We start from the raw sequence: 144,179 nt of genomic DNA, 5'->3' as shown, positions 1-144,179 counted from the left end.
ACATAGTAACTGATTACCATCTCTGAACGAGTCGTTGTGCATATATTTTATGGTCAGCACCGTAGAAACAGCTACAAAAGCTGTTTTTATGAAGAAGTTTACATGATGCTGGGCGTCCAGGTATAAGGCTTTATACGTAGTTTCGAATTTCCCTTTGTCTTCGTGGTGACAACTAGGAACATGGGATGTTGCATTTCTACTCCAAGCAGGACGCTTAACCTATCTTATAAGAGCTATACAATATGTCGAGGAACTTGTCGGTGGTTTTCTCTGTCAAGCGTTTCACTCTGCTGGGACTAAACTGAACACTGAGAATATGTTTGCTGACATTTTTCCGCCGGCCATGTCTGGATTACACGAGGCATTGCTTGGCTCTAACATGTTTCCTTATAGAAATATCCAAGAAGGGGCTGTAACTATAAGTGGAAGTCACAATGACGTCACTCACGACCAGTCAGGCGTGCCACCTGCTTGCTACATAACGACTCGTACGCACTTTAAAGGCCTCAATTTCCCCTCCGTAACTGCAAGCTTCCCAGTTGTTATAGACGACCTCGAAGACGCCGGCTGCAAGATAACGCGGACAACCTTGTAACACATTTCTTGTTTTATTTTTATACGTATATCGCCACTAATCCAACTTTGCCAGCTCGGCCATGGTCTACGACGGCAGGTGGTTTGCGCGCAGTTTTTTCCTGGCTCGAAAATGCGGGACGTTAGGTAAGGTCGCGTTTCGTCACCGCCGCCGCCTCGCCGCGCAGGCTTCGTGCGCGCATTACAAAGGAACGAAACCTTGACGACGAATCGACCTGGCGCGAGTCTCTTAACTACTTCCGTAGAAACGCCCGTCGCGTGCGCGACGCCATTTGGTTTAGCCATCCAGGGACTTCAGCTAGTGCTACCTTGTTTGTCCTTGCAGTTTTCGTTTAATGACGATATGCATGTAGCACTTTTGCACCATAACCTAATGAGAGTTCAGGTAAAGCATTACCATTTGTCAACATTCTTGCTTCCACGTTTCTTTAAAGCGATAAAGTTAAAAGCCTTTTTCTAAAGAAATCCTGCATTGGCATTGTAAGCGAAAAGTCACCGGCGGTAGCTGGCAGGTCACATGGCCGTGCACTGATCGGCCGTCGATTTGCGTGACGTCACAAGACCACGTGACGTGGCTGAGCTGGCAGGTGCTGCCAATTCGGGCTTCGCCTTTGAGATAAGAGTCTGAGGTTGGAAACCAGCCCTTTATAGTTGTCTTTGATGCCGATTCAGGCACGCAGGCACGTTAGTAAGGCTTCGTTGAAGCGGGGTCTTATATCTCTGTCAGGTGGACTTTCATATAATGGGAGCTGCTTGTGACCATACATGGCAAAATTACTTTTGAAACGTAATTAAATTACATTACTAATTTGTTGAAAATCGTAGAAAAGTGATTAAATTACATTACTCATTGCTGCTTCCCAAAAGTAATGAAATTACATTACAATTACTGCTACTGAGAAATTCAACTACTTTGAAATTGCTTTCTAGTTTCTTAAAATGCAAAAACTAAGTAAAGCTATTAAACAAAACAACAACTTGTTCTCCAGAGTATTCTAGTTGACTTTAGTTCTGCTCAATTCTGTCTCCTTGTGCCAATCCGTTACGCTGGCTTCGGATTGCAGCACGTAATTCCTGCTTTCGCGCACTTTATTAAAAGTAATTTCGAGAAGAATTATTTACTTTGCTGCGAAATTACTACCAAAAAGTAATTCACTACATTACTAAATTACCAAACCGAAAAAGTAATTAATTACATTGTAAATTACCGAAAAAATAATTAAACTACAGTAATTTCATTACTGTCATTCAATTACTGCCATGTCTACTTGTGACCGTATGTTAATGGTTATGTACGGGATAATAAAGACGCAAAATCGAAAAGTTAGTAAATAAGCACTGCACTGTTTTGTTTGCTTCAGTTTGACGGAACGCTAACCGGCGAACACCTCCCGCTTTATAGCGCACACACCGATACCTACGTACACAGCGCGGGTGGTGAGAATCGAAGCCGCAAGCTCGTGTTCAGTAGCCGTATTCAATGATAACAGGAACTGCGATTCGGTATGCAGCATATGAGGGGATATAAATGCCAAGGTGAAACAAATGCCCAATAATTCTAGACAAGCAAATTTTCGGGGCGATACAAAAAGACACCATGCTTGGAGAGAAGTCGTCGCCGTAGGCGTAGCTGGCGTTAGCGAATAATCCTGATTGGTCGCAAGATCGTGACGTCAATACCATATGACATCGAGCGGGAATTTCAAACAGCTCGCAACGCATGGTTATAATTGATGTTACGCATGAAATGAAATTAAATAGATGGAAACATGACTTGTTATGTGAATGAAATGTTGCCGCGTATCCTAAATTTTTAGCTTCATAAGGAAACATAGCTTAGAAAACAATTACAGGTTTTAGATGGTAATCGAACACATGACCTTCCCCTGTGGCCAAGAAACGTTCCTTGTAGGCTACGCAAGCCGTGCATCTTTGGGTTATTTGGAGGGAACCACAAACGATATGTGGCCTTACAGGCACAGTGACATATTACTATGCTAATGGATGTGTGCGTAATTAGAGAGGGAACTGTTACGGAAGCATTAATTACACGAGTATCAAGCTTTATGTCGCCGTTTCTGCATTGCTTGCAGTGACTCCAGAATGCAGCGGCTACCTGAACCTTCGTGATGTGGTGCAAGTCATCTGTTTTGGAGATTGCGTTCGAGCACAAATAACTGAACCAATTTGAGCTAAGGCAGAATATACAGGCAGCTGTCATGTCCTTAAAGGGAGGTTATTTGTCCCTGCATTTTTTTTTTTCTAAATCACGAAATTGGTTAGGTACTCAACTTTTTCGCATATCGCAAGAGTGTGGTATGAGAATCACTATATCCAGTCCACTGATACTCCCTGACGACGCTTGCCGCTTTTTGCTTTGCATTGTTAGAAATATTCCCTATTAATTATGGCCGCATTGACCAAGTTGGTGCAAGCGCAAGGTAGAGATCAACTTTGTAAACTTTTTCGTAAGCATCGAAAGACTAGACCGATCAATGAGTCGATAACAATGCCGTGCACGATGTTGGACAGTTTCCGGGCAATAAAAGTGATGTCCAAGAAAGCTGCGCCTGCTAACGGCATTTACAAGCGGCTTATGTTGTGCTTGTCACGATGATGTGCCTGAAAAAAATAGATATATATTCTATTCCCTTATTGTTACTTAGTATGTACTATGTACAATCCACGAGGCTTTCAACGTCTAGGTACTCGCCCCGCTCTTTTCTTGCTTTGCGGCCTGTAACTGTTGGCGAATGAAATCCCCGGCCACTTCCCGACTGACGTAACTAACGTGTATGTTAGCTGTAAAACAACGGAACGCAGCCAACTCTATTCGTACGACGTTGGCGTGAAAAGAGTAAGGAAGCAATGGAGGAAGACAAGGAAAAAAAAAAAAAAAAAACGCCGACTCTGTGGGACAGCTAATTCTGGCACCACCACCTGTTCTTTTTGGCGTTTGAGAAAAACTTCAAGTAGAGGTTCTGCTTGCATCGCAGAACGAATTGCATTGGCTGCCGTTGAAAATTCGATCCACTGCCACTTCATTCGCATTCTTTATAGTTATCTTCTTAGATGAATGTGTCTGGAATCTGCTCAGGAGCAGCTGCTCTGGAACAGATAAGCCTGAATAAGTATTCGTTGATTGGGTTCTTAGAACAACGTTATGGTGCACTTTCTCCGGAAAATGAACTGCTTCGTGACGCACCCATAAATATCAAAGTTTATAAAGCTTGTGAACATATTTCGTCCTGTTAGGTCAGCGTTCGTAACTCCCGACATGGCTGCAGTGATGGCTGGCCTTAATGCTTGGCACTAAGCTTTTCCAATTACGTATCGTACATTAAGTTATTCCAGAAATAGGAAGACTTTCCCTAGTGCTTGTTTTTGCTCTCATATTTAATCACTGAAGGACCATTGCTGAGGGAAAGACGCCTCAGAAAATAGAAATTCAAGCCACCTAGTCAAATAAATAAAAACACATGAACCATGACGTTCTTGGGCCGAGCTGTGTTCCCGCCACTAAAACCAAGTAATCATTAAAAATAACAATTCTTTTATGCAAATGCATTTGTGAACACCTGCAGGACTGAATCGACAAGCTGGAAATCGTTTCGAATACAAAAAAAGAAAGCAGCTGAAATTGAAGTGAACGAAGAAAATGACAGAGTCGTCTTTGTTGCCAAAGACCCCTGCTGTTGCAAGGGGCACGGAACTTTTGCAACAATGCGGGTATGACTCAAACAAGCGAGTTGCTTTAGCTACTCGTGACCCCGAAATGATCTAAAAATTAGTTGTAATTCCTGGCTAACCACTTCAGTTCGTGACTGGGTGTGGCCTAGCCTAGTGAAGTGCTACGGTCATTTGGACTGAGCTGTGTTCGACTCGATCATGCCAGAGTTCAGCGTAGCCAGGCGCTCCGGGCCGTCTAGATGTTGTAATCGCCCTGTCGTGAGAAAAGGCCCTGTCACAATGTTTACTAGGACGTTGTTCAGTTAATGATGAGAACTCAATCCACGGGGAAAAACGAGCGCAGTCACGACGCGAGATAACGAAACCGAAAAAAAAAAAAAGAAACATACGCAGTTTGCTTATGCAGCTGCCTTGAGCTGCCAATAAAAATAAATAGCCCTGTCTGGTGTAAGCAATTTCGTTTTAGGTGGCTCGCAGGAAGGCCTTGAGTGGCTTTTGGAACTTTTGAAAGGGAAGCACAGCACAAGCTCTCAAAAAATACACCTCCGGAGGCTGGGGGAATCGGGACAGATGGGGGGGGGGGGGGGGGGGGGGGGGTGTTACAGCCGGAGTAGACGGAACGAACAGCAGGACATTTTAAAAATTACGGCAATGCTTTTCTACCTTGCAGTTCCCTTATTATGGTTGGCGCTCCGGCTTCAGGTACTACTTGTTCACGTTCTACAGTCTAAACGATAACGGCGGATAACAAGGTCAGTGACAGCTGAAATTATTTCCTCGACTACCAGTCACTGCCCTAACTATGCCGTTTGTTGTTCATCCAGAAAGAAAGATATGCGAAGAGAGCGCGCAACATTTACACTTGTTCCACCATAGACTCGTGTACTGTGGTTGAACAAGAGAGAGAGAGAAAGAGAGTAATGGCTGCGTTCGAGGGCGGAAACAGAGACATAACTCCAGACGGCAGTTCCGGGGGCGCCATGGTTGTGTTCAGTTAACTTCACTCTATGTTCGTCGACCTCGAGAAACCAAACTTAAGCTAATAGCTCTCGTGCTTTCTTGCAATTTTAGAAGATGCTTATTGCGTGGGCACGGCTTCGGGTCGAGGCCGCGCCTGTCAGCTTGCCGTTTTCCTAACTGCTGCAGATGCCGGGACCGCAAGCTGCCAGCGTTAATCAAGGACCGCAGTTTGCTCACTCCTTTTTTTTTGTCTCTGCGATTCATAGCTTAATGAGATGCTATTGGGGATACGCTTTGCAATGATCTATTTCTCTCGGTCCATTCTTTTGCGTTTTCAGATTGCCAGCCTTGCATTTGATAGCGCATTGAGATAGCCATCTGGTTATCACTGCTGACTAAGGGGTGGTAGCTGGTAACGATATGGAGCGAAAAATAGTTACATAGAAAAATGCACCATTTCAAACCAAACAACCGGAAAGCCACTGCTGCGACCCCGTCACAAAGCGTCAACATATATAGGAGTTCTGAGTAATAAAAAGTTTCCGTTGCGGTTAAAAACGTGAGCCGGTAAAGAGAAGACTCGGGGGCGCAGAATATCTATAAGAATATCATGCTCTTTTTAGGGTAAAACAGGCAGGCTAAGCAGGGAGGCACGTATATATTCTGTATCATACATTATAGAGGGGGCTTGCCACTGTAAAGTTCGTGGTGAATAAGAATTTTTAAGCCATTTTTTTTTCTTCAGAAGGGCGTTCTCATCTTTATGTATATCATCTCCGCCTTCAACATGAAATTGTTTTCGCCTCTAATACCCTCTGCTGCGCCGACTTTAAATGTTTTTGAAAGGCCTATTGGTCGGCAAGACTCCACAAGACTCCACAATAGAAGAGCTGTGAATAAAAAGAAAGCCAATGAAATTTCGCTAAAATAGTGGTTTTATCTGCTTGTAAATACACAGGCATTAAGAGAGAACAAGCCTCTATTAAAAGACTGATAATTTGGTCGTGACTGAAACAGCGCTGACATGACGCCCTGCGATGCTATGCATCGGTTAAGAACGACTCAATCACCCAGTTTCACGATGCAAGCCCCGGAACTATTCGCTTCAAAGAAGGTAGGAAAACCAGGAAATCTCTATCTATCAATGACAGGGCATGGCCTAATTATGAATCCATTGTTCGTGGAGCTAAGATCAGCTCCGGTCCCAGCAGTACGAAACGAGACAAACCATCCTGAATTGTATGTCCACTATGAGCTTTCTGAAGCTAAATTCCATCTGGCCCCATTTTTATACTTATAGCATAATTTGAAAAGGTGTTGCAAACGAGCGTGGATCATGTGAGAAATAGGGTGCAATACTTTTAAACAGCAAACAGCTTCGTTGTTCAGTTTTGACGGGCATCTTTGGACGTAAGCAGTCGGCCTTATGATTTTTCACATCTTGAAATTCCAGTGGACTTCTTTCGATGCTTATTCCTTAACTCATTTTTTTTTTTTTTGCAGCGAATAGAATTGTCGGTTAATGAACTACATTCTTTTCGGTGATTTATCATGAAAATCGTGTGTAACCAAAACTGACTTAGAGTCTCGAGCCCTCGGTGCTTTCGCCAGCTTGGCCAATTTACCAGTAATTAAGATGTAAATCGTAGCCCTTAGAGCTGTGTTGTAGAAGAAATTGCTGCCGTGAGTACAAAAGTAACGCAAGTTATATGAGTTAGTCAGCGCATAAAAACGGTTGTGGTACTTCAAGAGTTAGTTTGACGTTATTTTATTCGTTTTTAAGGCGAAAGCCTTTAATGGCTCATGCTGTCGTGGACAAAATGTGTCCCGCTTTTGCGGCGGCTCTGATTGGCCGAAGCGGGATGACGTCATAGAGGTCTCGACCACTCACAAAGCACCACCACAGCATGCGCGAATGCGTGCCTTATATGGCCATATGCCAATCAATGATCAATTAACGATGAATATTAATTATTTAGTTACTAATTAAGTAGTTAATTAGGTAATTGATTAATTTATTTCCTGGTTCATGAATAACTGTTCAATGACTAATTAACTAACTAAACAATTAATTACTAATCAGTGGCAGTTGCGTAGCAGAGTGCGGCACTCACACTTTCGCCTTTCACTACTTTGGTCGCTAAAGTTCCTCGTAATTTTTTAACTGACAGCACGTAACAAAACAGGTCAGTATGATCACGTGAAAGGATCAGACAAAAAATACAGGCTGCAAAATCATGTTCCAGGGTAAGGGCGCGAGGCATCACGTTGCTATTGATCTAATCAGGGCGACAGAAATTTCCTCTCGTCGTTGCGCGGTACCCAGCAATGTATGTTTCTTTTTTTTTTTTTTTCTGGTGCTCATGCACAATTTCGATCTTTTTCTTCTTCTATGCAGCTCACATACGTAATTAATTGACTAATTGGTATAGGCGGCTAATGATAGTCTTTTCTTTTTCGATCACTGTGCAACTTGCATGGCCAGTCGCCGCGCTTCCTTTCGTTCAAAATGCGGTTCAGAGCATTGTAAGATGGGAGCTTTGGCGTAATGTAATGTTTCGAGATGTGCCACACGAGGACAAACAATATGAAGCAGAGGGTACGCACATGAGCCTTATCACTTCTGTTTAAGCCTTGGCACAAGACAGGCCAAACACACGTTATGCTAATGTCTCATTGATGCTTCCGAAGAAGAGAGATTTCCCTAAAGCTTTGGATCGTTTAATGTGAGGCCAGTAATGAACTCAGAGGAGCGAGGTTGGACATTGCCAGAAATAGCTCCAAAACTCAGCATGAAAGCGAAGCTGGCTTCAGAATACTTTTCGAGACGAAGTTTCGTGTAGAAGCGTCGGGTAGATGTTAGCCCCTCCCCCTGCCCCCCTTTCCGACCCACGTACATACGTTTTGTACTGTGTTGTCAAGAATCCGATAATCCTTCTCTCTATCGTAGCTGGCTACACTGGACATTAAAACATATTTGTGAAGACAATGACAAGTACAGTAACTTGTAGCAAGAACATTTTTCCAGCAGTTCCATTGTTTGACCAAACGCTTCCTTCTGCATTCCTTTTTCTGCCGTAATAAAAATTACGTATGAACTTTTGCCAAAGAGGGGGAGGGGGGTTATATTACATTTTTTGTTTATTTCGCACCCCCCTCCATTATGTAATCCCTTAGAGGAACAAACACGTGTCATAAATAAGCTAAAAAAAGAAAAGACCAGGAAGACTAAGACGGCAGAGGTGTCTTCCATCATTAGCCCTAGGCGCCCTTCCTGTTCCTGCATGCCGACACGCACTACCTGCTATCAGCGGAAGGCAAGCCGCAAAGCCCCCTCATTTGAAAACCGCTTAGGAGGCTGAAGCAGGAGGAGGTGCGCGCTCCCTTTCCCGTCACAAATGAGCCTCCCGTGCGCGGTCTCGTGAAAGGGCAGGCTGGCACTCTGGATAGTTAAGTTTACGAGCTGGAAAACACATGTGCCGCTTCCGGCACTTTGGCGCGTCTGCGTTAACTGCGCGATCTTCGCGTGGGGAGCTTAGAGGTGCCTGAGGGGCTAGTTTAATTCTCAGATAAGCATTGGAAAGCACTTTCTCGAAAAAAAATAAAAGAAAGGTGCAAAAACTGTGCAACATCTGCATGCATACAGATTGGAAGGGTACAAGTTGGGAATGCAAGCGTGGAAACAGGAAAAAAAAAATATGCATATATATTGGAGGTTGGAAATTGGTAAGCTGCACATTTAAGTAGTTAGATTCCTATAGAGGTCCGGCCGATAAGAAATTTTCATGCTGCTGTTAAAAAAAAAGGCGGGATTATATCGGACAGCTCGAAGAAAAGACAACAGGTGTCCGCAGACCGCCGCCTCGGTAAAGAGCAGCAGCGTTTGGCGTTATATACAACGGGGTGCGAAAGCTGCTATACTACCCACTATTACTGGCAACGATTTACAGACACGAGCGCCAAATTCTTCTCCAGCTACTTTCCGAGATGCGGTGTGTAAGGAACGGACTCAACCATGCATGCGCATCAGGGATGTTCGCGGCGGGTTGGCCCAGAAACGGCACTGTGGGTGAATAGACCGCTGTCAACCTGCCCTGCACGTGGCTGCGTCTTACCTGGTTGCCAACACATTCTTTGCTGGTGTGCGATGTTTATATCGGCCACGAGCTGCAGCTCAACAATCTTAGACGGAGGTGGTGAAGGGTGGCTGTTCCAGGCCCTACGGGGACTGGTAGGTCACCGCCGCTTGCGGTGGGGGCTAGACTGCCACCGGATTTTCATCTCTTGTAGGCCGTCATTGCACCCGCCACCGCTTAGGTGGTGGACGACGGCTGTTGCGGCGCTCGTCTTTCTTTCTTTCTTTCTTTCTTTCTTTCTTTCTTTCTTTCTTTCTTTCTTTCTTTCTTTCTTTCTTTCTTTCTTTCTTTCTTTCTTTCTTTCTTTCTTTCTTTCTTTCTTTCTTTCTTTCTTTCTTTCTTCTGTCCGCACAAGGCAGTGGAGGTGGCTCTGCTACAGAGCCAGTAGCAGGCCCGTGCATTTTCTTTTCCTTCTTCCTATAGCCACAGCAACAACAACACCAGTATAACTTGTCGGGCTGGTTGGTGCATAATCCGATACAACAAAACGCTGCTATCAATCAACGAGACAAGAACGGAATAAAGTTGCCAGTCTGCGTTTGTGAGCGTCAGCCTTTCCTTCGTCCTTATCTCGTTTCAAAATTCATCTTGTTTAGCGCAAAAGGACAGGACACACATTACGAAGACACGTACACCACAGGCGCTACTCACAACTGATTTATTGAAGCCTAAAATACGCATATACTCAAAGGCCTGCGCGCGCACAGCCTAGCAAGTAATCTGACTACAGCACGCAGAAAGTGGTTACACGTGGCGCGAAAGGAATTCCATCTCTGCATTGTACAAAGCAACTGAGGTGTCACTAAAACAATCTTGATTCGCTTTCCTGATAAAAAATGTCTCCAAAGTTTCACGGGCAGTTTTTTGCATACTTCTGCCTAGAATCTTAACCCTACGGAAACAGTTCTACAGTTGTTGCAAGCGAGGCAATGGTCAACAAGATGCGTGGCCTCCCTGTTATTTAGATGATTTGCATGCTCCCTGGGTCGATCGTTCACACAACGCCCCGTCTGGCCGATGTACGATTTGCCACAGGATAAGGGGATCTCGTACACAATGTTCGTGGCACACCGAACAAAACGCTGTTCATGCTTCTTTTTACATTCCGGCTTTTTGTCTTCGCAAATGATGCGACAGGTCAGCTGAGCGAGCTTCTTGGGGGCAGAAAAAACCATCGGCACGTTGAAACGTTTAGCCACCTTTTTAAGGCTGTGGGTGACTTTATGCATATAAGGTACAACTTCGGGCCTCTGGTTGCTTTTCAAAACTTTTGCAGCTTTACTGCATGTCCCGGGCTTCCTGATGAAGAAAATGAAGCCCGGGACATCCACGATCATTGAGCTGTGTGAGCTGAGAGAGCTCTGTTCTTTCTTCTTGACCTGTACATATTTCACCATGTAAAAAGTGTACATAAACGCCTTTTCTTCGCCTCTTCTCCCCCCCTGCCTCTCCCCGTCTGAGCTGGTCTTCCTGGCCCCCGACACCGATCGCATCAACGCCAAGACACTGTGGTGCATTATGAACAGAGCCACTAATATCCAGCACCTAGATCACACCACATTTCTTACACTCTGCAATTCAGCCGTTGCCAGTGATGACTTTCCAACGTTTGCCTAGAAAGGCGCCTCGAATACCTCTCACTCTCGCTCTCACCCTATCAATCCAGCATTATAGTCCTGCTGGCTGGGAGACGAGATAAAGAAAACGGATGCATGGGGAAGTTGGTAATCCATGACTGAAGACCGTAGTCTAATAAGCGCTTATGATGAAAGCCGAAGGCACATCCCAAAGTGCTATCCTTCGTATAAATTAACTCGCGAGAGCATTAAAGGTCCCATTCTTCTTCCCAAGCAAAAAAAGTCATGACCTTGCCCCTCTAGAAGGTGTTGAAAGGTCGCATGGTCGTACACTGATTGACCAGCGGGTCTTGTGACGTCATTAGACCATATTATTGGACCCTGCCGTGGTGGTGGAGTGGCATAAGGCGTTCGACTACTGTGCCCAAGGATTCCGGATCGAATTCCGGCCGCGGCAGCCGCTTTTCGACGGGGGCAAAAAGGAAGGCGTCCGTTTGCTGTGCGATGTTAGTGCACGTTAAAGAACCTCAAGTAGTCTAACTTCCGGAACTCTCTACTATGACGTTTCTCATAGCCTGATTTGCTTTGGGACGTCGAACACCGCGAACCAAACCAAACCATATTATTGGGCTCTTAACTACATGAGATGGCGGAGCTGGCAGGGTATGTCTGCTCTGCAGGTTACTTTGAGATGATGTACGTGAGGTGAAAATTGAATCCGACGCTCTGTAACTTTGGAATCAGACAACCTCTAGGACACGCATACGTATTCGGATCTGCTTGGTTAAAGCGGGCACTATACCTATGTTATGTCTGACGGTCTTTCTCATAATATGACATCTTGGGACTGCATAATATGAACCATAATAACCAAGAGATACACATTCAAATCTGGATAGCTTTATTTGCCTTAAGGGCCGAAATGTGACCAGGCTATGAGTGACGTCGTTGTGGAGGGCTCTTGAAATTTATATCACCTGGGGTTCTTTAACATACATTGTCTTCATACTGTGCACACTCGCCGTGATTTTAACGCGACAGCTTGAAGGGTTCATGCAGTGTTGTCCAGAAACTCAGCTGTTAGCGGTGTCACTATTCTGAGCGAGATATGGCGAAGGTTTAATCCTGCTCAAACCTTATCATACCGAGCGCAAGCATTTGCCGCGGTGCTTGCATGTAGCATGCTGTAGCTGCATGCAACATTCAAACATGTATTTGTACATGCAACTACAACAAGCATGTTGTAGTTGCATGCTGCATGCAACAACAACGCGACTTCCGGGACAGTAGCCGTGTTTACATGAAGGCGACAGTAGCGCATCGCATCGCATCGCATCGCATCGCATTTCGTAGCGCCTCACGGTAATGCGATGCGACAGCGTTTACATAGTTTTTGCAGCGCGTAGCCGGACAAGGACTAAGACGGAGGATCATGTAAGACGCACAGGCTGTCGCATTCACGTAAACATGGATAGTGTCTTGTCCAACCGATGTCTCGAAGCCGCGGTGTAGTTGCCCAGGTGGGACCGAGAGGGCGCCGCTGCCGCACGGCAGCGGTCACGCAAACGTCAGCCCACGTTATTATAGACGATTATGCTGGGCTCAGAATCTCCGGATCATCTCTTCCGCACTGATAATCAGGGGTATGCGCCTGGCAGGCAGTAGCTGGTAGTTGGCATGGCAATAACATAGGTAATTGTGAGGCGTAACGATACCAATGGTATCAAAAATCTGGGAGGAGCTGCAAACTCGGGTTGCTCATTTGGGGGAGGAGGTTGTGATATGAATCTGATTCTTGCATGCCAGATCAAGCCTGTTACTTCTTGGCCACACTGGCGCGTTCGTACGGCTTGATATATCTATGCCGTGGTCTCACTTAACATAATTCGACACCTTACGACAATATGTTCACGTTAAAAAAGACACTAATTGAGGAAACAGTGATTAAGTGATTACCATAGATGACGTATGAGGACGGGGATCTACAAGAGAAGCGGTCTTAAGGGAGGCCCTAACGCTGTCACGTCATACACTTAAAGGCGGAGCTTATGTGTCCCTTTTTTTTTTTTTTGTTATCCTATATTCTACAGCAACATCTCTTGAGTGTTTCTCGGGCCTGTGGCTTTGACTTTGACATTGTGTGTGCTGGTTAGTCGAATAGAACGGCGTCACGAGTGTAAATGTATTGTCCTCAAGCGCCACGGTAGGAGAGAAATAACAGTAACATATGTAAAATATCGTCTTTCCTACCACGAAGAGCATTCGAGGAATCTCGTATGTAGCAGTTATAGACGCCTTGCGAGGTTTGGTAGGAACACGTACTGCCTTTTAAGGCTCGCAGATGTTAGCTAGTACATGAATATCAAACGGCGGTGCCAGGTGCGTGCCTATAGTGAGAGGCCTTCGGTGTCCCGCTCTTTTACCCATATCGCTACATAATAATACATAGGTATAGGAGCGAAGCGAGATGTTTGCAAACCTTATGTGCTAGGACTCTGGCTTCAGTTGGTTCGTTTCTGTCGAATCTGTTGCTGAAATGTTTACGATGTACAGGTATTTATACACTGACAAAAATAAAAAATCGCAGAGATCCGCCCCTTCTTCTTTTTTCTTGCCACCCTCCCTTCCAAAACTTGATATGAAAAGCTTACTTTCTTAGGTACGTTATAAATTATGGGCCGAAAAACATATTTATGTTGGTGTTGCCCTTACACCAGCCGTAACTAGGACGTGGTCATGCTTCCAACACATATATCCTCGCCCAGGATGCCCGATCTGTAACAACGAAGATATCGAGGCCGACATCCACCACTTGCTGTGGGACTGCCCAGCACTCAAGCCAACACGAATCCGGCACCTGAGCATAGCTGGCCTTTCAGCAACCAATCCTGCCTAATACGTCACTTGGACGCAGGGACCTCATCATCGCTCACTTCTGGACTTCATCAAATCAGCCAACCTTTTTCCATTCATTTAATCATTTATTCATCCTTCATCTCATAACCTACTGACGCCCTAAGGCAATAAATGTCGACTAAAAAAGAAACAAAAAAAATCATATTTATATATAAAAACGATTCTCATTGAATTCCTTAGTTTATTTTGATTATACACTGTACACGCCCCATGCGTAGGCTACGAGTGTTTACACGGCCACACGCGCTTTCATTGGAATGTATTCCTTCCTCGTTGGAGACCACATCTTGAAGTTCTATCAACACCAAGGAAGTAGATTGCTGTCCAATCGAATTGTTGTCCAGATGAGTTGAATCAGGTCTCTTGGCGGCATAAGTTTTATCAGGTATAATACTGCCGCTCTTCCGGAACAATATTTACATGTTTAATGGGCTATTAATACAACGACGAGCAGAGTACTAAACACATTAATTTATATTGCATACACATTACTCCGCCCTGGGGGAAATGTACGCAACTAAATTAAGGGCGCATTTTGGGCATTGCAAATATTATTCATTTGTTTCATTATTCTTTGTCGAATACTATAGGAACGGAACCTGGTCCAAGCAGGAGATGCGCGATACAAAAACAAAGTACAAAATACTGCGACCCTAAACAGCTTTATTACCGACGAAGCACGCACTAAAACAAAGCATAAAAAACTAAACAGGAAACTTTCACGCATCTACAAGCAAGGAAGGTTTCACAGCTGAAGCAGAACAAACCGCTAGTATTTCGCCCAAAGCTGCTTAATTATGTCGGCCCTCAATGTTTACGACATTGTAATGGTAATGTTTTGTTCACAGAACAAAGTTAATCAATTCGTGCAACATCAGTCGTGGGGCAGCTGTGTAATTTTTTTTGTCTCCGAGAAAGAGCAAGAAAACAAAATGGACAATAACGTGCCTCTTACTGCTTTCACAGCATGTTCTGTGTTCGATGAATCGAAGGAAGTGCGGCCGCACACCAACCTTGTCTGTCTCCCTTTCGACTGTCGCTTAAGAACTTGGCCGTTGTTTCGGTCCCGAGCTCGCGACCCATGAAACAGCGCCTCTTATGACCTTTGCTTAAAGCCGGCGTTCGCATTGATTGCGAAGCGTGGTGGATGGAGCGTGTCCTGGCGATGACATATGCTTATCCTCGAAACAAAGGAAAGGCATCGTCATCGCCTCTCCTCGTTGTGTCCACACTGAGTGCAGTGTATATACCTATCGTGTTCTAAATTCGGTCAAGAACAGCGGGCACGCCAGTGCGGCTGCCGGAGTTCAGTGCAACAAGTCACGCCGCGTGTTCCTCCGCTCGAATGCGCGCAGGCCGAATGACCATCGATTCCTGCGTGGCCCGGGCGAATGGAACGTAATGGTTGGTGCCAGCTCGATGGATGTGGGCTAGCGTGCTCCTGTGCGCGGATCTATGCAATGCTGCCGAGGTTCAGACGGGCCCGCAATACGGAGGAGTTGTACACTTAAATTTGTGCTAGGGTGTTTTGCAACGCGGAAAAATCACACGTAGTATTGGCCAATAGTTTGGTTGCTTCGGTTTGTGGGGTACGTTCAACGTCCCAAAGCGGCTCAGGCTATGAGAGACACCGTAGTGGAGGGCTCAGGAAATTTAGACTACCAGGAGTTCTTCAACGTGCAGTGACATCGCACAGCACACGGGTGCCTTGCTTTCTCGTCTCCATCGAAAAGCGGCCGCCGCGGCCAGGATGTGCACGGCAGTCGAGTGCCATAACCACTGTGCCACCGCGGCGGGGCGCGCTGGCCAAATGAACTTGCATTGACCAAGACTTGCTCTCGAGAAACACGGTGGGGTAGTTGGTAATCCTTGACGGTAGAAATGCAATTAAAGTCGAAGATACGGCTTGTTTTATTATTAAAGAGATATGGAGCTTTGGAGTTTCACAAACGTTACAATGCAGCAAATAGAAAGAAAACCACGCGACCGGAACGTCTTTGGCAAAGAGGGCCCCTGAAGTAACTTCCGCTCACCCTGCTTTGAGCCAGTCAAGTAACACTTAATTGACAGCAAGCTCAAAAATGGCGTGATGCAGACCTCAGTGGTACGGAATTGTTCACGGTTGCAATAAACTTTGCTTCTAGTGTGCCCTGCTTATGGCTGAACCCTGCTGTACTGCGCCGGCCTTTTTCATAAACTAGAAGCTTAGATATGTAATTCCGGACTACCTGGTAAGATCGACGATGAAAATGTTTCGCTGTGAGCTTGAGGCTGCAGTGACCAACGGGTGGAATTTGACTTGCGCCATTCCGCTATTAACTGGTCAGTTGCAGTGAAGCTTACATGATTGTTAGGTGTTGGCGTTAGAGGTACAGTTGTGTGACATAGCAGATCGCTGTCACCACCCACACAAGCGGCCGAAAGAACTATCAGGCTCCACTGTCAATACTTGAAACCCAGTTAAGTGTCCTGAAACAAAAATTTAGAAGGTGGGAAATTTCATTCCAATTTTTTAGGCTTCTACACGGATAGCGAATATCGTGTAATTAACCACACTACAGAAGCAAGCAGGGATCCGCTTGTTTGCCATTTGGGTACCGCTGAGTAAATGGGTAAACAACCGCAAACATCACATGACTGAGGCAGTACCCAGACCTGTGTAATGTGCTTACGTTACAGTAAACGCTGTAGGAGGAATGCAGCGAAGGAGTCGCTTCAGCCCTCAATATGCCCTCCCTCCGATCCCTCCGTTCCCCTTTTTCGACAGCGAATACGCAAACGCAATCGCATACACACCACAGTATGGACGACGCCGCCACTCCGATGCGTATATAGCTCCGCGCGCTTTGGGCAACGATTAGGGACAACGGCCGCGGTCCGAGTGCCGTGTTTTCGCAGCCGGGTGCGGCCGCAAGCCAGAGGAGACGCGGTTGCGTATAGTCCCACAACACGCACGACGGGCCGCGCATGTAGGAGACGATAAAAGGAAAACAACTACTGCAGTTCGGCTGAGTCGAAACTCCGAGAGTGGGGGTGTGTGCATAAAGGAAGCACCTCGCCAGCACGGGCAACCCGATGCGCTCATCGCATCGCCGGTCACCGGAGCGATGCACCTGGCACGCAAGCTGGCTTCACCTCCTCTGAACAGCGTTCCGCAGTCTGTGTCCAGCTCTGAGGAGGCATCATAGACACAATGCTGACGTCACTGGCATCGGGGCATTCTAATGCGGTGCAGCCTGAGGTGTCGGTGATGAAGAGGGCTTGAGTGCGCAGGCCGAGAGGACGGAGGCACAGTGATCCGCTGGCAGAGTGCCTCCGGCGTTGGCGGAACGGGTGCGTTTACGCAGATCCACACGGAAAGGTAAGCAAACGCCGCAGTAACGCAATGAACCTCGCTTAATAGTTTTTCGGTGCTGAATGAACGTGCGGAGAATGTGTTGCGCTAGGTGCGTGTTGTGTAAGTTGTTCACGAGTTAGAGAGGGTGTTGGTTGTCGGGAACCTTTGTTACCTTTTACGCGGAAGAAAGCACGCGTAGCTAACGTGAATGGCATCAGGCAGTCAGGAACCGTATCGGATTTGTGGAGGACACATCGAGCGAGAAAAAATCTTTAGTTAATTAGCATTTGGCGCTTTTAGGCATAGCGGCTGGTTATCAGGTCTTGGACAGCCCCTTTATGATCTGCATGAAAGCCAAGAACCATTGTCTGGGAGCTGAGCCATTTGACTTGCTTTAGGTAAGCAGGAATACGTGGAGAATGCCATAAGGTAAAAGAGCAAGCAGTAGGTCATAAACCAAGTATTCCGCGCACATATTTAGGACTTTAACTTACGTTAATAACTCACTTAATTACTGTTATGCCTCACTCTGCGAAACAGCAACCCATGTAAAAAAAAAAAAAACAAGAACGAAGCTTGGACATGCATCCTTAATTCCCGGGCACCTTAGTGTTGAGAGTCGGGACTATAGTGGGACCTGCGAAATTTCTACCACCCCCTAAAAGAGCTCATTTTCCTTTGCTAGCTGTGAAAGCGGAAATACTGACGGAAGGGGGAAGAGTCGGTCATAGGAATTCCCATGCTCGCACAACATCTACCCGAAGTCTTATTTTCGATCTAACGAGTTTACAGCATACCCAAAGAGTCAGATGCTATTTGCTACTGCGACCTATTAGACGGCGCTAGCTGGCGAATATCCGCGAAAACTAGGCATCATGTAGTTACGAGTAAATCTGATGGACACTTAAGCTTCGCCTCAATGACTCCAGTATGACGCGACAGATTTAACGAATCCCTTCTGAGAGTCGCCTTGAGTGTCCCTGTAGCGTTCGTACATGCCTAATCTGGCCTAATCAATATAACTCCTTAATTTTTGCCTCAAACTCTTACACAGACAGTCGTTAGCGTTCAGTCGTAAGCTACCACATTTTAGAAAGACCACCCCACTATAGATATTAAGCCCGCCTTAACCCAGTCGTATACGACCGCTTCTGTGTGGCCATGGAGTACAACGCCTCTTACTTGGGATCTACGGTTCACGGAGATTTATAAATACCACCCTGTCATCTCAAAGAAGCCTGAGGTGGCTGCTTCTGGCATCTCTGTTGTGTCACGAGGTTTAATGATATCACACTATACCTGAAAATCAATGCCCGACCATGTTACCTGCCAAAGGAATACTTACGATTTTCCTGTCGAGCTAACAGGGACTTTAACGACGTCGCGTTAAAACTGAATTGACCAAGTATTTAAAGGCAGTGAATTTGCCGGCGAGGCATAAGCATCAGACGGACCACGTAGTGCAGAAAACAGATATACTATCGTCTTTTTTGTGTGTAACTACAATTCAGAGGGCGGGTGAGAAGGAGGCGGGAATATAAGACAAATTACACCAGTCGTGAAATGAAAACGCGCATTACAGCACAAGCAGAGCGCATTAAGGGAACAGGAATGCTTTAAGTCTGACGATGAGGTTCAGTGGCTTAGGCACTTGACTATTGCGTTTCGGTAGACGCATCTCCGGACTTAACTGTAACCAGAGGCTGCGTGTCCGCCACGTGGTGCAACACAGGTGAAAATTTAGGCAGCGATCATAACATTATAGAAATTCTAGTAGACAACCGCCCACCGGTCGTTCGCACAAAGAAGGCAACGCTGCTGAACTGGGAGGCTTTCCGAAATGACCGCATAGGGGACGAGGAAGCCATAAGTAACATTGACGATTGGAATAAAAGGGCCTTTCAGTCTGTCAACGAAGCAACGGAGGAGGTGGAGGTTGACGAGGACGTTGAAGGAGTAGATCACCACATGGTCAGTCTCTGGCGTAGGAAGAAGGATCTAGAAATGCGACTGACACAGAAAAGATGGAATAGGAACTTGCGCAGACAATTGGCAGGGCTGAACAAGGAAATTGAAGAATATGCGCTCGGTTTAACAAGGCAAAACTGGGGCAACATTTGTGACAAACTGGACAGAAACATCGGGAATGCAAGTACGTGGCACTTACTTCGGCTTCTAGATCTCGACAAGTCTAAATTGGAGGCCAGGTAGCCACTCAACAGGCTAATACATACTTTCGACGAGACAGCGGCTACTCTCATATCTCAAGTCCAAGACGGGAATTTGAACTGTGCAAATGGTAGTTCGGTTTAGTTTAGTTCAGTCGTTCAGTCGTGTTCGACTCTTCGTGACCCTATGGACCATGTCACGCCACGCTTTCCGGTCTCTCACTACCTTCCTAACATCACATAACTTCATCTGCAGTGCCTCGAGGATGCCATCTAACCATCGCGTTTGCTGCCTACCCCTTCTCCGGCAACCCTCAACCTTTCCCAACATCAAATTTTTCTCCAGCGACTCCTCTCTTCTTATTAGATGACCAAAGTAGCTGAGCTTTAACTTTAGAATTTGACCCTCCAATGAGCAGTCAGGGTTTATGGTCGACAATATCGACTGATTTGATCTTCTGGAAGTCCAAGGAACTCTCAAGAGTCTTCGCCAGCACCACAATTCAAACGCGTCAATTCTTCGGCGGTCAGCCTTTTTCACAGTCCAACTCTCGCATCCATACATCACAACTGGAAAGACCATAGCACGAGTGCAAATGGTACAGGTCATCAAATGCCTGATTACAAGGGCCTGGAAAACCCGGGTCTAGATAGCCCGACAACGGTTGCCCCGGGCAGAAATAATTAAATAGACTGAGAACAATGGCTGCTGCAGGTCCGAACAGAGTCAGCAATCGAATGCCAAGAAACTTGGACGACGCGTCAATCCGACACCTCGCAGCATTCATGCAGGAGTGCTGGGAGACCGGTCGGCTGCCGGCGACATGGAAGGCCGCAGACCTCGTGTTCCTACTGAAGCCAGGGAAACGGCCGGGTTTCGAACACTTGCGTACCATCTCGCTCACGTCATGCGTGGGGAAACTAATGGAGCATGTTGTTCAGGCCTGGCTGAACCGGTTTTGGAGGACAACAAAATCTATCCGAACAACATGATCGGATTTAGACCGCAATTGGCCGCATGCGATGTCATGTTGGAGCTAAAAGAATCATATACAATTCAACCGTAGACGCCAGGGTGATCGTTGGTGTAAATGTGTCAAAACCTTTTGATAACGTGAAGCATTCGGCTATTATGCAGAATCTCAGTGTATTAGACGTAGGAGTTCGCACGTACAACTACGTACGCGATTTCCTCAGCGATAGAACGGCAACTATCAGTATGAGGGGACACACAGTAGAAGGTATTCGACTAGGAAACAAAGGCACACCGCCTGAATCGGTGTTGTCTCCGACCCTGTTTAATGTCGCCATGCTTGGCCTCTCCGCAAAACTAGAGTAAATACAGGGGTTAAACCATACGCTCTGTGGATGTGCAGGGGCAGTGACGGTGAAATTGAACATACACTCCAGCGAGCAATCGATGTTATAGAAAGATATTTAGAACCAATCAGTCTCTAATGTTCGTCCGAGAAATTGGAAGCGCTCGTTCTCAGGCCAATGCGAATGCCCCATCGTCGGCGTATAAAGCAGGATAACCCGGAAATAACACTCAGGGTCGACGTTAACATTATACCAACGGTGGCAAGCATTAGAGTTCTGGGATTACGAATTCAGGCTAACGGCAGGAACTCGGAAACAATACAGAGGCTAGACGCTAGCACCAGTCAAACTTGTAGACTCCTTAAGCGGATCGCAAACAAACATGCGGGCATGAAAGAAGCTAACATCCTTAAGCTAGTCCAGTCTCAGAATCAGTAGGATAGTCTATGTGGCGCCGTATTTACGGCTTCACAAGGCGGAAAAGGAGAAACTTGACGTTCTCATTCGTAAAACAATCAAAACGGCACTATGCTTACCACCCAATACATCGACAAACAAGATTTTGAGACCAGGGGTTTCCGATACCACCGAAGAGCTCTTTGAGGCTGCAACGACCTCACAATACCAGATACTGTTGCGCAGTTGTACTGGTCGGAGCATTTTGGAGAGCTGGGCTATGAGCCGCAAGCATGCTCCAGAAGTACAGATAAGGTTCCTAGATGGGTTAGGGACAAATTAAAAATACCTCCGCTCCCCCCAAAACTGCACCCCGTCTACCATGAGAGCCGGAGGAGTGATAGAGCAGCAGCGCTGCAAGCCCGTTAAGAGGACAGTCTTATATACAGATGCCGCACAATGCGCGGACAGTATGGGACGTGTTTCAGTAGCAACTAGAGAAAACGGAGGCTCGGCAGTTAGCACCTCACACTCGGCCGCAACGGAGGCGGAAGAGGTGGCCATTGCGGTAGCTCTAACACAAAAACAGGTCAAAATTATAGTTACAGACTCGAAATCAGCGATTAGAAACTTTGACGCGGGCCGCATTTCGGCCATAGCAGCAAGAGTCTTGGCCAGCGGTCCACCACCGGCAGAGCGGGTCCCGCTCATTTGGACACCGGTGCACCAGGGGTTGAGGAGGAACGAGAAAGCGCACATACTGACCCGAGGTTTAGCTACATTCCGGGATCCCAGTGACGTCTTATGCGCAACCTCGTACCCCTTGTGCGATGAGGAGCCCCTACAGTTCGGTGATGACCTTAATACCTATCAAGATATCCTAAATCATTACTATTTAGGCAGATCAATATTTCCAAAAGCGTGTAAGCAACTCACCAAAAGAGACAAGGTTATGTGGCGTAAGCTCCAAAGTGGGGTATTCCCGAACCACCAACTTTACAGCAAGCGGCACCCGGAAATTTTTAGCCCCTGGTGCTAACGTTGCGATGGCATAGCGGACATGATCAACATGATATGGAAGTGTCCTAGATTTGGAGAACCTGACAGAATAGATGAGTCCTCGGTGGCACTAATTGTAAAACAGGAGAAAAAGGCCAACGTGAAGTCATCCATCTCGCCCTGGCCGCTGCTCACATTCAAGAGATCCAGGTCGACGGCTGAGGGGGAGGACATGGCCGGGACAGAGCTGCTCCTCGGATCCTCGCCAACCTTTTGACGGGTGCCAATAAATGTTATTTCTCTCTCTCTCTCTCTCTCGACTTTGAGCCCATGCAGGGAACGCTGGTTTGAGCCTGACGGCGGCGACCGCATTTCGCTGTAAGCGAGGAAGCAAGGAAGCTTAAATAGTCATAGTGAAAAATGAAAAGTCCCACTACTCCATGTTAACTAAGGTCAGGTTTGGCGAGCGTTTGACCTTGACCGCAGATGCGTGGCACGCGGAGCTGGCGGCGGTCGCTTCGTCTTCGCACACCTGCTTCTTCGCTTCTCCTTTTTCGAACTCCTGCCAAACTCGCTACAGAGAGGCGGTGCTCGCTCAGTTCCACTATTGTAATACCACGTGACTAAGGTATAATAACAGGATTAATAACAGTTGCTTCGCTTTGGATTAGCCGAGCGTATCAGAAAGCAGAACTTTTTTCTCTGTAAAGTAGGTTTAGAGGAGTAAATCGCGCCATATTTTTTATCGGGAGCCCTCACTATCGGTTTCTCTCACAGCCTGAGTCACTTCGTGACGTTGAAACTTATAAAGCTAAACGAATGGCTTGGGTGAAACCTGCGCTCCGTGACGGGGATGTAACCGATCTTTCCAGAAGTGGGCGCGACCACTCTCGGGCAATGGACTGCTGTGGACCGCCAACAAGGGCTCCGTCAACTGCGGTAAGAAATTTATTTATTTGTCTCGATAGCTGTGTGGTTAATTTAAAAAATTCGAATCTAAAGAGCACAAACATTACAGCTGCAAACTTCGAATTTAAGAGAACGTTTTCAGTGCACGATTTTTTAATGGTTGCTAAGCTCCATTTCGGAAAGAATAAAAAATCAGAATAAGAAACGTTCAACTCATTGCACTTCATGCTTTTCGATAAATGAGAAACCTCGTTTAAGCGAGATTTTCTTTGCAGCAGGAGAGAAAGTAAAATATATAAAAACTGTACCAGTGTTCCAATTCTTTATGTCCAACATTTTCTCCGTGCCAGTGTCTAGTATTAGATGCGGGTCGCGCCTGGTTACCCCACCGCTGCCACCAGTTATTAGATGCGGGGCTCGCGTGGATCATCCAACCTTTGACGCCAGTTGTTACATGCGGCTCGCGGCCCCATCAGTAGCGTTGGCCTGGCGGCTCCGTGGCTCGGCGGACGGCATCAATGGTCCCAGCAAAGACGAGGCGTCTTCTAACAAAATCACATTTAATACAACACCATGAAGGAACGGGCAGAGAAGCTGACCCGGAGAGAATGCTGACACTCTCACACAGCTGGTGTCTAACGTCGTCTCTACGGCGTCTCAAGTAGTCTCTGTCGCAGCGGAGTCTGCCGCTGCTTTTTATAGGCTTGTCAGTTCTGAGGGAAAGGAAGAGCCCGCAAGTCCGAACAAGACCAGATGACTCAATCGTCAGTGACGCGACCGAATCTCCTCCACCTCCTGCAGACGGGCGAGGGCGACGCATTCTCCCTCGAGCGCCGGGCTTGGCCAGCGTTTGTACACACACGCACGCACACTCGGCGCGTGGCACGAACACGACGAGACACGTTCGCGGGAGGAAGCGTTGGGCGGCCGACCAGATGGCGCCGAAATGGCCGAAACGCTCGCTGCTTTGCCTGTTGCTGCGCTGTGGCCGCATCAGCTGTCGCACTTGTAGGTGGCGAAACGTAACAGACTGCCCCGTCGGGGAGGGAGATACCGAAGGGCAGGGGACTGCATCCGCTGTCCGGAGGGATTGGGATATTGCTGCTAGCCGGCTTCGTCCGACTCTGCTTCTCTTGAGCCCAATCAGCCAGAAGACTTCCTTGGCAGGTCGTGGTTCCCTAGATACTCTGAAATTTGTCTTCGGGAGAGTGTTCTGACAACCCACAACTTCACAGCCACGCTAAGGACTTAACCGGTCAGCCAGCAAGCATGGCACAATCTTCACCAAGTCATGCCAGGCTGTTTCCCTCCTATACACCCATTTACCTTAAGGAGTAGCTCAGCAGCACTTGGAACGCGTCCACAAATTTGAAAATTGCATTAAAAAAAAAACACCACTTTCAAGCAAAGATATTCAATACAAATTTTCAAAATCTTATGTCAGGAAGAAAAACACCAACAAGTGAAAACAGGATTCTTCTCACGTTAGAAGCTCCGACTTAAGCCATCGGCGTTACCGTTCAGATCACTCTTTTCACTAAAGCTTCGGCTGTCCGTTTCACGGAATAACCTTACCTTCCTGTTTTTTTTGTGCAAAGAAACACATGAGCATGAATCACTCGCTTTTCTAAACAACTTATCCCTCTCCTTAAGCTTTGCGCACCAGTCGCGCATTTTCTCGGCACGGGCGCAATTGTGCCTTTGGGATAGTCGCTTTCTTTTTCGCGATAGCTTCAAATTGCTCCATTCTTTCTCGAGCCTGCCTTTCCGCTTTTTTCTACCGCAGCACTGGAACACCGGCTTTCTGCTTTCTTTTCGGAATAGTTTGAGTTTGCTCTCCTTACGATGCAGCCCTTGAATACTCTCTACTTTCTTCTGACGCCATCTCCGACAAGCTAGCGGTAACCGGAGCTAGTAGGGCACCGGTGTCGTCAAAGTGCGGCGCCGCGTCTGCGTCGCGGCCAGCAGCGCATGACTCACTTTCAGTCAAATTCGAACAACCGCTCATGCCAGACCCCAAGCCAGGCGTTTCATCAGGCGGCTCGCTAATCAGTTTAACCTGTGGTCGTCCGGTGTGCCGCATCGCTCAGCGCTAACCAGCGCACGATCAAGCTCCTTCGACAGCTGGGGCGCTTCGGATTGCGTGATAGCCAGGTGTGCCGCGTTCGCGCTGGGGTTGTTGCTTTCGTGAATACAACTCGGCGTGTCAGGACACGAATGATGCTGACTCCGCTCTAGTCGTTCGCTGTCAACTGCGCAAGTGCGGCTTTCTACAGTGGACGCGCACTCATCGCGGGTCTGCCCTGGCTGATTACAACTCATGGGCTGCGCAGTTTCCCTGATCGACACATCATTCTTCGGCGTGCCCTGCTCTACCACACAACCGATTTCGGAAACAGTGATTCTGTCATTTCGTAGCTGGTTTCCATCTCCGCCACGTACTACACAAGCTTCCTCTTTTGACTCGAGAGGTGGTTCAGTTACTGATAGTTCCCCACACTCATTTGGTGGAACTGTATCTCCTACAGCTACTTGGGTCGGCGTGCAGCTCACCTCGCTGGACAGCATCCCTGCGGATTTCTCGCCGAATAAGCCTGCGCTAGCGGTCTCAGCTGCCACTGGCTCGACCAAGGTAACCCGATACTCTTCTGTTCGAGGCTCGGTCGGCTCGCTACTGCGGTCGCGTTGCTCGGCCGCTTCCCCAAGCTGCTTTTCACTCTCCGGTGCAAGTTCGATTTGCTCCGAAACTTCCGCACTGTCTAGCTATTCGCTTACAGCGGCTTTTAACTGATACGCCAAATCAAAGTACGACATGTAACAATGTTTCTCGCTCTCATACCTCTTCCGAAGATCATGACTCGTTATCTGATAGCGTATCAGCAATGACGTTTTTAGTTCATCGTAACTTTTCAAGCGGTCGCCAACCAAGCGCTTGATTTCTTCCGACGCTTCAGCGGAGAGAAGAGCTACCAACTTCTGCGCCCAACTATCTCGCTCGAAACGTTTACTTCTGCAGACACTCTCGAAGTCTGCCAAATACTCTGCCACATCCTCGGCGATGAGGAACGGTGGCGGACCGTCTCGCGGTTTTGAACCATTGCACTGAATGGCATGTGCTGAAATCTCCAGCTGCATCAGTTTCTTTATGCGGGCAAACCGCTTTTCTTACTCCTCGCGACGTTCCCTACGTTCACGTTCCTCTTTCTCGTGACGTTCTTTACGTTCACGTTCCTCTACCTCGTGACGTTCCCTATGTTCACATTTCTCTTTCTCGTGACGTTCACGTTCCTCTCCCGTAATGTTCCTTACGCCCACGTTCATCTTTCTCGTGACGTTCCCTCCGTTCACGTTCCTCTTTATCTTGACGTTCGTCAATGATCTCAAGGCATTCCGAAAGCTCGTCATCTTCAGCTTCCAACGCAAGAATAGCCTTCAGCACTTCTGGTTTTCTGAGTTTGACAAATTCAGACCCAACTCCCTCGCAAGCTCCAGCAATTTCAGTTTGCGCAACGACTTTAAATCCATGGCTGTTCTGAGTGCGGCCGTCTCTATTGCCCACTATTGCCTTGCTGCAAATTAACCCAGCAACAATGACAACACAATTACCAGCTCTGTTTTCTACTTAGCAAATGCCTGGCAAAACTCAGAAGAAAGTCCCGCACTCACCAAACCTCACAGCCAAGAATCAAGCGCAATCGTTCCGCTGCAGGCAACCAGTCATCACACAGGGCTCGTTGCACTGCTCCCGGCTTTCCGCTGAGCAGCTTGTTGCATGGGTCACGCCTGGGAAATCTCCGCCCTTCCCACCAGATGTTGCACCTCGGTCAGGTCTGGCTCATCTCACCAACCACGGTCACGGCTTGGTCGTCGTCGTCCCACCGCTGATCACCGGTTGTTGGACGATGGTCTCACCTGGCTCGTCCCACCGCTGCCTACCAGTTATTAGATGCAGGTCGCGCCTGGGTACCCCACCGCTGCCACCAGTTATTAAAGGCGGGGCTCGCGTGGATCATCCAACCTTTGACGCCAGTTGTTACATGCGGCGCGCGGCCCCATCAGTAGCGTTGGCCTGGCGGCTCCGTGGCTCGGCGGACGGCATCAATGGTCCCAGCAAAGACGAGGCGTCTTCTAACAAAATCACATTTAATACAACACCATGAAGGAACAGGCAGAGAAGCTGACCCGGAGAGAATGCTGACACTCTCACACAGCTGGTGTCTAACGTCGTCTCTACGGCGTCTCAAGTAGTCTCTGTCGCAGCGGAGTCTGCCGCTGCTTTCAGTTCTGAGGAAAAGGAAGAGCCCGCAAGGCCGAACAAGACGAGATAACTCAATCGTCAGTGACGCGACCGAATCTCCTCCACCTCCTGCAGACGGGCGAGGGCGACGCATTCTCCCTCGAGCGCCGGGCTTGGCCAGCGTTTGCACACACACGTACGCACACACACTCGGCGCGTGGCACGACCACGACGAGACACGTTCGCGGGAGGAAACGTTGGGCTGCCGACCGGATGGCGCCGAAATGGCAGAAACGCACGCTGCTTTATCTGTTGCTGCGCTGTGGCCGCGTCAGCTGTCGCACTTGTCGGTGGCGAAACGTAACACCACCCAATACCATACGTTGTGACCTGCTGCTGTGCCGAAGGATTTTTGAGCAGGTGAATAACTGCTATTAATAATAATCTGAACTGAAATAAGCGGCTATTGAATCAAGCTGAAAAGTTGTACTGTTGAGCTTGTGAACAGCGCTGACAGCTGAAGTGGTACTGGCTGGACTCATACTTGCGCCCAATGTGTGCTCAAGCACAAAGGTTGCTGCGAGGCGTCTGTGGAGTCCTTATACTGAAAAACCTGGTATGGACTTCATATCAGATTCTGTATACCGGTTTACTGTACTGGATCAACTGGCATGTGGAATTGGGCTTGCGAATTTTCCTGCATGAGTCGGCGGCTCTGATTTCGAGATGAAAAAGCGGCCCCAGACTCGAGAAAGCATTAAAAGCTATAAATTAACTTCGGTACATTAAAAAAGAAGAAAAAAAAACGAAAAAAATATGACCAAGAGCCGCCCTCCGATACCTGAGCCGAGCACAGCTATATACTGTTTTTAATCACATCCGGCTTTAAATTTAATAAGTGCAGTACAGCCTGCAAAGAACACAGGGACGTGCTGAACATTCGTTTTCACATAACATTAAAACCTATGCAATTCAATTAAGTTGTCAAACTTGCCCAGCGATATTCGGGCGGCTCAGGCTGAGGTTGAACGTGACGCGCACATGTGTCGTACTGGCAATGAAATTTTCACGCGCAAAGCGAACATTTTCATCCTACATTCTTGTCCTTCAAAGGTTGTGGAGGTCATAGTGAAGGTTAGGAACCACTGTCAAGCCGCATGGTGCCTCACCCTCATTGTCCCCCGGTAGAAAACGAATGGCATGAGGCGTGGCTGCTAAATAATTCTCAAGGTTCTCTGAAGGACGTCGAAGTGAAAAATAGCATCCCAACTTTCAATGAAAAAATGTTTTATTGTTTCAGGTTTGTTGCAAAAAAAATGCAAACTGGTTAACAAGGCTCAAAGATAGTTTTCTCATGAAGCCATATTTTTACTGAGAGGGTGTTTGTGGAAATTTTAAAAGAAGATACGGAGGGTTTTGCTGGCATTTATTTTTCACCCCTTAAAGGGCGTTGTTCTGAGGTACGCCAATGTTTAGTGCCAAACCACTCACACGCTCACCACTAATAAACCAAGAATCTTGTCTGATTTTGTTTATGCCGTCGCTCTGATTGGGTGAGCTGTTTCGTTAGATCCCAACCACGTGGCCTCGCGCGGGGATTTCAAACTAAAACGGTATATCGGTTTCGCCGCGCCAGCCTTCCCGACGGGTCTTACAAGTTCACCCGCCAACAGCGAGAGTGATGGAGTCTATCACCAACGACTGACCATGACCTCTTGTGAAGCTTTCATACTAAAAAAGTATCGGAGCGATTTGGAACCGGTCGGGTTAGAACCTACTCGGGTTCAGTAGCAAAGCGTCTTAACCACTAAGCCATCGCGACGGGTGCTTTCGCGCGTTATTACCAGGTTCAGGTAAGGGTAACCATCCGCTATTTGATGGAGCGGCTCTCAGATTGCACCACAAGAGGGTTAAACCTAGTTAAACCCGTGGCCTCCAAGCTCAAGGACGCCGTTGCACTGGAGATGACCAAACCTCCGCCAATTACAGCGATTGCTCCCAGATGGCACCGCATGGACAGCTCAAAATGCAGCGCACGAGGCTCATATAGCCAGAGAAAACCTCTTACACCATTCGATAAAAAAAAAAAAAAAATTGAGATTCCGTGACGTCATCACAGGAAAAATGATGATTGACCGGTTTGTTCAGTGCCTTTTGGAAGTGTTAAACAGTAAGATAAGTATTGGAAACAACAATTACAGCGAGTTGAAACAAGTAAGACGAAAAAAAAAGTGCGTGTTTATTCGCACTAAACTCAGCTGAACACAGGTAACCCCTGAAAATGTTTGAAACATAGCATTTATCAAACTCTAAATACGCTATATTTACTTGAAATTTATACGGAGCTTTTAGAAAACGCGAAGTGCTGGAAAGGTGATCACATTTCTCCTTGTCTTCGCTGTTTTTTCTTTTCCTCAAGTGTAGTAATTGTGGTCTCATTTAACCAAACGCTCAATAAACATGCTGAATCTATTTCCTGGCTATGCCAAGAAGTCGCTCATGGTCCACATTCTTCATCGTCCATGGTAGTATGAGGTTCTTTATTGTTAAATAAAACAAAAACGGAAGAAAAATACCTTTTTTACTGCACATCGTTTTTATGCACACAGATCTGATAATATTGTGATTTACCAGTGCCGGTAGTTTTGTCACCGTCTTAAGAATCGTATAGTTTCTGATGCATACAGAGATATCTACGCAGTAACGCGTGTCATATTGCATCTTTTATTTTCACATGAGGCTCGGAGCTGCGACGCCAGATATAAACTTCGCACTAAGAGTTCTGTACATGTAAACAATGAAGGAAACGTCGCCTGGTATGTTGCTATCAGTGCATATTTTGGCGGTAGGTGTTTCAGGTGTGTTCGAGAATATTTTTCATGTCTCTAGCCAAAGGCTAGGTCCTTTCTTGCCCTTTCGTTGTAGACTACTCAGTCGCAGATATGAAGGTGAACCACAAGATTGGGCGAGCTGCAGCGTTTGTTGCATTTAATGAACCATTACGTTGCTCATGAAAACACGCACGCACGCACGCACGCACGCACGCACGCACGCACGCACGCACGCACGCACGCACGCACGCACGCACGCACGCACGCACGCACACACACACACACACACACACACACACACACACACACACACACACACACACACACACACACACACACACACACACACACGCGAAATTATTTGTATACACCACGCTGGTTTCATTTGTTAATAACCAGTCACTACACACTAATCAATCAGCCCACCAATCGCACTATCAACCACTGCCCAATCAATGAATAAACACTAAGTTTTTCATATGCACTGTAAATAAGGCATCCATCATTTTGCGGCATGTTTTAGGCTTTAGACGCGCAGTTTGCCCTAGCGCCATCTATCCAGTGAAAGACGTATCAGGTCAGCTCCAGTGGCCGCCGCCATGGATGAGTCGGCACCACACATTTTCTGTAGAGTTACTTTATAGGCTTTACTACAAAGCTTATATAGTAACTCTAATTTTCTCCGGCAGGATATTGATTCGACCTTGAAAGCTTCATTTCAAACTCGGATACGGCAGCGGCGAAAAATTACGTTCAGAAACGTCTTTACCAAAAAATGTGTCAGACATTTCTTGGTATGAACTTCGTGGGCACAACGGCCGCTGTCTTGCGAGTTCCGTCAGGCTGCGAGACGAGGCGTCAGGTCAGACATGGTCAATGCGCGCGCATTCACTCTAGAACAATCTCTTAGTGCCCCGCCGTGGTGTCGTATTGATCCGCCGGGTTGGTGCAGGGATTAGGGCGCTCAACTGCTCTGCACAAGGATGCGGGATCGTATCCCGGCCACGGCGACCGCTTCTCGATGGCACCCATGTGCTGTGTGATGTCAGTTGTGCACGTTAAAGAACCCAGTTGGTTGAAATTTCCGGAGTCCTCCACTACGGCGTCTCTCGTAACCTGAGTCGCTTTGGGACGTTAAACTCTATATATAAACCAAACCATTTTAGTGGAAGTGGGCATGGCCGCAAACGTGGTGGGTACGGCGGCACACGCCAACGCTGCGGTCGCTTATTAAAACTTCTCGCGAAGTTTCTTTTAAATTTCCTGACGTTACAAACTAATCGTCATAGTTTCATCCGAGCTATAGCGCTAAACCTCGAATAAAGGAATCCAGGGCCGGCTTGCACGATAAAGTCCGGGCCAAGTCCAGACTTAAATGGTGTCTTTAGAAAGACCAAGCTTATTTAGGACGGCTCGGGTTCCGAACGTCGAACGCTTCGGGTTCATGTTCACCAGAGTGGCTTCCCAAAACGGCCTCAGCAACCACTTGGGGCATTTTTCCTCATAACACAATCTTAAGCCGCAAAAAGCAATGGCACGGATTTTACACAACGCAAAATTGACGGAATGTGTACATCTTACAGCAGGGACAGTGCCAGTGCATCCCTGTATTTCCCTAATTTCTCTACTTAGACATCTGGCGTCCTTGTGTCTTAACCAAGACAGAACTAGAGTCGTAATCATACAAGCGACTTATTCAAGTCAGGACTGAAGCCCAGTCTTGACTCCAGTCTTAAGCGTCCATGCTAGTGGCCTATTCTTTAGACTCCAGTTAAGTCTGGACTTAGCTAAGACAGTCTTAAGATTGTTTTGTGCAAGCGGGCCCAGGTGGCATAAGACATTCATATTATAAGTGGTACGTCACGTGTGTATCAGGAAAACAACTTCAGAAAACGAAGTAAATATTTCGTCTTCTAACGGTACTTCGGGCTGAGGTAAGCCATAAACTAATCGTCATAGTTTCATCCGTGCTATAGCGTTAAACCTCGAATAAAGGGATCCATGTGGCATAAGAAATTCATATTATAAGTGGTAGGTCACGTGCATCAGGAAAACATTTTCAGAAAACGAAGTAAATATTTCGCCTTCTATCGTAGTTCGTGCTGAGGTAAGCCATAAAATTACAAAAATATTGACAGAAAATTTTTTTCAGCTAAATAGGCAAAAGAAACATCACATTCGCCGCACTGGAACTCGTTTTAGCAGCAAATACTTTCACTGAGGCATTGTGGATGCCTCGTGTCTCGTACAATCGTGACGTTAAAGAAGAAACAAACTGTGCCGGCCAGTTCCTCTCCGCCTAAAATCGATCCACTGTGGACCACGCACGCGTCGATACAGCCGTGAGTGATGAAGTGGAGGGCGGCTAAAACGAATACAAAGGCTCGAGGAAGAAAGAAAGCCGAGGCTGAGAGGCGCTGGACGAGAACTCTATTGGGGGCCTTCTTGAGGGAAGTCAGTGCAGCCTAGGTTAGTCGTCGTGGCACCCGCGCAGCCGCAAAGACCGTGTTCACTCCCTCCATGACGGGGGAAGGAAGTTGTTGCGGACAGGTGCTGTTTTGGCTTAACAGCGACGAGTTGTCTTCATCGGGACAGAATGGGCGACAGGCCTGCAGTAGCACTCTCGCGTAATGGAAAGGAGTCGAAGGTAAGTGAAATAAATATAATCTGAAAAACGCCTCTTTTCAACAACTTGGAATTCAAATTTGTTCTTCAAATGAAGAAATTAATGTAGAATAAGATATATAATGACACAAAGCACAGATGGAGTTTTTCCAATGAAAAACTTTAAAAGAACAGTGCATGCTTTCTTTATTTTCACGTTGTTGCTTTTAAAATGACATGCCGTCCTCTTTCGACGCTACAACCTCTACTTACTGCCCACCCTGCTATTCATAAAGCTTAATGTCCCCACTTCGCTGAAAAGTATCTGCACAGCCTCCGGTTATTGAAAAAAAAAGTTAGCTGTGGTTTAACTTGTGGTTAAACCTGGAGTTAGGTGAGAGCAGTCTGCATGGCTACGTTTAAGCTCGGCTTGAAAGGAAAGATATGACTTTTGCGCATAGTAATTTACTCTATGGTTTCAGCTTTATTTATGCCATAGGGGAATAACTTCACGTATGAACATCCCGTTGCCTCTCCTCGTTGACCATTCTCATTTGGGTGTAGAAGACTTCTAGCGGTATGACATCATCTCACGTCGAACTCAGGGGCACACCTCTGTCACAACGTTCGAACGATCCTTCTGTCCTAGCAATTGGCTGTTGTCGTTCGCCTCTACAAATTTCAAGATATCTGTCACTTCTTCTTCTTCTGGTTTTTCTTCTTCTACTTCTTTTCCTTCTTTTTTTTTCTTTTTCTTTTTTTCTTCTTCTTTTTCTTCATCGGACAGGCACGCGCTCTTCGGACAGGCACGGACAGGCACGGTGAAATGGCGAGACAGTGGCCAACGTAGCACTCGCTACAAAAAAAAAAAAATATTTGCTCGGCGCATACTGTCGCATAAAAGGTGTGATAAAATCCACAAGTTATTTTTCTGTTAGCAAATGGAACCTAATAAATCTCCTGCATATTGATAGGATTAGGGCACCCAGTGTGCGTGAAGAAATTCTCGACTTTGGTTGGGACAACTCTGCATTTCATAGCACAAAACATACATCCATAATACGCAAATCCGTACAGTTATTGTATATGCGGTTTTTAACGTCTAAAACCGACTTCAGCTTGAGGAATACCGGGGTGGAGGGCTCAGGTAATTTCGACCAGGAAGTTTCTTTTTTTCAACGGGCGCCTTGAGTTTGCCTCTACTGAAACACGGGAACCTCGTTTCGATAGCGCTTCGATAGCATGTATGGGCAATAGCCATTTCCTCGGCACCACACCCATTGCGATTATGGGTCACGTTACCTTGACTTCATTTTCTCTTTGCCGCCAACTTCAACCTGTTCTATATATGTGAGTGTGTATCCTCATTCCCCGGCACCTCTTGTGTTTATTCTTTAAAGAATAAATTCCGAAATATGCTTACATGTCACAATTTGCTCCGAAAGATGAATTTCCTAAATTTTCAGAATCTTCAGTTAGCTATTACATGAAGGGAACAGACGAGTACAAAATAGATTTCAAGGCTAATACATCAAACCACAACCTAATTTTTGAATCGGAGAGAATGATTATAATGTGTTCATGTGAAAAACAAAAGAATATAATGAATACAAAGGGAGATTTGAACATGGCAGTCGAGAAGATTTCTCACTTACATCGCCTTTAAATAGACAGCGTGATGCATGAATAGAAGGGGTTAAGTGAACGGCGAGGATACCGGAAATTGAAATACAATTTGTGAAATAAACAATGCCGCACAAATTTCCTTTTGAAAACTAAAAACACACTGCGCGACTCTGCGTCTGAGAGTTAAATGTATGAATGGAAGGAGGTAGTAAGTGAACAGCAGATACATACCGGAAGTGAAATATATTTGCGAAACAAACAATGGCGCGCAAATTTCCCTCCGGAAACTAAAAATACATTGCACACATCAGCGGCTGACAGTTAAAAGTACAATAAACTTAAAGTTCGACCCTGCTTAAGCAAAACTTTTTCGTTCTACTCTCCTGGAAGCACTGCAGTGCGTGATAAGTAAGTACTTATACTGATGACTACGGATAAGCATAGCTTCCTGCAGCGTAGAACACATATTTTAATATGAGGGAAAAGCAGTGTCAAAAACAGGGGCACTTGAGGATCTTACGTGAAGGATAACACAATAAAAATAAATGAGAGTGAAGCGCTGCTTCGGCGTTCTGGTGAAGAGCGTTATCTCAGTCTTTTCCGACATCTGCTCCTCACCATCGGCTTCTCGGCGGGCGCACTTGCAAAGCGTTCTCGTGAAGCATGCGTTGCTCAGGATAGTCTGAGGCGGCTCGGCGGCGGCGGTATATCGTCATCCGACTCGGACAAGCATCGGAAGGTCCCGCCTCCGCGTACATCACCGTGCAGTGTGATGACGCGCTCATTGCGCGTTGCTTCACTTTCTTCAACGCGATGAAGTGGCACCCCTCTGCGAGCAGTGGTCCGGTCACCACGGCCTTAAAAGGTCTGCGAAGATATGGCGTCCTTCCGCCCGCCGAAGGTGGCCCTCATTACGGTTTCGAGCAACAGAAGTCGTCAGTGCGAGTCCCTCACACGCACTAGGTTTTATATCGACTAGTAATTTGTACTCCATATTGGACCGATGCTACCGAATCGTCTCTTGCCACTACGAACCCTCTCCAAAATTGAGGTAGGAACCAACTTCTAAAGGCACGTTACACGCGTGAGCCGATCTGCTGACTCCCTGTATACGTGGCCTATATATATTAGGCTTCTCCGAAACCATGTTTTAGCACCACTTGAAAGGGACGAACCACCTTAGCAAGCTCCGTATCATTTCACTTCCAAGGGCTATCGGTCTATAATCGCTAGTTTTAGTCTAGTCAAGCTGAGAGAAGAAAAAAAGATGTTACATTCACAAACGCAACTTTCTAAGCGGTAGACACGACTTTGCCATACAATGTTACGAAGCCAGAAAAACCAATATACTTCACTTCAAATAGGAACTAAATGTCGTGTAGTTTTTCTCGCCACCTTTGAATGAACTCTCCGTTTTTGCTATCTGGCAGTAATTTTGTCCTTTAATTGGACCTGTTTTCATATACTTCTTGCTTATTTTGCTTCACACAATATTCTTTCCTTGTTTGTTCTGCAGCTGATGTGTGGTCATCTGCGTCTTATAGTGTTCTGAAAAAGAAAAAGGGTCAGGCAACGTGTGTGTTCACTCTGGCACTATCTTGTTGCAGATTGGTTCGAAGCCCTTTTTTCCTCTCGTGGAACAGCACGCACTTAGTGGGCCCTCAGAAAACCAGGTCGCCTCTTGTTAATTATTCGGAGCCTGTATAGTTACCCGATGCCAACCGCCAAGTTTGTTGATTGCTTTTTTCGACGTTCGTGTACGCTTGCAATTTCCTGTTTTCAAATCTCGAACCTGGCTAACCGTAAGCCCTATATAAACGGTGTCCTGTATATATTAATGCGGCGCGCGGTCCTAAATAATTTGTAAACACAAAGTTCAAGGCATGTTTGTCACTTTTTTGATCTATGGGCCTGCACCGTCCCCTGAGAACTGTCGAGAACAACAATGCATTGCTCAGTGCAGCGTCTTCCAGGTGATGTACTGCCTGCAACAGCCGTTGTTTTCCTCGTGGCGTATTCCACGTTTTCTCGCCCGAGTTTCCAAGGGAGCATTTTTAGATTCGCTTGTAGCGACCACAATTCCCTCGACTAGTCGATGTCGCACGGGCTGCTTTGAGCCTTCGATTCGACCTGTCTCGGCATACAGAGAACTTGATGCACAACCGTGCATGCATTAGCTGATGATGCATAGTGTTCCAGTGCGGTTTTGTTTGGTCAGTGTAGATCAATGTGTGTAGATGTGGGGAGCTCCGCACAGAAAATATAGTGATTGGTTCACAGGAAAGGAAAGAAGCAGTATCTGTAACAGACCTCTGAAACGCACCGCAAGGGAACGAAAGAAGGTGGGAGTGAAAGCGGAAAGAGAGAAAGGGGTGCCATAGTGGAAGGCTCCGGAGTAATTTCGACTACCTGGGGATTTTTAAGGTGCACTGACAGGGCGGAGGAGATGGTGGTTGCTCTGGCCCTATGGGGCTGGGACTGGTTGCCACCGCTGGTTGTATCTGTTGTAGGCCGTCATTGCACCCGCCATCATTCGGTGGTGGACAACAGCCGTTGCGACGCGCGTCTTTCCCTGTCCCTCTTTTTCTTTCCTTTCTATTTTCTCCTGTCCGCACAAGGCAGCGGAGGCGGCTCAGCTATAGAGCCAGTAGTAGGCCCGTGCAGTAAGCCCGTGCAGTTTCTTTTCATCTTCCTACAGAGGGTGAAGGGTGGTAGATCCTGGCCCTGCGGGGCTGGGACGGCAGGTCATCGCCGCTTGTGGCGGGGGCTAGCTAGCCACCGAATTTTATCTGTTGTTGGCCGTCATTGCACCTTCCACTGCTTCGGTGGTGGACGACGGCTGCTGTTGCGGCGCGCGTCTTTCTCTCCCTGTTCTTTTTCCTCTGTTCTCTATTTTCTCTTCTGTCCGCACGAGGTCGCGCAAGTGGCAAAGCTACAGAGCCAGTAGTAGGCCCGTGCATTTTCTTTTCCTTCTTCCTACAGCCATAACAACAACTCTTCCTATAGATGCAACAACAATGACATCGCACAGTGTACGGACGCCACTTCGTTACGCCTCCATCGAAATGCAACCGCCGGCGGTCGGGATCGAACCCAGGTACTCCGTTACAGTAGCCGGGCGTCTTACCACTGCACCACCGCATCGGGAGCACAGAAAATATATACGAAGAATTTGATATAGAGTAGAAGTAAGTAGCGGGCGTTTGAGGAACCATATAGGCTTCAACGGCGGATTACGCAGTTTAGTTAGGAAATGCAGCATTCCTTCTATACTGAACATGCCAGACAAACATTTTGTGATGATGCGATTTTCGACAACGTGCCCTTCTAGAAAAAGTGCGAATGACTGGTTGTGAAAATATATCGTCCGTGGCTGATACGTAGATGTGGTACATTTTCAGTCTATTCCGGAGCTGGGAGAGGATGAAGTGGCTGACTTCAGGAAGCCAGATCAAGCCCGAGAATGCAAGGACGTCTTCTCACTCATGGTGTTCTCCGTGTTTGCTGTGTACATGGTGAGAGCAACGTTTTTTTTTTCAGTACGGGCTCCATGAAAAAGTGGCCGGTTTCCACTGACTTATCAGTGTGGTAGTAAGAGCTAAATGCTTTTGGAGCCATGGGCCGAGGTCTGTATTGCTATCTATGAGTTAGTACCGCTTTCAGTACTGGTGCGCGGCCACCGAGGCCGAGAGGGGGCGGCAAAACGTGTCTTTCGTTGTCCGCGTTGAATAGCAGATAGGAAGAGTGGCAGGTAGGTTAGGTTTGCATTCACCGTTGATAAGAATGATTAAGTTTAAAATAGCTTTATCCTTCTACTATTTCCTTATGAAAATGAGTTAAACTTGAGTGATGATTCTCAACGTAAGGTCCTCGGCGGAGATATCCGTTGGACTGCGACACGCTGCTGAAGGATGATAAGGATAAGCGAACTTCTTTGGCACACATGAAATTAAGTTATTAACCCTATTTACACACTTTTTACACTCGCGCCCCGCCGGGGTGGCGCAGGACCGCCATAGACTGTGCAGGCCTATTAGCATAACCGTATCAAGTGGAATCCCATCATTATTTTCAGTCGGCAGGAATCTAATCCCGAGTGAGTCTAATGGCAATTCTTTTTTAAAAGTTCGTTGCAGGACATCCCAAAAATAGACGCCTTCCCAACAGTGCAGAAATACATGGTCTATTGTCTCTGGCTGTTTACATATTAAACAAAGTGAACCCCATGGCAGATAAAAGCTCTTGCTTTCAAAAAACGTTTGTACCGATAATGTTCCTGTATGTAACTTAAAGAAAAACGTCTTTACCCCAAGATAAACTGGCATTCTTTTGACACGCTTCAGTACGTCTTGACCTAGACGGCCGCTATACAAGGCTCTGTACACAGGAACAGAGAAGCCGTCACAAACAGCTTTATACAGGTTCTTCTTTTTCACTGAACTTAAGTTCTCTGTCGAGAAGCGAGCTGACAGAATTCGAACACTGCCGACAACCCCTTTGAAAAAACTAGAAAGACGCCCTGGCATGCTTTCCGTGGCAACAACGAAATTGGGCAACGCCCGCGCGAGCCTCACTTGGCACACAGTGCGAAAAAAGGGGTCGGTAACGTCGCGAAGGAAAATAAATCTGTTTACAAGCTGGCGCACGAATAAGTGAGCAAGCCCGAGACTTCCGTCTTTAATTGGCCGGAACAGGTTATCCCGACGACATCTTTCCTAGCTTGATGCCCATACAAACACAGCAAAGATTCGGTGTAGCTTTTGAACACTCAACCTAGAACAATGAAGTGCTTGCATGACGTACCACACCTTGGCAACAAAAAATAGATTACATACAGTGGTTCGTGCAAAGATAGACAGCGGCACTCCTTTCCACTTGTCAGCCTTCTCCCGTATTTCCTGAACTTGGGCGCGCCAAAATGGCTTGCTCTCTTCATAAAATTCTAGAGGTACGCCCAAATACTTCACGGGTATTGTAACCCATGTAACGTTGGCAAAAAGTCAGGCGTTGATGTCCACGCCCCGTGCCAGAAGCCAAGACACTTTCCCCAGTTTACTGGACTTCCTGTGGTCGCACTAAAATCTTTCACAACTTCAACTGCGGCGCGAATACTTTCTTTGTTCGCACAAAACTCTGCTACATCATCAGCGTACGCCAAAAGTTTGCCCTCAGACATGTACAGTTGAAAGCCCTGAACAGATGGATTTTGCATAATAGACAGGTATAAAGTTTCGATATAAATGCAGAATAGAAGAGGGCGTGTGTTGTGGATCTTCTCCTGTGTTTGTCTTTGTTTGCGCCACATATCTGAATATGATGATGCACCAACTAGCCTCTCAAGCCGTTATTTTGAGAAGAGGGCTGAGGGGACAACCCTGACGTACCGAACGCCGCACATTTATGGGTTCCCTACCTTATTAACAATCAATCGCGTTGTGCAGTTTCGGTACGCCAGGGCTACGCCCTCTCTGATAATGGAACCAACATTGATATAATCCAATATTGCAAACAATGCATCATGTTGAACACAGTCAAACGCCTTTTCTAGGTCGGGCTAAAGAAACGCGACCCTCGCGCAAGCAACGTCACAACATTCCAGCACGCACCTCGCCTTATGAATATTTGTTGTAATGGACCGGCCCTTTATACCACACCTCTGGTGGGAGCCAACGATATATTTTATCACTGTCTGTAGCCTGGCTGCCAGAACTTTCATCAGTATTTTGTAATCCACATTTGTTAAATAAATAGGCCTGTATGACGTCACAAATTTTAGTTTCTCTGTTTGGTTTGACTTAGGAATTAACACTGTGTGTGAGGATGCGAACGAAGGAGGGAGTGCACCAAGTCATAGCCTTCGTTAAATACTGCAGCTAACAATGGGGACAGATCTAGCTTGAATGCTTTATAAAAGGCTGCTCTCAAACCATCCGGCCCAGGCGACTTTCCTGGGTTCAGATTATCAATTGCGCGTTCAACCTCGTCATCGGAAATCGGCAGCTGTAACTTTTCTTTTGTGGTGGCATCCAGTCGTGGCAAGGAGGAAAGAAACACCTGCTTAAACGTCTCCAACTTCATGTCCCGAAAAGCAAACAGCTCCTGATAATAGTCGAAGAACGCACGTGCAATGTCGTTCTTATCTGTCACGAGGCTTCCGTTCCATTCTACTTCGGTTATGTCCTTTCGATGAGCCTGTGCTTTTTCAAGACCCAGAGCCCGCTTAGTGGGCGTCTCGCCGGCGACCCATCTTTCGGCCCTGGCGCAAACGAGCGCTCCTCGATGTCGGTCCTCGTCTAATAATTCTATTTTCTTTTTTATATGTCCTCTTTGTAAACCACCGGCTCCTTACACTCCTGCGCTATTAACTTCTTTAATGTTGATCTTAGGCCTGCTTCTTCTCGCTTTTCATTATGGCGAATATAGCTGGCTCTTTCTATCGCTTTCATTTTAATTTCTTGCTTGCACAGTTCCCATTACTCCCCAATGCTGCTGTTAGGTCGTTTATTTATTTCATTTAGCTTCTGTACAATAATTTCGATTAAGTTATCGTCTTCTAAAAGTTTGGAATTCAACTTCCAAAGGTCCCACACAAAACTTTAGCTCGGGCTTCTAGCTCCTATAGTGCATTTTACCAGATAATGATCGGAGAAGGACATTGGGATAACAGAATAATTTTTACACTTCGGTATGGCGGGTTTTCACTGTGACCCTGACGCCCGCCCTGCAAGGCTCTACTTTCGCGAGAGTATACACGCATTGGTTGAAATTCACAAATTGAAGACCACTGTGCCAGTCTGGATTTCAAGAGTCGAACCACTATGCGAGCTGAAGGAATTTTAACTTGACAAAGGCAACTCGTACGAGCCTGCCGGCTTCTGTATTAACAGTGTCATGCTTGTGGTAACCTCTCTGCTGTGAGCATTCTGTTTGTAGCGCATTTTTGTTGGTTTTGTTTTGTGTTGGTGATGACCGGCAATAAAGAAAAAAAAAAAGCCGGGGTGGCACAGTGGTTACGGCGCTCGACTACTGTTCCCAAGGACGCGGGATCGAATCCCGGCCTCGGCAGCCGTTTTTCGATGGAGGCGAAAAGCAATGTTAGTGCTGTGCGATGTTAGTGCACGTTAAAGAACCCCAGGTGGTCAAAATTTCTGAAGTCCACTAAGGCGTCTCACATAGGTTGAGTTGCTTTGGGACGTTAAAATCGCAATAACCAAACCACCTTTTTAGACTCGCTGCCATACGAAACGATCGGGAAGGTCAGACAAAGGTTCGCTGGCAGCGAGGCCCTGTCCTGCCTGACCGACGACTCAATTCGCGTTGCGCTGCTCGTAGTGGTCCCTCGTTTTTTGGAGCGCGGTCAGCGCAAACTTTGACCCGGTCCGAACACTCCCTACTCAGACTCCTCACCGAGAGTCTCCCGTCCAAGTCTCTTTCTTTTTGGCGCCAAAACGCTTCCTTAAATAGCATTATGGGGATCATATCCGTGAACAATAGGGAAAGCGTTTACTGGAGTCAACCGGTGAGTTTTCTTCAAATTTCGAATGGCCAATGCTCACGAGTTTGTTTTATTTAGAGCGCAGCGTCATTTCCAAGTATTCGTTCAATCTCTCCTCCGTTAATACAAGGCAGAGAGACTCAGTTTGTCAAACATCGAAATATTAAAAGCACACTTACATTCTAACGCCACAGCCACCAGCCGTGCTCGCTGTAAAGTACTGTACAGATATCCACAGCGCCTGCATTCAGCTAGGCGTCGGCGAGGTGCGGGGAAAAACCAATTAATAAAGCGCCCTATTTCAGCGGAACGGCTAGATGGGTTCTGAACTGAGATGTATGTAGAGCCTTCCCCGCGCTTAACTTTCCAACCGCCCAAGAGCAGGATTCTCTGAAAATGGCCATAAACCCCTACATGCGAACAATGCGCGGGGAGCGCGACACGTAGGCTCAGTCGCCGAGCTCGCGCCTACTTGCAGAGTCCTGGCTGCAGGCACTGTTTTTGCTTTGCGGTACCGCAGTCATCTGCAAGCAGAATTTATCTCTTGGAGCGGTCGCACGACCGGGGTGGGGGCGACACGAGAAGCCAATTCGAAGCGCCAAGTATATTTTAGTCACTGTATATCCAGGCCGTAGAAGGGTCAGCATCATCATCATCAGCTGGACTATAACCACTCTAGCGTGGGGGCGTCTCTCACACTCCTCCCATTAACCGGCCTTGCGCTAGTCGCATCCACTTGATCCCTGCATACCTAACTTTCCGCCGCCCCTGCTACGCTTTCCTTCCTTTGGAATCCAATATTTTAACCCTGGTGACCATCGGTCATCCTCTCTTCGAACTACACGTCCTTCCCATTCCCGTTTTTTCTTTCTAATTTCCACTAAAATGTAATTAACTCGAGATATTTATCTGACCCACTCTGCACGTTTCCTATCTCTCAACTTTACACCTGCCGTTTTTAATTCCATATTCTTCTGCGTTGTCCTCAACTCAAGTAGAACCCTTTTTGTTGGCCTCCACATTTCTGTCCCATAGGTGAGTACTGATAAGATGCAATTGTTATGTACATTCCTTCTGAGTACCGGTAAGCTGCCAGTTATAATCTAGAGCACTTGCCAAATGCTCTCCATCCCGTTATTATTCTCCTGGTTATTTCCTGGTTATTTCCCTTTCGTGGTCCGGATCTGCGGTTATGTACCAGTCCTAACTAGACGTATTCACCTACCACTTTCAGTGCTCCACAACCGATTGGAAACTGGTGTTCTTTCCGAGGCTGTTGAACATTACCCTAGTCTTCTGCATATTATATCATTCTTTGCAGTTCGTCGCCCCAGTTATTTGGCAAGACAATGCCATTCGCGAATCGCAAATTACTGAGCTATTCTCCATCAACCCTTATTCCTAACTGCTCCCATACCATGTCTCTGAATACTTCCTGTAAGTAAGCTGTGAATAGTACTGGGGGAGACAGTGCGTCCTTGCCTAACATCTCCCTTCATGGGGATTCTGTTTTCTTTATAGATAACTATGGTTGATGTGTAGCCACTGCAGATATCTTTCAGTACTTTCACATATTTATTGGCTACACTTCGGTTTCCCAATGCCTGCATGACTGCGTAGGTTTCTACTGAGTCAAATATTTTATCGTAATCGATTAATGCTATATGTATAGGGGTTGGTTAAATTACGGACATTTTTATATTGCATCATAATATAGGGATATGACCAATGGTAGAGTACCGTTTCCGAAAATCTACCTGGTCCTTTGGTCGGTTGAAGTCTAAGGTTTCCCTGATTCTAATATCGATTGTGTTAATAAATGCTTTATATGTAACAGATAGTAAGCTGTAATTGTTCAAATCCTTAGCGTCCCCTTTTTTGCGATTTAATATAATTTTAGTGTTCTTCCAAGGTTCTGGTACCGTCGACCTCTTCAAGCATTTTGAACACAGGATTGCCAGTTCTTCTGGGCCGATAGCTCCACCGTCTTTCAACAAATATGTAGTACCTTATCCTCCCGAACTGCTTTCTCCCTTTTCATAGCTTCTAAAGCTTTCTTAACCTCGTATTTTGTTACTGGCTGAATATCTGATTGCTCTTCACTGCTGCTAATCTCATTGTCCTCATTGCATTGGCTTCTGTACAGGTCAGTATTTAACTGCTCGGCTACATTGATTATCTTGTCAATATCAGTCATGACATTGCCCGCCTTGTCCCTCAGCGCATGCATCTGATTTTTGCCTACGCCCAATTTAATGTTCGCCGCTTGAAACCTACCACCATTCTTGAGGGCATGGTCTATTTTCTCCATATTATGCTTTTTTATGTCATATGAAGCCGAGGGCCAGAACAATAAGAATATGGTGGTGTATGTGCCTGTCACAGCTCCTCCCTGTCTTGACATGAATAGCATCGTTTCAGCATTCCGCAAAAGGAGGTCTCTCTCTCTCTCTCTCTCTCTCTCTCTCTCTCTCTCTCTCTCTCTCACACACACACACACACACACACACACGCACGCACGCACGCACGCACGCACGCACACACACACACACACACACACACACACGCACGCACGCACGCACGCACGCACGCACGCACGCACGCACACACACACACACACACACACACACACACACACACACACACACACACACACACACACACACACACACACACACACACACACACACACACACACACACACACACACACACACACACACACACACACACACACACACACACACACACACACACACACACACACACACACACACACACACACACACACACACACACACACACACACACACACACACACACACACACACACACACACACACACACACACACACACACACACACACACACACACATCCGTGTATTTGCCTGCCGAGGGAGGATATGCAGATTTATTGTTATGGTGCAGTTTTAAGCATGTTAGAAACTCATGTTAAAAAGTCTTTCTCAGTACTTGTCCAAATTTCTGGATATAAATCAGAACTTGGGCGACTGGTTTCACGGTATTTGACGTGGCAGATGGATTCCGCACCCTATCCCACAATTCATTGTTCAGCTTTTCAAGGAGCGTGGTCTAAAACGGTGGTGATTTTGTACTCATGAAGGTAATCGGTAGAGTCACTTCGAGGCGCTTTTTTTTTTTTTGCATTGGAAAGCATGATCAGAAAGCGGTTTGAAGCCACGAACTTTCTTTGATGACTACCCAGTGACGCCATTATTGCCTATCTGTCTTCGCGTACAACACCATGAATGCAGAAGCGTGCCTATATGACGCCGTGTGGCTCGGTCTCGGCAGGGAGGATTAGGATCACTCTCGATGAAATGCGGCTTAACCTCACGATGAGGACAATGGCCGCTGTCTACCTCAAGCGACCTGAAGGTGCCCGATGGCTTGAATGAGTACGGATCAAGAACCAACGGCACACAAATGTCTGCTGCTATAATCTAAGCCCGCGGCGATCGTACGTGGGTAAGGACGCCCTTTGGAAGGGGCTGACTTAGCGAAAAGTTTGAGTGTTGCTGCTTCGGCCCATACAAAATTCTTCACTGAATGGGCGCCCTTGACTATGAAGTCGTTACCGACAGAGTCGCAACATCTCAGCATTGGGATGAAAGTCCACTGTGCAAAATTTGCGCCTTTTTTCCTCCTTTCTTTTCCTTCAGTGCGAAGCATCGAAATAGTGTTTCTGTAGTAGGAACTGAGCGATTCACTGTAACTTTGTTTCATTTCTTCTATACTCAAAGCCGTTAGCACGGGGTTCTATCACTTTGTTTCTGACGCAAGGTGCAGCCAGATTTATTTAACATGATTGAAGCTGCGGCGAACGCTACTAGGTTATGCGAGATTGTAGTCTGCGCTTTTCGGTAGCTTTAAACGAACCGTGGCTAAGAACAGCAGTGATCGTATTTGACGATTGCCAAGCGCGCTTGTAATGCAACTGTCGCCGTTTCTGCAACGGAGTTTTCAGCTCTTTCTAAGTCCCCCCCCCCCCCCCCCCCCCCTCCCTTCTTCCTTCCTTTTGCGCCTAAGTCAGCCGAGTAAAATGTTCGTCTCACCAGAGTCCACTCTCAGCCATTGCATCAGTCTGCTCGTCTGTTTTCGACGGCGTTGTCATCATCATCATCATCAGCCTGATTATACCCACTGCAGGGCGAAGGCCTCTCCCATATTTCTCCACTTAACCCGGTTCTGTGCTAGCTGCATCCAATTGACCCCTGCGAACTTCTTAATCTCATCCGCCCAGCTAACTTTCTGCCGCCCCCTGCTACGCTTTCCTTCCCTTGGAATCCAGTTTGTTACCCTAAGCCACCATCGGTTATCCTCTCTTCGCACTACATGTCCTGCCCATATCCATTTCTTCTTCTTAATTTCCACTAGAATGTCGGTAACTTGAGTTATTTCTCTGACCCACTCTGCACAGTTTTCTATCTCTTAATGCTATCCCTACCATTTTTCGTTCCATAGCCCTCTGGGTTGTCCTCAACTTAAGTAGAACTCTCTTGGTTAGCCTCCACGTTTCAGCCCCATAGGTGAGTACAGGCAAGATGCAACTGTTGTATACTTTCTTCTTGAGCGATACCGGTAAGCTGCTAGTCATAATCTGCGAGTGCTTGCCAAATGCGCACCATCCCAATCTTATTCTTCTTGTTATTTCCTTTTCATGGTCCGGATCTGCGGTTACTACCTGTCCTAAGTAGACATATTCGCCTATTACTTCCAGTATTTCGCTACCTAATGTAAACTGCTGTTTCTTCCCGAGGCTGTTGAACATTACCTTAGTCTTCTGAATATTCATTTTCAAGCCTACCTTTCTACTTTTTCTGTCTAGGCCATCAATCATTTTTTGCAGTTCATCCCTCGAGTTGCTTAGCAAGACAATGTCATCAGCAAATCGCAGATTACGCCATCTACCCTTATCCCTAACTGCTCCCATTCCAAGTCTCTGAATACTTCCTCTAAACAAGCTGTGAATAGTACTGGGGAGATTGTGTCTCCTTGCCTAACACCTTTCTTTATGGGAATTTTGTTACTTTCTTTATGCAGAACTATGGTTGCTATGCAGCCACTATATATATCTTCCAGCACTTTCTCGTACGGCTCGTCTACAACCCGATTTCGCAATGCCTGCATCACCGCCGAGGTTTCAACTGAGTCAAATGCTTTTTCGTAATCAATGAATGCTATGTGTTATATTGCTGGTTATATTCCGAGCATTTTTCTATCACTTGATTGATGGTATGGATATGATCGATAGTAGAGTACCGTTTCCGAAACCCTGCTTGATCCTTTGCTTGATTGCAGTCTAAGGTTGTCCTGATTCTATTAGCGATTACCTTAGTAAATACCTTATACGTAACAGACAGTAAGCTGATTGGTCTGTAATTTTTAAGGTACTTAGAGTCCCCTTTCTTGTGAATGAGGATAATGTTTGCATTCTTCAATGGTTCCGATACCGTAGATGACATCAGGCACTGCGTATAGAGGGTAGCCAGTTTCTCTAGCACGATATCCCCCCCCGTCCTTTAGCAAATCTGTAGTTATCTGATCTTCTCCAGCTGATTTCCCCCTTTTCATAGTTTCTAATGCTTTCTTGATCTCGTCCTTCGTCACTGGTGGAACGTCTGTCTGTTTTTCCCTACCGCCAATCTCATTAATGTCCTGACTACTTTGGCTACTGTAGAGATCTGTATAGAACTCCTCGGCTACTTTGATTATCTTGTCCATATTAGTGATGACGTTGCCCGCCTTGTCCCTTATCGCATAGATCTGGTTTCAATTGCCTATGCCCAATTTCTTCTTTACCGCTTTAAGGCTTCCCCCGTTCTTTACAGCATGCTCAATTTTCTCCATGTTATACTTCCTTATATCGGCCACCTTGCGCTTATTGATTAGCTTTGATATCTCGGCCAATTCGATCTGGTCTGTTGGATTGGAAGCTTTCATACTCTGGCGTTTCTTAATCAAATCTTTCGTCTAGCTTACCGGTATCCTCTCTAACTATCCTACCGCCTACTTCTACCGCGCACTCAGTAATGATATCTCTGAAATTATTGTTCCTTGCCTCTAGGGTAATGTCGCCATCCTCAGTTAGAGCTGAATACCTATTCTGTAGCGAGATCCTGAACTCTTCTGCCCTCCCCCTCACCGCTAATTCTTTGATGGGTTCCTTCTTCAGATTTAGGCTAATTCGGGACCTTACCATCCTGTGGTCACTGCATCGCACTTTCCCGATTACCTCTACATCCTGCACAATGGCGGGGGTTGAACACATTATGAAGTCGATTTCATTTTTAGTCTCTCCGTTAGGACTTTTCCATGTCCATTTCCGGTTCTTCCGTTTGCTGAAGAAGGTATTCATGATTCGTAAGTTACTGCGCTCTGCAAACTCAACTAGTAACTCCCCCCTGCTATTCCTAGAACCAATGCCATAGTCACCTACTGCCATGTTTCCTGCCTGTTTTTTCCCTACCTTAGCATTGAAGTCGCCCATTAGTACAGTATACTGCGTCTTTACTTTTCGCATTGCCGATTCTACATCTTCGTAGAAGCTTTCAACTGCCTGGTCATCATAACTACATGTAGGTGCATAGGCCTGTACAACCTTCAGTTTACACCGCTTATCCCGTAACTATATTGCTGGCTGTTAGTGGCAGAAACGGTGAAGCGTCTCAGGAAAGTCAAAATCTTTTTGAGTGGAAGTAATAGAGTCACTCGATAAAAAAAATGTCTCATACAGCTGCTTTCGTGAATCTCCTAAATTATGAAAAGGGGAAAGATCATTCTTGCGCGTAGTGGTGTAAGTGCCTGACTGAAATGTCCCGATGAAATCTCCTTCGTTGCCGACGCTGCCAAGCACGAGCACCAGATGTTCGTCGCTAAATTTGTGCATAGAAAGCACTTATGTCGCGTAAAACATTACCGTCGAGCTTCCATTCGAGTGCTATGATAATGACGCAGGCGAACGGAAGAGATTAAAACGGCGATAGTAGCGACATGGAACTGTGTTCATCCGTGAACTGTAGCGGTAACGACCGTGCAGAGACGTAGGTTCGTGGTCGTTACCGATATCGCTCGGTCTGAACGCGGGACGGTCGTATCGATCTTCGATGCTCGTGCATTTCCTAGAGCAACGCCTGTTTTACACCCCCGACCTCATCGTCACATGATCAAAATATGAATGGTGATGTCACATACAAGTTTGAAATCGATCGCAGACGGCTATATAGAAGAAAGTGTGCACATATGGATCTCGTCTGCCATTGATCTTTACCTCGGAACGCAAAAAATGCAAAGAAATATCGTGACCTGCGAGGAGTACTTGTAGTTGAGGGCACGGGACGTGCTCGCACAACTTCCGGAAGTTCTTAATCACGCGCTTGTACATGAAAGTGCTTATTCTAGACGTTTTGTAAAACATTATTATCTGGGCAGTTTATTTTTGCGGCATTGAAACTGTAGCGGCAGCTTGCGATGTCAAGGCTGCTTATAGTCTTATAATCGCTCTTGTTTAAAAAGTGGCGTAGACGGAAGATAAAATAAAAAATCATGAAAACAAGTTTGAAACTGTCGTACGAAAGGCCACCTTACAGAAAGATTTTTCCAGTGCATGTTCCTTCGATCAACCCTTTCGTGTTGTTTTTGTATGTACAATTAACTTTAGCCGAGTTATAAATAATGAGGCTTAACCGCGAAGAAAAAATCATAATATATTCGGTGCCATTATGCGTACTGGAATAAATATACAAAATAAAATAAACTGCCTCCACAGATATTTTAGCACCAAAATAATATTTTCCTGTTCTCGAATACCCTCATTTTCAAAATTCTGGATGGTCGTTGTCTGTATCGGCAATAATTTTACTAGACGGAGTCATATGATTTCAGGTCATCATTGCTACCAGACCGGTATGTCCTGTTCGGCCGCAACTGTTTTCCCCCTCCGAGAACTGTCCATGGTGCAAAAGCAATGCCAACTCTCTATCACGTAACTTGGGAGTGTAGGGCTACGATCGAGTGTGAATTCTAGATTAGACAACCCGAGTACAGCGCAGTGGGAGGGCATGCTTGCCAGCGAGGACACTATGCGACAGCTGCTGACTCTAGTCAAGCAGGGAGCAACTGCCTGGGGGATTTGGAGTAAGGGTCTGCCCGCCGCAAGATCAAGAATGCTCGGCTACCGCAACAAAACTAAGAACTCAATATACAGTTAACTCTCTCTCTCTCTCGACATTCGGTATAGCTGCGGATGCAAATAGGGAGAGGTGAGTAAGCAGGAGTATTCTAATGCAAGGTTAGCTTCTACTGTAGCGGAACGCTTTGCAGTGTTTCGCCAGTGACCAGCACACTAATATTATAGTGATGTCAACAATGGTTGTAGCAATATTAGAAAATTACTACCAGTATTACGTGAAAAGCAGTTGGCGTGTACAGAAATGGCTGAAGAAATAACTGGCACGTCGCCGGCAGACATGGTGTTCGGCCTGAGGTAAGGATTGCAATCTCGGAGGGCGTATGTCTGTCTGTGCATTGCAGTGTTTCGCCGGTGACCAGGACACTAATATTATAGTAATGTCAACAATTGCTGTAGCAATATTAGAGCATTACTAGCCGTATCACGTGAAAAGCAGTCGACGTGTACAGAAATGGCTAAAGAAATAACTAGCACGTCACCGGCAGGCACGGTGTTCGGTCTGAGGTAAGGATTGCAGGCTCAGAGGGGGGTATGTCTGTCTGTGCATCTGTCCGGCACACCTCACGAGCATGCCTCCGGAACGGGGTAGTGGGCAGGTGTCAGTGAATAGCACTGATTTGTCGGCTGCTTGTGTGACGTCACAAGATCAAGTCTTAGACGAATGCGCTGAAGCTGCCAGCCTGAACAGCACATTTGAGCAATGAATCGAATCCAAGCGAGAAACTCTGCTCCGCATCCGTGCAAGGCAAGTTCGTACGGCTGAATTAAAACGGGCCCGCTTAATATGCACATGCCGCTCCTATGAACATGGGCGGCATTCATAGCGGTCTGGTAGGTGCTAACTAGCTGGCGGCACGGCTGGACACTGATTGATGGGCCAGTGGCGGCTGCATCAAATAGCCATATTCGGCGTCCGTGGTAGGAAATTCGGATGGCGTCATCGCGCCGGTTTTAGGTGCTGTAACGTGTGTCAGAAAGCATATATGGTCAATTATTCATACGACGTATTCTCATGTACATTGTGCAACGTAGGATTAGTAGGATTGCTCCGCAGAGTCAACATTTTACTAGTAATGTACTATAAGGTGCAGAGTCTGTACGAACATTAAGCGTAGTCATGGTTCATTGTTACTGTATACGCAAGCAGTCTTGGGTGCCTGTTCCAAATTTTTACTTTTTAATACAAGAGCCAGCTATTGGATACCGTTAGAGTTATAGGCAGTTGTAATTTTAATTATTATTTTGCTTGAGTTACTTTAGCTAGGTCCTCAAGCTGGCCGGGCCACGGCAATACAAACATCAGAGCAAAAAGCAAAGCAAGGTCAAAACAGGAGAGGTAAGGATTGCAATCTCGGAGGGCGTATGTCTGTCTGTGCATTGCAGTGTTTCGCCGGTGACCAGGACACTAATATTATAGTAATGTCAACAATTGCTGTAGCAATATTAGAGCATTACTAGCCGTATTACGTGAAAAGCAGTCGACGTGTACAGAAATGGCTAAAGAAATAACTAGCACGTCACCGGCAGGCACGGTGTTCGGTCTGAGGTAAGGATTGCAGGCTCAGAGGGGGGTATGTCTGTCTGTGCATCTGTCCGGCACACCTCACGAGCATGCCTCCGGAACGGGGTAGTGGGCAGGTGTCAGTGAATAGCACTGATTTGTCGGCTGCTTGTGTGACGTCACAAGATCAAGTCTTAGACGAATGCGCTGAAGCTGCCAGCCTGAACAGCACATTTGAGCAATGAATCGAATCCAAGCGAGAAACTCTGCTCCGCATCCGTGCAAGGCAAGTTCGTACGGCTGAATTAAAACGGGCCCGCTTAATATGCACATGCCGCTCCTATGAACATGGGCGGCATTCATAGCGGTCTGGTAGGTGCTAACTAGCTGGCGGCACGGCTGGACACTGATTGATGGGCCAGTGGCGGCTGCATCAAATAGCCATATTCGGCGTCCGTGGTAGGAAATTCGGATGGCGTCATCGCGCCGGTTTTAGGTGCTGTAACGTGTGTCAGAAAGCATATATGGTCAATTATTCATACGACGTATTCTCATGTACATTGTGCAACGTAGGATTAGTAGGATTGCTCCGCAGAGTTAACATTTTACTAGTAATGTACTATAAGGTGCAGAGTCTGTACGAACATTAAGCGTAGTCATGGTTCATTGTTACTGTATACGCAAGCAGTCTTGGGTGCCTGTTCCAAATTTTTACTTTTTAATACAAGAGCCAGCTATTGGATACCGTTAGAGTTATAGGCAGTTGTAATTTTAATTATTATTTTGCTTGAGTTACTTTAGCTAGGTCCTCAAGCTGGCCGGGCCACGGCAATACAAACATCAGAGCAAAAAGCAAAGCAAGGTCAAAACAGGAGAGGAAAATAGAAGAGAAAAAGGAGCAGAATAGAAGGAAATAATGGAATGTAGAAAAAAAGAAAAAATGAAGAAATTGAAAATAAGTGTAAGTGGATAAAATTCCGTCAAGAAGGATCCATACGGAGCGAGGAAAAATTGTTTATTAAACAAGGCTGCAGCATAGCGGAACATCGCAGCTTTCGCGGATCTTTTCCTATTTCGTTCTTTTTTTCTTGCGCTAATAGAATTTTAGTTTGACCCGCTTGTTTTCTGTTTGTGTCGTCAATTTAGTGTAAGCGCTTTAGTTTCAGCGGTGGATTATGTTTTCTTTTTCATTGCGAATTTTGAAGTATAGCTAATTGATTGCTGTAAATTATCACCCATTAATTCTTTAGAGTAAAAAAAAATTAGCTGCACGCCGCCTGCATTATACAGTTCCTAATTGAAAGTGTTCGTTTTATTCATTGCCTTTAACCGCCTATTCGCAGCAGTCGAAGGCATTACAGTGGTGAGGGTCATACAGAGCTTATGTTGAAGCTGAGACAGGATTCGAAGACTTTGGTGAATGAGACAACGTGGTCCCAGGCAAATCGTCGCCATCAACAGCGACAGCTACTGTAGGAAAATTATTCCACTCAGAAAGCGGTATTACATAATAAACACTAATGTCAAAAACTATAGTGTAAAATTTGTATGGTCGCGCCTCATACACAAGAGCGGGAAACTCGGACACGTACCTGGAAGAAGGAGGTCATATGACGAATGCCTCCTATGTTGTGGTAAGTTATAAAACGTTGTTATCAATAATGATTTTTAAATGACAGCATTGCTCTGCTTTCGCTGCCGAGACAGAGTAATTAAATGCGAATCAGCCCGCAGGAAAAGTTTCGTACAACCGGGCACAAATAGTCACAACTTTTTTTATTCGTGTCCGCGCGTAGGTGTGCGTTGCAATAGCAGCTGCCTCGCGGCGGGACTACGTGCGTCTGCTGCACCACGCGGACAGCTTCGGCAATCTGTGTGGTGTGGACAACCGTCAGCGAAAGCTCATTGGTGTTCCCCTTTCTGGACAAGACATGCGTGACAGGAAGTGAGTGAACAATATTCTTTTAACATTCAACGTAGCTAATGCTGTTCGAGTGAACGGCAATTTAGCCTGGATGAGACATAGCATAGAGTGCGATAATTTGGCTGTTTGATTGCAGTCCGCCTAAATCATGCTTCATTCATTGTTGTCCTAGATCGCTTAAAAGACTGCCATAAATACCATATCATGGGCTAGAAGCAGAGCACCGATATAAACAATTAATGCAGCCGAGAGAAACGCGTTATATGTTGAATTGAGCAGTATTGATGATGTTGAAAAAAGCTGGGATTGATTTGTACTCGCATGCAGTCACCATTTTAAGTGCAGTCCCTGGTAGTATACACAAGCCCGGCAAAGGTGACAGAGGCCAGGAGAGCGAGGAAGATCAGGCGTAATATCCAGTGATATAATCTGTACCAGCCCTTATACCATCACACCAGCCATCCCTATCCAAGGTCCAGCACAGTCAGAAACTCAGCATTTTATTGCGGAAGCAGTACTACTCTAGGTTTTGAGCTTTCCGCGTAGCGCGGCCGGTAGCCACGTCTTAACCACGTGACGCTGTGACGTCACACCCCACGTGACACTAGGCGATGTGGGCTGGTAGGAGCTGCCAACTTGGGTCTCTCGTTTCACACGGGACGGTTATGTCGGAATCAACCTGCTAAGACCCTAGCATTCACGTTACCCCTATAGGCCACTAAGGCACGTTCATACGGCTTGGTTAAAGCGGGGCTTTATATGTGGGCTGAGGAAGAAGAAATAGAGAGAAAGAATGCTCGGTCACCCGCAGCTAATGCTTTCGCTCAATATTTGGTTCAGCAGCGTTGAACCCTTGTAATTTTTTTTCTCTTACACTTAACGTATTTGGTTTGTTGTTCCTTTAACAGGATGCTAGAAAAGACGTCGGATTCGGTGTGGATGTGCGTGGAGACATGCGAGAAGGAAACGTGAGTAAAATATCTGCAAGCACACGAAGCAGTCATTTTTTTTTTTTTTTTTTTTTTTTTACGGAGTGGACACAATAGAAAAGGAAACGACGCAACAATATCTCAAGTTACTTTTCATCGTAATAGTCATCAGTCATTAGGGCTGTCCGACTTTTGGTATCAGCCGGGGAAGAAGGCCCAGTTGCGGTGAGCGCCTTGAAAAGTTGAGGCCGCCGAGTCATTTCGTGGGATCGTTGCGCGGGTGCCTCGTCAAGTGTGTCCCCTTGCGGCTGACCTGTAATGACAGCGGCCATGGAGAACATATGGGGGACACTTAGGCTAGCGGTCTGCGGTGCTTTATTTATACGTATATCGTCGCAGCTTACCACTTTAAGATAAAAAAAAAAAGAAACATCATGTAAACTCTCACTTGTTCCCAAGGCGCTCAAGCGTGCCCTGCGTAGCCTATAGTAAATCGCGCATCTTACTCGCAAGTCAAGGATCGTGAGTTCAAATCCCCCCCAAGAAAATAAACCATAGTTTTCCTTTGAACGAAAAAAAATCACTTATCATAATAGCAGTAACACGCCTAGGCCATACGGTAGCGGTGCTAATAGTTAACAATTCAGACATCACTTTTTGGAGGGGACAGCGATCGCATTAGCCGCAACACGCACAAAATCCATCCAGATAAATCCTTAACAACTACCAAACGACCTATAGAAAATAAATGCGAGTCTGGGCATCTCTCATTTCCTGCAATATCTTAAAAAAATTCTTGGGGCACTTTGGACTACCAAAGTGCAATGAGGCGAAATCCCTTCTTGAAACGCCGCTGATTCCTGCATTAATGCGTCTACTTCTGTATGCTGTGTGGTGCGGTGTTCGAAGAAACGCCAAGTGAGAGGTACCGCCCAGACGCCTGAATCTGACGCCCGGTGGGGTCAGCTACGTGTAAGCGTGAATCGCCTGGTGAAGTCCTCGGTCATGACCGGACGTGACGTCATGACGATGTAAGATTTTGTGTGACTTCATGATGACGCCACGTGCGGGCATTACCGATGACGTCACCAGATGATGACGTCACAGTCTCGCGGTACCCGCAGAATCTCGCGACGAAGTGTGACATTTCTCGTGGGCGCAGACAAGTAATCACGAACGGGCGGACACTCATGAGCCTATATAGTATTTCGCCTTTAAAAGCAAATTATACAATGCCTCACACAAAGAAGTCATGGTGGTACCTGGTCATGGTACATGGGCCTTAATTACTATGGAAGCCAAACAACGCCCCGTAAAGAAAACCTAACGTGGGCGGATAAGGAGGCTGCCCTGTACAGCTTCGACTAACAGAGACGCCGCCGCTTCCAGATTTGTATACAGCTGACATGGCTAATGTATTCATGACATTTCTCGACCAATGCTATTTCTAGTTTCAGTGGATGATTACCAGCGAAACAAAAGGAATGAAGCGGGACGAGCATAGTCAAGAATACGAAGCATCGTAACTAGAACGCTGAAAAACAGACGAGATAGTAAAAAGTTAAGTTACAGTCAAAAAGCAGCTCTGAATCTTTCTGCGAGTGGCCTCTAGAGCTCCGTTTCGCCTCCATCGAAACGCAGACGCCGGCGATGGGGTTCGAACCTGGGTACTCCGGCGCAGTAGTAGGGCATCTTAACCACTGCGCCACAACGGCGGGGCGTGTGAAACACGACAAAATATTTTTTAGTTTTGCTAACAGACAGATTGGACAGTACTTATTTGTAATTCTATAATTTTTCTTTAATACTTTACTTTCCTGCAGGCTGTAGTTCTGCAGCACTCTTCTCTGGCAGTTACACAAAGTTATCATGTTACTACTGAAATTTCTGCAGTCACAACAGGTTCCCTGTCAAAAACCACACAAACCTTGTTGTGACAGAATTTCTTTATATGTTTTTCGATGGGGATGCCCTCGCGAAAACTGACCTGCGGTTGCATCAGCTATTGACGTTTTTGCAATCCGACCAATCAGAGAAGCCACGACCACGTGAACAATGGAGTCTGCCGTTACGCCGGCAAGCCACGGCCTCTACTGCCTCCACCATATGGCCGCCTCGTCATACTTTCCACACCTAGCAAAAGCCGAACGCTTTTTCGCTCTCTCCGCTCCACCATGTGCGCCTGAGGTTGGTTAGAACGTGCGTGTGCGACAGAAACTGGCTTCGTAGGCTTGAAAGAAACTACGTGATGTTATCAAGCACACCTGTAAACAACATAACGAACTGCTTGCTGATCGCGGTTACATTGACCGACGATAATGCGAATGTGTGTCTTTAGTGCTGTTTTCGCTGTCATGATAGCTTCAAAACAGGCGATCAGCATATTTCATTGAACACCTTACCTGAGCGAAATATTGGACGCGCATCATTTATCAAGCAGCGCATTGCGCGGTCAGTTATCGCGTGCTTTTTCAATAATTACGCAGTAACTATGATCGCAGGTAATTCTTGTGCTTGAATCTATGATCACCGTTGAAATTCGTATCATGGAGAATAGTTTACCTTGGCTTGTAAGTGAAAATAAATCAGGGTATGCTCCGTTCAACTACACCCTATCGTTTCCCAGCTTTGCTTGACTGCATGCAGAGAGCGAAAACAATCTTGATGAGCACGCAACAACCGATCGAATATTTTCGCGCGGGAAAATCACGCCTTGCGTGCCGGCGCCTGGAGTACAACTTGCGTGATGACCTGCACTGGGAATGGTTTGATAAGCCAGAGACTAGGTTATGCTCAGCTACCTATTGGCATATCTGAAAGCATATTCGCCCTCCGGGATCTATGTGTGCGTCGTGCTGTCTATCACGTAAAGTGGCATTTCTTTTGACTGTATGCTAATGATTGGGCGCGTAATTAGAGAGGACAACATGACGCTGTCAAATCATAGCCTTAGGGCGAAGTATCGTCCTAATTTCCTTTTCATACGTACAGTCTTTGCCAAAAGTAAACGAGCAGCCGCATTGGCTGCTGCACCAATCCTGAGGCCGAGAAGCATAGCTTCGCTTTCCAGCGGTGGCCCCTGCTTAGCGGCTACGAGTGCAATGGTGATTTGCACTGGTCGATTGTAGCTGGGCGCCTGAACCAGAATAGTGCGACCTAAACCGCTACAGAGCGAATCATCCTTGGTCGACCAGCGGAACATGCAGAGCGCATGGCGGAAGTAATGCTGAGCCTGTTCCGGAAGTTGAAGTCGCATCCCAGCGGCGGAATTGTTGCCTTTGATATAGGCAGAAGTGCGGCCCCCTGCAACTTGCTTTCGCGCAATTTTAACGCTGTAGACGATTTTCAATAGACGCATTTCGACACATTAATACAAGAAAAAAAGGTGATGCCTAGTGTTTCTGTCGATATCTCTGAAACCGCTAAAAACAGCAAAAAAATTCCGGAAGTGAAGACATCACCGACCAAAAGTTTCGGCGAGATCCAACTCTGGTCGGCTGACCGAGCTGGAGCGTCTCGAGTTGCTCCAGATGATCAGCGGAATACGCGCAACCTATCTTGGTCGACCAGTGGAATTCGAAATTGTCATCCCGGGGCAAGAAAGCGTGCTCCGGAGCGACCAGTGGAAATCGTCAATAGCTAGATCAGGGCAAGTGTGTGTGTGTGTGTGTGTGTGTGTGTGTGTGTGTGTGTGTGTGTGTGTGTGTGTGTGTGTGTGTGTGTGTGTGTGTGTGTGTGTGTGTGTGTGTGTGTGTGTGTGTGTGTGTGTGTGTGTGTGTGTGTGTGTGTGTGTGTGTGTGTGTGTGTGTGTGTGTGTGTGTGTGTGTGTGTGTGTGTGTGTGTGTGTGTGTGTGTGTGTGTGTGTGTGTGTGTGTGTGTGTGTAGGGGGGGGGGCGGATACAAAAATACGTAACATGAACAAACACTGACAGAAGCGGGTATTTTCAACAGGATTATTGTGAATGATGTGGGGCTTTTATACAAGAAAAGAGTGACATGAATGGGAGCAAAGATATAATAAAATAAACAGTATGGATCCAAAAAGTATATCCATCTTTCTATCTGTAATCTGGCCAATGAACCAACCATCCCATTTCACTATCTTTGAGGGTTATACTGACCGAGCGCTGATGCAGTTTTCAGTTTCAGCAGTCTTGATACTCATAGCTTCGATGCTTTCTCTTTCAGTTTTTGTTCTTGCGTGACCTAATATGGCGGTGCCGTCCAGGCGAGGTTTACACCACTCATCGAATTTTGTATTGGCGTGACCTGGCAGGGTTGTTTCTTTACGATAGTGTTTCCATTTGCAATGAGGACGGCTTGTGGAAAGCTAGAGTACTGGGGTGCTTTATCTGGCCACACCAGTTGGCGTGTTCCCTCAGTCTAGCGCAGATGCACATTTCTGTTTTTCCTACGTGCATCTTGCCGCATTTGAGAGACACGTCATAGATTACTTCCTTTTCGCACTCAACAAGTCTTTTTTTTCATGAGCGGTTCCGCAGGGAGGGCTACGTTCTTCTGTGATGTTGATTTTTGTACGCACGGCAATAAGTTTTCTTCCGCCGGAAGAGATAGCGGGGATACCGTGCTCGCCTGCTATCTTCTTAAGGCAGTGTGACACGATATCAGTGTAGGGTAGAACAATCGGCCGCACTTTTTTCTCAGGGCTCTTCTTTTCTCGTTCTTTTTTTCGTTTTTTTTTTCTTTGTAGCAGATTTCGTGCAAGGGAATGAAATCAATAAGGCTTCCGGATAGCCGCTTTCCTTCAACCTTGCAGCCTGAGCGTTCGAGGCTTTTTTGCACCATTCTCCTGCCTGTTACAGGCCACTGAAAATTCCTGCGTGCACATAGTGTCAAAAAAGGCGCGATGCTCAAGTTGCTAGGCTGAGAAAAAAAGCGGTTATCTGGACGCCTTATTGATTTCAGGCGCAGAAAACATGCTACGAAGGATAACCAAAAAATAGCATGAAAAAGGAAGAACCTTCTGAAATAGAAGTGCGGTCGATTGTGCAACCCTGCATTCATAAAGTGTCCCATGGTCCTAACAAGATAGCAGGCAAGCACGGTATCGGTGTTGTCTTTTCTACCCGGAGAAAACTTGCTGTCATGTGTGCAAAAGTCAACAAGAGCACAGAAGAACGTAACTCGCCGAGCGAAGCCGCCAAAGATGCTTTGAGCGCAGCAAAGAAGTAACCTATGACGGGCCTCTCAAATGCGCAAGGAGGTACATAGGATAAACAGGAAGGTGCATCAACACTACACTGAGCAAACACTCCGGCTCGTACGGCCAAATAACGTCTCCCGGTGATCAGGCTTCCCACTGCCATTATTGAAAATGGAAACCCGATCATAACGTTCAAGCTATATTCAAGGTCTCGCCGAAATAAAATTCGATTAGGGAGACAAACTTCATCTGGATGACATCGTGCACCGTACTTGGTCACGCGAAAACAAAAACAGAAAGAGAAATCATCGAAATTCAATATCAGGGCTGCTCGAACTGAAGATTGCATCAGCTCACCGTCAGCAGCCCTCCGAAGATAGCGGAATAGAAAGGGTAGAGTCATCGTCCAGATTATAGAAAGTAGCGTAAAAGTATTGTTTCTAGATAACAGGTTTTTATTTTGTTATTTTTTTTTATTCACTCTATTTATTTATTTATAGTAGACTCTGCAGCGCCTATGCGTTATACAGGAGAGTGGGTACAGTTTGAAAGGGACAAGTGGATAAAATACGTAAAAGGGAGATACGACAGAGGGCAGCCTATCATAACCATTGGAACAATAAATAGACAAAGAGCAAGAGCAGCAGTACATTCAAGCCAGATTGCTTGATGCAAAAAAACAGTGAAGTCACAAATCATTTATTATCTTTAAGATTGCATCTCTATCAGAGCTGGCACCTTCAATCGGCAGCTTATCCCAGTCAGAGATACTGCGGGGGAAAAATGAATGCATGTAGTTCATTTTGCAGGTTATTTCACGCATTTTAAAACTGTGATCTCTCCTATTGGAAATATAAAGAGGTGCTTGTAGGTACTTTAATGCCTGTAGAGTCGCTGTATATTGCGTGTAATACTTTAAGCCTTTGCTTCTGTCGTTTTATCTGTAGGGACTCTTGTCCGATTTATATCTTTGTTTCTGACACGCTCACATGTCTGGAATACGTACTGCTTTAAAATAAATTTTGCTGCACGGCTTGGTTTACCTTCTAACTTGTCGATGAGGTAAAATTGGTGTGAATGCCATACTGCAGTCGCACATTCTAGTTGCGGGCATACCGGTGAGTCGTGACTTGTGTGCTGTTATTTTAAGGATCTGAGGGGCAGGGTCTGTATAAATAGGCTAAGCATTCTTCCAGCTTTCTTAGTAGTCATATCGATGTGTTTTGAAAATTACAGGTGGCCTGTCAGCAGAACGGCCAAATATTTAACCTCATTGGTATATCCCAGTGTGTAGGTTGATTCGATATGGATGTTAGATATTAGCCTTGTTTGTATAGAGGTGTCAAATTCTTTGCCCTAAACCGGTTGAAAGCGCATGGCTTTGTCTGTAGCATTTGTTCACGTCACGTTTTTCTCTACCAGTTAGCGCGATATATCCAGTGCAAGATCAATGACGTAAGCATACGCCCTCGCTTAGTTTCGAAATCGTGAAATCGTACGTCGGACCGCACCTGCTACCCGCTTACATAAAAGGAAGGAGACCGAGAACAGAGGCTTACGTCAGCAAGTTTAGCGGCGTAGCCAGTGAGCAAGGGCCAGAGCGCCGTAGAGTTACTATATAGTAACCTATAGTATGTAACTGTTGTGTTCCTAGTGCTGTGCTCGTCCGTTCTGTTGTGAATGGAGCAGAGCGCGCTAATGGACAGGCCCGCACCCCTCTTCGCGCTTCGCCCGGAGGACTCGCCGCCTGCCTGCGCTCAGCGGGACGCGGGCTCCCTCACTGTCCTCTAGTTCTGGGAAGCAAGCTCCATCCCCATCTCCGGCCTCCATTCCCTTCGTTCTTCGCCCCGCGAGTTCGGGCTTACGCCTTGGCCGACGCTGGTCGCACCCTCTTATCTGGTGAATAAACCAAGTTAACAGTTTAAGAGTAGCGCGTACGTCTTTACTACATCGACGACGCGCAAACACGACAGTAACCTATATAGTAACCTATATAGTAACCTATATAGTAACCTATATAGTAGCTTATATAGTAACTCTAGAACGCCGAAGAGCGCAGCGGCATCGCTCGGCTTCGAGCTTCTTCCAGCCAGTTTCAAGGTGAGTGAGTGTGCCTTCCTTTAAAAGTGACCAACGTTTATATTGAGACCGGCCGTGTTCCTGCAGCCGACGCAGCTGCTTGTTACTTTTGGCAAAAGTGGCACTGCACATCGCACACTGCTCCAATCGCTGCTCCGCGTCAGTGTGACGCACCCCTGCGGGCGTTTCTTCTAAGATATTCTAAATGAAAAACATGCATCATTAAGATTTAGCGCACATAACTGAGAACATAACACGCACTAACGTCTCTACTCAGGCAAATGCATGTAAAAGAAAGGGTATCGCATTCGGTACTTACTATTGCTTTGTCGCGGCACGAGACGGCGCGTAAGTCGCCGGTCTAAGTCTCGGCCGCTGCCGTTGGCGTCGTCATCGTATGGTGGTCGGTAAGTCATCGCCTCAGCTTCGGCATCCAGTAGATCTTGTGGCCAGGTCTTAGAAGTCGTTCCGGTTACGAGCGCTGCTGTTTCGTAGTTAGCGTTCTTACGACGAATGGCGCCGTTATGTTTGCGTTTCGGGTGCGTCGTAATTGGCGACATCCTTGGGAAGGAGTTTTTACGAGGGCGGTTAAAAAGCCTGTTCCGAATATGCGCAGGCAACCGCGAGGGCTTCACGGACGCCGTGGTCGGAGCACGGTGGCGACGACGAAGACCGTTCTTCCGCGCAGGTTGCGGTTGCTCAGCGCGCCAAGCAGTTGCTTTCGCCGCAGTGGAACGCGTGGCGAATCCTAGAAGTTCCATTATGTCCATCGTTGTCGATGTATCCTCGGTCGTGGGGGTGAGAGGTGGCTTAGGGCGGGGCTTACGACCTCGCTGTCCCTGGCTCTCTTTGTCACCCATGTCACCGCTGTCTTTGTGGCCTACAAAACCGGCCCCAGCTTTGTTTTTGGTCGGCACGAAATACGTTGTCACTGTGGTCATGGGCACTCTTCTAGTTCTCCGTGGGGGATCCCAGCTAGCAGCAACGTGGAACCAACCTTTCTTCTTCGTAGGACGAAACGAACTTTTCACGCCAGTAGCTCCTTCGGTCGTGTCCTCGAAAGCACCGGTGGCTGGATGTGGAGCTCTCGGTGCAGTGGTTCGAGTTGAGGCAGTGACAACCCTTTCCGACCGTCGTCTTAAATGGTCCTCCGCGTCGTCGTCGGCTGCGTGGCGTCTGGCGATTGTGGGCGACGGTGAGTGGTCCGATCGCCCGTCCGGAATTGCGGCCATGTAAGCGAGCGAAACAGCGGTGATGAGGAAAGTGAGGAAGAGCGGCAGCAAGATGATGCATCCCGTCTTAAGCATACGGTGCGTGGAAAGCAAGTCCGGTGAGGGGTCTTCGGACAGAAGTGCGGATGTCCCTTGGGCAGCAGGAATGTCATTTCTGGCTCCAGGAATCATCTTGGAGCTGCGCATCCACAGTGGCTGCCTGCTTCTTCTACTTCTTCTCTTTACACTAGCAAGCGTGTGGAAGCGGGTACGGACGGTGGCAGCTTGTTGTGTGTAATTTTTGTGAGAAATTCCTCCGAACTCGTATACATACTCATACTGATAGGTAGCCTACACTTTTTGCCGGGTTAAAAATGGCGGCCGATAAATGGAATACGCCACGCTATTCGTCTTGAAGCTAAATAGATTAATGTGGTGTAATTTGGCATATACATTCGTGTCTACCCATGGTACCAGATGACTATGAGCTATTTAGCGGCTTCGGAGAAATAAATATTGCAATAACGAGAAATAAATTATTATTAGAATTGCTGCAAAGGGACTCCTGGGAGTTTATTGAAAGTAACGATGTCAGGATTCGGCCCCAGTGGACTGAAAGCAAACAGGATAAACTGCTGCATAGTTTAGAACGCTGGGCCTCTACAATAAGCGCAGGTAAATGAGAAGGTTAAATTGGTAATATTTAAATTCTTACAGTATGCCTGTGTGAAACACTATCTGCCGCGCATCCATACTTGCGTATTTCTGCTGGACGGAACCGTGGGTAAAAATTCTCAACGCAAAAAAATATAAATTTATATTATATTGGTCCGCTTACTCGTCTACTGCGCACACACGCGCGTGATGCTTATACTCGCGTTGTTTTTTTTCTCAGAGAGTGAGAGAGAGAGAGAGAGAAATAGAATAGAAAGGCAGGGAAGGAATTCAATATTTTGTAGAGAGCTCAATGTTCACTTTGGGTTTAATGCTATATTCGCTTTTCTGCACCGCAACGCACTAGAATGCCATCCTGCAACTCTGTGGTTTGTCACCACGTGCAGGCAAAGGGAGCGGAAGGTATAGAGGATTAAGCACTCAGCACCAATTTTCAAGGCAATGTGCTGATAAAAAATTAGGCGTGCAGGAAACAGCCTTGTAAAACACTTATATTGCACCGTACAGCCTTTTGAGCATGATTACATTTACAGTCTGCGCAGAGTAAACCAGAAGCAGCATTCCTTTGGTTTACTTTGCGCAGACTTTAAATGTAATCATGCTCAAAAGGTTGTACGGTGCAATATAAGTGTTTTACAAGGCTGTTTCCTGCCTTGTAAATCACTTATATTGCACCGTACAACCTTTTGAGCATGATTAGCATGAGCATAGCCTGAGTCGCTTTGGGACGTTAAACTCCACAAAAGCAAACCAAACCAAACCAGTATTCCTCTGATTAACTGCGACTCGTGTTTTGTTGTATTCGTCGTTGCAAGTCAGCGGATGGCGGCTGACACGCAATTTTTTAACAATGGTATCACTATCATTGACATTCCTAGCTGAGCCTTTGAATGCCTGGCAAAATGCGTCTCGATGTAGTCACCAACCGGCTAGACTTATGTATGACGCTTGATTTGAGATAATCAACATTTTATGGCATTAGAGAATAGCAGAAAATCTCTGACTTCTTAGTGTGAAAAAGAATCACATTGCTTGCCCAGATTTCAGAGGTTACTTCTACCTTTTTTAATATGCTACAATTGTCACAGTCGCATCACAATGAAATTCTGGTGAGTTATGTTTGTCTTATTTTAAAATTGGGCAGATGTACAACCGCAAGGAAGACAAAATAGATACACATACAGTATATAGGGTGTCCCACTAGCTTTTATTTTTGAAGCGAGTGTTTTGATTGGAGGTGGAATTTGTGCCTGTGACACAAAAATGTAGTTTAATTGAATCAAAGTACGGTGCATGCTAGCCATAACAGGTAGAAAAGAGGTAGAAACGAACAGGCGAAATGTATATTATTATATTGTAGCACCCGCCGAGATCATATTTGATAAGATTAATGAGATAACAGCAATCTACACGCATATTTGCACCCTTGCCAAACCAGCATATTACGTTCTCGAAAGTCTGATTGTCTGATGTTCTATACAAATATTCGTGGGTGATACAAATGATGGTACTGTGCTTGGGCGCTCTATAGTTGCCTTAACGAAAATCTTCACTATCTTCCGACATCCAATACCAACCTCTGTACGTGGATGTCTTCATACTCGCGCTAGGCGATGTGCTGCGAGGCTTGCTTCCGATTGTCTGGCCCGCGGTTTTGCTTTTTGTCCAGATTAGGTCCGAAACACGACCTCGTGGAGACGCTCCGTAGACTGGGCGACGCCTTTCGATGTTGAGCGGGCGAACACTGGATGCATTACTACTAATATTATTCGACTGCATGTCGCCGAGCGGTCCACTTGCTTTCTTGCCTGTGCTGAGTGTCTTAGTTGTTAGGGTTAGGTCGACTGTACTTTTTATTTCCTTAAAGGCCTGACTTGAGGCATGTGCTGACAAGTCCCTTGACTCAGTTAGCGGCATTTTCGACGCATTCCCTACGGAGAACTCGAATAATGGAACGGTTGGCGTGAATTGAACGTGGTCTCTTCGACCTAAGGTAGATGATAAGTGATCTACGCTTTCTGATGCTTTAGTGTTTGCAGAGTCCTGTGCATTTTGGCGGTGTGTCATCGCTTCTGTACTACCACCGTGTCCTTGAGATCCGTTGTGTGTCCCAAAAGACCTTGACGGTTGTTTCGATGTCCAAAAGCGGCTGTGGTTATTCGCAGGACTGTGGGCGTCGCGAGGCCGGAACGCTGACCCATACGAAGTTATGCTGCTGGCGATTGCTGAGGACCCCGAAGTCGTGTTGAAGGGGGTCTTAATAGTTCGGGACGTACTATTTCGAGTTGATCTTTCCCTAACGTTAGTCGCTTGTGAAATGTTTTCATTTTCTGCAACGTAGACGTGTAAGCCTTCTTCACCGTCTGTAGATTGCGGCAGAGATGAAGTTTGCGAAAGCGTGATACGACGATTTTGTGTTGCACTTGCAAGGGCTTTGGTAAGGGGCCCATTATCTTCCGTAGAAAAGCGCTGCGTATTTCCAGGCAGATGCGGATAAGGAGTGATATCCAGTTTTCTTGTTATCGTAAAGATTGTTCTAAAATTACCCCTTATTTTCTCCGGTGTCAAGGTACCTGGAGATGATGGTACATCACGTCGTGTCGAGTTGACATGTTTCCTGTCTGTGTGACTGGATCCACGTTTAGAAGCATTCGGCCTTGGTGCTACGTCTTTTTGTGCCTCTAGCGTCACGTCATTGGAGCTTAGAGGATACGACAGCACTGTAATTGCAGGCTTGGATGTGTAGTGAAAGGATGCAGGTTTCTTGTGCGATACTGTGGCTTCGTTCTTGTTAACGTTGAAATTAATAGGATCCTTTGTACGCAATGTTAACGCGTTTATGGAGGGCACAATATATGTGGTGGCGTTTCTCAGTGATGTGGGATACACTAATTCAACGATTTCTGTCGTTTTAGGCAGTGGTGTTGACGTCGTCGAAAGAAGGTCTTCCCGCAGCCCAGAAGTGCTTGCAGAGTTCGTAACAGAACCGCTTGAAAGGCTTCCTGGGAGCTTTCCACGTGATATTGAACTTGGCTCTGTAACGCCTCCCACGCCAGCCGTAGTCATTGCACCCTGTGAACGTAGGTCATTGCTGAATTTCATTTTGGTCGATGAACACGAGGAACAGGAAGAAGTTTCGTGATACGTGGGCTTTACGTGGCTCCCGTGGGAGGCATTGACAACGCGTTCATCAGCACGGGTCGACGAGTCGCGATACCCTCCAGGATTTATGCTTGAGCCTGTTTCTGCCTCGAAGGGCTTGGTTTCCCCACGAGACTCAAGCCGTTTTCTCTCGTTTTTTTCTGTTGCATTTTGTTCACGTGATTGCGATCGGCTGTTTGTAGATATGAACGACAACTTGCCCGGCTCTATGGAATTTACACTGTAGGTATCTTGCGTCCCAGTGAGACTAGGTGAAGAACCTGATTCATTACTGCTGTCTCCAATCTGCGTGATGTGTTTTACTACGAAGTCTGTTGACAGTGGTGTTTGAGTAGTTTTGAGATTCGCAGTTTCAGACTGAATTGATCTATGTCCAAAATTTTTGATAAGTGTAGTTTTGTTACTTTCTAAAATTGTATGGGTAAACTTAGGCACGCTCATTGAGACAGGCGACACGTGATTTATATGAGAGCCTGTTAAGCTGCCATTCATAGCTCCATGAGGAATACCACGCTCCCATAAATGTTCATTGGACTCTTTCTGAGTGGCTCTATCGTTAGTACTTTCACTTCCTATAGTCCTGTCTTGCTGCTTTGAATGGATGTCACTCTGAGTGGTCGACATAGTGATTTCATTTGCTATATTTGAAGAAGGGATAGTTCGGTCATATGGTTTGCCAGTAGCTGTAACCAGGTGTCCCATAGTGGAACTCGGTTTTCCTGCTGTGGAGGAGGCATTCAACTCATGAGCAGGCGCGGCTTCGAGAAATGAGCCAGTCTTCCCGACCCTCAATGAAAAAGAGCTAGTTGTTACAGAAGCGTTCGGCCATCCAGCTAGAAAACGTGATGTCCCAGTGGCGAGATCGTGTGACTGCTCGGCGATCGAATCATTCCCACCTTTCTTGTGCGAAGTTGACAAGGTAGCGGAGTGCATCGTGCCGGGCGCAGTTGAGCTCATCTCTGTAGAAGCTTGCTTGTTCTCACTGGATGCACATAGTATCGTAGAACTGTTATTAATAGACGAGACACGGCTGGACGGTGGTGAGCTCGTCGCTACTCCAGCGTTGGTCAAAGTCGTCGCAGAAGGATGGCTTGACGGTAGCGAGCTGCGATATGTAAAGGGCATGAAGTCTTCCCATTCTGGGGTGGTCTCCTCCGAATCCAGACCACGCCTCTCCACGCGGTTCTTGCCGCTGTGACGTTCCGGAGTCGACTGCGACCCAGAGGCTGCCTTGGACAGGTAGATGGCGGAGGCGGACAGCACGATGATGGTCCACAGTAGCGGCAGCACAATGATGCATCCAGTTTTTAGAATCCTGTGTGCATCTTTGACCTCCAGAGGAACTTCGGTATCAGACTCGTAATGATGCCTTTGATAGAATACAGGTCTGTTGGGGTTCATATCTCTCAAAGCTTAATCAAGTTTCCTTAGGTCCGTACCTTAACTGGAACGCAGGTATTCTTCTTCTTCTTCTTCTCCCTCGTTATAATGGCACATACCCACAGTGGTGGATTGGCCAGAATTCGTTGTAGGTGACATAATATAATTGATAATGGCGATTTTACTGTATGATAGATAACCTAATAATTAGGAGTTAATGTTGCTGAAATAATTTGAAATTTTGAGGCGATAGTCGATACGCAGGTACGCGCCACCAACGGTTCGCACTTCTTCTTTTACTCCTCTGCTACTAACACCGGCTGGCGAACAATTCAGGTGGTGGGTGTATTTGCTTCTAAGCCAAAAGAAAGACGACAATTAATGCACTTAACTGGCCATATGCTGTAGTTAAAAGAAAAAATAAGCAAACAGCACATATATGCTCCTACAAGTGCGCTGCCCTCTAGTACTGACAATTTGTTTTGGAGACGTTTTGATGATTAATGACGCAGGAAAACTTTCATTTCAGTGTAACGTTCTGGCTACTATACTATTGTCAAACAAACGTGTTCACGGCGTGGACAAGAAAGAGTCAGGCGTGCAGTTTAAACCGGTTATTGGGTTGACTTGTGGTCAGAAAAAAATCAATGATTTGGGAACGGCTATTAATGGTCTTCAGCTGGAGTGAAGATTGCTGAAAAACGTATCAACAACCTTAGATATGCGGATGATACCACTTTAATGGCAGAAAGTGAAGTGGAACTCAAGAGACTTCTGATGCGCGTACAAGAAGAGAGTGAGAAGTTTGGGCTTAAACTGAACATTAAAAAGACGAAGATCATGGCGTCTTGCCCTATCAAGTCCTGGAGCATCAATGGACAAGAAGTGGAAGCTGTGACAGATTTTCTATTCTTGGGCGCCAAGATTACCTCGGAAGGAGACTGCAGTCATGAAATTAGGAGACGCCTGCTTCTGGGAAAGAGAGCAATGGTTAGCCTTGACCGCCTAGTAAAGAGCAGAGACATTAGTCTACCAACCAAGATCCGTATAACCCGTGCTATGGTCTTTCCAGTTGTGATGTATGGATGCGAGAGTTGGACTGTGAAAAAGGCTGACCGCCGAAGAATTGACGCGTTTGAATTGTGGTGCTGGCGAAGACTCTTAAGAGTTCCTTGGACTGCCAGAAGATCAAATCAGTCGATATTGTCGACCATAAACCCTGACTGCTCATTGGAGGGTCAAATTCTAAAGTTAAAGCTCAGCTACTTTGGTCATCTGATGAGAAGAGAGGAGTCGCTGGAGAAAGATTTGATGTTGGGAAAGGTTGAGGGTCGCCGGAGAAGGGGTAGGCAGCGAACACGATGGTTAGATGGCATTCTCGAGGCATTGCAGATGAAGCTATGTGATGTTAAGAAGATAGTGAGAGACCGGAAAGCGTGGCGTGACATGGTCCATAGGGTCACGAAGAGTCGGACACGACTGAACGCCTGAACTGATTAATGGTATGCGGTGCACCGGCTGTTGGCGAATAACAAACGCGACCGCTCTCGGACAAGCTCGGTTTAAAGAAGACATATAAATTTTGAAATAATTACTGCGGACACTTAAGCTCCGCCTTTTGAGGGCATGACTTGATAGCGTAGGCTACCAGTTCACATATAAAGCACCGCTCTAATCAAGCTGTATGAACGTGCCTGCATGGCCTAAGGGTAATGTGAATGCAACGGTTCTGGCAAGCTGACTTTGATATCCTACTCTCATATGAAAGGAGAAGCTCGAGTTGGACTTTCCTGCCAAACGTGACGTCAGATAACCCTACGTCCGGTCAGTGCGTGGCCATGTCAGCTGCCAGCTCCCGCCCTCCAGTGCCATGCTTGGCAAAATGAAAGATGGCATCCGGAACATTACCACCGTTCGGTTACAGGACAGGGTTTCGCGGATATCGAAGGGGAGAGCGCAAGGCTGCCGACACGATATGTAAACGACTGTTCAGTATTCTTTCTCAGGACAGCCCCATGAAAACAACTCTCACGAAGCCCTTTCCAATTGTTAATTTCATGTTTTCTTTCTTTTTTTTTTCCAGGCGTGGCCTCCTTCCCTATGTTTGTCCCGCGTCAGCGCTAGAAGTGCGTCAGCTCATACTGAGGGACTCCGACGCAAAAGTGGGTGCTTATTACCAATCGTCGAAATTTTCTCCCGTCGGCGTTTGTTTACTTGCAGAAATAAACGCATGTCAGAAAGCACAACCTAAAATGATTGCTAGCATAGCCATGCTCGCCACCAAATGCATTTTCATTTTTCAGATACTTGCCGGAGACCTGCTGTGGCAATTAGATGAAATGTGCTTCGTAGTGCTCATAGGAATTGGTAAGTGTGTGTAAGTAAGTAGCCTCGACCGCCTTGTAAAGAGCAGAGACATTAGTCTGCCAACCAAGATCCGTATAACTCGTGCTATGGCATTTCCAGTTGTGATGTATGGATGCGAGAGTTGGACTGTGAAAAAGGCTGACCGCCGAAGAATTGACGCGTTTGAATTGTGGTGCTGGCGAAGACTCTTGAGAGTTCCTTGGACTGCCAGAAGGTCAAATCAGTCGATATTGTCGACCATAAACCCTGACTGCTCATTGGAGGGTCAAATGCTAAAGTTAAAGCTCAGCTACTTTGGTCATCTGATGAGAAGAGAGGAGTCGCTGGAGAAAGATTTGATGTTGGGAAAAATTGAGGGTAGCCGGAGAAGGGGTAGGCAGCGAACGCGATGGTTAGATGGCATCCTCGAGGCACTGCAGATGAAGTTATGTGATGTTAGGAAGATAGTGAGAGACCGGAAAGCGTGGCGTGACATGGTCCATAGGGTCACGAAGAGTCGGACACGACTGAACGACTGAACTGAAACTGAAACAAAAAAAAAAAGTTTGGAATACCATGCCTGAATGGCACCATATTATGCCTAACAATGGCACCTAAAAAACGAAGTTTCGGCTAGTATTCTATATTGATTATTTTCATGCGTTCGTATGCCTGCCTGTCACATTAAGCGCCGAATACGCAATACTGGCGAAACGAAAAAGCTCGTGCCTTCTGCGGCATTACAAAGGAAGAGACAAAAATACACCAGCGTAAATAAGTCACAACCCGCGAAGAGATAAGAGCAGTAGTGAGTTGATCTACCAAAGCCACGGCACCGTATGAAAGCGAAGCTCTTTATTTTAAAAAAGAAAATTGCTGGATTGGGCTGTAGCTTAGATAAACAATCGCAACAAGAGAGCGTCGGCAGCTGTTTCGTAATGACGCATCCTACCTTCTCGCTATAGCACAGTCTACGTATACTATGAACTAATTCGTTGCAGACAACAGTTCTGAAAGTAGAATTTCCGCCCTCTTAGCGCTGTCCCCACACCCTCGCTGCCATGGAATACGCGACTTGGCGTTGTTTATGCCGACTTCGAGTCACGTGACCGCGACGAGCTCTGTCCAGATCATTAGTGTCAGTGCGGCATGAGGACTGTTATCTAGTTCCCATGCCCACCTGTACACGAAAAAGGAAAAAACTTAAGGCTTGCGTCTAAGTGCATGCTACTTGCTTAATCATCGACTACTTAATTTGAGCCTTAACTACCTTGCACATATTCATTAGTATATAGTCTTGAAGGGCACAATTATATGAGAGATCCCTCCACATAGATATCTGTAAACCCCCCTTTAAGAAAACCGTACGGACAAACCTATAAGTACGTGGCCTGTAGGAGTAGCGTGTGCTAGTTTTCATCTGGGGTCCTGGAAGGTTCTTTTCTCATCTGACCTTTTCATCAGAAAGGAGAAGACCGATTTAGCCACTCCTGCCATGTCACGTGGTCTCGTGACGTCATGCAACTCGCTGACCAATCATAAGCCGTCCATGCATAACACCTGCTCACTACCATCTGTCCCTGATTTTTCTCTCTAAAGCCAACAACGACGGCAGCGCCAGGTTTTCTACAGAACGGGTCCTTTAACGATATAGGGTTAATGTTAATTGGCTCTGCTTCTCTCCGAGCAATGACACTTCGGAGCTGCATTCGCTGCATAGGGTGCTGAAGAGATAAGGACACGTGACGCTGATAGCGAGGACCAAAGACAACAATGGAGAAATTTGTACACCCGTTTTTTTTTTCTGTATTTTACTGTCCCTGAAAGCGCTCTTTATTTTCGTCTCATACATTTCTTTTCTTCTCTCTTCTATCATCGCCCTTTGCCCTTCTCTCATTTTTCATTCTGGCTACATTTGATCGTTGACCTTGCACTGACTTATTGACGCTCATGGTCTGCTCCGTATAATCGCTGATACCTTAAATAAGGTCTAGAGGGACATGCTTAAACGTAGTTAGCCCTTCATGCTCCCTTAGATATGTATCAGTCGATTGGACATAGTAGTGCATGCAGTTAGTCTCTCCTGAAAAATTTATCCATGCTATAACTAAGCCCCTTCATGGCGCCTACTCTCAGGGAAATACTGCTACTCAACCAATTTTTGCGGCTATTTCCAAAGCATCCTTTTTAACAAAAACTGATAAAATTACGATTGAAATGCAGCTATAGCAAATCTTAGGGGCCGCATCTGAATTATGGCGTCTATTATGAACATGAAAGTGGAAGAGAGTGGTTTACGTTAGAAGTAACTGAGGAAGATCTGTTTTCAGTGACAAAGAATTATCCACGAACCGTCCTGCGTATTCCTATGGACAATTTATCCTTCATGTCGATATTCCTCGTACTAAGAATGAAGTTTTGCCAAGAAAGATAAGTTTGCGTTATGAGGTTCATTGGAATGTAAAAGTTAAACACTGCGCATTTTTGTGGTACATTTACTGATCGACATGAAGTTTGGATTACGTGCCTGGGAGTTCAGTGGTCTCTCTGCATGTTGCTCCTGTTGTATAGGCCGATTGTGGCCATACTAAAACTACAGAAAAGCTAAGTGATTTCAGTACCCATTCAGACATATGGCGAGTTTTACCTGTGTTCGAGCCTCATCCACTTGCGAGCTTTCTTTTTTTTTTTCTGTTCTGAAAACAGAGCGAAAAAAAAAACAGAAACAACTCAATTATTAATTTCCGGCCGCAGGCATCACGGTAATTTGGATGCTGTGTCTTCGGTTCTGGATGAGCATCTACTCCTGGCTCATCATGATGGCGTCCGCAGTCAGCACTCTGGCCTTCACCATCACGCTGTGGTAAGCGTCGGCAAAAGCGATTTTATTCTCTCATAAATACCACTGTTCCCCAATGGCAGTGAACGTGGAACACGTGTCACTGACGCGGAGCCACCTTTTCATAGGGTTGCCTTTGTACGGGAGCAAATATCTCTCCTAGTAAAAATTGACGCGGAGCCACCTTTTCATAGGGTTGCCTTTGTACGGGAGCAAATATCTCTCCTAGTAAAAATTGATTCATTGGCCCTTTCTGGGTATTTTAATGGTTGCACATCATCAAGAAACTTACCCATTTCCGATCAAATTGTAGCGGCAAATCTTCTCGTCTTGAAACTTGTGTCACCCTTACCAAAATATACTTGTTTGCTTTTAAGATAGATTTGTTTCCAGACTCCGACGACCTCTGGCGCTGCATGGTTATACACAAACACAACACACACGCAAGAGAATTAAACCAAGACGTTCACACAGGTGATGCGTTCGCTAACAATATTACTTGGTTCATAGGAAGGGAAAGGCGCAGTATCTGTCGCACTTGTTTCTGTGGATACCTGTTTGGTTCGTAGAAAGGGAAAGGCGCAGTATCTGTCACACTTGTGTCTGTGGACACCTGAACCGCGCCGTAGGGGAAGGGAGGAAGGTGGAAGTGAAAGTGGAAAGAGAGAAAGAGGAGCCGTAGTGGAGGGCTTCGGAGCAATACCCCTGTCACACGGGCACTTGTAAGGCCTTGAGAATTAAGGTTCTTTGCTCCATAATTTCGACCACCTGGTGATCTTTAACGTGCGCTGACATCGCACAGCACACGGACGCCTCTTCGTTTCGCCTCCATCGAAACGCAGCCGCCGAGGTTGGGTTCGAACCCCGGTACTCCAGCGCAGTAGTCGGGCGTCTTACCACTGCACCACCCCGGCGGGGTTGTGGATACCTGAACCGCGCCCTAAGTGAAGCGAGGAAGGTGAGAGCAAAAGTGTAAAGAGAGAAAGAGGAGCCGTAGTGGAGGGCTACAGAGTAGTTTCGACTACCTGGGGATCTTTAACGTGCGCTGACATCGCACAGCACACGGGCGCCTCTTTGTTTCGCCTCCAACGAAACGCAGCCGCCGAGGTTGGGTTCGAACTTGGGTACTCCGGCACAGTAGTCGGGCGTTTTGCCACTGCACCACCCAGGCGGGGCTGCGCTCGCTACCAACTGCTACCAACTGCCTGTTTTTGTGGTACGAAGAAGAAGAATGCATCACAAAAAACATAGGGTTACAATAAGAAGAAGAAGTGAACAAAAGATTAAAAAAAATGCGAAGAAATTCAGAAGAAAAAATTAAATGAAAATAATACAAAAATAACGACAAATTGTGTTTAACGTCTTGTCCATTGTCCGAACGAAGAAGTATCACCTCCTTGCTGTTGAGCGCCACCGACGGAACACCCACGCATTCCCTTTCTTCCCCCGAGATCATCTTGAATGCTTCGATAATCTGTCTTTTAAAATTGTCTTTTGCGCCTTCCAGCACCTTGGTTTCGGTGAACCTTGGTACACAATGGGTGCCCCTCAAGTCCTGTTGATCGTCTTCCGTTTTACAACGAGAGAAAGGGGTGGCCAGGTTCCCTGGAGCAGACAAAGCGGCACACGAATTTCTGTGTTACCTTAGCCTTTCATTGATGCATCGGCCTGTTTGCCAGACCTACACGACACAAGCACGCATTCACACCAGAATACTTTTCTTTGTTACAATAATACTTTTCGCTTTTATTATTTTCCATGAGCTGTCCGCGAATCGAATTGGTTGAACCCTGTTATTACTGCCGAACCTACAATAAAAAAAAAATGTAAATGCTTTGAAAGAAACACCGTGACCAAAACTTGCTTTTTTCTTCTTACAATTGACACATGTGAACTGCTGTGGAAACCAATGTAATAGTCTGTAACGGCCTGTGTTTCATGTATGCTTGGTTCTTGGATGCTGCCTGGCTTGTATTGTACCAGTTTTATAATTAGCATGTTCCCACTACTGTAATAATCCCAATCAAAATTGACAGCATAGTGAAAAAAACAAAAACAAATTAAACGGCGGTGTAGTGCGCCTCTGGCATCGGTGCAAATAGGTCATTTGGGTCGAATCATGAATATTCCTCGCGAAATAGGTCATTGATAGATGGAGAACCGTGCATTTCGCTATTTGCTTTCCTTTTGCTCACTGAAGCTCGTTTGCGTGCCAATGATGAATTCGTAATTAGAACGCCGTGTCCCTTCGATACAAGTCAGTTTCAGCCTATTCTCAGTGTCCCTTTAACGGTCGAGAGAACGCTAAAGGCCCGTTCACGCCTGCGACTCGCAGCGGTCGCGACCGTTTTAGTCGAAAAGCGACAGTCGCAAATGGTCGCATCGGTCGAAAAGCGACTTCCGCGGGCCGTTCGGGCACTGCTCGATTTCCAGTCGCGCGACTGCTGATCGCAAACCGTTAAACCAATCAGCGGCTCAGCTGACGTGAACTTAAGTTAGCTTTACTCTATATGGGGAACAGTCAAGGTAGACACGATGTGGAAAGCAACCCGCAAGTCGCATACGCAAGTGTCAACATCGGTTGCTCTCTGGTCGCATGCGACTGCCGGTCGCGCGTCCTTCGCGAGTCGCAAGTGTGAATAGACCTTAACACTGCTGTGTAAGGAGTGTATAAATTCGCCTGTCCATATTTGCGAGACGCCGAAAGAAAAGAATTGAAACACATGAGCCGAGGCGATGCTTAGTGACAAATGTTTATTGCCTATATATGCTTTACGGGTGCAGTCACTTGAAAAATTTCACGGGTCATGCTCCGGAATAATATATCATTACATAATTCTTCATATTATTACCATCACAAGAAGGCTTTACTACAGTAGTAACCAGCAGTAGCGTAGCTAGAAACGAGTTTCAGGGGCATTATACACCGCCGGTCGAAAAAAAAACAATATGAGGGATGATCAAGTGGAAAAGAACGGGGAGGGATGGGATGCAGCGGTCAGAAAATTTGGCAGGGTGTTCAGACAGTGAAACATCCTGCCTGGCTGCGCCCCTGCTAACCACTACTGAGCTAGTATAGAGCAGTTTTACTTTAGTACAACACGCATTGCGCATACCAATAGCTGCAGTGCCTATCGGGAATCCTGCGAAGCGTACGGGTGTTCCGACTGCCACGTCTCCTTTGCAGTTTGTGTGACCTTTCTCAATGCGATTTTTTTTTTGACAGGGTCCGTTGTATGGCCTATTGATTATTCGTGAAATTACTTTCACATAGGCCTTCGGCGATGTAGAGAGAGATATTTTCGTGTAGTTGGCTGCTTGACAGCTGCTGATTAAATGTAATGATAGAACTGAAACCAAAACCACCACTGAGGCCAGATGTGTCTGAATTACTTGGTGTAGTAACGTTGTAAGGAAAGCTGCGCTCCCATAGCCTTGACTGTGTAGTCACAGAAATACGTATCTGAGAATATAGTAATTTTTGTGCTCTAATCACTTTCTCCATCTGGTGGTACCAGGGTCACTGCGGCGGGAAAAATAAAGCCGTAAAGACTCTTTCTATGTCGCAAGTGCTCATTCAGGTTGACTAAATCACGGAAACACCAAGGCCCATTCTGTCATAAAGTTTTTCCTTAGTGTCTCGCGGAAATATAATTAAATTATCTTCGGTTTCATTTGTGATGTTTGAAGGAGGAGCGAGATATCGAACTGCTTTTAAACATTTGAAGTTTTCGTTTTCACCAAGCTTATGCATCACCGCTTTATGTACGGTGGTAACTATGGTATGGTTGGATATAGTATGTTATGGTAGGGTATGGTATGGTATTGCATGGTATACGTGTGCGTTCTTTGTCGCCGCGAAGCTGCACGAGGACAATGGGGGATGCCATAGTAGAGTCAGTGGATTACTTCCAGTCAGCCGGGCAATTCTAGCGTGTACTGGCGTCACAAAGCCAACTGTCGTCTTGAATTTAACCTCTCCATCAATGCACCAGCTAGAGGTGAGATTCCATCACGTGTCACGTAGTTTAGCGGTCAAAAGTACACTGTTGTTAACAGCATAACTTAACTGCGTTCATGAAATGTACCGTATGACGCTTTCGATAGAGCTTTCAAATACCTGCCAGCTGTAAAGCGGTAAACTGACGCGGATTTCTTAATAAGCCAGCTGGCGATATTGTATATTTTGCTGATTCTGATTGTGTAGAATGAGGAAACTTCAATATTTAGAAGTGAATTTGCAGAATCTAAACTGCAATCACTGCACTCTTGTCCCTAACACGCAGGTTGGCGTGGGGAAATGAGGTGAAGCTCTACGAGCGTCCGCCTGATGACGTGATGGAGATGTCCAAACACGACGAACGCAGCAACCTCTGGGTCGGGGTCCTTGTGATGCTCACCATTCTCACGGTAGGGACAGTGAACTCTGCTACGAAAGTTATTAGCGAAGCTTTGACTCGAAAAGAAAACATGCCAATTCAACTACACAACTAAATGCTAGACGTGTTCTTTTATAGCAAATACATTTTATGTCACTTCACCTCCTCCTCATCACTGAAAACGTTTTAAACCTATATTGTGCAGTTTGTTGTTCTGTAGTAATAGTTTGTCAAGCTTTCTCTAGCAGTCTTAGCGTAGTGCGTCGCGTTTCACCAGGACCGCGGACCATGAAGTACTGTCTTCCGAGACATCATAATAGGAGGGCAGGCGATAGCTTCGGTATAGCGATTTTAAGTGAGAAAAGACGGAAAATCGTTTGCGGGAGCTACCAAAAAGTAAATACTTCAATTATGATATTTTTAATTTCTCTTCTTCGGTGCCTCTTCGGAACACTTTGCATCGCCATGAGAGTGGAGGGGTAAGCAAAGAAGGAGCCAGTCAGAATTACAGTAGCAACAACCGAAAAATGTTATGCATGCATTCGGTGACATATACATGCTGCTTTATTCAAAGATACACACTGTGTACGCCGTAGAATAGCACAGATAATTCCCATCTGTAAAAACCACAGCTTCACGGTAATTTTCGCGGCATTCGCATGACACGAATTCACAGCTGTCGGCGTCTTACACAACGCGCGAGCATGTATAGGTAGCCACCCATTTTCAAGAACATTTGTCGCGGGGGGGGGGGGGGGGGGGGGGGATCTGACGATGTTCGCCTCCGCTGTCAGCAGCGGCAAATTTCTGAGGTGGCTGTCAGCTATGAGCAGTCATAATCTTTAATAATGTATTGCTTTTGTGACACCTTTCACTGGTCACGCTCGGATTTATAACGTACACTAACACAATAGACCTCAGTAGCAGTAATGACAGAGGTCAGTTGGGTTGTCACCTCTACGAGCTGACTCCCAAATGAAAGCCAGCTAGAACTCTTTTTACGCTACATGATCGAAAACTAGGACCCGCTGATTCCAGCTGGTAGGCATCTGTAACCAGTTAATGCCAGCTGATTACCAGCTGGGACCAACTGAAGCCATTTGCTTTTTTTATCTATTTGGGCGAGCACAAAGTTTGTCCTTTGACTAGCGAACTATATGGGGCTGGCTTAGGATTTAGCGTACGATGTGACGAACAGCATTTGAAGCATTTTACATTGCAATATTATAAGCTGTAATCTTAATCAAGAAAAATCAGCAAGAAAGTGACCTTCTATCTTTGGAACCAGGCCTTGAAATTCGTCATTTCCTTTCAGCTCTGAGGGGCCTCTGAGAATGGGAGGCGCGGTTCACTTGAACCCTTTGAGCCACGGATAATCCGGCCTTGCGGACGGTGCCTCAGTACATTGCCTCTAATCACTCGACGATGCCGGTTTTAATAAATTTTATTTATTTTATTTTATTTATTTGGTACCTACTGCTAATCTCCTTGCGGAGGTTGTTGCAGGTTTGGGGTATAAAATGAATGCAGATGACAAATGTTGACAGTCCCCACTTGCTAACGTTTTACACAATTCTATATGGCAGTGTGGAACAAGAAATAGAAAAGAAAAGAAGGATATGATACAATACAATACAATACAATACAATACAATACAATACAATACAATACAATACAGTACAATACAATATGATACAATGTAATACAATACAATATGGTACAATACAATCACCCTTAAGGCACATGTTTCACAATATTTATACAGAGATCGGGCTAGACATATATACGTTCTCAAGAAACAGTTGCCAGTCGTGAACTGAAACTTTCTATTGACGAGCAATTAATCACTTCATCGAGTTATAACTTCCTTCAAATGGTTTCAGTGTTCATATGGTGCAGTTAAGTACCAGACAAGTGTCCTCAATTACGCGATGTCTAAAAAAAACTCATGAATTGCGCGCTGTTCACACTGTCACAATAAGTGTTCTTGGTTAAAGAGATGCTTTTTATGCAACTAATACTAATTCGACACACATGCCATTTTGCGCAGGCTGCCACGGTGTTGATGATTGCCGCTGTTGTAAAGAAAGTCACCTTGGTGAGTGGGCTTGCAATAGAGTAGTTGCTGTGCCAAAAAATTCTGAGGACGAATACAATGCTCCTTAATGTGAAATTTCAGCGCAGCTATTAAAGCGTTTTTGCGATGTATTGAGGCAAATGAATTGAGAGATGCTTGTATATATGTAGAGTTACAAAGCACTCTTTATTTTGGTAACGAGATAAAATTGGAGAGTATACCAAAATATTCCGAGAACGGTTATGATACTCCCTAAAGCGAAATTTCGGCACAGCCATTTAAGCGCTTTTTGCTGTGCCGAAATTTCGCTGCTATACCAGTTGCAATCTTGTAAATATACTGTAAATAGATTGAGTCTTCCCGTAACAATATATTTAGCAGAGAAATTGAGAGATGCTTGTACGTGTGTACAACCGCAAAGCACTGTTTGTTTTGCACACGAGCTAAAGTTGGTAAGTGGGCTTGCAACAGAGCAGTTGCTGTGGCAAAAAATTCTGAGGACGAATACAATGCTCCGTAATGTAAAATTTCGGCGCAGCTATTAAAGCGTTTTTGCGATATATTGAGACAAATGAATTGAGAGATGCTTGTATATATGTAGAGTTACAAAGCACTCTTTATTTTGGTAACGAGATAAAATTGGAGAGTATACCGAAAAATTCCAAGAACGGTTACGATACTCTCTAATGCGCAATTTTGGCACAGCTATTTAAGCGTTTTTGCTGTGCCGAAATTTCGCTGCTATACCAGTTACAATCTTCTAAATATACTGTAAAGAGATTGAGTCTTCATGTAACAATATATTTTGGGCAGAGAAATTGAGAGATGTCTGCATGTGTGTACAACTACCAAGCACTGTTTGTTTTGCACACGAGCTAAAGTTGGTAAGTGTGCTTGCAACAGAGCAGTTGCTGTGCCAAAAAATTCTGAGGACGATTACAATACTCCTTAATGTGAAATTTCGGTGCAGCTATTAAAGCGTTTTTGCGATATATTGAGGCAAATGAATTGAGAGATGCTTTTATATATGTACAGTTACAAAAAAACTTTTATTTTGCTCACAAGATAACGAGAATTTCGAAGAGTGGAAAGGAGAGCTACGAGTGGGAAGTACGGTGCTCGTGGCCCTTCTTTCTCTTCTTCTGAAAAAGTATCTTTGGCTTGTGACTCACCCGTGGTTCGTGGCTCTCTTTCGCTCGGTTTCACCGGCAACGGCACCAATGGCGACGCGACCCAACCGCCGAACAGGTTCATAAGAGCTGAGCTCTAAGACCTGCGTATGAAACACACTTCTTACAATGGGTGCTATGTTACACTACGTTTGTAGCGTAAAATAATTTTTGTAAACCGCTTTTAAGAAATTGCATAAATGTGCCCAGGTGCAGAGCTAAGGGCCTGGTAACAATCCGTACGTTTTGTTTTTATTTTTTTTTTATTGGAAGCTACGTGTTCTGCAGTGCGAGCACGACAGTGTAACATGAAATAAATCCCAGAGGTTGCTGCCTTAGCCTTAGAAATCCGATGTAGATTGGAGTAATAATACCTTATTAATTTTTTGTATCATAAGGATGATGCATTACAATTTGATGACATCAACTTTGACTCGCAATCGATCAGTAAATGTTCATATTAAATATATTTCGCTACAAATGCTATAACTGAGGTAGTTTAGAAAGATTTGAGGGACCCCTTACAAAAACTCTTCAGCAGTAACTGGTAGTTTTTATAACCCAGATTCAACATGTAAAATATGTTCAAGATACACTTTTTATTCCCATTTTCGTTTCACTTTTCAGATTGCGGGCGTTTTAGAGGAAGCTGGAAGAGCACTGGGTGACGTGCCTTCTGTACTCGGTCAAGCGGTCATGGTTAGTCGTGTTGTGGCCAATTTCCGCATTCAGTTCTCAGACCTGCCAAAAATTAAAATATGGAACAAAACATACAAACATTTTCTCCGGTCGACTACAACTTCAGCGCTTAACAACAATGATCCCGTCGTAACGAATTCTCGGAAGTCATGTACTCAGCATGCTAAGGAGGGTATTAAAATAATACTAGCTGTGAACCGGAATTAAGCAAATCAGGTTAAATGGAATATTGCTGAAGGTACACCTTGGGTGGGGTTAGTCTGAAATTATCATATCGTAATAAAAGTTATGGTTATGAATTTCAACCTTGTACTGCATACAGACTGGGCATGTAAGAGCACACAACTAGATTTTAGACTCCCTTATTACAAAACTAGATTAAATGTTTTTATGCATTTAATTCGCATAAATTGCTGTTTTTTCACCTATGTACTTCTTCCTAACGTGTAAAAAAAGCAGCGTCTTGATACTTTGTATCAAAGTAGAAATGGTCATGTTACTTAAAAACGATTAGAATTATTCGCGTTAAACATTTCCTTATGGGTACCATGTGATTGGCATGCATGGATGTTATTTCATAAGAAACTATTAACAGATTTAGACTGACTATTGATTCTAGTCGTGCTCATACAAATGCAGTGGCTGAAGTCTGAGAAAAATTGTTTGTGCCTAAGCTTTTATTTTCTTGGGAAAAGATACAAAAAAAAATCCGAGGTGCTGTTTTGAGATAGAGGTCAGATAGAGATCAACACAATTTTGAAAAGCGGCAGTACCAATGTGCAATATATTTGCTCAAAGTTAATGAAATTTCCTGTTATAATGTGGCGAAACAAAAAAAAATAGTAGCATATAAAAACGGCCATTCTTCCGCTGGATAATTCAAAAGCAATCAAACATGTTTTCCTAAAATCGGGGATGAAGCATAACTTATTTTATAAAATCTGAAGACATGTGTCCAAGAGCTGCTAATAATAAAAAAAAAGGTAATCTCTAGACAAAGCAAAATTTAACGCCATCTCATGTCTAGAAGTGAGATTCCTGCTGAGAGTGGAACGAGTAGAGGAGGCCCAGATATTGAACTTTACGTTAAGGCCCCCAGAATGTCAGTGACGGTAGAGACATGTGATAAGCCGACAGGTGAATGATGCAGTGTGGTGTTCGTACTGATAGCGAACATGCGAACATTAAATTGGTGTGCAAAAAACATCAGCTGTCCCATTCTACTTGTTGCATGCTCTAACTGGGACCACACGCTTCATAAGGCCGACATTTAAAAGCACATTTTGCATTTCTCGACTCACTTTTAATAAACGCCTGAATGCTGATAAGGCGTCCAAGTGAAGTTGCCACTTACTTCGACTAGACGCCGGTATTGGAAGGTGTTGAGGGCCCGAGCATACGAGCTCTTCATCGTCGAATGTACTGAAAATTTGGGACTGATTTTTTTTTTTTTCGGTGACCACGGAGTGCCGCAGGCAGCAGTGAGCATTGTAGTGATTGCCGGCTTCTGGCTTCTCGGCTTGGTCTCCATCCTGTCCGTCGTGCATCCGTTCATCGAAAATGCGGAGGAGCGGACAGTGGACTTCGAGACGGATGGATTTTTCCTGGTATGATGCTGGCAGTGTGAACAGTGCATGCTGCTATTGTTAAGTTCATTTTCTCAAATTTTAGTGACACCGCTGGTTTCAGGATTGCTATTTTCGTTATAACTAAGCATGTTTATTAAAGAGTTGTCACTCAGTAGGAGCCAGTGGTGACAGGACATTCGACTATCACAACGTTCCACCTCTCGGACCTTGCATGACATTTGTTCAGTGTTACTGCATAAATCCGTGTCGGTTTTAACCCTGAGCTGTCTGTAAAGAAATGTTTGCCGGCGTAATAAATAAGCACTCCAGAACAACGGAGAATTTCACCAAGCTTATTAATGAAGCTCCGACTTTGATAACTGAAGCGAGGCTTGGAATCTATATTGCAATGCATGTGTGAACTATACGGTATATATGCTGCAACGAGGATAATACGTCAGTGCGTCAAAAATAGAACAACTAAAATAGAGGAAACCAAATTCGGGAGACCGTTTGAATTATTTGTTCCAGTAAAAATATAATTCATGAAGTAGGACGACAGCGTTTTGAAGTTGGAAACTCATTTAGTCGTTACGGAGCTTTAGAATGGGGGGATCCCAGCGGTTAGCGGGATAGGGTATAATAGCCGGGCGAAAGTGCGCACGTGCGGAGTGCTGCAATGAATAGGGGGAGGGGGGGGGGGGGGGGCAATTATTCTGAGCATCTGCACTCGCGCCCCGCTATGTTACCCTATTTCCCTAACCGACAGGGCCCTCTTATTCTAAAGCTCTATATTAGAGAGTTTTAGAATAGGGAAACCCTATTGGTTAAGGGAATATAACGGCTTGCGAGTGCGCATGGCCATAGTGATTAACGCACGCCCCGCTCATTGTCCGCAACATTCTGCGTGTGCGCATTGTCGTCACGCAATTATCCTATCTCCCTAACCTATTGGGTCCCCTTACTTGAAAACTCCCTGTTCCTCACGCGATCGCTTTCATGTAAAGCTCTCCCATTGTCAATTATCTTCCTTTCAACAGTGTCCGTCAACGTGCGTGGACATAGCAGTGTGCGAGTTTAAGATTCTAGCAGATTTGCTAGGGTTTGCGCCGGTGGTGGATAAAAACGTTCATTAACATTATCAGAGGTTGCCTAGGAAGCCTCCTCTAGTGAACCGATCCCTTTACTATACTACTTTACAATTCTAGGCCCCCTTATTAAACGGACCGTTATTTAGCGGTCTCTTGGTGTGTTGCACGTGCACTTTGTCTGTTCACCCCCCCCCCCCCCCTCTCCCCTCCTCTTTGCTTAAAGCTGAAGTTAACTCCAGTTCGTTCTATACCCTTGCTGCCTTTCCCACGCACTTTCTGCTCTTGTTCTGTATCGTTTCTGCAGCTGATGTGTCCCCCGTACGTGCTGTTCTTCCTGTGGCTGGCCAACATCGTACTGAGTTGCCAACACTTTGTCGTGGCCAGCACGGTCGCGACCTGGTACTTCACAAGGTAAGCCAATGTCACGCAGACTCCATCGATTGTGGCTTTCGTCAGAATTAAGTAAAGGGCAAGATTCTCACTATAGAAAGCGTGCCACTTATTGCAACTTCAAGAGAACGGAGCGGCGCTTTATCTACGGTAGCCACTCAAACAGGCGAGCCAGATTATAATAAGGCTTACGAAAACGTTTTATTGAAAGGAAAAAGGGAAGGGATGCATGGGAAAGTTGGCCGGATCCTGTTGGCCGGATCTGTGACTCATTGGCTAAGGACGGCGCCAATTCGCACTTTACACGGGAGATCGCTGGCCCTACAGGTCCCAGCTGTCATGCTTCCCGCGTTGGCTGCTTTATTATGTCTAAGGCACTATTAGCCTGGCAGGCACATATAATATAGTACAAATCTGCTTTGCGCACAAAAATTTATGGCGAAGCTTTACAGGATTATTAACTGGCATGATTTGTAACCGGCGTAAATTACACTATTCTGCTTTATCTATACTTGTTTGGCCCCCGGTAACGTTTTCTTGATAACAGAAAGTGCTGTAAAACATCTGCGAAAAGATAATAAATTTTTTTATTGGCGTATTGTAAGGAACTTCCAGCAAAAGCAGTTATCGGTACAGATGGATCGGATCTCCTTAACTTAAAATCTGATTAAAACCTAAAAAGCTTGCTGTAGTCTACCCGCCTTTTTTAGCTTGTCTTGCGTTAAACCTTGTGACCGAGGACTGCCAGTGGGCTCTGAACGAACAGCACGCTACTGTTCTTGCCAGAAATTGGTCCGCAGTGTGAACGCGTCGTCTGGTAGGCGAAGGAAACACCGACACAGCGAGCGAGGGGTGCGCTCTGTAAACAGACGTGTTGGTTGTTTTGCGCTAAAACGAGTGAATGAAAGCACTGGTAAATGAAAACAGACGGTTGCTTTAGACTGGCGTTTACGAGAGCCTTCAATGCGTCGCCGGACAGCTGGGTAACGTCTCGCTTTCTCGACTCCGGCGTTCGCTTTGCAAAGCAAGAAGCAATCTGCGTTCCGAGCTTCATGCCCTTCTTGTTTTTATAGGAGCCGCGCAAATGACGTTAGTTGAGCCACAGCACGCCATTATCAGATATTCACAAATCAAATCGGCTCTGCTGGAAACATGACGTGAAGAAAAGCCTCCTTTCACGATAGCTGAATATACCTCACGTACTCCGTCTATGAGAAATAGATCGACAACATTAACGACACTGGTGTGTGGGTAACCGCTCAATACGCATGACCAGACGGCCCCTCAATAAAATCCGCTTGCGACTACTTGCAAAGGATAAAGTCCAGATGGTCTGGAGTTAGTTATTCTTTATCGAGTAGCACTGGTTAGCCTTTGCGCCTACAAAATAAATAGCTAGGTCGACTGCACTCGCAAGGAAAGCTTAGATTTTATGTTTTGGATAAGCCTCTAGTACACCTACTCAGGTGTCGATTTGAGGCACCGCTGAAGGAATAGCGGCGGATAATTAGGTAGAGCCTCCACTAGAAAATGATGGTTTCTGTTCGTTTCCAGGTGGTGCAAAATTAATTGCAATGCTTAGCCTTCTTCTAATGCGAATTGGTTGGTAGCAAAGAGGCGACGACGAGAGGAATGACTGCGCCTTAAGAGAGAGAAATACTAAAGAATAGAAAGGCAGGTAGGTTAACTATGAGATACCCAGCAGGTATACCCAAAACGTGGGGAGGGGAACAAAGAGAGAAAAAGGAAAGAAAGAGCGCCAAGGAAAGGAGGCTGTCACATGTCTAGAGATCTATAGTAGAAGTCGTACATTTAAAGTCTAGAACTCAATACCGAGTTCTGCATATACCGAAATTACGATGGTATATGCAGATGTTTTAAGGAATGAGTTTTTGACTACATTAACAATGTGCAAGCATATCAATTCAAAGCGATAAATTAACTGGTACTGCAAATGTACTATTGACCGCAAGGAAAAAAAATCTCGCGAAATAACGTCTCCGAAAAGATAACAACTCAACATAACATGAACAGAACTATCAGATTTCGTAGGGGGTCTGTCAGTTACGCTCAGTCGGCAACATCCAGGGTAAAAGAAAACACTGAAGCAGTTCACAAGCGATGAGTTTCCGAGACAACTCATGGACCCACGTTTCCTTTGTGTTGGACAAATTTGTCCAACCATATGCCACGAACCCACACATCCTCTCGCTTGGTGCCCCACTTCCTGGTCACAGTCGAAAATAAAACTTCATATGTCCCCCTGTCGTTGGATATGATGTTCCAACTGTTCCGAATCCTCTGATATCCAAATACGTCACCAATTGTACGTGTTTTTAGCACAACAAAGTGATACTAAAGTATACTTCACAAAAGATGCCAGCCAGCCTCTCCTCAGCTACCCGATCGAGAGCACCAGCCATGCAAGCTCCTGGACACGTGTTTGTAACGTGAACTTACACAGTTCAGATGTCTTCAGATCAAGTCATTTTTTAGTTCCATCTGGCTTACTTCCCAGGAGGCAGCATTGCGTGCGATGAACGTTACGTTTGCTTATACCTGCTATTTGCGGCCGGAAATGTGTGCGATAGTCACGCCCAGATGAATCGAGGTGTTCGTGATTTCAACAAGGAATTATTACTGGCAATGTTGTCTTAAAGTCACATGATAAATGTATTCCGCCTGATAGTGGTCGCTAAGCTGAGGTCACAGATTAAAATTCAGGATCTCCCAGCAGCATTTTGATGGACCCTAAAAGCAAAGACGCCCACAAATGTCAAAAAGCAGAAATTAAACTTCAGCCTTCCCCTAGAGCATCTGCCATAGCCTGTATGTATCTTCAGGACTCTATATGCAACATACAGAGCGAGAAAAAGCATCGCCTATGAAAATTGTAATGCTAAGTCGACTTAGTGAGCTCAATCGACCATCTTAGTGAAAGTAAACCCAGTACCCTTGTATTTGTTCTTGCTACTGAAAGAACTGGATTTAACGATGACAATCCTTTTTCTTTTACCGCCCTTCGATTTAAACCTACAGTAGGCTGAAAAAAATTCGAAAAATGAATCTTTTTTAAATCTGGACGGTCACGTAGCCTATAGCTGCACGGGTCTTCACTCAGGAGACTTCGCTGGCGTCATCGCAGTCCGAATCCAAAACCTGCCAGCGTTTACGATACTTCAGCTACATTTTATTACCTTTCTACCTAATAAAATGTCAAATCTTAGTGAAAGTACCATATTGTCATCGGGACATGGGTCTGTGCGAGCCAATTTAAAACTGTTCACAGTGTCCCTTTAAGGAGGCTGCATCCATCGCTTGTGCCGGCTACTTAAAGTTTTGCTTTAGATGAGGTTTTGCTTTCCACCCTGAATGCACCGTATCCGGCTCTCTTGCCAGCGCAGGCACAAGACGCACATGGACGCTCCGGTGGTTCGAAGCATGCAACTCCTGGTGGGCTACCACCTGGGGTCCGTTATCTACGGCTCACTGGTGCTCATTGTTGCCGAGCCGCTCAGGGCAGTTGTCTCGGCCTCGCGCCTCATGTGAGTATAGTGCTCAACAATTTTTGATGTCAAATTATAGATTCATTACGAGTGGAGGAGGAAATTCAGCGCATCGATAGCACTACAGTCGTGCAGTTAACATGATTAAGGGGCTCGACTTCTTATTTCGAGAGTGGGGGTTCGACCTCAGCAGCAGCTGCTGACGCCCATGTAGTGTGCGGCGTCAGCGCACGTAAAATAATATCTGGGAGTCGAAGTTGCCTAAAGACCTAAAGCCTTTACAAAGACCATGTGTGTGTGTGTGCGCGCGTGTGTGTGTGTGTGTGTGTGTGTGTGTGTGTGTGTGTGTGTGTGTGTGTGTGTGTGTGTGTGTGTGTGTGTGTGTGTGTGTGTGTGTGTGTGTGTGTGTGTGTGTGTGTGTGTGCGTGCGTGTGTGTGTGTGTGTGTGTGTGTGTGTGTGTGTGTGTGTGTGTGTGTGTGTGTGTAAACTGGTTATATGAAGACAGCTTGACTCCATGACGAAGCCAGACAAACAATCGAGCACAAACAAGTGGAGCTCGATTTAACCGATAATTTGATATCTGGATGACTCGAAGCGCATGGTAAATGTGCTCTGAAGGCTGGACCACATTAGCGATGAAAGTATGATTTTAACCCTAGGTAATATTTTAATCACATTTGCCAGCTTTGCTCAACACCAAAACGGCCAGGGTCACAACGACTAAATCTAGTGCAGGGTTAAATTGTCAGTCTGCTTTCCCATTTCAGGTCACGGTTAGGTGGTTAGTCTCCCAAGCTTTTTTTGGTAACAGAACACGCGACTACAACAAGGGTGTAGCAAGTTCCTAAACACTTTTGTTCGCTAACGATAAACCCAGGTTGCTGGGCAACAACAAATGTGAGTATAGTGAAATGCTGGGGGCTGACACAATGGAAATCATGGATATCACAGTCAAGCCGTTTGCGGAGGCTGATGTGAGTGAAGTAACTACAGGACTTTTCAATGAGAAAGTACCACTTCATGAAGTCTAAGCGACTAACGGATTCGGCGCATCGCTTGTCCTTGAAGTGACTTTGTCCGCCTAGTGTAGCAACAGCTTGTCTTAAGCTCCGTATATATGGACTCTACAGAGTCGAGTCGAGTTAGCTTGTCGAGTAAAACTACAGTCGTCGGGTTCATGTATACATAGTCGGATCGAGTAAAGTAGGTGGCGGAACTCGCTTGGAGGGGGTAAGTTAACTCGCTTGACCCACTTGTCTACAAAAGCTTGTAGACGCCGTCGAGTCAGGGAGTCGAGTTATGGGGAACTCTGGGATCAAAAAAGCTTCCGGCGTGGCCGGGAGCGTCAGCAAAATTGAATGACTTTTAGCCCTCATCAACGGTAAAAATAGTAAGCACAACTCTCGATAGTAAAGGGCAACGGAATCAAGCACGAACAGGAAGTTTCCGCAATGAGTGAAATCTTTACTCTAGGCGTCAGAAACCAGCTCATGTAGTGTCATGAGCAATATGGAGAAAGAACAAACATTTTGCACAAAATTGTGAACATTATCGGTATTTCTCTATTAAATATGATGGCGACCTACTGATATAATGCATCCACAGGAAATCTCTTTAAAAAACTAAATAACCTGTTCATGTCAAACAATATTATGTAGTAATCAATAATGAATGCTCAAACTTTGTTACAGCTCATATATTTGTCATGACAAAAAACTCGCTACAAGCCAGTTCATGCAGACACCAAGCTGGTCGAGTAACAGTGACCCCGCTTACCCGCCGCTAACTCGACCCAATGATGTCGAGTACATGTATACAGGTGCTTTAGAGTTAATGCACAGCTCGGGCGAAAAAAAAAATATTGTCGGAGTGGAGAGGAATAGTTTCACGGATTCAAAGCAATTTCTCTTGAGAGGTCAATACAAAACTTCGTATCTTCTTCTTCTTCTTCTTCTTCTTCTCCCTCGTTATAACGGCACATACCCACAGTGGGGGATTGGCCAGAATTATAGCTGCAGCTAATTGCCTCGCGTGTAGACTGCTGCACATTGTCGCGCTGAGCATAGAACACTGTCACATCTGTCAACTTTTATCTGCGCGCAAACCCTTTCGCATGTCCTACGTGGTTTACTCGTTGAAATCGCATCATTGTTTATGAGCGGGCAGAGATAGGAAATAAATGCCCCGTTTAAAATACGAACGCTTTTAATTAACATTGTTTAATTCCTCAGGGCATAAACAAAGTTGTGACAAGGAAAAAAAAAAAAAAGGTAGGGGGAGTTTGAAGTTATTCGTCTTCGTAGTCCAACGCCAGTCTTTTTTTTTTTTTTTTTGACATCTAGATTGCCATGCGTGCCCTGAAGCCATGAACAACCAACCATGCCAGCAGTTGCTGACCCGGATAGATAATTCGATGCAACGTCATGAACAGACAGCGCTTAAAATTGCCCAGGTTCTTTTCGTAGAGAACGAAGATTGCGGTTGGGTGAGCGCCGCGTTTCGCCTGCCACTTGTATCAGAGAAAACGAGGTTTTCTTAATATTCCTTCAGTCAAGATTTCACAAGTATCACAGTAGGAAATGCATTTATTTGTTTAAAAAGAATGCAAAATGTTTTTGCTTCAATCTCGGATCCATTGCTTTTCTGCCCCCGTTATTGTCCATGCTTGTTTTGAACAGCTGCAGCTATACTAATGTTCGATGGAGCTATTATGAAATTATCTTTTTTGCAGCTTCATCGATAAGCTTCAAGCTGTGGCGTCTATCCACACTCTAATGGGCCCATGTAACGGCTGTCTCGACCGCTTCCTGATGCACCTGAACAGGAGAGCCTATGTCATCATGGGTGAGAGAGTATTTATTGTCGGTATAGTAATAAAGTGTTTAAACAATTTATCGCACTTTTTACTCATAAAGATGAATGTGCCTTCGAGGGGGTCTGGCCTTCTTGAAGCTGTATATAGTCAGTAGGGGCAATGCTGGTCTCTAAGCGCATAGTGATCATCTTCATGCCAGTTACATCCACTGCAGGGCAACTTACTCTGCTACTTATCTGGAGTTAGTGGTGAGCGGCGCCATGTGGGGTCAGCCGATCCGATTTATTTCGATTTTAGTCTTCGTAATCTCTTTGTAAGATTTCAGATTATCAGAATCTGCTCGCGTTATTGCAAGCCTATATCAAGTCCGTAAGATGTGTTTTATGCAGAGGGGTGCCGTCTTATATTATACTTGCCTGTTGTTTTTTTCTGCAATGCTCCTCTTACAACGCATGTTAAAGATATAGTTTGCTACGTTATCAGTAGGGAAGTGGCTATACGAATGCAACGCTTTTTGTGTTATTATTGTAGTGATCAGTAACTAAAACATATGCGTTATCGAAGCTGTACACGACACTGAATAGTGAGAAAAACAACCTCTTTGGTTGGTTTTGTTCGGTTTATGTGGCTTAACGCCCCAAAGCGAATCAGGCCACAAGAGACACCGAACCATTTTGAGCTTTACTGACCCTAGGGGTGGCAGTATTATTTCGTTTGGCGTTTTTCGTCGGAATTAGGAAAGCAAGGTGATCTTCGGTGGGATGCTATACCTGGCATGGTGCACGAAACTGAGAAGTTGGCGCAGAGTACTATATGTCTGCATTGAGCAGCACATATTAAGTGGCCTGAATATACCTGTGTGGGTTCAAGTTAAAATCATATTGCGTGCACTTGTCGCCAGACCGCTATAGTATAACGCATTGTACACACTTCACTTGAAAACAACGAACACATCGTACACCATGCACATTCGAGGGCATGAGTGAAATGTTCTTTCCTGGCCTGAAGGCGATATCAATTTAGTGCCAGAAAAAAAGTTGCAATTAGTCTTCGAACTCGGAGGAGCGCGCTGGCTGTTCTTTGCCACACTCACGTAAACTTTGAGGCAAGCATTCGAGGATGTATGCTTCCCTTACCTTCTCTGGCAGTAGAACATAATCCGGCTTGTGCAAAGGTGAACAGCCCTGCTCTGAGCACCGTAACAATGCCCAGGGGACTGTGGCGTCAGGATTGTGACGTCAAGATTGTGAGTGAAGCACAATTCCTGCATGGGAAATTAGGTGTCCCTGCTCCGCAATGTGTTCTTCAATAGGCCTATAGTGAACATACCTGGTACCGTCTGTACACAGTTGTGTAGAAAGCAAATTTTCAGCGTATCTGAGCGTGTTCTACAACTTCAGCAATGAGGTGTTTATTGTTATTGAAATCTGCACTACACGCAAATTTCCTTGTTACAGTCACATTGTAATAACACCTAGGATTTATTTATTGTTATTTTCAGCTACGCATATTTAAAAATTATTTTGGCGGAAATGCTACGTGTGACAAAAATGAATTGATTGGTGCGAACATGATAGCGAATCACCGACGTAAATGTTGCCGCCGTTTTTTCAAAGGTATATAAGTATAAGAAAATCAAAGGAGATCAAAAAATGTGTACGAGAACAAATATTTTCACTGGGGACCATAAACTAGAGCAACACGGTTACGGCTACGAAAAAATATCAGTTCAGGAAAAGAAAACACATGAAAACAGTGTTGTAAACAATGTCAGTAGGCGAGGCATTCCATTCGCGTATCATGTTGTGGAACGAACATATTTAAATTTAATTTTTCTGCAGTTGTACATCAATGTTAAGTGCCGAAAAAATCTTATATCAATCTTTTATGCACGTCTTGATTATTTTATTTCCACTTTCGCCATGATAAGTGTTATACAGGAGTAAGAGTCGAACATATTTCCTATCCCCTGCTAGCAAGGGCCAGAGCTCTGTAGTGTTGCAGCTGGGCCGAAATTACAATTGCCAGATACAAACCGGGACTGATGATTTCGAACGAGCAGGCAGATGACGCATATTCTGAAATAGGGCGCATGTTATTCGTATATGGCTACTGTCTAAACCTGCTCTGTGTGCTGCGAATGTTTTCACCGAAAAGTTAAGCACACGTACAGTTTTAGGGCTCAGGTAATCAAGATAGTTTCTGCAACTAAGGAAATACGTGGCCTGAATGCATTCATGCTTAGGTACATCGGAAATATTTTGGCAACTAAGGCAGTCCTTATGCAGGTTTACTGCAGCGCTATTGAAAAGGCATTTGTCCTACAGTGGGTGAAGTCAGGCTGGTGTACGATGATGATCAGTAAATTGGGTATGATTATGTTTTGAAGGGTTCAATGTGATGTTTCCGGCTATGCACCATGATAAAGTTGAATTAAGGCCATTTTGTAGTTTGAGCGAATCGCGGTCTAGTAATTCCTTCCAATAAAAGTGACAGTTATCAGTACATTATCTCATACTATTAGAGGAGTATACTTTCAGCCATGTCATTAAGGTTTTAAAACAAAACAGAATTCCATGCCAGACCGTTGCATGACCTTGAATAATATAAAAACACTTCCTGTTCAAAGTACCGAACGCAACAATTAATATTTATAAATGGTCCGATTTGGTAGACCATCTGTCGTCATTTTCATGCAGATTTGGTTGTAAATTATATTTATTGTTACGGGGCAGCAAACGGATGAACACAGGCAAATAGAAAAGAGAGAAGATGACCGATGACTTTTAGATGATTTTAACGAATCGCGGCGGGTCTAGCGCGAGCACTTCTACCCGCGCCACAGCCCGCACCACAACCCGCGCCACTGCCCGCTCCTTCTTCCGTAACATTACCCGGGGCCACCAAGTGATCGTCCCGATCTTGGACAAGGAAGATTGTCGACGTTGATGAGATACATAGCATGATAATGGGTGTGACTGAATGGGCGAAGATAGAAGAGGAAGAAGGGAAGAAGACAAAGGCTTGCCGCCATGATGATGCTCGGATGAAGCTTGGCCCAGGACGTTTTCGGGCCACAGGTCGCCAAGATCCGATGACCGAGGTCCAGGCCGCACCGCATGGCACGGGCAGGGGCATGTTGATCCAATATTTTAGAGGAATCCTCAAAGGTGGAGTAGATCTGTAATAAGGGATTTGTATTAAAAATTTACTCCACCTTGGAGGATTCCCCTAAAATATTCGGTCAACACCGCTCACACTTCGAGTTATTGATCATTTCGCTCTCGCCCTATCATCTGATCTGCTGACCATCCTGGTTAGCTCAGTTAGTAGAGTGACTGCCCCAGAAAGACGGTGGACTCGGGTTCAATCCCCGGACCAGGACCAATTTTCTTCAATTACCAAGTTTCAGAGATAGCTGCTTAGCTTTCCTTTGTAGCCGTAAGGCTGCGCTTGGGTGGATGTCAATGAGTACACAGAACATAGAAAAGATGACCGATGACTGTGATATCATTATAATAGAACGCGGGGGCCCTAGCGCGAGCGCTCCAGCCCATGGCTCTACCCACTTCTTCTTTCTCGTTCGTAACAACATTTTTTTGTGTTTATGGTGTTATGTGCACAATCGAAATAGAAAATGACAATGCGACCTCCCTGTCGTTTACCCGAGAAGGCCAGGTGCTTCTATTTTGGAGGAACTGTGACATTGTACGAAAATTTTATCGGTTCCTAAACAAATTATCCCTTTTTGTGTGATGCTGTAAATCAAGCTGATCGGGGTTCTGGAGCCCTTGATAGTAATTCGAAAGAAAATATTTTTTTTTTTGCGTTAAACCACACGCATATCTTTAATATCTAATATGCTGGTAAAGATTTCAGCTAGAACAATGCTTGAGTAGCTGCTGGTATGGATCGAAATGAGACTATAATGTGCGGCTTCATCTGTAACAGAAAGCTTCACCGCGTTCAGTGCACTTTAAAAAAAACCCAGGTGGTTGAAATTTCCGGAGCCCTCCAGTACGGCGTCTCTAATAGCCCTGAGTCGTTTTTAGATGTTAAACCCCATAAACTAAACCAAACCAAACCAATCCAAACCATCTGTAACATAGAAGTGGCCATATAAGAGCGAGTAAGCTCTGCTACCATAATGTATAAGATGGAGGTATGAAATGTATCCGCGAAATGAATGATTCACATCTCGTTCGCCGCTCGCATGTCAGGCATACATATTATGCGCAGCGATGCACGGTCTGAGCTTCCGCACCAGCGGCCGGAGGGCGCTGCGGTTGCTGGCGCGCCATTGCCAGCAGGTCTCTGGACTGGACACAGTCTCCTCCTTTCTCCTCTTCCTGGCCAAGTTCAACGTTGCTCTCCTGAGCGTCTTCAGCGGACTGTGGATTATAAAGGTCAGGTTTTATCCGGAGTGACAAAGGAGAAATGGAAGCGCGCTTGCATACCCAGTCAGAAAAAAACTACAGGAAATTTTCTGTTGTTACGACAAAATCTCTGTGCGGTTTTTGACGGGAAACCTGTTGTGACAACAGAATGTTCTCTCGTAACATCAGAAATTTCTGTAGTTACAACAGAAAAGTGCTACAGAACTACAGACAACAGAACTATACTACATAAAAACTACAGAACTACAGGAAAGTACAAACTACAGGATATTTTGTCGTATTTTTGACATGGTTCTGTAGTTTCTTTTTTTTTACTGGGTAAGTACTACGAACGTAGCACCGGCATGTATATTTTCTAATGATAGCTTTTGGGCCTTATCTTTCCCTCCACATAGGGAGAGGGTCAAAATAAAAGCTATTTTTATATTTTAGATGATATGTTTATTATGCTCATCTAATTTGCACAAATAAAGATATAAAGATGACTCGCGAAAATGAGCCTGTAAACGCCGTTGGTGGTGCATGAAATTCAAGCTGATATGTATTTTAGCGTATTCCTTTGTGCCCAGTAATTATCACTGTAAAATACTTTGAGTTTTGACTCCTGAAGCTTGGTTTCTGTGAGTAAACAGCGCCATTCGTCTTTCTCTTCGGCCGAGGCTAGGAACTGCTGACGGCGTTTAAGACGCTGACAATTGCCCACGTATACAACTTCGAAAGACTCGGAAACTAAAATTGTGTAGAAAAGTGTTAGGGTTTAGGCGGTGATACGTGCACCTAAAGAATGCTCTTACACAGGCGCACTTTCTGCTGCGCAATGGCCAGTGGCAGAGCAGGCCGGAGTCCTCCACTACGGCGTCTCTCATAGGCTGAGTCGTTTTTGGATGTTAAACCCCACAAACCAAACCAATATGTAGTTATCTTTAGGGTACTCGCAATTCCAGATGTCGAACTTTAAAAAAACTACATATGGTGCACTCCGAAGAAAACGTCGTGCTGTGGTGACATCACTAAAACTGCGTGCGATATCACACGCAGTTCTTGATATTTTGCCGCCGTTTTACCATGATGAGAAAGCGGTACTTAGAGAAGCCGTTACAACAGCTGGGTCTTAATTTGAGCAGCCAAATTTTATTATCGTTCGGTGCCACCATGCTTGGGTACAGCCACAGGTATGTTTTCAACGTCATTCAAAACTTTTTAATAGAAACAAAACGTCTACCTGGCTAATATGCTTTGAAGTTTTAATCTGTACATATAAATCTTACTATTCTCCTACTGCGTGCGTTAGTATTTACTCTTATATAGTTTGGTTTATCATATTTACATTTCCTTTTCTATTCCCTAGCATTTATTATTATTATTTTTTTTCCGATGTAGTTATACATCTCAAAATCTAATATCTCTGCACCCCAATTCTTGGCCGATCCCCCCGTGTGGGTATGTGCCATCACATTAGAGGAGAACAACAACAACAATCACACGCATCACAGTAGTCTTGGTATCCGGATACTATACGAGTGTAGTGATTCGATCATTCTTTGAAGTGTGGTAGATTTGGAAACAGTGCATCGTGCATGTTTTTTCGCCGGCAGGAATCGCAGAGCACGGTTTACGTCTGGGCGCCCTTGATAGCGGCTGGCTGTGTTGCCTACTATGTGGCCGACGCTTGCATATCGCTGTATGAGGTAAGCGATAGCGTAATAATGTCTGATTCCATGCGTTGTACTTAGCACCATTATCTCTGACCCTCTTTGGAGCACTCACACGTGCAGTTCTTAGTGGAGACCTCATGCTTTACATTTTCAGAGGAGTGACATATTGCAAGCCGTCACATTGACGACCTTGTTAGAGCGGTTATGCTGCGTAAACAAAGGGGCACGGGTAAAATGTTATGTCGCGCGTTAGTAACAGAAATGAGAGAAATTGTCTTAACCTGTGCGAGAGTTTGGAGGGAGATTTATATTGCCCTGAGACCGCTTGTTACCATCATTTGCGTGCTGTTTTTCACATTTTCGTGTTATTTGTCACTCACTGGTTTGTTCCAGCCTTTCATCCGTTTTGACAACAGTTGTTCGAGTAAAACTTCTAAGCTAATAATCATTTTGTGCGAAGTGTGTTGTGATGTTGCCTTCAATTATATGTGTGGCGTTGCATTTGAAGATAGTATTCATGGCGAGGTTTTAACGCAATAACGTTAAAGGGTCACCGGAAATCCGGCGTTGGCGGCGCTTTGGCGTTGTGAGCGAAAAAAAAAATCGAGAAGAGTTCAACGCTGCTGAAGCGAATGTGGAGCGAAAGCATTAGCTGCAGGTATCTTCTACTTCTTCTTTCTTCTTATTTCTTCTTCTTCGTCTTCTTTCTTCCTGTTCTCCTTCTTTCTTTTTTTTTCTTCTTTTTTTTTCGTCATCTTCTTTGTCTTCTTCTTTGTCTTCTTCTTTGTCTTCTCTTCATCTTCTTTTTCTTCTCCTCCTTCTTCTTTTTCTTATTCTTCTTCTTCACGGCTGTTCAAGGCAATTCGTGACTGCGGCCATGGTCTAGGCGACGGGCCGAAACCTTGCTTAGTGTTGCTTTCGCAATAAAATCACAAGCGGGGAGCTGGCAGGCGGTAGCTGCCAGCTCACATGGCAGCGCACTGACTGGACATAGGGTTGCCTGACGTTAAGTTTGGCTGGTGCTGCCAAGTCGGGCATCTTTCACAAGGGAGGGGAATATCAGAACTAGCCTGCCAGGACCCTTGCATTTACGTTACCCCTAAGCCTCGCAGGCACGTTCATACGGCTTTGTTAAAAAGAGGGGCTTTAAATGTAGACTGGTAGCCTACGCTATCGCGTAGTATCGCGTAGTAAGTGTGCACCGTAATGTTTTCATATGAATTAGTTGTACTGTAAATATAAGCATTTTTTTTATTTTAGATAAATGACGGAATAATAGTACAACACGGCTTGTATTTGATACCTACTATCGAGTCATCTCACGGAAACACAGATAAAATTTTAAGACATGACCTTTATGTTAGTCTTGAACATATATTGCGGTAGATTTTGAGAGATGTGGTAAACTATGGTATTCGAGATTGAAGTATATGTCCAGTGCACGTGCCAGTGCTGCACGTGAGCTCCTGTTTACTCACCTCAGATTAGCGACGCTAACCAACTGATTTGTACGAATAAAGAAAGCATTCACGCCACCCTAATGCCCTCGTCCATGTGCTCCCCAAGCATGCCATGGTCCTTACATTGTCTTCACGGATATTATTATACATCAATCTCGTGAAAAGCAAAACAAAATTTGAAGGATACAGCTTCCATAAGAACAAAATGAGGGCGTAATTTGCTTGAATACAGCTTTAATTCACTTGAATTAAAAACAAAATTATGCGTCAAAATGGCTTGTTGTTACTAACAAATAAAGCGAAAATCGCAGCTGTGATCAAAATGCATGTTTAAATATTTTCTTTGGGCAGAGCAATCACATTTATAACAATGTGCACACATTTCAAGCAGCATCACCCTACTTCATGGGAATTCTCTTTGAACGGTTGGTTTAACGTTACGTCATCTAAAAGTATTATATGGAGGCCCCGTATCGGTGAGGATCATTGGGTTCAACGCGACACCATCTATAACTAGGTTATATGGAGGCACTCTATCGGTGCGGATTTTTTATAAGAAGTTCTTATGCGAACGTGTCAGTTGCTTTTCGAAACTTTGCTCGCCGTGTATTTAAATACCCTGCGGAAATCGTACAGTAATTAAGGAAGTACATGCTTAATTATTATTACAGGTGGCGGTGGACACCCTGTTCCTGTGTTTCTGCGAGGACTGCGAACAGAACAACGGCGTCTCGAAACCGTACTTTGTTACGGATTCCCTGCGAGTGAGTGTCACAATCTGCTTTCCATAGAAGAAAAAAAACATGATTAAAGTGTTAAATTGGGCGTGTTGGTACATCTTGAACAAATATATAACAGCGCAAAGAGACAAGGACAAGGCGAGACGACAAGGCCGTCCTTGTCGTCTCGCCTCGTCCTTGTCTCTTTGCGCTGTTATATATTTGTTCAAGAAAAAAAACACTTTCAAATTAGTTCAAAATAATTAAATTTTCTTATTAGTTACTCTCGTAGAACCAACATAAAAGCAATCATTTATGCTGATATTGCCAACGATTCATTACTTTTAGTTATCTACGAGAATACCGAGTTTTTATTTGGGTCACAAGAACAGCTGAGCATCAAAATATAGTGTCGAAACGTTTTTCCGCTTTGTGAATTTTGTTGGTTATGGTGGGCAATCGGTCTAGAAACACTATTCAATGTAATATATTTTTATACGCGCTGATGGGGCCCTTTGCATACTGGGGTACAACTGAAAAAAAAAAAAAACCCTCAAAATCACGTGATAGTGTGTGCGTATAATTGTGTGCGTTCAAATGCGCGTGCAAAGTGCAAAAAAAAAAAAAATGAGTTGCTTTCCTTTCGTTACGCAAGGCGCCAGCCAATACGGTTGCTCACATGTTCGCGCTCTATGACAGTTGCTCACACCTGCAAGATCACTGTCCCGCTGTCTCAATCTTTACGTGCGTCGCTACCGATATCGAGGCGCCCGATACCACAAATGAGAGCAACTAAGAGCCGTGGCTCATCTTTATATAACAGTAACTTCAAAAGTATCCGATTAGTTTCCTGGTAAATTGTTCCCCAAGTAACTCATTGCATTTTTAGACTACTAAACAAGAAATGGAATGCTTTACAACGTAAATATCCAAAAGACAAGTTCTTGTAAAAGAATCACAATAAATTACCTGCGTTCATGCATGCGACCTAGACTTTGAAACAACTTTGAAAGATTCAGGCAGTGCGCATTGTATAGACATTTGCAATGAGGGTTTTTAGATTACTAAACGAGAAATGGAATGCTTTACAATTTAAATTTCCAAATAACAAGTTCTTGTAAAAGAATCACAATAAATTACCTGCGTTCATGCATGCAACCTAGACTTTGAAACAACTTTGAAAGATTCAGGCAGTGCGCATTGTATAGACATTTGTAATGAGGGTTTTTAGATTACTAAACAAGAAATGGAATGCTTTAAAATTTCAATTTCCAAATAACAAGTTCTTGTAAAAGAATCACAATAAATTACCTGCGTTCATGCATGCGACCTAGACTTTGAAACAACTTTGAAAGATTCAGGCAGTGCGCATTGTATAGACATTTGTAATGAGGGTTTCCTATTCGTCGCCGCATTGCTCGTAAGGCTTCTGTGTACATGATTCTCTAGTGCGGTGTAAGCGGCAGCGGAACCGCTTTGCATCAGCCCAGAGGGGAGGCGTCTCGACATCCTCCTCGCCCAATGTAAATATGTCTACACGGAGGTGAAAACTTGGTCAGGAATTCAATTTTGCCTTTCCATCAGTTTTTCTATAGAGCGTGTTTGGTCAACATTTCTTTATGCACCCCAAATAGGAGGTTAATAAGGCACGCATTCGCGCATACTGTGGTGGTATTGAAGAACTGGAGTTAAATATCGGGCGCAGACGTTTTGAAAAATAAGGTAAGAGCTTCAGGAATGGCAAACGTTTCGTGCCGTTTTGCTTACATTTTAGGACCGCAGGGAAACATTACGGTTTTTCTGCAGTTACTATAGACCGCGTATGTTGCTCCGTTGTCTGTAAACTTCAAATGAAAAAATGGCTACATTCACAAAAACATAGCAAAATTTGAATATTCTGAGTGCCGTATAGGTTTTTTTTTCCCGAGAACTTTGCCAAGGATACAGCGTCAGATTCTTCAACCAAGCGGTTCTAACGGCATACTAAGAAAACATGTTTTAATTCCTACACTGAGTTTCTTACTGTCAAGACAAGGGTGAGAATGCACAAAAATCTGACGCCACAGGTTGCGTTAACAGCAGGTGACCTAGCTATGCAGCATAGAACACTTGTTTCAGCAATTTGAATGAACAGGATTACTAAAAAGAAGAACAACTTCATTCTGCGTAAACTGTTTACAAATTTTCGTTAACGAACGAACAGGCAACTGAAAAAACGCCTTATGATCAGAGTTAGGTGAACTAACAGAATACCTCGTCGTGACGAAGATCTCTGCCAGAGTGGCATCAATAGTTAGGTTGCAGGTCGCAAACATTAGAACACGCATGCCAAATAAGGTGAAAAGTAACATGCACAAGTACCTATGCTCGCCTACGAGCGAATGAATGTGCGGAATAAATTTTCTCCATACCAGCACTTGTTACCTAATGAATACTCTTGTAGTTGAGTTTGTTTTCTACAGAAGAGCTAAGTGCTAATGTATATGGATAAGCTATCTACTCACACATAATGTACGGAGGCATTACGTTGAGATGAATTTCTACCGTTCTTTAAGTCGTTCTATGTTTGCAGTGTTCCAAAATAGGAAGAGAAAAGCCTATTTGTCAATTTTCATAGCGCTATAGAAATAGATGCTCTTCTATGTGAAGGACGTGGTCATAAAGTTACGCTCAAATAATCACATTTTGGTGAAAAATTGTTATTATGGTTGTTTTAAAAATACCACTTCATTGCGCCTTTAATTAATGTGTCAAGAAAATGACTCTGCTAATGCTCGCTATTTTCTAATTTCTTCTGTTTCAGCACATAGTATCTTAGCATGTCAAAAGGTTTTACCGTAGTGTTTGTTTCTCACCTGTTTATCACCCGACACAGTCAACTGTATCTTAGAGACGTCTTTGTTGTTTTCACAACGCAGGCCTTCATGAACGAGACCAAGAATGACCACATCGACGTCACAAATGCAAGGTTGACGTCCTAAGGCCAACTTTGCGCAGTAGTTTTGGGGAACGAATCGCACATATAGGCTATTTTTAAATAAATGTTTCCTTCTTACGGTGGTTTTTTGTATACATATAAGGGGACTGGTGTACTTCCTCACCTTAATCCACTCAGGCAAACTGGCACGTTTGTCACAACGGAACTCATATATCACGTATTCAGTGTTACAAATCAACTGATCAGGGGATTCAGCGGTGAGGCGATAGTCGCTACATTTCGCTCTCAAAGACGAAGGAGGGGATTGCAGTGCTGCGAAGGAGCGATGGCCTGTGTCGTGTGTCCAGGAGTGGTCCCTGAGGAGCGCCGACTGCTCGTGTTTGTCGATGCGCATGCTATGTCATATAACCGTGTCGTTAACAAATCTGTGCTATACGCTTACCTAGCTATAATTATCGGTACCGAGCAATCGAGAACTGCAGCACAATGGTGGCTGCCACCATCGAAAAAATCAAAATCAGTCCAGTGCTGACACAGGAAGATGTAGGCGACTCTCAAATCTTGTTTGAATTTCTGCAGGCGCAGGCCTTGATTGTACTCGAGGTTCTGGGCTCCGGTCACGTTTAACTCCACTGAATGTCTTCTCGGGACTGCACTCATCTCGTAGCGTTAACCACCGTCGTTGCTGCATGCATATCCTTAGCTTTTTTTGAAGTGCTACCATAGTTTGATGGTGTATCCTATTGATTTTCGTGACACCACCACCACCCCCTCGTAATTTAGACGAAACGTCTCGTAACATCGCCTCTTCATAGATTGTCACGAAAAAAAAAAAAATGTCTGTGAGGCTAATATGTGCTACGCGTGGATTACAACACTGAATAAAAAGTAGGGTCATTTCCTCCACTTCAGCGTCTGTGGACGCAAAAATGTGGAATAAACATGTTTCCAATGAATGCATACATTTGAAAGACAGGTATCTATCTCCTCGCCGCGCGTCTCTTGCCGAAATTCATTTTGAGAAACCCCGTAATCTTCACTTGCCGCTTTGAAACACCGGGTTGCTTCTCTGGTTCGTTGTTGAGCTGAAATCTGTATTGTAGGGGCTACAAGGGATATGGTGCTACCTTCACAGAAGAAACGGCATACGCGGCGAGCGGAAGAAGCAGCTTAAGGAGAACTCGGACGGCACTATCGTTGGAGTAGCTCCCTTCGGCGCACAAGCGTGGGCCCATCATTGTGTACACAACGACAAGGCACGCCGGACTCAACGGAAACAAATAGTCGACGCCACGCATCCCGGCCACACTAATCGAGTGTGGCCCCCCCCCCCCCCCCCCCCCCCCAAAGGTGCCGAACTATAAGCAGAGAGCAGAAGGTCCGCTGTAGGCAACATCAAACAAAGGGTATTCATTTGAAACTTATTTAATGCCAATAAAATCCACCCAAGGCGCGTTCCTCATGAAGGAAAAGACCAACATATATACTTCACAATAAGAGGCAGACAGAAAATCGCAGCAGTCCCAAACATGCAGAATCCAACACCGGAGCAGTGAGGTGGCGCTCTGTCCAGCGAACACCTCAACGATCGAGTAAATTTGGTCGACTAGACATGCGCAGTTGCCATGGCCACTGGCGCCTGGACTAAAGAGGACGCGCAGGCAGCCGCTAACCCGACCGACCAGCTGAGTCCGATTTACTGGGCGAATTAAGAAGCGCTGGCTAAAGGACTCCTGGACAACCGGGCCCCCCAATGCACGAGCAATCAATGTTTGATTAAGTTTCTTCCCTAAGCGCGCACGAACATCGCACAGCATGCATGCGTCTTGCACACCGGCTCTGTGATTATTTGTGAAGGCCTCTGAAGGGCATGAGAGCACTCAGGCGTCTCAAACAGAGAAATAAATTTTACGGATACAGAGAGAAATGCTGCGGTGCTATCCTGAAGGAGAGAGACGAGTCACGTCGTGGTAACCAGGTGGTATGGGATGGTGAACTGCTGAGGAAGATACTAGTTAACTCTCGGGCAAGGGGGGGGGGGGGGGGTGTTTCGGTGAAAGCAAGAAACGAAATTCCTCCATCTCTTGCGCGATGTTTGCATGGCCAAGTTAAAGACCTCCCGGCCTTCTCGAAGTTTTTCTTCGCATCAAAGCCTACAACTAGTGATTCTTAGTCGTTAATGTTTTCAGAAATCAAAGAAAGCAAACAGGCTTTTGTCTACTTTGCTAATGAACACATGCAAAAAGTGGAGAAGTACGATTCGGCTGAGCAGCACACTAGTCTTTGGTGCCCATGTTAGGGACGCTGTGAGCGTTTACGTGTTGAAAGCTGCGCACGAGCGAGAGCTCGAAGACGACGAAAAGCTTTCGCGGTGTGCGCCTTCATTGCCGGGCGTCCGCCACTACGTGCGGCCGGCACCTGCAACTGCGTCACCCCGTGGCCAATGACTGGGAGCTTCCGAACAAGGTGACATCCCCAGGTCGCTGTGGAGCAGCACGCCCGGGTTTTAGTCAAGCAGAGAGCAAGTAAGTCGAGTATATGTCCATAGGTTTCTCAAATAGCACCGACTAGAGGCAAATCACATTGCCTACAAGAGGATGAAATTCCTCTAGAGTGCCTCAAAACTTTTCGTAGAGAGCTGATTGGACCGATAACAACCTGCAATTACATTATGAATCATTACAAGGCCGCGTATCGCCGATAACATGTCTTGTCTCGCTTTTCTCGACTTGGCCGAGTTAGTGCTATAGCCATGCGTGGCTTCGACGAGGCTGAATTACTCACATCTATAAGATAAAGCAGGTGTTGCGGAGGGGCATAAAGGGGCCCCCCAAAACTGCTTTGTCCTCTCGTTGGTCTGTGTGATAGGATGCTGCGATCGGCATGGCAAACTTCACTGCTTATAGCATTTTTCAAGTGAATGTCCCACGAAGGCATATTCTGTATAGATTCATGATGAGAGATAGGGAGGAGAACTCGTGCAGGTTACAGAAAACTCGTGGTAGGATTCCTGTATTCGCGAGTTGCTTCCGTTCTTGCATTGGTTTGGGGTATCTTGAGGGCGCTGTCATTTCCACAATAGTGCATCACATACGATAAAACATTCATAATGCATTTTTGAAACAGCACACGGGTTGTTTTAACTAGAGACACAACTCGAGCGGGGTATACAGAGCAAATATTTTGGACACACCGCTTTTTGGCACATCGCCCAAGGCAGGACAGGCCACCTTGAAGAGCTCAGAGGGCGCCAGGAGCTCGTCAACTTCGGGCATGCCTATCTCGTTTCCACCAACCAGCGCGTGTTCACTGGCGGTAGTCGAGCACCCGGTAGTCCGGTATTACGGTAACGATAACGCTAACAGAGTACACGGTACGCGAAACGCGTCTATCAACGCCATAGTGTTAAACGTCACGTTGCGCAAAATATACGGCGTCAGCAATCGGCGTTGAGTGAAAAATTATGGGCATGACGCTGGCAGTTGATAGCTGGCAGCTGACTTGGCCGGGAACTGATTCTTCGGTAGTTTGTGCAAACTAGATCACATGATATTAGAAAGTTGGATGGACCTGCCAACTCGGGTGGATCAATTCAGGTGGGAAGGTAGAATAAGAATCAACCTTCCCCTTGTATGCTAAGTCGGACACACTATACACCTCGGCCAGGGAGACACGTTAAAACAGGTTGGTCAAAGAGGGGCTGCAAATGTCGCGTGGTAGCCTATGCTATCGCTCATACCCTTGAAGGCGGAGCTTGAGCATCATCCATAATATTTTTCGCGTATAATGAGGCTGTACATCAGAGTCAATACATCCGCAGATCTCCCTCCGGGGTGCTTATAGTTTTCCGATGTTTGCTGAAAAAAAAGAAAAGAAGCAGACCGGATGAATTTTCTATGAAAGTCTTGATCGCTTTTAGCAAACGAAGGGCGAAATTTAAAAGTTTTTGCGGTCATTGGTAGATACGACCATTCATATAAAAAAATTGTGGAGATACTTAAGTTCTACCGTTATGGGAACGACACGACAGCGTTGACGGCTCCTGTTTGCCCACTGTCCCAGCGGATTCCTTTTCGTCTACATGGAATTTGTAACCCGCCTAATAATCCTTAATTGGTTTCTTTCACATCTCGATGCAAATACGTTTAGAAATACAGTCGTATCAAAGACCCGCTTAACCAAGACGCACGAACGTATTACGCACAGTCTTGGTCAACAAGTGCTCAAGTCGTGAAGTTTTCGTCTCAGCCACAAAATGGAGCCGTCATGCCATCGTTAAAGGCCAGAGGGTATTTAAAATAATCGGAAATGATTTCTTGTCACAGCAAGAAACTACTTCATAGCATTTCACGACCGTTTAGTCTTAATGGCGCCATGGTAGCTTCATTTTGCGGCTGAGGCGTAAATCCTTTCCATTCTCTCATCTGGAAGGAGATGCCCCATTTTGTCACCCTCTGTGAAATGGTCCATGCCACATGGACGCTTGATATCAAATAATCCCGAATCTGTTTCTAGCCATTCCAGCCACCAACTACTACAATATTATATTCATAATAGTATCTCTCTATATTGAAGGAGTCCCTTCACAAATAAAAGCCATGGTTGAAATTGTTGGTGCTTCGTTTTACATTCCAGGTATCTAAGTAAAAGAGGTAAGAAACTATAGCTGAAGAGAAAATTAGTTCGAAGCAAGGCTGATATCGGACAAGTCCTGCTTACCGTCGACTTCAATATTGAATGTCTAGGTAACAATTATTCATGCTAATCTGATTTTATATTATTGCAGGTATGACATGTATGTTCCACTTATCGGATATCTTGAATACGAGGAGCTATGCGTCCTCTTTGCAATGTTCTGTGAGTATTAAAATGGTGCCGAATTTTTTTCTAGAAACAGATTGTTTTCCGCAGGTGCACATGAGTTTTAAAAACCTTTTTTTTTTTAGTCGTTTCCCTGTGAACAGGCGTAGCATATGGTAGCGACGATGTACTGGTCCACCGTCTGCACTTCTCTGAAATTACTAGAGCAAGCTGTACAGATCGTCTCTAACTGTGAAGACATCGATATTCCGCTATTAAAGGTTGCGGGTAAACAGGCTTGCGCTTCTATCTATTCATCCTACGTTGACACCTACGGCGACTCTGGTATCCGAGAGAGAATGGCTCGTAGAGTTAATTCAACAGCAAAACCCAGAGCAGCTTAGGTTTATTCAATTGCCTGAAGTGAGTTAAGAGTACCACCCCTGCTGAATAAAAAGCTGCCTCATTAATAGAAAATTGCATCGGAAGGTAATTAATTTACAGTAATAATTTCTTTCCTGTAAATCGCATGGACACAAATAATTACGTTAATAATTACTGCTCCCAAAAAGACATGACATTACATTATAAGTGTGCTTCCAAAGTGTAACAAAGAACTTCTTCAATGCCTTTTTATCTTCATCCCGCGAAAATTTTCAATCCAGCACATATTGCACCAAAGATATCCGTGATTCAAAATAGCCTCCTAATTTACCCTCTCAGCTCATGCACCTTGCCGATGGAAGAAAACATACGCAACTGACCAATATGCCTCCCTCCACCCAGGAATGCTTTAGCCTGGCAATCTGGCACAGTTGTGTACGCTTTTAATTTCTTGTAGCTTTCTTCCCCGCCCCAGTTTTAAAGTAGAAAAGTGATTTAAGAAAATGGAAGTCAGAAGTGCGACAGTCTCCTTCCAGGCTGTGTAAGAAAGCCTTGTAGTCGTTGAGATAGATAGATGGATTTATTGAAAGGAAAAGGCAGAAAGGTTGGCCCGAATAATTCAAATTTGGCCTGTTACTCTGCACTGGGGAAGGGAAAGGAGAGAAGAAAGAAAGTCATGATGGGTGACGATGTGGGAGAAGGCATATGAAATATATATACAGGCACAGCAGCTTGCTTTACAAGCGCGAATCAAGTCCGCTGGCGCTCAAATAACGGCAAAGAGCACGCACTGCCTGGACGCCCTTCCCCTTGTCCTGCCAATCGCCCAGCAGCAGTTCCTCCTACAGAGGCCTCTTGTCTAAACGCTTCAAGGAAGCAGCAAACACATTTCTTTCGTTCGCATACTCTGGGCACACCAATAATACATGGTCCACAGTCTCTGGGATGCCACAAGTTGAACATTCCGGTGAGTCCATCTGTCCAATTAAATGTAAGTACTTGCGCGTGAAAGCCACGTTTAAACGAAGTCTATGTATCAAGCATGACTGATGACACGGAATATCAAGCGGAACATTAAATTTAAACGTTCGATCGAGCCTTCTGAGACGAATGTGTCGGGCGTCTGGTTGAGCCCAGTAAGCTGCTGTAGCAATATCCATACAACTCTTTAGAAGACACGTCGTATCCGCTCTTGAAAAAGGCACAGCTGTTTGGAAGCCATTGATGAGTGCGCTTTTCGCTTCAACATCGGCCTGCTCATTCCCATGGAGGCCGCAGTGGGCAGGGATCCATTGAAACATTATCATGTGGCCTTGCAGCTGGGCAGATGTGATGAGCTCCATGATGTTTAGTGCCAAGGACTGATAGGCAGTGTGGCGTAAGAAGTTTCCAAAATTTGTAATTTGTCGTTGAGTGCATCTATGTCGCTAGCTCGGTCCATGCTCGAATACGTATTGCACTTAATATTTGTGGCGAATGCCTGTAGGTGGCGTACCTGTCGGGCCAGCAGGCGGTGGTAGCTGTCGAAATAAACGTAAAGGGCGATGATGCGCTAAAGCTGGCTTGCAAGAAAAAACCCGATTACTAAATCCGAAGAACGTCTAACCTTGCTCTTGGCGCATGATAGCTTTAATTTCTTATGCGCCATAAAACCCAACAAAACTTAAAGAACGCTGTGCTGATGGTCATCAATCTTTGTTTTTTCACTTGTAGTTGTGAATGACTTTCCCCTTTGTGCTCAATATTTTTGATAAACCTTGTATTTGTGTGTGCCTGTAGTATAGCTGAAAGTTAGGTGCATCGTAATGGTGACAATATCTAGGGTCCTCTCAACGTGCCACCGAGAGTCACTCAGGGAGAAGGACTTGTACGTGTACGGCAGCTCTCTCTTCATAACTCTTCGGCTAACTTTATCAATGCTGACACCGAAGTCAGAGGAGGATCTCGTGTTACATTTGACAGCTTCTCCCCTCATTTTTGTGTTAAATGGCATTTTTCCTTTTAGAATCTAAACGTCGTTCAAAGATACCGTGTACTATGCTAAAGAGAAAATTAGTGGGACTGCAAGAACTACACTTTTTCAATTTGGAGTATCACCGAAGAGCAAAAATCAGTTTTTTTTTTTTGAAGACAGGATAAGAAAAGTGATTTTTTCTCAACGTCCATGCATGTCTAATATAGATATGCCCTTAAGATTTTGTCAAGAACTGTGCTTGTGTATATCAACATCAAAATTAGTCGCTGAAAATGAATAATTAAAATATGATATATTCTCTATAAATTAATGCGTGCGAAAGGAAAATCACTGCAGAACTGCATTGGAAAAGGTGAGGTCATGGAGAAAAAAAATGAAGATGGTGATGTCACAGACAGCGGTAAACTCAGCGCTGTTTTTGAAGCGGACGCTTCACTACGCCATATGAAGCGAAAGTCGCGGCCGTGCGTGGCACAGGCCGCTACTGCGCATGCGCTGTAACTATGGCAACCAGCCGCACCGTTCCACGGGTGATCCTCCGCTGCGCTCGCTACAGAGAGAAGGAGGAGGGTATTGACATCCCACGAGATTTACATCCCAGCAGATGCGTATGCGGGCGCGCGCGGAGAGGAGGAGAAGGGTAGTTTCTGCACTGTGTATGCGTGCGCTTCCGCGGAGAGCTGACCGCGTGGAGCAGGAAAGCATCTGCGAGTATCGCATGTACAGAGCGTGAAAGTGGATTCTACCTACAACAGAGTAATTTCGACCACCTATTGATTTTAACGGGCACTGACATCCCACAGCATATGTACGCCTCTTTAATTCGCCTTCATCGAAGCGCAGCTGCCGGCGGTCGGCTTCGCAGATGGGTACTCAGGTTCTATAGCCGCTTTTGCTCCACATTAGGTTCAGCAGAGTTGAACCCCACTAATTTTTTTGTTGTAACCGGCTATGAGTGTTTGATACGCACTTTTCTCGCTCGCAGGTAGTGCTTGCCTCGGTGCAAAAATGCCACGGTGGGCGCTGTACAAGGCCGGCTTCACGAAGACCGGGATCACACCCCATAGTTTCGCATCTAGATGGCAGTTCTACTATCGTGGGGCCATACCCAGGAATGGCACATTCTCAATGATGCAAAAATGGGGTCATGGCCAGATCCCAGTCATGCTCACAGTCGTCACAATGTTCATTGGGATGTTCTTGTGCGTACTGCTATGTTTGTGTCTACTCTGAAAATTGGCGCAACAAGAGAGCACGCCTGATAGCCTCAACGACGCGCTCAACGGAAATATAAAATTTACTCTCGACGCCGGTTGCGCTGCGCAGTCATTTACGCAGAGTGGTTGATTAGCAGAAATAAAGGCTCAAAATAAAGCTTGACTCCGGATAGATAAGGATACTGCTTGGAAATAACCTAGGGTGCCTTGGATCATAAAAGTGAATCCTAAATGTGGGAGGGAAACTCATGCCAATCCAAACTCCTGTGCGTTTTATAGGCTCGAGAATATTGTCCCCGAGGAAATCTTGGTGAACGGCAGCTGACCCATCGACAATACCTTTAATTGACTTGGAACCGGGTTCTATACGAAGTTGCTATGAAACGATGCATCTAAAAAATAAAACACACTGTTTAACTCAGTTAATCGTGGAATATTGTAGCAGGACGTTTCGGTAGGATTGTTTTTGCTGTGTCTAAATTATTAAATGTTATTTTGCTGTATTAATCAGGCGGCCATGTTTTCAGACCCCACATTGCATGGGCTTCAGGGAGAGAAGTCTTCCTAATATAAATGTTTTATTGGTGATGGCCTTGGATACGAATAACACTTTGTAAAGTAGCTTGGCACACGTACACGTCTCACCTCGGAAAGGTCAACGGCTAAGTCGGCTTCAGACATCGCGGTTTTGGGAGAATGCGGGTAGTAGTGCTGTAGCACTAAAAGATATTCGGAGGTTTACTCAGCGTAGGTAAAGTAATAAGCCCTCAACCGGCTTTCCGCATGCTTATTAATTTTTTTAAAAGCCTACACTTCTTTAAAGTTATTGAGAAAATACGCACACAACACGTAAAACAATAAGTGGCATATTATAACACACACAAAAACATAAGCCGTCTCAAAGTTGAGAACTTGCTACCCCGCCTGCTGAATATGTTCGTTATAATATTGTGTTGGAAAAAGACTTACTGCAATGCTTTTGTAAAGCGAATTAAGTCGACGGTCATTGTTGTTATTATATGTAAGTCACTGAACCCGCCGCTGCCGGATCATCCGTTGCCATATCGGCTTGCTGAAAAACTGGTCAGGATCCCATCCTCATCTCCAATATCGTGTTTCGTCGGGCAACAGCATACGAAGGCCCGGTGGGTTGGCAACCGAACGTAGTTTATTCCATCACAGCTTGCAGTGGAATGCGGCCCCGGTGCCCGAGCATCGCGATGCCCGAACGCCGACATGGCAACGGATGATCCGGCAGTGGCGGGTTCAGTGACGCAAGTCTTCGGTCGACTGGGACATATCGAGCCTTTCGACGAGTCTACGAGCGACTGGCCATCTTACGAGGAACGATTGACGTAGTTTCTTCTGGTCAACCGTATCCCCAAGGACGACAAGGTATGTATACATGCTGCCCAAAGACATACAGTCTCCTCAGTCGTTGACCGCACCGGAGCTGCCGTCAGCTAAGAGTTTCGACGTGTTAAAGAAGCTTCTAGGTAATTAACGAACGCGCGAAGTTTCACAGAAGAGCGCAACTCTAGACTGAGTCTATTTCAGAATATGTAATTCAGTTGCGCAAGTTGGCGCAGACATGCGAATTTGAGGCGGCCCTAGATCAGTCTTCGCGGGACCGTTTCGTCTGCGGTTCGTGCAGAGAAGACATACAGAGTGTGTTATTCGCGGAGGATAACAAACTAACTTTCCAGAAAGCTGTGGAACGAGCGCTAGCCATGGAAGCGGCGAAAAGGAGTGTGGCAGAAGCGCACGCCTCTCAAATCAGCGTACCGGAACGTTCACAAGGTTAAAAGGGTTGGGGAAAGTGGTATGACGCAGCGGAATTGCTATCGCTGCGGGTCTGCGAAGCATGCAAGCCGTTCGTGCCCGCACATTGCAGACACTTATTTCAAATGTGATAAGAAAGGACACATTCAAAGAGTGTGCCAAGCTAGTAAGCAGCGAACGCCAAAGGGAGAGGGGCGGAGCTCGGTGAAAGTGTTCCCGGTCAAGCGTCTGTTAACATGAAGGAAATTGTTTCGCCTGGCCGGGACCCGATAAAAGTTTTGATGCACGTGCAAGGTGTACATTTGGAAATGGAGCTGGATACTGGGGCTACTGTGTCCGTCATGTCTTTGCCTCAGTTTCGTCAGATGTTTCCCACGATTAAGGTCATGTCAACGACGCTCAAACTAAAGACGTTCCAGGGAGCCATATCGCTCAGCCTGTCCGAGTTGCTCACGTTGCCCTGCAGTGCGGAGAACAGAAGGCCCAGCTGCCTCTTTACATCACGAGAGAAATGGGACTCTGCTTGGTTGACAATGGTTGCAAGCCACCCGACTCGACTGGAGCCGTATTTTGGAGCTCAACGCCATTTCCAGGTCAGATGTTTGTGCATGTTCAAGTCAAAGCGGCACATAGCGCACGCTTCTAGGCAGGTACCAGACTTTGTTTAGGACGAACTGGGGACAATTGCAGGAGAAGGATCGGAATTGGCACTAAAGGAAGATAGCGGGCCGAAATTCCTAAAGGCAAGAAGTGTGCCCTTTGCATTGCAACCTGCAGTCGAGGTGGAGCTTAAAAAGTTGGAAGGCATGGGAGTAATTTCACCAGTCGCGACGAGTAACTATGCCACACCGGTGGTACCAGTAGTAAAGAATGACGGTAGCATAAGGCTAGGCGTAGATTACAAGTCCATCCTAAATCCTTGTCTGGAAACTGACCGGTTCCCACTCCTGAGAGTCGAGGAGTTGTTTGCAGCGCTCCCAGGGGGCCAAGCGTTTTCTATGATTGACCTCAACCGAGCGTATAAGCAGGTAGTAATGTCAGAGTCCTGAAGAAAAATACTTGACTCTAAATACCCATAAAGAACTTTTTGTCGTAAACAGGCTGCCGTTTGGGGTTTCTTCGGCGCCTTCCATTTTTTCAAAGAATTATGGACACAATGTGTGAAAAACTTGAAAGGTGTCAGCTGCTATTTGGATGATGTTCTCATCACAGGCAGAACGCCGGATACGCATTTTGTCAATCTCGAAGCGGTCCTAAAGCGGTTGATGGAGCGCGGGGTTAGAGTAAAAAAAGAAAAGTGCTTGTTCTTTCAAAAAGAACTGCGGTATCTGACTCATGTTATCAGCGCAGCAGGGGTCAGCACAACGCCAGAGCTTCTGCGCCCACTTGCAAGCAGCAGCTGCAGTCGTTTCTGGGCATCGTGGATTACTACAAAAAGTTTGTTCCACGATTGTCCACTCTTGCTAGCCCTCTTTACAAATGCTGTGTCGCGGCCAGCCATGGCGTTGGGATGAATCGTGTCAAGTGGCATTCGAGGAAACCAAGAACGCGTTGACGTCATCCTCTGTGCTGGCGCATTACGACCCAGATAAACTTTTGCAAGTGGCATGTGACGCTTCCCAGTACGGCATGGGGGCAGTACTTTCTCGTGTTGCAGAAAATGGAAGCTCCCGCCCGGTCGCTTATGCGTCGCGCACATTAACTGACGTCAAGAAAAAGTAGACAGCTAGAAAAGGAAGCGCTTGCCATTATTTTTGCTATCAAAAAAATTCGTTTCTACATCTATGGAAGATGTTTCACGTTGATTATGGATCACAAGCCGTTACAAACGATACTGGGGCAAAAGGCAGGCATTCCACCGATTGCGGCAGCACGTTTACAGCGATGGGCTTTCACGTTGTCTGCTTACAAATACTCGCTCGTGTACAAAAAGTCCAGTGACAACGCAGAAGCAGATCTTTTTTCAAGGTTCCCTCTTCACAGCCAGGAAGACGGCACGTCCGAAGGCGAGAAATCGTTCTTTGCGTTGCGCCTGGAGTCGATGCCTGTATCTGCCAAAGAGATCGCGCGAGCTACATCACGTAATCCAGTGTTTTACAAAGCGCTCCAGTATACAAGTATAGGTTGGCCACTGCACTTACGAGATGCGAGTCTAAAACAATTTTTTTGACAGACAGTTGGAGCTCAGTGTGCATCAAGGGTGCCTCATGTATGGAATGAGGGTTGTGATCCCGTCTTCCCTACGAGAGTCAGTGCTCGAAGAACTGCACCAAGGTCACCCCGGCATAGGGCGGAGCAAGGAATTTGTTCGCAGTTACGTATGGTGGCCGTCAATTGATGCTGACTTGGAAACAAAGGTACGAAGTTGCCAAGCGGGCCAGGAACAACGGAATGCTCCATGTAAGGCACCTCTGCATCCTTGGGTATGGCCGACCGCGCCGTGGAGGCGTATGCATCTAGACTTCGTGGGGCCTTTCCGAGGAGCAATGTTTCTAGTGGTAGTAGATGCCTACTCAAAGTGGCCGGAAGTGTTTGTCATGCGGAGCACAACGTCCGAAAGTACTGGTGTTGCTTACGTGAACTTTTCTGCAGATTCGGAATACCGGAGACGGTAGTGTCTGACAATAGACCACAACTTGTTTCCGATGAGTTCAAGGCATTCATGCGGGACATCGGAGCCAGACATGTCGTGAGCGCCCCTTACCACCCAAGCACAAATGGTCTGGCAGAACGTTTTATGCAAACGTTGAAGTCGGCTCTACGCAATGCATCTCCTGGTGAGTCTCTCGACTTCACAACTTTTTGCTGGCGTACCGATATACGCCACATCCTACGACGGGAGAGGCTCCAGCTAACCTATTGATATGTAGAAGATTGCGTACTAGGCTGGATGCAATCAAGCCTTCAGTGGAGGGAAGGGTGATGCAAACGCAGTTCACCCAAGTGCAGCAGCGTAAAAACAAGAGAGACTGCTTTGGCAATAACGAAAGTGTTTTAGTTCGAATTTACAGCGGCTCGCCGAAGTGGGTTCGTGGGACTATAAAGAAGACTGGACCAGTCTCCTATACAAAGTCATGGTGGCCACACCCCGAGGCAAGTTTATCTGGCGTCGGCACCTCGAACAGCTGCTGGATAACTCAAGCCCCCACGGTGATACCAAGGTCTACCGACGCAGACTGCATGGAGGGGTTCCTGGTCTTCCCTTCAAACACGACGGGTGATCAGCCAGCTTCGGATGAGCAGGGGCTCGAACAGTCTTCCGATGTCCTTCCGGGTCCCGCTCATACATCTGAGACGTCAGCTCCCGGGAGGCGCTACCCATTACGACAACGTCGTCCACCCGAGCGATACGAAGCTCGCTTTTAACTATTGTGTAAGGATATAATTGCACCCTTTAAATAAAAGGGGAGAAGGGTTGTGTAATCGCGGCTATAGCGGTGGCGCGCGCGAGAGTTGGCTATAAGATAAGCCACGTCGTTCGGGCACCGGGCCGCATTCCACTGCAAGCTATGATGGAATAAAACTACGTTCGGTTACCAACCCACCGGGCCTTTGTCTGCTGTTTCCCGCACAGACTCTTAAGCACAATAACGAAGTACAAGTTACCTGGTTGGCAGCCTTATCCATCTATCGATTTATTCAATACAAAGGAAGCGGCCATGATGGCGCGGCGGTTGATGGAATATTCCACTTCTAGAGGCTTTCCAAGACGTAAACGGCCACTCGCCGCAAGCGCCTGCATGAATATGCGTTATGCATACGAAAAAGAGAAATTTAGCTCAGAAACTTTTATCTCCCTCTTTACTGCAGCCCATGTCATTACAAAAATAAGACAACTGAAAAAAAAAAGGAAAGCAAGAAAAAACTAACGAGAACCGAAGCATGGTCGACCGCAAAATGAGCGGTGAACCCGTCGTCTTGATGGCCCGAAGGTCTACCGTTTGAAGGTCCCGAAGCTACGTTATTTATTGCTTCCGTGATTTCAAGAACAAACTTCGGTACATACTCAGTATTGCTCAAGCCGTGAACCTTTCCGCCTGTCTCCACCATCCTCTCTTGCCCGTGGCGACAAATGTAACAAGGCACCACTGCGCCCCAGCCGACGCAAAAGGGAGGGCCACTGCACGCTGCCAAAATGTTTTGAACTCCTGTCGTCCTGCCCGATTTGTCCCTGCGACGGACGCCTGATATCCTAATGCTTGAGAAATGGTTGCATAGGATAGCACCAAGTTAAGCTGCACTAAGTTACCCGGCTACACAGGACACAGGAGGTCTCAGACGTAGAGGTCTGCTCAATTCTGTCTCCTTTTTGTCGATCCGTTACGATGACCCAGGTTCGCTGCACGTCGTTTCTACTTTCGTGGAACTCTTATCGAAAGAGCAGCGGTGACCTTTAGCAGAAGTAATTGCGAAATAAATTAATTTATTTTGCTGATAAATTACTGTCAAATGTTATTCCTTATATTAATAAACTACCAAGCCGAAAAAGCTATTCACAACATTACAAATTGTCAAAAATTATTAAATTACAGTAATTTTATTATTGTAATTTAATTATTGTCATGTCTGCTAGGTGCCCTGAAACCCAAAGTCGGCCTGTGGAGCCCCGTGGCAGTGTCCCGTCTTGTCCGTTAGCTTATTCTGTGCCTGACTCTGCATTCGTGAGCACTGAAGGTTGATTCTTTTCCCACTTGCTCACTTAAAAAACGAGCAATCCGAGTTGGCATGCTTATAGCAACTTACCGATATGCGGTCTCGTTAACTATGCACAAATCATAGAACAATCAGTGCTCGGCCATTTCAGCTGCCAGCGCCATACTCGCGATTGTTCGCCCAAATCCGACGCCCGGGCCGTACTTTCGGCGTACTGACCCCTTTAACGTTATCGCGTAGAAACCGTGTGGCCTATTAATGTTACTAAGCTGAAGAGTATCAATTCATTCGGCGTTACACACAGTGTTCAAAGGTGTGAGCGAATTCTGAGCGTACGATCTGCTTCTTACATGCTAAATTTCAGTGTCATCTGGCTCCGAACATTTGACCTCGAACTCTTGCGCTGTGCGGTAAACATTGTCGTGTTCATTCTCCGAGGTCATTTGACTGCGCAAGCCACAGCTATGCCACAAAAAAAAAAAAAACGTTGCTGCAACCTGATTTCTAACCAACGCCGGAGCGAACCGATAAGTTTCCCTAGCCCATGCACGAGAGCACTATGCTATTGCCGTAGCTAATCACTCATCGCGTGAAACTGAAACACAATCTCACCCGGCGTGATGAACACATTCGTCTTCATCAAGTACCAAATGCAACACATTCTCACTCTGTGCAGTGGACATCGTCGCCTTCATGAAGTTCCCTCTGCGCCGCTTTTTCATTTAACTTCTGTGAATACACAAGCCTACACACCAACGCTGTTCTAGCAGGTATTTATGGAGGTACCCGAATATACATCATACATATAGGCCACCTTAGTGAGGCGGGCGAGGTGCGCGAGCGTACCTCAGGCGAATCCGCCGGGCGTAACAGAACTCTCAATACTTTCGAATTTCCGCACGTAAGAATGAAGTTAACCCCTATATTTGGTTCCTTTTTTTCACACGATCGTTGCCTAGCAAATAATTTCGTTTTCCCAGTGGTATTTCTACCTCTCAGGTTTCATTCTTAGGTTTTTTCGAGCCAAAAATGCAGGCTAATACATTTTTAGACGACCCGGGCCATTGGTGCACTCTACCGCCTACAGTTTAGAAATACGTGTCCAAGCGTTGTGTAGCCTTAGCCTTGGGAAGTTTGGTGGCACCTCCTGTTGCTTCAGGAAGTGGGCCGTTGTGGTCACGCAAGTAAACACATACAAAACGCAGCAGGAAGCCCAGAACGCGATGCACAGATGAGAAAAGCAGCTGGCTATATAGACGGGTGCAGCTTCCTCCATCAGTGAGACGCCGCAGGAAGCACAGTGCAGTGCAGTGGATTAAACGCTTATATTTACCGTCGACGACAACGTCTTTCAGCCTTTTCAGCTTGCGGATTGCGAACAGCCGACATGATATTCACCTCTTCCCGTTAACACGTGCCGCTGGAACAACAGAGTGATTATAAAACGCTGCACTGCGACGTCTCACCCCATAGCCTACTTGCAGCAAGTCAACGTTTTGGACATGGCACAGTGAGAGTGGGTCTGGGAAATTATTAGGCGGCTCAAAAGTTCACTCGTGTTTGCCATCCGTAATATGGATGAGGTGGTCTCGTTCACATTTAGCGTAGTTGATTTAAAGGCTGCGCACGAGCGCGAGTACGAGGACGACGAAGGGCCTCGGGGCGTCACGTTGGGACAAGCGCCAAGGGTTATATGAAAATTCATTTTTTATTTTCTTTTGATTTTTAAAATTCTAGTTTAGCCCTCATAATTATCTAAATACTCCGCTCCTTGTTCACATATCTTTAATATCAGCAAGGCACCCTGGCCAATCCCACGCCGCGTGCATGTGCCTTTATGACTGAGGACATCATCATCATCATCACCACCGCCACGATAAGACGAATAGCCCGCACAGGGGATCCAGCGAGCGAGGACTCACGTAAATGTAATCACTCTCTCTGACTGCCTGTCATTCCTAGCAGCGCTGAAAAGCCTAAAGATGCCTCATCGTCGACTTTACGAGTGGCGAAACCTGTCAAGTGGTCATTGCAAACTTTGTTTTTTCGTCCCCCGCGCTTTTGGTATGACAAAAGCGAAATAAACATTCATTCCTTAATTTTCAAGCAAACCCTTACGTTTTTCCTTCCCTCACATAACAGGAAGTGCACGTTCAGTACACTGCGGCATAGCTTCCAATTTAATGACCTATTTCTTAGCGAATTCAGCGCTCAGTGGACCTGTTGCAGATGTGGTACCGAACGTTATTTTGCTGAATATATGCCGTTTTGAATGGTTACAAATACTGCACTCCTTGAGCCATGAGCCCCTCCTTGCGACTACGGATTTTGAGCATTTTAATTTCAATTGCAATTTCCGTTATTGTAACTCAAGACAATGTGAGGTCTCCATGACGCTCACGCGTTGTAGAATTCCTTGCCTTAATCTTTCTTTATCTTGCTCTAGATTCACGCCATCGAATTTTTGTGTGCCATGTGGTGACGTGAAAACCATTGAGCATTATATCATCTCCAGCGGCAGGTATGCTGCTCAGAGGAGAGAATCTTTAGAAATTCCTCTTGCTCGCCTAAGACTGCCTTTTACAGTCCCTGTTCTCCTCTCTTTCGGTGCAACGCCGAAGGACATGCCCTAAAACCGGTTTGTGAGTTACTCCATAGCTATAACACTGCTACCGAAAGATTTTTTTTTATTAGCGCTGCTCTGTCTACATTGTGCTTACAAATTTATATTGTATATCTAGATATCCTTATTTCATTTATTACTATTCCTATCGCCTCAAAGCTTTTCCATGTAGTTTTAGCAACACTAATTCCCAATAAATAATTTATTTATAACACAGTCTAAATCGACATTATGATTTCTATTCTTACACGTGCAACGAACTCGGGCCAAATATGTCTCATATGCATAAAGAGAGCAGAAGGAGAAAAAAAAAGAAGAAGAGAAAGAAGAAGAAAAAGAAGGAAAACAAGAAGAAAAAGAAAAAAAGAGAAAGAAGAAGGAAAAGAAGAGAAAGAAAAAGGGAAAGGAAAAGGAAAAGAAAAAGGAAAAGAAGATAAAGATGAAGAAGAAAGACCTTTTTCCCTTTTTCTTATTACATGAAAGTATACTTAAAAAAATTTATTTGCTACCCAATTCTTGGCCGATCCCCCTCTGTGGGTATGTGCCATCATGCCATATATGTTATTTGGTCAACAACAACAACAACGACGTTGTCCAGTAGGACACATTGCGACGTGGCTTTCGACGCAGGATCAGGTCAGCTAAGTATTGGGCGGCTGGTGCTGTTTTTCTGTTTCTCCTGCTCCTCACCGCCTTTTACAATGTAGCTAACGGTCGTGGGGAGATTGTAATTCTGAAGTAATGTCTGCACAGTCTCCCGGACAGGGGAGCTCCCCTTGGTCGGCTTCCGTTCTGCCTCATGATATGCCACTGGAAGCTTTCCAACGCTCCGGCGTTCGAAGCATTCCTGGTTGGTGGCACGATCAAAATGACAAACGCTGGCACAGTTCGAGGCAGCCTCTTCTCTGTGTGAAACGATTACGGAAGTGAGGCAGTTTGAACGTGGCGGGATCCTGTGCCAATCGCTTAATGTTTCGGAAATTATTTGTAGCATATTTCATGAAATAGCCTCGCGGCGGGTGACTCCCACGCAGGCGAATCAGTGCTGCGTCGTTTTGAATACGCCACCTAGGAAATATTGTATGCTTTGTATTTTAGTTATAAAGTGTAGACTGTAACCGAAGTGACTAAGCCACAGAAGTGCTGTGAAATCAAAACACTGCTTTTAAAACAAACGTTTTATTTTATTCCAATGGGTGGAAAGCCTACTTTAATTTCACTCTCGCAGATGGCAGAACCTGCCACAGCTACGCCACCGCTTCTTGCTCACGTCAGATGTCGGTTATGGTTTATAAGGGACAACACTGCTCTCCCATTGTCGCCATATCATAGCTCGTTGGTAGAGAAGGCACTGCTGATGGCAGGCGTGTATGGCGATTAGGACGGCCAATGGCAGTTGTAGTCCAGGTTGGCCGCAGCTGCCTACCGCCCATATATGGAACATTTCCTCCCACAGGAGCACGCCCAAGTGGCGTGTCGGTGAGTGGCGACACTGTGGGTTTCCGAGCCAAGTGCTTTCCATATGTACGCCGAAACAGGATCCCGCAGGAGCACCTTTGTAGGCCCATGGGTGTCGGTGTGTTGCGACACCGCGGACTCCGAGCGGCGCCAGAGCTTCGTTGACTTGGCAAAAGTTGGCCCGTGCGCCGTGTGTCTCCAACCTGAGCCCAGAGGGGCCCACCCACAAGAGCACCGTAGCTGGATGCAGCGGGTGTCGGTGAGTGGCGCCACCGTGGGACATCCCAGCCAACCATGGGCGCTTCGATGACTGCGATGGCATGGCATCGTCGAAACAAGTCCCGAACCCGCGGTGACGCTTGGCCGCCAGGGCGTCACCGCGGGGCAACAAGCACTTGGGCCCTTGTGGACTTAGGCTGTGGACGCACACCCACAGGAAGCAGCAGAGTGGTACGCCCCCGTTGTTCGGTGATTTGCGCCACCGTGGGTTTCCGAGCTGAGCACGGTCCGTTTCGGTGTCGAATGGAAAGGCACATCGCAGGAGCACTTCGGTTAGCCGCCGTTGGTGTCGGTGCGTTGGCGCCACCGCGAACTCCCAGCCAAAACAAAAAGAAATGGGCTTCATTTTTTATTAGAAGACAAGGAAGATTTATTGTGCCAGTGATAATTCCCTCGAATTGTATAAGACAACAGGTAGATGGCACGCGATCAGTCGATGAATTTGCAGACATGAAGATATAGTGTCCATTCTTCTGATTACAATTAGTTACGAATGTTTGCCGTTGTTCTTGTGTTCTTCAGGAGCGCATTTTTACTACATAGTTTTATCTTAATATTGGTAGCTTCAAAAATATGAAAATGAAGCTATTTCAGAATGCAATAGCATTACCTATAAAATGAATACTCGAACATTTACTCGGAAGCATTACCCACTTTCTGTTTTGATAATTTAATTGTGGAGAAAAATAGTTCTGCTTCCTTTTATTTGTGTCTGGAGTGCAATTCAATATCGTAAGGCACAGTTGCATCAACTTGTTGTATGGTCTCACAGTTCGCCTCAAACGTCTTCAAAATGTGACTTTTACTCAACACCGCTTGCGGGTGCAGCTGGAACGGCAACCTATATTCAAATGGAAAGCGAAAAATCATTTCAGTCCTGGTATTTTCTCGAAATAAAGAAAAAAATATTTGAGGCTAGTTTAAGAAGCTATCTTTCTTCAGAAGCGTTTCGGACCTGAAAGAGCAGCACATGGAACAATGACAAATGTTTTTTTTTTTAGTGTAATAAAGTAAAAAAGTTTGTTTGGATTGGTACAGTAAAAAAAACGGGTGTTGAAGAGCAGTCCTACGTGTTCAGAATAAGGGTACTAATGCGTTGGGCCGTTAAGCAACGGGGCTGATTGTACTAGGTAGTGTTCTTGATCTAAATACCCTCTCCACCAGGCCTTACCAGTTTCAAAATATTTGACCCCCCCCCCCTTCCCCAACAAAAAAAATGAGTAAATTTGCGCTAAGTACAGATATTTGTGTCCCAGAAATATTTCTTCGGAGCATGAGGGCCCACGCCAAGTTTTCGAAACCATCACGAACCTGTCATGTGACATTTTACATCACAGTCGTCATTTGGGAAATGCAGATGTAACTCCAATATTTCTGCCATGGACTTGGCATTATACGAGCTGCAGCTTATCACCAAACGTTTCCTAATCGCATCCACCCACCTAGCTTTCTATTGCCTCCTTCTGCAGTTGCTTTTTCTTGGAATTAACGCTTTCACCCTTGGAAGCATCCGTCATATCCTGCCTTAGCATTACATGGCCTGTCATGCCCAGTTTCATCTTCTTGATTTCGACTGGAATCGCGGTCGTGTGCGTTTGTCCCTTGACGAACTCTACTTACCTTTTGGGTAGAAAGAGAGAAAGATGGCTACACAGTATGAAAGAGCACCGAACAATTGTTGAGCGGAAGCGTCAGTTTGCAGTCCAGGCCCACGCTTCGACGAATGAACTTGTCTTCGACTGAGCAGCGTGATCATCACCGGCGAGGTTTAAATGCGCTTATGCTTCTGAAGAAAAAAGCCAGGAGAAGGGGCAAGGGGGGGGGGGGGGATGAACCGGTGCAAGGAATGGTAATTATTCCTGGTATGAAGGGGAAGGTGTTAAATAATGTTTGCTTGGGTATGAATTTTCCTGAGCCTACGTGAACGTAGCAGTGGTGGTGTAAAGGTAGAACATCCACCTTGCGGGCAGGAGGACCATGGCTCGAATCCATGTGCCGGGCGATTTCCCCCCCAGATTCTTAAAAAAAAAATCCGTCTGTCAGTGGAATTGCATAAACAGATTTGGGGTGCGACCTGATGGCGGTGAACACCCTCAGGATTGCGTTGCCTCACCAGAACACGGTTTGGCCACCCTGGTGTAGTAATTGGTCACCACCTCCTATGAATACTCCATCAAACCTTGGCTTTCAGTCCCCAGCAGCTGCGAAGCATGTGACCACAGCGGCGGTCAGATCTGCAACGCAGCAAATGTTGCTAAGAATCTCTGGCTCCGGACGGGCCGCCATTTAGAATTAACCCTGGCAACATTTAACGCGAGAACCCTAGCCATTGAGGCTAGTTTACCAGTGCTATTAGAGACACTTGAGGGTATGAAAAGGAATTTAATAGGTCTTAGCGAGGCTAGCAGGCCAAGTGAGGCATATACTGTACTGAAGGGTGGACATGTATTGTGTTATCGAGGTTACCGCAGAGACGAGATCTAATAGTAGGTTTGGTTGTCAACAAGGATATAGCTGGTAATATAGAGGAATTCCATAGCATTAATGAGAGGATGCCAGACATTGTAATTAAGCCTAATAAGCGGTATGAACTAAAGGTTGTACAAGCCTATACGCCTAAATCTAGTAATTGGGACTAGACAGTCGAAAGCTTTTATGGTGATGCAGAATTGGCAATGGGGAAAATAAGGGCGCAGTATATTGTACTAATGGGTGACTTTAATACCAAGCAAGAAAAAGAGCAGGCAGGAGACGTGACTATGGCATTGGTTCTAGGAATAGCAGGGAGTTGCCAGTTGACCTTGCATAGCGCGGTAAGAACCATGAATACCTTGTTCAGCAAACGAAAGAACTGGACGTGGATATGGAAAAGCCCTAACGGGGAGACTAAAAATGAAATTGGCTTCGTAGTTTTCTCTAACCTTGAAATTATGCAGGATGTAGAAGTAATCAGAAAGGTGCAATGCAGTGACCACAGGAGTGTAAGATCTCGAATTAGCCTCAATTTGGAGAAATAACGAAACAGATTGTAAAAAAGAAGTCCATCAACGAATTAGCGGCGAGGACGAGGCCAGAAAAATACGGGGTCTCGCTACAGATTAGATATTTAGCTTTGACTGAGAATGACCTCCTTAGCCTAGAAACAATGAACAATATTTTCAGAGCAACGAATAAGCGGCGAGGAGGAGGCCAGAAAAATACGGGGTCTCGCTACAGATTAGATATTTAGCTTTGACTGAGAATGACCTCCTTAGCCTAGAAACAATGAACAATATTTTCAGAGCAACGAATAAGCGGCGAGGAGGAGGCCAGAAGAATACGGGGTCTCGCTACAGAATGGATATTTAGCTTTGACCGAGAATGACCTCCTTAGCCTAGAAACAATTAAAAATATTTTCAGAGCAACGAATAAGCGGCGAGGGGGAAGGCAGGAAAATTCAGGATATCGCTACAGAATATATATTCAGCTTTGACCGAGAGTAACCACCTTAGCCTAGAAATAATGAACAATATTTTCAGAGCAACGAATTAGTGGTGGTGGGGGGGGGGGGGGGGGGGCAGAAGTATTCAGGATATCGCTACAGAACAGATATCCAGCTTTGAGCGAGAGTGACCACTTTACACTAGAAGCAGTCAATAATTTCAGAGATATCATTACTGAGTGCGTGGTAGAAGTAGGCGCTAGGAAAGTTAGGACACTGGTAAACTATTTCAGGGGACAAAAGATTTGATTAAGAAGCGCCAAAGCATTAAAGTTTCTGACCAACAGAGGGGCTAGAACTGACAGAGGTATCAAAGCTAATCAATAAGCGTAAAGTAGCTTTTACAAGGAAGTATAACACGGAGAAAATTGAGCATGCTCTAAAGAGCGAGGGCAGCCTTAAAGAGGTGAAGATGAAAGTGGGCATAGGCATAAATCAGGTGTATGCGCATATGGACAAGGCGGTTGATGTCATCACGAATATGGACAAGATAGCCAAAGTAACCGAGGAGTTCTATACTGATCTATACAGTAGCAAAAGTAGTCAGGACAATGGGAGTGACAGTTGTGAAAAGCAGTCAGGCGTTCCGCTAGTGACGGAGCAAGAGGTTATAAGGAAGGTTTAGAAACTATGAAAAGCAGGAAAGCAGCTGGGGAGGGTCGGGGGGGAGGGTATCGTGCTAGGACAAGTGGCCACTCTTTAGAGGCAATTTCTCGTGTTATCGACGGTACTTAAGTCATCGAAGAACGCTGATATTATCCCAAATCATAAGGAGGAGGGCGCTAAAGACTTGACAGATTACAAACGAATCAGCTTGCTATCTGTTACGTATAAAGTAATTAGTATGGTAATCGCTGATAGAATCAGGACAACCTTAGACTTCAATCAAGAAAAAGATCAAGCAGGTTTTCGGAAAGGGTATTCTATTATCGATCATATCCACGCCATCAGCCAGGCGATAGAAGAACCCTCAGAATGTAACCGGCCCTTATACATAGCATTTATTGATTACAAACCTCGGCAGTCATGTAGGCATTGCAAAATCATGGTGTAGACGAGCCGAATGTGATACATCTATACTGACTGCACAGCAACCATAGTTCTGCATAAAGAAAGTAACAATATTCCCGTAAAGAAACGTGTCAGGCAAGGAGACGCGATCGCCCCGGTATCTATTCTAAGCTTGCTTAGAGGAAGTATTCAGGGATTTGAAATGGGAGCAGTTAGGGATAAGGGTAGATGGAGAATACCTCAGTAATCTGCGATTTGCTGATGACATTGCCTTGCTAAATAACTCGGGGGATGAACTGCAAATAATGATTGATGACTTAGATAGGAAAAGCCGAAAGGTATGCTTGAAAATTAATCCTAAGGTAATGTTGAACAGCCTCGGGAAGGAACAGCAATTTACAATAAATAGGTAGCGAAACAGTAAGTGGTGAGCGAATATGTGTACCTACGATAAGTATATACAGTAACCGCAGATCCGGACCATGAAAAGAAATTAACAGGAGAATAAGATTTTGATGGAGCCGATTTGTGAATTTCTCGCAAATTATAACTAGCAGCTTACCGGTATCGCTCAATAGGAAAGTATATAACAGTTGCATCTTACCTGTACTCACCTATGGGGCTGAAACGTGGAGGCTAACCAAGAGAGTTCTACTTATATGAGGACAACGTTATGGAACCAACAATGGTAGGTGCGACGTTAAGAGCTAGAAATCGCGCAGAGTGTGTAAGAGAAATAACTTGAGTTAATGACATTATAGTGGAGAGCAAAAAGAAGAAATGGGCATGGGCAGGGCATGTAGTGCGAAGAGAGGATAGCCGCTGGTCGCTTAGAGTAACAAAATGGATTCAGAAAGTGAGGTGGGCGGATGAGGTTAAGAAGTTCGCAGGGGTCAAGTAGATGCAGCTAGCACAAGACCGGATTAATTGGAGTATGGGAGCGACCTTCGCCCTGCAGTGGGTACAGTCCGGCTGATGATCAGCCTGGAACTGGTGATCTCGTCAAATGTAAAACAAAAATAAAAAGCGTAAGCAACAGAAAAACTACAGTGCGAGGTATGTGAGAAGTCAGCACATAAGCTTTAATAGATATTGAGGCTGGGTTTCTTGAACCTACTGCGTCATCATGACTTCGTTTCTTGTTTAATGTCTGGTTTAGTGCGGTTTGGCTTGGGTTTTTATATTGTGTGTTTTTTCAACAAACTTCAGTTGCGAGTCAGCGCCCGTCCTGTTTTCTTCTTGCTCTTCGTCTTAGTCTTTAGCGCTGGTTATTTATCATGCCACCGTACCAACGTTCCCAGATGTCTCTTCTATTACATAAGCAGGTTTGATGCTGGCAGGTGTTTCTTGAAAAGAGACAGGCAAGCAGATAAGCAATACAGCTGCAAGGAAAAGGAGGCGAGAAAGACGATCTAAAAAATAACAAGTCAGAGTAAACAATACTTGAAAAGTGCGACGTAACCTATATGAAGAATATGATTCAAGAGTGAACCAAAGTAGGAAATGATAAGAAGAAAACGTTTGGACAAACACATGCAGATTATGCTATTATGGGGACAGACGAATTGGGTTGGGGGAGAGGGAGGGAGGAGTGAACACGTGCTCTGAATAATCTACCAATAGCGTTTTATTGTATTGGTTTCCCGACTAGTTATGACGCAGATGGAATATTTTAAGGGATTCTATTGTTCGTTTTGAGATATTTATTAATTTCTGTAAGTTCCAATGTTCTAAATTTATGGATTAGGTTTGCCTCCCTATATTTTCTGTCCCTTGAAGATTCAAAGCCAAGAGATGCTAACACGTTCGCTCTGAAATTCTTAATTCCAAGCACACATGTATTCCTAAAAACCGGAAATCATTCTGTTGTTAGCCGGCGTAATAGCTGCTTTGCCAAGTTTACTGCATCGAATCTAGCAAATATGTACTAGTGAACGGTAAGGCGGGTTAGTTCAAAAGTACTTTTTCACAATCAAGTTATACTAATTATTCTTCAACAATTTCTTAATGTCACAAACGTCACGCTAAATGGACTGGAATGAGGGATTGAAGGGTTTTATGACTTCGAGAGCCTTCTTTAGAAAGATCACACATTTATTTTCAAATTGCCACATTTTTTTTTTCGCAAGCACTTAAATCCGTTATAGCATGTGTTCTAGCAGGCCATTTACAGGAACAAAGTTTCCCCACCTTGCCAAGTGGACCGTTTCTGAATCTTCAGCGGTATTTGAGGTTTTGCTTCAAGGTTTGCACTGAAATTGTATAGAAACAATTTTTGGCTGCAGTGATCGTCAATTCATCATTTTGTTTGTAATAAACAAATGCTTGGCTCAAGAAAAAAAAAACCGCTTTGAGTAAACGTTAGCCATCATTCAATTAATTTATTCTTGAATGCTTGAAGGTAGTTTAGCTTTATAAATAACAGAAGCTATAGTATAATCGAGTGCAGCACCTGGCATATCGTACTAGGTTTCGTCAATAGGCTTCTAGCACTCCCGTTCCTAAAGTTGTTAGGCAGTACTGAAAAACCCAAAGTAGAGGCTATAATTAGACAAGCATACTTAGTAGGATTAGGGTTGCCGAGCTGCACCTTGGTAGGAAGACACCTGGACTTGGGAGCACACAACACCTTAGATGATCTTAAGGCACGCGCTTAACAACGTAACGAGGCTGGCTTTCCCGCACCAAAGCAGGAAGGACCATACTTCATTGCTTAGGACTAGAGATCGAGCTGCCACCCCCAGATACCAAACACAGACATCTAAACGCACCGCTAAAGTAATACGAGTCAAGCCACTGCCTAAGAATATGCATTCAGCTCACCACGAGTGGAGAAGGAGAGCTAGGGCAAAAGCTCTGCACTGCATACACAGCCAAGGTGAACATGCGGTATGTGTAGATGCCGTAGAATTTTCACAGAAACAAGCGCTCGCACTAGCGGCAGCAGAAGAGCCGACAATGACCCTTGCCATCATTAACACCGAATCTACTAATTACTCTTCTGCTCTAAATTTGTCATACGCAATTATCCGAGGGGCGGAATTTCTCAGACAGCAATGATTTTATTGGGTCAAACGAAACACTTAGAATTAGTGAATTGATATGTGTCCCGGCTCACTCGGAGAACCCTGATAATGATTCGTCAGCCGAGTAGGGAACGCGGTAGTTACTGAGAGTTTCTCGAAGGACGGCCTAGCATCATTTCACATTACTAATTGTGTTAAGCTTGAAAGGAGGATATTGCCCTCTCCAGATAAAGCCTTAGATAAAGAGCAGGAGACCACCAGGGAGGCGACTGTTAAAATTCTATACCTCGTGAATGCGACCTGAAATGTGCACTATGTGGTGGCATAGCCATGCACTTATGATGACATAATGTGGAATATGTAAAAAGGAGCCACCCCAGAATCTCCAATGCACGATCCTATACTCTTGAGCAATTGGAGCCCGTGCTGGTCAGCTCAGACCTGGGAGTTGAAAGTCTGGTTATATAATGGGCTACTCAGTCATAGACTGTCGCCGTCAGTCATAGACTGATAGCCACCTAGCATGGATCATATGCATTCTGCCTTTTCTGACGAAATAAATGCTTTGCAATCGAGTCCAATGAGCTTCTAAAAACACATTGTAAAGCGTTAGGAATAGGAGCAGCTAACCATATTACTATATCAGAGAACTAAACACTTTGAAAACGCAACTAATGTTTTCGCCTATACCTCCGCAATGTGTGTAACGAATGCTTTAACGCGACTGCGCTAGACCGCACGTTCTAGCGCACGTTACGCAGGACATTCTTCGATACTTTGTGCGACTTAATGAGACCACATTATACTAGATAGTTGCGAGCGGCCGCAAGTTTACTTCGCTGATTTGTGATGGGAAGGTGCAATAAGAATCAGCCTTCCAGTGCTCTTGAATGTCGAATCAGGCACCTTATACATAGGCCACGCAGGCACGTTTATACACATTGGTTAGAGCGGGGCTTTATATGTGGGCTAGTAGCCTATGCTATCACTTCATACCCTCAAAGGCGGAGCTTAAGTGTCCTTCGTAATTTTATTACCTATATTTTTCAGGTACCAGTTCCCTGTAATGCAAGCACATATTTACCCGGCGGGACTGTACTATGGAAAAAAAGCTTTTTCAAACGAAAAAAAAAACGTTAAAATTAATTACGATGTAATCAAAAACAGATTTGAAATATTTTTGCGCGATGGCTATGCAAAATTTAACAATAACATCTTACCTTTGATAGAGTAATTAAGTTCAGCACATTGCTATTCGTATTTTGCACCTAAAATATCAAAGAGGATTGTAGGCGTTGAAAGAAGACTATAGTGCTTCTAAAATGAAAGTAAATCTCCTGAGTGCATATTTTGTATTGTGAGCTTTTATCATCTGATAACATTTTTAGAATCAGGATTATACCTCCCAGTGCACCCATTAACGCTCAGATGAATGAAAGAACTACTATAGAGGGCGTTTTTAAGGCACGTTGTGTTGGGCATTCTATTCCTATCCGTATTTGGGATTGCTGCGAAGAAATGAAGCAATATCGTCTCGGAGCCAAATTTCCTAACGCATTCTCTACGAGAAAAGGCGCTACCTACCAGCGGAAATGTTTTTGTGCGGTTTAAATTGCACATATATTCGATGCAGAAAAAAATTTGTCTTTGGGGCACGGCATTGCATTGAGCCTGTTTTTCTCGTCAGATAAAGCGCTTTAAATCAACAGTGCGATCTGCGCTAGAAATATAATGCAAATGGATGCCATCAATTTTAGATACGTATTTAAAAGAGAGAATTTACTGATCAGCAATTGTGAAGTTGATAGAGCGGCCCTTCGTCTCCATGAGAGCTGAACCTACTACTAAAGCGGTAATTAGGCAAACTTCATTTCCATGACCATGCATAATTCATGAGTTCATAATGTTTCAGAAGCGAACGAGGTACTCTGTCAGTGCCGCTCTCGTAAGGCACACGCAGAATTCCTGCAAACAGTTAGAAAGAGCGATATATGCTCCTTTCTTACACAGGAATTAAAATAATTGGTTCACAGGAAGGGAAAGCCGTAGTATCTGTCACACTTGTGTCTGTGGACACCTGAACCGTGCCGTATTGGAAGGGAGGAAGGTGGGAGTTAAAGTGGAAAGAGAGAAAGAGGAATTGATATATCTATATATTATACCCCTACTTTCAGTAATCGACATTTTACTTTTAGGACGAAACAGCTGCATTGTGACTGCATGCATATGGAAAGCTGTCAGAGATATTCTGCGGGCACTGTTGCATTGACATGGATAATTTAATTCTCGTGTAGGGAAAAGAAGACTTTGTGCTAGTACTTGCGGTGTCTGACATTCTTCGGTCAGGCGACAAATATTTTACTTGTCAAGTGGTCCTAGTCTCGTGTTTTTGGCGCCGTTCATTGTGTCGTCATGTATCACAGATAAATCATGTTCTATCATAAAAAAAAAATATTTTTGTTTACATGGAGGAGGGTTTCATACACAGCGTCAAAATCGACCATACGGACGTCACAGACGCTAATATGACGCCTTAGCCCAAACTGTTCCTGTCACAATATCGGCCTACACGACATTAATGAGGCTATTTTGTTTTCTTTCAAGTAAGTTGCCTCTTTCTTATGAAGTTTCATTTACGCACTGAAGTTTAGTGTCACAGATACCTAGTTTACAAAATCATATGCAGCATAACCGTTCTTCCTAGGGAACTACATGGGAGGTTATCAGTTTGCTGTTCATTAGCTGCTGTCGTATGTATTTGCTAAGAAAGGGATGGAAGGACTGGACGGTGAAGGAGCATAGCAGCGAGGGCAAAGGCTCCAAAGCAATAAAGACCGCTTGCTTGCGCATGAAGTGGGGGTCGTGCGTTGCTTGTCTGCTTAGAGGAGACCGGCCTCTCCGCCCTCGACCTGCTTTTGCCCGTAGGGGAGATGGCTCCGACTGCGATGACAAGAGCGACATCATCATGGATCCGATTATGAATAGCTATTATGGATCCGGCTATGGAACCGCCGCAGCCGAAACTAATGTGCAGGAAATCTTACATTGCGACGCTTCCCCTCTGATAATATGCATTGCAGTACTGGCTACACATTCTTCTTCTTTTACATTGACTATTGTTTCTATGTTCTGCCCTCTGGGCGTCTGGTGGCTGAACATTTTGAAAAGGGGGGGGGGGGGGGGGGGGAGATGGCAGGTTAATCTGTAGCGCCTCTCAATGCCGCAGTTTAGTAAACGGATGATGAAGGGGAAAATTTGGGGGTGGAAGCGAGCTGATGGAGGCCCCGTTGGGGAGAGATGCAATTTCATCACTGGGCACCCATGTTTACCCGTCAGGCTTCATAAACAACCTTCAATCGTTATTTATTTATGCCAAATACGAAGGCAGCTCAATAACGATCTTGTGCTCTGTTGCATTCTCGGGTAGCGAGCGTCATCAGGAATACAGGACAATATATGCTACACGAGTCAACTGCTAAAAGGTGGCAGCCTATTTCCCTACATTTAGATGAACACACAGACTGTAGCATAAAATGGACACTATAACGTAAGATGCCGGCCTATGTACCACATGCATACTTTTACGCGTGTTGATTTATGAAATAGTGCGGGAAACATCTGAACGTTTAGGAGACTTGGATCCAGGCCTCGAGGAGAGACCTGCTGATGACGAAAGAATAAGAAATGAAAGCGAGAAGGCGCGCAGCACGTCGCACCGATCACAAGTTTGTACAGCGGCAGGATCAAAATAACGCACGAGAAGCAAAACAGCTGTTGAAAAGTGTAGATGTCAGCCGAACAACAGTTTCCAGGTAGCGTAGCCGTAATAAATGGAGCCATTAATCACTACCGAAGCTCGTGACGCGAGCACTTGGAATCACATGTGAGACGAGCTTGGATAGAGGTGACTGCTAGAACAGGCGATATTAAAAGAGTGCCGTGCCGGGCACGGAAAGATCATCTCGATACTACGAAAGGGCAGTCCGTACGCAAAGCACACTCATAACAGGAACCCTTCAAGTGTAGATCTTGCATCAATCTCTATACAGCTGTTACTCAGAGGAGCCCATTGTGACACTGATTTAACCTCTGTTGAAAACAGGGCTTCTCTGACTCAATTGAAAGATAAACTTATTCACGACCTGATATAATCATGCATATAATTTTTTGGCATATCTTGCCGAATAACTAGAATTATAACGGTGTTTATTCACACTGGAAGCAGCCAAAGGGAGAGCTGTGAAAGTGAGACCCGTAGCATTGACAGCAACCCATCGATCTTGCGCTGTGCACTGGCGGAACCGTATTTTAATATTTCTGTGCTGCAGAAATCTCCTGAATGTTTTGTCGTACAGATTGAAGAAATTATCATAACAAGATCGTACAAAATGTATGACAACATATGAAATTTAAGATACTTTTGATAGATGCATCCTGATGTATTTTTGTTTCTTTTGTTGCTTTTTTGTGTGTTTTATTGTTGTGGCTGCTGTCATTGCCATTCTTTCTTTTTGCCACCTATTCCCACTAAAAATAGGAAATTCGGTACCCTGCTACAGGCGTGGAGAAACGTACCGAAGAGATCGAAAGCGGCGTCACTTTGTTATCTTCATACTATATATCATACTCATCTCATACCGGCAAGCCGATAAAAATGTTAGCTCTTAGCCAACGTGAGCAATGCCGAAAACACTAACCATATTCCAGCCTAATGCATAATGTGTCGCAAGGACAGTTAGTGAAATTATTTCTTCAGAAATTTATCTAGAACCGCAATTACCCATTGCAGTTATACGATGTTTGATAACGCATAACAAGATGCGAGTGTGCACCAAATGCCGAAATACAATGATTATGCTACTGCTCGCCAATGAATTTCCCCTTCGCGCAGTCGCTGTTATTAGTCCGCAGGTTCTTCCTAATTTCAGGACACTGGAGTGCGCGTTGTGCACTGAGATCAAGACCTCGGTTGAATGGCAGTGCAGTTTCACTTTGCTATGAACGAAAAATTTTTTATCCAAGCCTGATATCGCTGGGTAAAAATTAATTAGAACGGCGAAATGGGCATATGGCCTTACACTTTAACCACATACCAAAACAACCTGTTATTGTGAAAAATAGAATCTCACGTTTCTAGCTATTTGCAATCACCAAACAGAAGTTATAGCCCCCTGCCCTCTTCCTATTTAGAGGGCGAAACATTTTCTGCGAGCAAATACTCAAGATGTATTTTAATTTTGCTCTTTTAATTTCCTGGTCGTTTCAGCGACCTGGTATGCCAGCGTCAAAAGTCTTTCAGTGAACATATAGCGATGGAGCTGGCAATGAACGCAAAACACCAAAACGTCAATGAGAATGAAGTTCGAGCTCCCTCGAGCTAAAATATTACAAAAAATAATGCTCCTCTGCCAGCAAAGATCTGCTGCAATGAGTGATCAGTTTATGGCAGCTTATTACATATATATATATCATCATCATCATCATCATCATCAGCCTGATTATACCCACTGCAGGGCGAAGGCCTCTCCCATATCTCTCCACTTAACCCGGTTCTGTGCTAATATATATATATATATATATATATATATATATATATATATATATATATATATATATATATATATATATATATATATATATATATATATATATATATATATATATATATATATATATATATATATATATATATATATATATATATATGTATATATATATGAGTACAACGCTGTTTGGTAGCCTTCCTGTTAGACACGGAGTCATATTCAACCTGCAGAGCCACACTCGAAGTAATTTACGAGACATTTGGTGACAGCTCCCGCAGAAACTCACCAATGGGAAGCATGCTCGTGAATTGTCGCTCCCAAAAGCCGAAAACGTGTATGTCGGATTTTTTTTTTCTTGCAAAATTGAGCCTTTACCACAGTCACGTTAAAATCATCGCCTTCTCCCCAAGAAGCCTTGTACAAAACCGAAGCATAAGTAATGGAGCGCTCCTGCATAGCAGAAAGGCAAAGTAATTTTGGAGCTAGGAATACATTTTGGCGGAACGCAGCATGGGGAGTATAAGCGCGCGTCAGCCCGATGAGGTAATCTTGAGCACAAAATGATTAGCCTTCAATTTACCGATCTATTTGAATTGTAGAATTTATCTTGCAAAAATGTGACCACATGGAGAAAAAGTTTTTAACCCATGACACAAAGAAAGAGAATTACAAGCTGGAACAAAACTTCCACAAATATATAACGGAATCTCAACTGACATTTCTAGAGTTCAGTTGCTGAGGCATACAGATTGACATCTGAACAAAGAAGCCTGGTATTATGATTACCTTCATAAAGCGCATACTTTGACAAAGATTCGCATCATGCAAGGCTCTATCAAGACCTCATAAAATCGCAAAAATACTGTAGTAATCGGTGAATTGTCGAGATAAACTTTATAAATCTTTCGACAAGGTTAGAACCTCGAACAATACTTTAATTCAACGTCTCCTTTCGCTGAGACTGCACAAATATATATATATAATCAAGTTGTCAAACAACAATAGCCATCATAGATTCAAGTAATGAGTTACCGTAGTCTGCTAAACTATATAGGCTGAATATACTACGACAGGATATTATAATAATTGGCGCACAGCCTAAAACATCCCACAGTACCTTTCAATGAGTGTTAACACAATAATGAATCATAAGTTCCGCGTATACTCGTATGATATTGCGCTTCGGCGTAGCTAACGGCAAAAACCTTGTGTGACCAGTACTGCTTTTCGGTTCATTTTGTCACTGCTTTCTGGCCTGATTCTGAATATGTTAGGCTTTTATTTTAGTAATATACATTCAAAACTTGTCATTAGAGCTTAATTTCAGTCAAGTAAACATTTAAACATTTTTCTACTAAATATGTCAGTCTTTTTAGTTCTCCTTTCCGGGAGACCAATAATAAAGAATACGTGGACTTCCTGTTATTTTGTTTCTCGAAGTTTTGCTTCTTAGGGCGTCGCAACGTTGAGCATAAACTTATCTAGCTCCCGTTGTCGATAACCTATTGCGCTTCTAGTCCGGAAAGCCATAGCGAACAGAACGTGAGGTCGAACACAAAAACGAGCACGAAGCCGCAAGTTGCTTAAACCAACTGTAACTTTTATTCACCCAATAAATCAGGCTAAACATTTCTGGGCCTGAAATCTGGGTTAGAATAATCTGCCATCGCCGTTGCTCCTTTTGCTAAACGGATGGAGCGGCGAATGCTCCACAGGATGAAGAATGCGCTCCATCTTTCTTACAATTAGCTCCTTGTTGTGGCATCACCTGTAGACGACAAAATCAATTTTGCATTTTTTTAGAGCATGACATCTACTAGTTAAGTCCCTCAAAGTCATGTTTCCGCAATCCAAGATCATGTGAGTGTCACAAACTCCCGCCTTTACGATCAACCTAGGTGCGGGATCCCCTTTACGGTTACCCGTCGTCCCTCTATGAGGTTTGAGGACACATTTAAAAGTTAGGCCGGTCAACCAGTGAAGTACGTGGGTCGGTGTGTGATTGAGGAATAAGTTCAAGAAGGTCACTTTCTTTTACAAACAATTGAATATTTATATATAGTAGTTCAAATTACACTGCATAATAATAGAGTACAATGAAAAAATAAAACGCCACGACACGATAGTGATAAAAGACGACTCGGTAAATGACAACAGGAAACCCGACAATGAATAAAAGATTGCGATATAAAGAAGGCTATAAAGATAACAAAGCAAGTATTCCAGATATAGTAAGTATGGGCACGGGTTACGCAGAAAACACAGCGTAAAAATATTACGAAGCCAGGTAAAGGTTAACAAAGGCGAAAACAATGTTCTATTAAACAATAGTCTGTGGCAAAAAGGAATTCTCACTGCTTTCTTGTTAGTTAAGGTGTCGATATCTGGGTTGATCGGTAGCGGCGGCCGTACAGATGAGGTGAATGATGCGTCGATCGCGGGCCCGTTGAAACACAACACGCTTTCCCAGAGCGGCCGCGAGAGAGGCCCGGAAGACAGTCTTCCCAGAGCGCACTGCCGCGGGCGTGCTGCGGTCTGCGTTTTTATACTCTCGGCTGGCTACGCGTCAAGGACGCGCGGTCGCTGCCCCGCCGTTATGTCGAAGCCTGCTTAGAGGAGCGGCGAGATCCCGTGAGTTTCGCTGTATATCTGAGGCAGAATATCCGGCAACGTCCGGTGTATAGGTGAGGCAGCTTGTGATAGTGAGCCATATTTTCAAAATGACAACCCGGTGTGGCCGTCGCATATAGCAAAAACGTAAGAAAATCACGGGACCAAGGTGGTACTATACCAATTGACCAAAATGAAACCATACCACGTGGCTACACGCCACCTTTCGATGAGCTGCAGGGCAATAACGGATGCGAAGCTGCGGTGCGGGAGCGCCGCAATTCAGGTTTATTCTTTTGTTTCGCTATGCATAGCCCTGTCTTGCGGGCATCGAGGTTGTACCCCCAGCCCCACCATTTTTATAAAATATGTGGGCCAGCCATTTGGCGCTGAATGTTAGGAGTGGTTCATGCGATTCGGCGAGTCAAGAAGCACAAACATAAAATTTGAATTGGAGTCTAGTCTATGTCTATGTGGGGGTTCGGCGAACTTCGCCCTCCTTTGGGTACCTCCAAACGGCTTTTGCGCCCTATCCCTTTATTATAGAATGTTCCACACAGTGTCAAAGGATTCTTAGTTTTGCGCTGTACATATTGCTATCTGAAGTTTGCTCACAGCTTTTATCTGAGATATAACGAAATAATATACCGTTATAGTGAAGGTGGATATACACCATGTAATCACCATATAATAAGAGTTAGTTACATGATTACTAAATAAATTTATTCAACAACGAAAAAATTTATATATTGCTACAGTGAACGCTCGATAATCGGTCGCTGCCTTAACGTTGGCTCAATTTTTTTCAAGTAAATAACAAAAGGAATTCTATGCCCCTAAGGCGTTCTTATAGCCATTTCATTTTCATTGCGACTGAGGCGGCCAGCAGCGTCAGCTTTCCAGTCTATGTTGAAGCAATCGAGGCGCTTTGTAGCTACGTTTCGTCCTTTTTTTGTACACTGTTTCCGCGCTACAGATTAAAAAGAACTGACGGATAGTATCATTTGTCTTCTCGCCTTGCTGCAGCTTTGAAGTGCCGAAAGGTAGAAGTGTCGTGTTGCTGCTAAGATGGATGAGTCAGTCATATATGCACTACATATCTATGTACAAAATCGAAGCAAAATCGCGCATACACTATTCTCACAATGTTTTTGCCAGGTTTTATTAAATATGGTACTCAATAAAACAGAACGTAGCAACGGTGGCGTAGGTGCCTATGCCAGATTTTCTTTTAATGTGATGTAGACCAACACTGCGTTTGCTAGCAAAAAGGGCTCGTGGGCATCACGGCATGCTTGGTGTGAAAAATAGACTTAACACTTGCTTAGTCTACTTTGTACTGTACTGTCCTCATGTACTAGTAGATGGGGATGGAAGATCTCATAACTGTTTTCTGCTTTTACACTGCGTCTATGGTGCCTCTTTGCGAAGAGCACTGACCCTAAGTATCCGGGTCGAGATTGGAAAAATTAACATGCCATTTCAAAGGCGGGGAATGTTTAAAACATGGCGAAATTTATTGACATATGAGTTACGAGTGGTGCCCATTGAAACACATGTACTTAATAACTGAAATATATTTTCTAATTTCACAAAATACCACTGCAGTCGTTTTGTTCTTTAAATGCTTGCGACTGATTTGTAGATTGGTGCGGCAAATTTTGGTGCGTCACTTAAAATTCTTTCAGCTATTAAAGCACCGTGATGCATCCATTGTGAAGCCGGGTATACCTCCACTAGACTTAAGGTCCGTTCGTTTCACCTGCACTACGTTAACTGGTTCACGTGGTGCTGCACTTCACCATTCGTTTCAGCGATGCAAGATGGCGCCCTCTGCACCACGCCGTTCGTTTCAAAAAGTGCAGACGTCGTGCAGGTCGAGTTCGCGAAAAGTTCAGCAAAACTGTGCACCTCCTCAGCGGTCAGTGCCGAAATGGTGCAGCTGCAGCCGCCGCATGAAAGCAGACGACAGCTTGCGCAACGATGGCTTGCGTGTTGTGATAAACAGTGAAGCGACCCTTATTCCACTCGTCAACGAGAACGGTGCCTGTGTTTGCCAAAGAAACGACGACGCGCACTTCAAACCATGTCTACCAAGTAAGCACGTGCATGCGTTATATGGTTCATGCTGACTTCAATCGTGATCGAAGTTTGTTAGCGCTTCGTGCCAGCTGCCGCATGGTGCGCGCATACCATACATCGATCGAGGCTAGTTCGTGTTGACACTTGCGATGTGCTGTTTGAAAATTGATCTTATTCGGCATATTGGCGCCGGTTGATGTGAGTGGCTATATAATTCACAGATAGCCGGCCGCATGCAGTCGGCTTTTATATGCATCGCATATGCATGAATGAATGAATTCTATCGCCTGTGTATATGCAGCTCGATCAACGGCGCTAATCATCCCAAACATGAAGATATTTTTCAAGTATATCACATCGCATATTGTCTTGTGCAAATGCATATATATGCACCTTTTGCGGCAGCCGGCGATCGAAGCGCACATGGTCATGATGGAAATATATAATCAGCATGCATCACACCGCATGCGTGTGTCTACATCTTGAGTATGCGTAGCCGATACCTTAATTGGCGAACTCGATCGTGTTCTCGTTGACAAGTGCCGTTTATTACAAAGCACAGGCCAAAAGCATCGCGGCTGGATAATGTTAAAACTTCGTTGTCATGTGCTATTTGAAAATTCATCAAGTTAACCGGAACGTTGGCGTCGGCTGACGCGATGTTGCACACAGCCGGCCGCAGCTTGTTGGCGACGCCCAAGGTTAGCAGACGGCCCGGCCTGCACTCTACCATTCGTTTGTAAGCAGCTGGTGCCGATGCTGCACCTGAACTGCTGGAACTGGTGCTGCACGCTTGCGGCACCGCCGCAGAACTTTACGGAACTGGTGCAAAGAGTGCAACTGAATCGAACAGACCTTTAGTATACGCAAGGTGTTTCTCTGAATCGCACGCACTCTCATTCTGTCTTTCATTCTTCCTTCTCCGTTTCCGCGATAAGTCCTTATTTGAAAACACGGTGCCGACTAGGCCAAAGCAATACTTAGCATCCAGAAAGAGGTCTCATTGTGACGGGTGGAACAAAATATTTACTTATTTACAGGTCCCCATGAATCCAATGCATGAATGGAAACTTTTTTTCTTAATCAATTCTAGAAGCGCCATGCCAATGCAAATTCTAGAAGTATTGTCAGGAGGGTGCCTTTTTTGTGTTTTTGGTCCGCGTCCTATGTTAGCGCTGTTTCCGCCATGATGTTTTAAAGTACCTTAATTAAAATATTTTGATGAATGCAAAATAAAGCCAGTATTTATAGACAAGTTCATGGAATACATACAACAAATAGCTGTCCACTTTTCCAGCATGAATTTGCATTGCAAAGATAAAACGAATTACTTATGGGGCTTTAATTCTGTGGCCCGTGATCTGGCTCGAAACGGTTCATACGAGAAGGTGATAAAAAATATTCGCGTAATGGTAGTTAAATATCTAGATGCCGTGAGCATAAAAGATGCTATAAGCTGTTTAGTTTCTTTTCATGCCGGTATTTTTGATTCACCTGTATAACTGAGCCGAATATCGGCAAACGTCTTATTTATATCTTTTTACTAAGAAATGTGAAATGTGCATTACGTATTACTTAGCTCTAACACGACTCGAAAAGAGCCTGCTGTACTGTTACCCGCCGACTACACAAAGAAATATATGCTTGGTTCGAAAATTATTACCCTAATTTTCTCACAACTTCTTATCTTGGGACTCAAGCAGGCGCAGTGGTAATGCAGCGTGGTGTCTTTTGTAAGCTCTGTTCCGCAACATTTCGGACTGGGACGCAAAGGAGAACGCCTGCTTCTAGCCTTGGAAAGAGCGTAGATTTTCCAGGGTGTCAGAGTCTGTGAAGCGAAACTGTCGCTGTTGGCGGGTGTAGGAGAGGGCAAAAAAAAGGTAAGTATAGAAGACCCGTTGTGCGCAGTTAATATTCCTTCGCCGAAATCTGACGACCATCGAGCGTTGAGAGACTTGCATAGTTTGAAAAGTGTGCCTTAACTGAAATGAAAATTGGTTTGTTTTGAGGACAGAGAAGGCACATTGTATGTCTAACTTTTCGTGGAAACTTTTTTTACAACTAAAGGCATTCAATTGGAAGTACGTATGTCTTCGAATCGAATCCCTATCGAAAACTAACTTCGAACTATACTACCAGATGGGGGCTGAATAGCTGCAAAAAGAACGGTTGCAATACGAGTATGATAAGAAGTCATGTGATGTCGACCAGTTGCCACTTCCTGCGGGCACATTCTGCGCACGCCGCTGTTGAGCCAGGTAGGCAATAGTATAGACGAAATACCCGTCCTGTGGTCCTAATTAAATCAGGGAGAGATCATGATTTCCATGATTAGAGACCGATGCTCTGGAGCCGAAGATTTTCAATCATCACTGAATAGTCGTGGAACCTCCTCTCGGGCAGCACTCAGCACTAAAGTAAGAACTAAATCAAAGGCTTCAGGTCTTCGTGAAAACATGCGAACCGAAGTGATATTATTGATTCAATATCGATATGGCGCTTCTTTACGAGCCTTCTTCTGTGCTGCCCAAAATACTTTGCAGTGTGTTACAGATAGGCATAGCTAACCATCTTACATAAAGAGCTAAACATATTCATAATTTAAATCACGTATTTGTCTGTCAGTGCCATGCGCGTAATCGCCTTTTTTTATTAGCAACATTTGTCAAGGGATTATTCTCGTCAATAAAACCATATATAGGCTCACCAGCCGGGTCATTTCTACTAAAAGAATATTTATCGTTTAAGAAAAACTTGTAAGTGATGAAAAACAATAAATTTGCCTCAGTTCCAATGAAGAGATATATAGTTTTAAAAGATATATGTAACAACTAAAATCGTAACAATAAGATCAGACTTCGCATGGAGTAGGTCTTCAGTATATTTCTGTTCTTATATATTCAAAGTAAGGTCACAAAGAGAATTGCAGGCACAGAAAGGGGCTGACCCCCTCTGAAAGAAAATAAATCTGCTCAGCCCAGTTTTTATACACCAAGTTTCTATATTCCATATTATTTTTAAAATTATAATTGTACCTCGGAGTGCGTCTGATCTATCAAATAACATTGCGAGTAACGTGGTTTTATGGCGCATTGTGTTGAACATCCTGTTCTTACGTTTTTGTGATGGCTGCGAAGAAAACAACATAGTCTCGAAGCCATGCGTCGGAATGTATTTATTGAGAGAAAGTGTACTCACTACTTGTGTATAAATATTCTTGAGCGATTTAAAATGCACATGCATTCAATGCAGACAAAAAGCTTGCATTGTGGCATAGATATCCTTTGAGCGTGTTTTGGTCGCCAAAAAGCGAATTAAATCAACAATGCGACCTCCTATGAAAATGTAAGGCAAATGGATGCCGTCCATTTTAATTCCTTCGGTAAAAAACGGAGAAGTTATCAATCAGTGGTTGTATATTTGATTGATTGGCCCTTCGTCTCCATAAGAATTATGTTGTCTACTGAAGCGATAAAAAGGTATACTACCTCTCCATGATAATACATAATTCATGAGCAAATGATGTGTTTCAAAAGCGAATGATATACTCTGTTCTAAAGCACTGGCGTTCTTGTACGGCGAACACAAAATTGCTGCAAACAGTAAGAAATAGAAAGTTCTGTCATATCTTACAACTCACTACAAGAAATTCCTGTTTATAGTAATTGAAATTTAACACTTGCGACCGAAATAATGCATCGCGACTGCGTATATGGAAAGCCGTCCGGGATATTCAGGTGGCGCTATTATTATTCACGTGTAGGAAAAAGATCAGTTTGCGCTAGTCATTTTCGTTTCTGATGTTCTCGTTTCAAAGACAGTCTTCACTCTTCAAACGATTCTAATCACGTGTTTTGCTGCTCCTTGTTTCGTCATGTATCACAGATAAATCATGTCATACCAGACGAAAATGCTTCTCTGTTTCCACAGAGCAGGACTTCATGCACATCGACAATATAGACCATACGGACGTCAGAGACGCAAGTATGACGTCTTAAGGCCAACCTCTCCTGTTATATATCAGCATGCATAAAATTGATGGTGCTTTAAGACTGGTTGTTTGTCATAAATTCTCACTGACTCATATAGACAAACTGCAATGGCAGTCGAAAAAAACTACTGAACTGTGTCAAAAATACGACAAAATATCCTGTAGTTCTGTCGTAACCATCAACTTTTTCTGTAGTTCTGTAGTACTTTTCTGTAGTTCTGTAGTTCTGTAGCAGTTTTCTGTTGTAACTACAGAACCTTCTGATGTTACGACAGAATGTTGTGTTGTCACAACAAGTTTCCCGTCAAACGCCGCACAGAAATTCTGTCGTAACATCAAAACATTTTCTGTAGTTTTTTTCCGACTGAGTTAGATGCCCAATTTGAATTAGCGAAACCTTATGTGGCATAGCCATTCTGTTCATGAGCTTTTCCGGGGAGACAGAACTGATCTCCTGAGGTACATTTATCTCCTGAGAAAAGGTAATAAGGGACTAGACAGTGAAGGGTTATGAAGTGCACAAAACCATAAATACTGCTCACTGGTGCATAAAGAGTGGGACATCTGCCTTTGTCAATGTGCAAGCTACGTTCGACATGCTGTAAAGGTGCTCTGAACCTGCCTTGCATAATTGTCCAAGTACCTTGCACGGACTCTGAGAACAGAGCATTTGCATATCACGGCCTCTCGCCCAAGAGCCAGCAGTACAGTGAAGGACCATCTCAAGGCTACACACCCACCCTGCTTTAACTGATTCATCGCGTATTTGCGCTCTATCGATAAATTACCATGTTAGCTAAATGCAGGCTTTCCTTCTTTGTACTGCTGACTCCTGATCTCCTAATTTCGGAATAGCGACAGCTTTAGATTATGCTCCGTCTCCGGCATCTTAGGGAGTGCTTCCGAACCTTGGCGATAATAGATCGACATTTCCACTATATTGCTCGAGCTTCATGCCCGTGGTATTGACCAGGGCCGTGCAGTGCATACCTAGAGATTGTGATTAAGGTGGCCATCAGAACAACCAAATAAAAAATTCGCCTTGATCACACTCCTCCCAGGAGCAGAATAGCTGTTTTTCGGTCGAGTCATGGCAGAGTGTTTGAATCGGTGTTTATCAGTGCTATGACTTTCACAGTCGAGACTCGAGAGAGCATTACAACCAAATGTTGGAGAGTA

At 45.2% G+C, this 144,179-nt stretch overlaps 1 protein-coding gene across 1 annotated transcript; it reads left to right on the top strand.

Moving 5' to 3' along the window:
* Positions 1-22,969: 22,969 nt before the first annotated feature.
* LOC146179057 (choline transporter-like protein 1) lies at positions 22,970-102,199 on the top strand. The gene is made up of 18 exons (XM_084579838.1): positions 22,970-23,032; positions 37,702-37,815; positions 53,305-53,453; positions 54,341-54,400; positions 70,116-70,194; positions 70,336-70,399; positions 73,133-73,241; positions 77,504-77,627; positions 79,647-79,694; positions 81,470-81,541; positions 83,017-83,148; positions 84,505-84,611; positions 87,995-88,135; positions 90,829-90,941; positions 95,152-95,318; positions 96,905-96,997; positions 99,096-99,188; positions 102,062-102,199. Exons 1-18 carry the CDS (start codon positions 22,991-22,993, stop codon positions 102,122-102,124), a joined length of 1,770 nt encoding a protein of 589 aa, XP_084435964.1. The 5' UTR covers positions 22,970-22,990; the 3' UTR covers positions 102,125-102,199.
* Positions 102,200-144,179: the final 41,980 nt, after the last annotated feature.

Source organism: Amblyomma maculatum, chromosome 9, assembly GCF_055883805.1.
Source record: "Amblyomma maculatum isolate TAMU_Amacu chromosome 9, ASM5588380v1, whole genome shotgun sequence".
NCBI lineage: Eukaryota > Metazoa > Arthropoda > Arachnida > Ixodida > Ixodidae > Amblyomma > Amblyomma maculatum.
The sequence above is the reverse complement of the archived record's forward strand: the minus strand, read 5'-3'. Positions and strand labels throughout refer to the sequence as shown.

Excerpts from the sequence above, each read along its gene's own strand:
- LOC146179057 (XM_084579838.1), top strand. The coding sequence starts at position 22,991 with ATGGACTGCTGTGGACCGCCAACAAGGGCTCCGTCAACTGCG. Across the intron at positions 77,628-79,646 it reads TGATGCTCACCATTCTCACG|GCTGCCACGGTGTTGATGAT; the intron begins GTAGGGACAGTG and ends CATTTTGCGCAG. Across the intron at positions 95,319-96,904 it reads GCGGACTGTGGATTATAAAG|GAATCGCAGAGCACGGTTTA; the intron begins GTCAGGTTTTAT and ends TTTCGCCGGCAG.